The 142,395-nt window shown below is 51.4% G+C and overlaps 2 protein-coding genes across 4 annotated transcripts in view; one reads left to right on the top strand and one right to left on the bottom strand.

Moving 5' to 3' along the window:
• Nucleotides 1-5,595, top strand: part of PPIF (peptidylprolyl isomerase F) — a 7,194-nt gene extending 1,599 nt beyond the window's left edge. The window contains exons 2-6 of the mRNA XM_045569150.1: nucleotides 3-33; nucleotides 573-661; nucleotides 2,307-2,403; nucleotides 3,317-3,392; nucleotides 4,675-5,595. Coding sequence (XP_045425106.1) covers nucleotides 3-33; nucleotides 573-661; nucleotides 2,307-2,403; nucleotides 3,317-3,392; nucleotides 4,675-4,810 — 429 coding nt within the window. The 3' untranslated portion in view covers nucleotides 4,811-5,595. The remainder of the gene's footprint in view (nucleotides 1-2; nucleotides 34-572; nucleotides 662-2,306; nucleotides 2,404-3,316; nucleotides 3,393-4,674) is intronic.
• Nucleotides 5,596-24,750: 19,155 nt separating this feature from the next.
• ZCCHC24 (zinc finger CCHC-type containing 24) lies at nucleotides 24,751-85,579 on the bottom strand. Of its 3 annotated transcripts, XM_045569147.1 has the most exons (4): nucleotides 85,148-85,579; nucleotides 72,494-72,694; nucleotides 36,842-37,006; nucleotides 24,751-28,884 (listed from the first exon to the last, which is right to left on the bottom strand). In XM_045569147.1, the coding sequence occupies exons 1-4, from the start codon at nucleotides 85,394-85,396 to the stop codon at nucleotides 28,771-28,773; spliced, it is 729 nt and encodes a 242-aa protein (XP_045425103.1). In that variant the 5' UTR covers nucleotides 85,397-85,579; the 3' UTR covers nucleotides 24,751-28,770. The 3 variants fall into 3 exon arrangements, with proteins under 3 accessions (XP_045425103.1, XP_045425102.1, XP_045425105.1); XM_045569146.1 differs by lacking the exon at nucleotides 24,751-28,884 and having other exon boundaries at nucleotides 34,641-37,006; XM_045569149.1 differs by lacking the exons at nucleotides 24,751-28,884; nucleotides 36,842-37,006 and adding an exon at nucleotides 48,042-48,438.
• Between the last annotated feature and the right edge of the window lie 56,816 nt (nucleotides 85,580-142,395).

The raw sequence follows: 142,395 nt of genomic DNA, 5'->3' as shown, positions 1-142,395 counted from the left end.
AGCTGAAGGCGGATGTTGTCCCAAAGACAGCTGGTAAGAGGGGACCTGGGGCCTTCTGAGTCTGGTCTGGAGGGAAGGGAGCCAGGCAGGGTGAGGCAGGTGGGCTGGTGGGAGGGGTTGGGGCTCAGAGACCCCTGAGCAGATGGGAGCTCCATGTGTGGCTCTGCTGCTGGGTGCCCTGGGGCAGTATTCTGTCCCTCTCTGGGCCTGAGCACTCGCTCTGCCCAGGAGTCTCAGAACCAATGGAAGGCACACGTAAATTCCCTGAGACACCTTCCTCCCTCCTGGTGCTCGATGGGGCAGGGGCACAGCCCTGGACTTCCTGCCCCGCTGACCTTGTGCTGGAACGGCCAGGAGCATGTGCTCTTGTCACAGCGCTCGAGCACTGAAGTCAGAAAAGGAAACGACTTGTCCCAGGCAGACAGCAAGTTGGGCAGAGCCAACCCAGGAGGTGGGCCAGGTCGTTCCACCCCCAGATCACCTGCCGGGAGGCTTAGTGGAGCTCCAGGCTGGAACGACGTGACCCCAGCTGGAGCTGGCTCTGCTGACCTACCTCTCCCTCCTACCCTCAGAGAACTTCAGAGCCCTGTGCACCGGGGAGAAGGGATTCGGCTACAAAGGTTCCACCTTCCACAGAGTGATCCCCTCCTTCATGTGCCAGGTAACAAGACCCTCCCTGTGCCTCAGTTTCCTGTTCTATAAGTGGGGATGATAGCAGGAGCTACCTCGTAGGGGCATTATGAGGATGCCTGGGACATGGAAAGTACTAAGCAGAGGGTGGCTTTAGTCTCTGTCCGGAGGCCAGGCTGCCCTACAAGTTAGGCACCAGGCCAAGTAGCAGGTTGGCCCCACCCAGCAGGGCTGGGGAAGTCGAGCCTGTTGAGGGAGAACTGGGTTGGGTATGATGTGCATGGCAGACGGACCTTGAGGCTTTGAAGGACCCGCAGATTCTGATGGTCTCTGACCTTGTCCTTCTGCGGGCTCCCTGAGCACTTGGCATGGGGGATTGGGGGGGGCGGGAGGGAGGAGGAGGAGGAAGACAGGGCACAGGCAGGAAGACACACGTCTGGACTTGGCGCTTCCATTCCCAGAAAAGGTCATTTGTCAGTTAAATGAATATGTTCTTTAGTCATGTGTCCTGCCCACTTCTCAAAAGCGTTAATATTGCTGTGTCAGAGGTTTTGGGGTAGGTGTTAGCCCCAAGAATTTCCCCAGGGGTCAAGACCTGAGTGATATTGAGGGTTGTCCTCTGTTAGGGCAGACCCTTAAGGTCAGGGGTTAGTGTCCTGGGGCCCGCTGTGCCTAGAGACCGGAGTGTAGTTGTCATGACCTCTTGGAAGTCCTCTCAGCCCAGAATCCTCCCTGCCATTCCCTCCACCCTGCCCCAGTGGTTGTCACTGTCCGTGGTGAGTATAGTGGGCTGGGGCTGGGCCTGCCGGTGTGCGGTGAATGTGGCCAGGGCAGGGAGGGCAGGCCCGGCCCAGCCCTGTGGCTTTCCTGCTGCAGAAGCTCCCGGCTCCACCCGAGGCCGATGGGTGAAGCAGGAGCTGAGGCGGATGTCCTGAGCCAGGCTGGGGACTTCCCAAGCCAGAGGGCTCTCTGGCATGAGGTGGTGGCTCAAGGCAGGATCTTGAGTTGTCTCTCTCTGGGGGCACCTTATCGGTACTTGTGGATGCTTCAGCCGGGCTGGTTGGGTCACCTCTCTCTCTTGAGGATCCCGTCTCAGGATGACAGCAGCATGGCCAGGGCCAGGGCCAGGGGCCTGGGCAGGACTGGGCCTAGGGGCAGCCACTGGATCAAGGCTGCCTGGGCCTCAGGTGAGCCCTGAGGAAGGATGCCGACCCGGGGCGGACTCTGTCCCGGATCTGCAAGGCCCGGGGAACTGCCGGGGTGGTGGGGGGAGACGCTGGCATGTGGAGGGGCTGGGCATGGGGTGCTGTCCGGACTGGCTGCTGCTGCTCCCCCAGCCAGACTCGGGCACAGGGGCCCCTGCCTTTTCCCGCGGTGGGTTGCAAATTCTGGGTCACTAACAATTGTCTCAGAATGGCTTTTAGGTCCTTTGAGAATAACTTAAAAACTTGCTCAGGCAAGATATAAACCACCCGGAAACCAGGGTAGTTACTATGGCGGAAAATATTTAAGCTTTGCTTTATTTTTGCTATTTTCCTTATCATTTTATTAGTCTTTATTTCACTGGACGCTTATTGACCCCTGTGCCTGAGGGGTGCTAGCCAGGTGGGCCTTGGGTACGTTGGGGGCTGCCAGGTCTGTGTGACGACCACTCAGGAGGTGCTGTGTGCTCGCAGGCAGGCGACTTCACCAACCACAACGGCACGGGGGGCAAGTCCATCTATGGAAGCCGCTTTCCTGACGAGAACTTCACACTGAAGCACGTGGGACCAGGTACGTGGGGGCCACCATTCCCCTCTGGTCTGAGTGGCCCTGCAGCTGTGGCCTGGCCTGGAAACCCCAGCCTCTGCCACGCTGGGCAGCCCCTGTGAGGCTGCTCCAGTAATTGCTCACTGTCTGATGATGCACCTGCCTGCCTGCCTGCCTCCCTCCCTCCCTGCCTGCCTCCCTGCCTGCCTCCCTCCCTCCCTCCCTGCCTCCTTCCCTGCCTACCTCCCTCCCTCCCTGCCTCCCTCCCTCCCTGCCTGCCTCCCTGCCTCCCTCCCTCCCTGCCTCCCTCCCTGCCTCCCTCCCTCTCTGCCTGCCTGCCTGCCTCCCTCCCTGCCTGTCTCCCTCCCTCTGGGTTAGCTTAGCATTTCTGGCTTGTTGAGTTTTCCTAGAGTTTTCTGAGCTCTCAGTTTAAAAAGTGAACTTTCCTTTGGGCATTTCGGGGGAGAGCCTTTAAGCAGAACAGAGGCCCCTGGCTACCTCCCTGTTTGCCCTCCAAGAGTTACAGGTTGAAAATTCTGTGTCACTTAGAATCATCTCAGAGTGGCCCTGAGGTCCTTTGAGGATTTAAAATCTTGCTTGGACAAAAAGCAAGTCATTCGGAAACCAGGGTAGTTACTGCATTGTGTCACCTATGAGACCCAGGGTGGAATGTGGGAAAGGCTGGAGGTCGGGGCTGGGGTCCCGCCCCAGTCCTACCACTGAGGGTGTCCTCAAAGCCCTTTCCCCCCAGGCCACCCCAGTGAGACCTAGTGGGCAGCAAAGGCAGAGAAGTCAGACCCTTGTTCTCCCCTTTTGGGCCCCAGAATCTGCAGACTCAAATGTGCTCGATGTCCTTTGAGCCATTTGTGCTTTTGAATGTCTTCCCTGGCGGGCTGCCTCCTGGGGCAGTGTGGCTCAGCCTTGCGTGTGTTTGCAGGTGTCCTGTCCATGGCTAACGCCGGCCCCAACACCAACGGCTCCCAGTTCTTCATTTGCACCGTAAAGACAGACTGGTGAGTTCCCTGCTGCAGGCTCTCTGGGGATGAGGGGTGGCCTTGCAGCTGGATGGGAGTAGCTGCACTGTCAGGGACAGGCAGTTTGAGGCTGGACCATCTGCTTTGAGACCGTGGCCCTCTCCTGGGCTGCGTGTCTGTCTGAGAGAGAGAGAAAGTTAGTGAAAGGATTGAAGGAGAAATTGGGTTGTTCCTACCACTCTGTCATAATGAGGCTTCCCATTGTTGCTGTCACCTGGAATTTTCTCCAAAAGGGAGCCTCTACCAGATACAATTGGGAAATGCTGCGGAACATATTAAGCCTCAACATGACCTGAGTCGAAGCCCATCTGTTTGGTTTGACCTGGTGTTTCCCAGGCTTACCTCGACCTTGAAGTGCACCTTAGACACGCTGCAGTAGACATTTGATCATCAGCAGAGTTTTCTTCAAGCCCCTGTATTGGCACAGGCTTGCAGGCAGCTACCAGCCTTCAAGGGCCCTCTTTCCACGTGCCCATGAATTTTAGGGATGTCCATTCCCTGGTAAATTTTCCACTAAGGGATAAATTTCTCTGCCCAGGGTCCCCAAATGTCCTAGCCCTGGGCATCTGGGGTTGAGGGGGCAACAGCTGGCTGGGAGCTGACTTGATAAAGCCCTTTCTGAGCATTTCAGGGAGACCTAGGTGGTGGGGTGGACACTGGCAGTCTCTAGCAGCCCAGCCAGAAAGATATGGCTGTCAGCGCTGTGCTCTCCTGACTCTTTGCTTCCTCCGTGGAACCTTTAATGGATCCTGCAGTTCTGCCCTTGGCTGTAACCACTCTTGGCTTCATCGGGGCTGGACTAAGCTGCCTTTTATGTTCTTGGAGCTGCTCAGGACTCCTACAGTTTCATCACACTTGTTACCTTGGCTCTCGCCTCATAATTCATAACTGCTAAAATGGTTCCATTTGCAGAGACTTCATTTTCTCAGAGTAGTTAGTTAAGTATCCTATTATCTCCCTATGCAGAACAAGAATAACCCACTTTTCATAGACGAGGTTACCAGGATTCAGGTTCCGTGGTCTGGGGCAAGGTTGCACAGCAGGAAAGTGCCAGAACGTGTCCTTGAGGCCGGGCATCCTCTGGGGTGTATTTGGGGAGCTTAGCAAAGTTTGATCAAGCTTTAGGGGGTGGATCCAGCCATTTGGTGTGGGTTCCTCTCAGAATTTCTGTTTTTGGCAAATACTTCCATGACCGAGGGGCCATGGGGTTGGGTTGTGTCGCAGTGCTCTGTGTCTGCTCACCTGGCTCCCCTGCTCACAGGCTGGACGGCAAGCATGTCGTGTTCGGCCACGTCAAAGAGGGCATGGATGTCGTGAAGAAAATAGAATCTTTTGGCTCTAAGAATGGGAAGACATCCAAGAAGATTGTCATCACCGACTGTGGCCAGTTGAGCTGAACTGTAGCCAGGGTGCCAGGACAGAGTGTTCACTCACCCAGGTGGCCACCTCGGGCTCTTAGCAAAGGCTCCCTTCACTGTCACCGTGTGCTGCCCAGGGACATCCGGCCTCTGCTGGGAGGGCCCCACCAGACTGCTTCTCACAGGTCCCCCCTTCCTCATGACCCCGTCTCTGGCATCCACCGTGGACGTGGTGGGTGACATGGCCTGTGATCACCCCGTTCATCTGTGCCTTGGACGTTGGTGGTGGGGGTGACTTAGCGTCCAGCGAAGGTTTCTGCCTTTTTCTGGACCAAGGAAGACAGCAAGTTGCTGCAAACAGGCTGTGATACCTGTTTAATGTTGTCTTCCTAATTGCAGTAAGTTAATTAACAAGATTGACTAGAAATGAAGCTGTGACAGTGACAATGACCAGAACCCCAGAGCTTGGCGTTTGAAACACAACTCAGGGCTTCTGTGAATTTCCCCATGGCTGAGGCCTTCCCTCTGGGTCACTGTGAATCCTGTTGGTTTGCTGCGGTGGTTTTGGGGAGGGTCCGTGGGGTAGAAGCAGTTGAACCTGGGAACAAAGCTAACCCGAGCTGTGCCTAGTCAATGTGAATTCCCGTGTTGGAAACAGAAATGCCTGTAGGCGCCGTGTGCTCTGGAAGAAAGGATTTCCTGGCGGGCTTTGATTTTTCTGTGTGTTAAATAAATTAGATCTACTGATGATGTGTATGAAACATTTCTGGAACATCTGTTGGTGTGCACTGTAAATGTGTTAATAAATCCTATTTTCTATGAAAGACTGGTGTCTGCGGTTTTAGGAAGAAGTGTCTGGGCTTAAGTATTTGGGGCCAACCTTTATTGAGTTACCACGTCCACACCAAGCCCTGCTGCTGTGCTAGGGACTTTTATATGACTGTTCCATTTAGTCACCCCAGCAACTTGTGAGAGAATTGTCATTGTCATCCCTGCCTTAGAGGCGAGGAGACTCAGACAGGTGATCTCGGCATCGGCAGCCTAGACTGTGAGCACTGGCTCCACCCTGAATCCCAGCTCTGCCCCTTAGTGACCCCAAGTCCCAGTCTCCCTCAGCTGCATGCTGGGGTAATGATGCTGCCCACGTCACGGGGTGGGGGGGATTGGATGTGATCCGTGTGAAGTGCTATGTGGTGCCTGGCACATGGTCTTAAGCACTCTGGAATGACAAGGATGATGACATTGCCCACGTGTCATGGTCTTAGCAGGCAGGAGGAATGCCTGGGCAAAGGATCCTCACTCTCTAAGGTTAGGAATGGGATTTACTATCCTTGATGTGCCTGTTAAATTGGGAATTAACTTCTAGATGTTTCTAAATTTGCAGGGAGGGCAGACTTGGGGTGTGGGAGAGGGATTGAGGGCTTCCCTAGACAGCCTGGGCCTCAGTGTGGCTGGGGGTTGATGGGGTGGTCAGGCAGGCAGTTTGGAGGGGGGGGTTGGACTCTCAGTGTTGTGTCTAATTTCACATTGGGGTTCCCTGAGTCAGGTCATGTGTGGTTACAGGTTAACACAGTCATTCTGAGGTCATGGTGGCTAGGGTTGTGTCATTCTTCGTCATGGAGAGTTTCCATGAAGTCAGTTCAGTTGCATGGATTGGGAGCTCTGCAGGACTAGTAGTTTTCAAATAATTCTCAAGAGCCTTAGGGGTTCTCTGAGTAGAACAAGGGAAGACAATGGGTGTTGGCCCCCGAATCCCATTTTCAATCATAGATCCTCTCCATTTCTTCTTACACTGGGGCTCTGCAGGGTTTTCATTTATAGAATGGGGTCTTGAGCCAAGCAGTAATTGGTAATTACTCATCCAGTCCCACCTTTTACAGATGGGTAGACTGAGCCCCCAAGAGGGATCATGATTGCCCCTGGTGAGGTGACCCTATGAGTCAATTGGCTGAGCAAGTGCTGGAACCCAGGGCCCCTGCCAGAGGGATTTCTGTTGGAGGCCTTTGAGAATGCACAGCCTCCTTTTGGGACATGTCGCCAAAGGCCCTCAGGCCGCACACATTCAGAGTACAACAGATTTCTGAGGTCAAAGCCACAGCTCTGGAGTTTCCTGTTGGCCTGGGGCAGTCCTGGCTAGTAGCGTACCATTTGAGGGGCCGTCCCTTGAGGTGTGACCTCCTGGCTCCGTGGAGATTTCTGAGGGGTCTCAGGGTGGCAGGCAGAGCTTGTGGAGCTTATGTTTTGGCACCATGCGTTTCCTTCTCGCTGAGGAGGGAGTGTGTGCATGTGTGTGTGCACGCGTGTGTGTTCTTCCATCCAGAGGAGTGCAGGTGGGGTGGAAGTGGAGCACGCATGCAGGGATGTCCTGAAAACGGAGTTCCTTGCCAGCCGGGCCATTCCCTGCAGTTCTCGTCCCAGCACTCCGCACAAAGGCCTGAGCCTGGTCTTATTTCCTGTAGGAAGCGAGAGCATGAGTAGTATACAAATAAAACATTGGCTTGTTGCTGGCCAGTAAGTACCTAATATATAAATGAAGCACTGAGTCCTATGTGTGCTCTCATAGATGTAATCATCAGTGATGTCATGTAAAATGGATTTTTCAAAAAATGTGAAGCATCAATTTTATTTCCTGAGATGTGATAGCTTTTCAAAATGACCATCGAGGTATAATTTGCATACAGTAAAAGTCATACATTTTAAGTGCACACATCAATGACTTTTGGCAAATGTATATGTTGAGTGATAATCACCACCAAGTTAAAGTATAGAATATTTCCATCTGTTCAGAAAGTTCTCTCCATGCCCCTTCTCAGGCAGCCAGTAAATTTTATCACCATCATTTTGCCTGTTGTAGGACTTTGTAGAAATGGTATCAAACAGGATTCACTTTTCTGTGTCTGGCTCCTCTAGTATAGCTTATGTAAGAACATTTCTGGGTTTGATAGAATTTGCTCCATGAAAAGGAATTTCTGTAACTGTTTCCTAGGTCTGATAAGGCCTAAAGCAATGCTGCTCCTAGGAATCACAGGGTGCTGGTTAAATTTCTGGGCCATGCTTGAGACCTAGCGAGTACCAAACTCTGAGGGTAGAATCTGAGAATCTGAATGTTAAAATAACTTGACTGAAGTTTAAGAATTTGAATGTAGGCCACAGTGGGCAATATTGAAAGGAAAGGTTATGGCTTAATACTAGGGTCATCGTTTACTTCTGGAGACATTTTTTATTGGACTTTCTGGGACTCTAGAGTGACACTTTCCACTTCTAAATGAAGCTCACTCAAGGAGCCTGGCTGATAACTATGGGAGGGCTTGGTGGGTGCATCCTATTCGGCACAAGCTCTGTGGGGACCGGTGGGCAGGCGTGTTCTTCCATAGCGCTGGTAAAAGTGGCCACGTGCTGCCCTGGCCTATGCAGGTGCCTTTGAGGGAAGGGCCCCCTAGGGTGCTCCCTTTGCCATCCAGGAAGATGATCTGCCTTGGGTGGGCCCAGGGGGGATAGCATTTCTCAGTGAGTGGCTTTTGGAAGCCAGAAGTCCAAGGTCCCGTGGAGGAGGGCAGGTAGAGCAAGTCTCGGTTCCACTGTGCCTCCCAGACCAGTCTGAGCCTGTAGAGGCTGTCTAGCGTTAGCACAGTACCGTTATTGTCATCCTATCATATTGTGATGATTAATTTTATGTGTCAACGTGACTGGGCCACAGGGTGCCCGGACATTTGGTCAAATGCTATTCTGGGTGTGTCTGTGAGGGCGTTTCTGGCTGAGAGGGACATTTGATTCAGTAGACAGGGTAAAGCAGACGCCCTCCCTAATGTCAGCAGGCCTCATCCCATCACCTGAAGACCTGAATAGAGCAAAAGGCCATGTAAGAGGGACTCCCCCCGCCTGACTGCAGTGAGCCGGAACATTGGTACTTTCTGCCTTTGGACTCCAGTGGAAACCTTGGCTCTTCCTAGGTCTCGAGCCTGCCGGCTTTCACGCTGGAACTGACAACTCTGGCTCTTCTGATTTTCAGGCCTTTGGGTGCAGACTGGACCTGTACCTTTGGCTCTCCTGGGTCCCAGTTTGCCAGTTGCAGATCTTGGAACATCTCGGCCTCTATAATCACATAAGCCAATTCCTTATTTCATACAGATATCATATACATTCCTATATAATATATAGTTCTATATCGTACATATCTTATATATAAGACATATGTGTATATGTGTGCGTGTACACATATATATTTCCTATAAGTTCTGTTACTCTGGAAGAACTCTAATACACCTATTTTCCATGTTACTTTTCTATTTATAAAACCAAAATACACTTGTAAAAATTCAAATGTTACATAAATATATAGTATAGAGAATTAAAATTGCCCACAATCTTATCACATGAATAGTCAATATGGATTTCTGTGTTGCTTAGCTGCAAAGAACATCACTCCTACCGTAGCCGTAAGAAAAAGCTGAATAAACTACAAAGTCATAACTTTTCTTGAGCTCATCGGAAAGGTAACCAAGTAACCTGGGTTCTAAAGAGGAACAAACCCTTGCAAGGAGAGACAGGATACACCAAGCATCTCATCTGTGGCAGAGTACTGCAGGAAGGTAGGACCACAGAACAAGTGGGTAAAATAAAATCAGGTAACACTTGAATGAATTTTTAAAGGCCAAAAGGATGCTGGTGTGTCAGTGTGGAATAGCTGGGGACCCCAGAGGCAAAGGTTCCCTCACCAGCCAGATCTTCCCCCTAGGCCTCCACTGGGAGCTCAGGAGAAAGGTTGAGGCAGGACGGAAGGGCCGAGGGAGCCTGCCTTGGTGGTCCAGGCCTGCAGGAGGTGATCTTCAGCTGCTGGAGGGAGGCATGAAGCCTTGCCCACTTCCTCAGATTCTTGTCTCCTATGAAGTGATATTCTAAATCCACTAGGGGGTTGGGCAATATATCCTACACCTCAAGGAGCATGTAAAAGCTCACTGTAGCTAGAGGAAAGATAAAAAAACAAAAAACAAAAAAAAAACCTGTATCCCTAGGAGAGGGGCAAGAAACCATCCAGGCCCAGGATCCTATGCTGATACCAACCAGAAATCAGCTACCACTGGGGGCGATGGCGGGTGGCAAGAAACTCACACCCAAGACATTCCTAAGACTGAGGCTGGACCAGGATGACAAAGAACCCTCCCGCCCTGCCCCTACCATGGGCCTAGTTGACCACTGGGGGAGGGGGAAGGGTGTGGGGGGGGAGAGACCCTCTGCATTGCGGAAAGCTGAGCGTGGAGTATGAACACTGAGAAAAACCCTTTGGCACCCTAGCTCCACCCTAATCACAAGGTGACAGTAACTACCACTTAAGGAATTTGAGGCCTATGGAGCTCTGAAAATAAGAACAACATAAAACCCCATCCAGCTCAACTCCTGGCTAGACTGACTCAATGCCCCACAATAAAGGCCTGAAGTAATGAATGGCATGCCCATTTCCAGGGGTACATACTGAATGAGGGTTCTTCAGAGAAACAGAACCAATACATGTATATATACATACATGTAGAGAAAAGGCAATTGGATTTCAAGCAATTGGCTCATGGAGCTGGAGGCCTGGGAAAATCCAAAGTCTTCAGGGCAGGCCAACAGTCTGGTGACTCAGGCAAGAGTTGATTTTGCAGCTTGGGTTCAAAGGCAATCTAGAAGCAAAATGTCACCTTCTTTGAAGGACCTTAGTCTTTCAAGACCTTCAACTGACTGGATGAGGCCCACCGACATGGAGGGCTGTATGCTTTACTCAAAGTCTACTGATTTAAATGTTAATCTCATCTTAAAATACCTTCTCTGAAACATCTAGACTGGTGTTTGACCAAATATCAGGGTACTGTGGCCTAGCCAAGTTGACACATAAAATTAGCTATCACACATAGTATTTACCACTGCCTCTTCTATTGTACAAGTGAATTTCAGCAAAAAATTAAAAGATACCCAAAAGGGAAAGGGAGAAAAACACTGGCAAAAAATAAAGCCATCAATAGAATCAGACTGAGATATAACATTGTCAGATAGTGACATTAAAATCACTATGATTAACATATTAGAGGATTAGTGGGGAAAGTGGACAGCATGCATGAACAGATGGTGAATAATTTCAGTGGAGAGAAAAATGTAAGAAAGATACTAATAGAGATGCTAGAAATGAAAAAATATGTGATATAAAAAATGAAGAATTCCTTCGGTGAGTCTATCAGTAAACTTAGCACAGCTGGGGAATATATCAGTGAACTTGAAGAGGTCAAAAGAAATTAGTCCAAATGGAAATACAAAGAGAAAACAGAGTGCAAGACACAGAAAGAGCACCAGAAAACTATGGGATAATATGAAAATGTCTAGCATAGGTGTAATTGTGGCCCCTGAATGAGAAGAGAAAGGAGGGCAGAAGAATAAATATTTAAATAAGTGCTGAAATTTTTCCAGAATTAATGAGACACATCAAACCACAGATATAAGAGGCTCTGCAACCTCCAATCAGGAAAAATGCCACACATGCACACACAAACACACACACACACACACATATATGCACCACACACATATACACACACATGTACACCATGGTAGCTTAGCATCAAACTGTGAAAATCAATGATAAGAAGAAAATCTCAAAGGCAGCCTGGAAGGAGGGTAGAGGGAGGAACACAGTGAATTACTAACAGAGGAAGAAAGATAAAAATTATAGCAGACTTCTCATCAGCAATTATGCAAGTCAAGAACAGTGGATCACCAACTTTAAAGTCCTGAGTGGGAGAAAAAAATTACCCATCACACCAGAATTCTATACACAGTGAAAGTATCTTTCAAAAACGAAAGCAAAAAAAAAAAAGTCTTTCTGACAAATGCTGACCAATTTCACTGCTACCAGACCCATGCTACAAGAAATATTAGAGGAAGTTCTTCAGCCAGAAATATACCAAGTAGAAACTTTGATCTACACAAAGAAATGAAGAATTCTGGAAATAGTGAAAATGAAGTCTATGAAAGCATCTTTTTAATTAATATTTTAATGTTATTTGACTTAGATAATAGTCTTAAAAATAATTCTGCTTTTACACTGGTTATAAAGTATATTACAAAATTTATAGCATATGTAAAAGTAAAATGTATGTTAGAAATTGCAAAGGAGGGAGAAATTAGAAGTAACTTGTAAGATTCTTAGGCTATAGTTGAAGTAGTATATTATTTGAATGTAGACTGTGTTAAGTTAAAGATGTATGTTGTAACATGAGGACAACCACTAAAATTATTCTTAAAAGAGATATAAATAATGTATTAGTTTCCCATGGCTGCTTTAACAAATCACCACAGATATAGTTGCTTAAGATAACACAAATGTATTATCTTACAGTTCCAGATGTCAGAAGTCTGAAGTGAGTTTCACTAGGCTAAAATCAAGATGCTGGTAGGCACATTCTTTCTGGAGGCTCTAGGGCAGAACCCATTTCCTCGCCTCTTCTAGCTTCTAGAGGTTGCCTGCGTTCCTTGGCTTGTGGCCCTTTCCTCCATTTTCAAAGTCAACATTGCATCACTCTAATCTCTGCTTCTGTATCACATGTTCTTGCCTGACTCTCACTCTCCTGCATTCCTCCTTCACTTAAAAGGACCCCTGTGATTACAATGGGTTCATCTGAATAATCCAAATAATCTCCCCATATCAAGATCTTTAATCACATCTTAAAAGTTCCTTTTGCCATGTATGTTAACATATTCATAGGTAGAAAGAGAGATGAAAGGAACAAAAAACGAATGAATAGAATTTGCATGATAATTTTAAATCCAAACATATCATAATATGACCACATAAAAATAGTCTAAATATTGCAATTAAAAGGCAGAGATGATCAGATTGGATGAAAAAAACATGACCCAACTATACTTGGTAAGTTAAAAGTGAACAGAAGAAGATGAATCATGCAAAAAGTAGTTAAAAGAGAGCTCGAGTGGCTATATTAATATCAAAGTAGATTTTAGAACCAAAAATATTTCCGTGGATAAAGAAAGAAAAGAAGGCAACAGTACTAGATGGTTAGGCATCTAACAATAGAGGTTCAAAATTTATGAAGTCAAAAAAGATAGAACTGAAAGAAAAAATGGCGAAATCCACAATAATTGTTGATTTTAGCACTCCTCTTTCAGAAATTGATGGAACGTATAGCCAATAATATCAGTAAGGATATAGATGATTTTAAGTGATATCAGCCCTGTGCCTATAAGAGATAAGAGAATCTTTTAAGAGTTGTCGTGGAAGCTTTCTGGTTCTCAGACTATAAGTTAAGTTGCGAATTAAAGGGCCCAAGTTTTTCGGTTTCTTTTGGTAAGCAATTAAGCATCCTCAAAAGAATTCATCCCACATCACAGTCTTTATGGTCATCATTACTGCCGTAATGGTCAAGTGCTGAAGTCACCTAGTCTCCCAAGGCACACCTTTTGTCACTTAACCACAGGTGGTAGCATAATTGTGATGTCACTGCATGCCATGCATTGCTAGCATACCACTCCTACTGGCAGGTAGTTCAGCCCTGCCTTCAAGTCCAAGGGCACAGCCAAACAAATCTCCAAATCCCATCTTTGTGGAGTTATTTCCTGGGACCACTCCTGGTGTCAATTCTGTACAGTCAGGGTCCAAACAGGAGGCAAAAACAACACAGTAATTTGGAGATGGAAAGTATTTAAAAAATTACCAACTAAGGGAAAAAGAGAATGCTGAAGACTAAAGTGTCTCTCCAATACCCTCTACTTACAAAGCTTAATATAATCCCAGGTGGCAAAGGGAGAACTATTACAATATTACAAATAGGGCAATGAAGGAAGGATTTAGAGCTAACAAGCAATGAACTGGTAACTGGTTCATTGAGCATTGCTTTCTTATTCAATCTGACAATCTCTGCCATTCAATTAAATGTTTAGACACATATGTTTAATGTAATTATAAATATGATTAAATTTAAATTAACCATCTTGCTATTTGTTTTCTGTTTGTTCAATCTTCCTTTTGTTCTCTTTTTGCCTTCTTTTAGATTGAGTTTTTTTCTCTCAAATGATTCCATTTTTATCTCCACTATTGACCTGCTAGATTTAATTCTTCATTTTATATTTGTAGTGGTTTCTCTAGCATTTACTATATATTATTTAACTGACCACAGACTAACTGCAAATAGTATTATACTACTTTATATATAGTGTAAGAATTGCTGGATCAAATGGTAACTCTGTGTTTAAGATTTTTAGGAATATCCAAACTTTTCCCAAACGGCTATGACATACTACATTTCCACCAGCAATGTGTGAGGGTTCCAATTTCTCCACATCCTTATCAGCACTTGCTATTATCTCTCATTTTTAATTCTAATTATCCTAGTGGGTGTGATATTCTAGTGGGTATCCCATTGTGGTTTTAATTTGCAACTCCCTTATGACTAATGAGGTTGAACATTTACTCATGTGCTTATTGGCCAGTTATATATCTTCTTTGGAGAAATGTCTGTTCAAATCCTTTGCCCATTTTAAAATCGGGTTATGTATCTTTATTGTTGAGTTATAAGAACTCTTTATATATTCCAGATACAACTCCATTATCATTATATGATTTGCATATGTATTCTTCCATTATGTGGATTGCCTTTAAATCACTTAATGGTGTCTTTTGAAGCACAGAAGTTTTTAGTTTTGATGAAACCCAATTTGTTTTTGTTTTCAAAAGCATCTTAGGCTTCCACATACTCTGTTTCAAAAATAAAATAAAAGTCCCCTTTATGGATAGCTTTGGAGCTCTCTTCTCTTTGCCTTTTCTTTTGGGCAAAATCTCTGAGCCATAACTCTGGGAGCTGGGCATGGTGGTAGGTAGCCTCTGATATCCTTGGCTTGCCTCTCCCAGCATAGAACCTGTGCTCTATGAGATGAGTGAGCTGCAGCAATAATGGGGGCCCCAGCGTTCTTGGCCTGCTGTGCCTGGGGTGGAACCTACATTCTATTGATTAATACTTAATACTGGGTATAGAAAGGAGCTCCCCACCCCATCTCTCAGTTGCACTCATCCAGCATTTAGCCTCTTCAACTTGGAGCCGGAGCAGATGAGAAGTGCTACTGGGTGCCTCTCCAACTAATATATGAAAATACTTGATTGGGAGCTGAGGGGAGTGGGAGCCTTATCTTTTTGGCCACCCTTACCTTGAGAGAAGCTTCTATCAAGCTGAGCTAGAAGTGGGGGGAAAGGGAATAGTTGTATGTCCAATGCCACAGACTCTTTCTGCTCTTAGTGAGTTAATTTTAGCGGGCTTTCCTGAACAAATGTTTCTTCATTTGTTCTATGCCCTTAGGATAATTTCCAGAGACTTTAAATGTTTTGTTGTTTTTTTTTTTTAATAGTTTTCACCAACTTTGCTTGTTTCACAGGGAAGTGGATCCATGGAGCTCTTCACACTGCCTCCCTGAAGTAGAGCTCCAACCTTTTTACTTTCACATTATTTGAATCTTTATATTTGTATTTGAATCTGTTGAATGTAAAGACCTTAGACAAATTAAATTTAACAGTTTAATTGAGCACAGAATGATTTGTGAGTTGGGCAGCCCTCAAAACCAGAACAGGTTCTAAGAACTCTGGCCTGCAATGTGGTCAGGCAGCATTTATGGACAGAAAAAAGTAATGTGCAGAGACAACTTATTTTATTATAGTTGTGTATTTTGCCTTATTTGAATCAGTTGGCCACCTGCAATTGACTGAAGCTCAGCTGCTATAATTGACTAAGATGCAGCTATTTGTTACAAGAGTATACTCCTAAGTTAGGTTTTCAGTTAGTTTATGTACTAAGTTTGGTTGTAGTTTGTTATAAGGGGAGCCAAATATGAAGGTATCCTCAGGACAAATTTGGTTCGGTTTAACAGTGCCTTGTAGACAGCATATGATTTGGTCTTGGTTTTATATTCTATCTGACAGTCTTTGCCTTTTAGTTGGGGTACTTGGGCCATTTATATTTAATGTGGTATGGATATGGTTGTGTTTATATTTATCATTTGGTGTTAGTTTTCTATTCATTTCATTGTTCTTTGTTCCTTTTTCTTCTTTTGCCTTCTTTGAAGTTGAGTATTTTTTATTCCATTTTATCTCCTTTGTTGGATTATTAGCTATAATAAATTTTTTGTGTTGCTTTAGAGTTTATGGTATATATCTTAAAATTCAAGTGACACTATATCACTTCACATATAGTATAAGGACCTCACAACAATACACTTCCATTTCTCTTTTCCCAGCCTATGTGCTAATGTTGTGATATGTTTTATTTCAACATATGTTATGAACCTATAATATATTGTACTTATTTTTTGAGCAGGCATTTATCTTTTAATTAAGTTTAATAATTTTTAAAAATCTTTCAAATTTACTCAAATTGTAATCATTTTCCAATGTCTTAATCCCTTTGTTTAGATACACATCTCTATCTGGTATCATTTTTTTCTTCTGACTAAAGGACTTTCTTTAATATTTCTTGTAGTACATGTCTGCTGGTGATGAATTATTTTGTCTTTTTATGTCTAAAAAGTCTTTACTTTTTGAAAGATATTTTTCCTGGGTTAGAATTCTAGGTTGACAGGTTTTTCCTTTCAATACTTTAAAGATGTTGCTTTATTGTCTTCTGGCTTGAATTTTTTATTTTCTTGATGAGAAGTGTGGTACCATTTTAATCTTTATTCTTCTGCACCTGATGCCATTTTTTTCCTGTCTTTTTTAAAGATTTTCTCTTTATCACTTATTTAAAGCAATTTGATTATGATGTGACATGATGTGGTTTTCTTTGTATGTTTCTTGCATTTGGGTTCATTAAGCTTCTTGGGTTTATAGTTTTCATTAATTTTGGAAATTTTTCATCTGTTATTTCTTTGAATATCTTTCCCTCTCTTTCTTCTCCTTTTGAGACTCCTAATATGATATCAAACTCATAGGAGTTGTCTCACAGCTCACTGATTCCCTGTTCATTTTTTAAAAAGTCTTTTTACATCTGATATTTGTGTTTTATATTTTGCACAGTTCCTATGACTATGTCTTCACATTTGTCAATCTTTTCTTCTCTTCATTTGCTGTTAATCCCATCCACTTACTTTTCATCTCACATTTTTTTCATCACTAGAAGTTTGAGTTAGACCTTTTTTTCCCTTCAAAAATGGCTTCCATGTTCCCTTTTAACATGTGAATGCTTCCCTCTACTCTCTTAATATGTGGAATACAGTTATAATAACTGTTTTAATGTCCTTGTTTACTAATCCTATCATGGAGCCATTTCTCTTCCATTTTTATTGATTTTTCCCTCCTCATTATGGACCATATATTTCTGCTTCTCTCCATATCTAACTTTTATTGGATGCCAGACACTTTACCATGTTAAGTATTGAATATTTTTGTATTCCTATAAATATTTTTGAGCTTTATTCTAGAATTTGGTTAAGTTACTTGGAAACAGTTTTATTCTTTTGAGGCTTGCTTTTGAGCTTTGTTAGGAGACCAGAGCATCCTTTAGCCAAGGACTAATTTTGTCCTACTACTAAGGTAATAACGTCGTAAGTACTCTACCCAACTCCCTGTCTTCCAGTCTGGCTGGTGGAAACTTAAACTACTTCTGGCCCCACGTGAGCTCTGGGTATTTACTTCTGCCTGTTTCTTTTTGGTGGCCTCCTTTTCCCAGCTTCAGATAACTTCCTAACACACAGGTACTGATGAGCTTTTAGCTGAAGAATTGGAGGGAACCGTCTGCACACGTCTAGAGCCCTCTCTGTGATCTTTCTCCTCTCAAGGCCATGCTCTATTCTCTGTGAAGCTCTCATGTTTCCAGGACTGTGATCTGAAAATTCAACCTTAACCTCTGCCTCTTCCAATCCTTAACTCTGTCTCTTCAACTAAGGGAGCTCTCTGGGCTCTAAGTCCCCCTTCCCTGCACTGGGACCTAGAAACTCTGTCCAGGCAGCGCATTGTGGCAACTGCAGGGCTCACTCATTTTCTTGCCTTTTTTTAGGAGTCACTGTTCTGTGCTGCCTCCATCCAATGTCTGAAAACCATTGCATTGAATATTTTGTCTGCTGATTTAGTTACTTAAGATGGGAGGGTAAATCCAGTCTTACTTCATCTCGGCCAGAAGCAGAAATCTTCTATATTGTTTGAATTGTTTACCAGGAGAACACGTTCTCTTATTGCCTGGGTAATATGTTAACACAATGTCAGCATGGAGTGGAGAGAGCCAGACACAGATGCCCACATTCCCCTTCCAAGAGGAAGCAGCTGGCCCCCGAGGAGGAAGGTGGATCTGACCTCAGCCTTCTGCCCAGACTCTGTGTCCCCCAGCAGCCCTCCCCGGTTGAAGCAGCCAGAGTCTCAGACTGTTCCTCTCCGTAACTGTCCAGGTGCCGCTGGGCCCCAGGCCTCAGAGGTGTGTGGGCCCTCAGACCCCGTGTAGGCTGTCAACCAACATGGCATCATGGATCAGAGGGATTGTCAGAGGGAAGGCCTCTGCATGGAGCCCCGTGCCCTAGTTGGATAGATTGGGAAACTGAGACCTGGAGAGAAAAAAGGATGTGATCAAACACAGTGGCCTGAACAGAAATACAAACACTGCATGATCTCACTCATTTGCAGAATTTTAAAAAGCTGATCTCATAAAAGTAGAGAGTATAATAGCGGTTACCAGGGGCTGGGGAAGGAGAGGATTAGGGGTGTGGGGAGAGATTGGTCAACAGGCACAACATGACAATTAGCTAGGAGGAATATGTTCTGTGTTCTATTGCCCAGGAGGGTGACAACAATTAACTGTATTGTATTGTATGTATTAAAATAACCAGAAAAGAGGATTTTGAATGTCCGTACCACAAAGAAACGATAAATGTTTGAGATGATGGGTAATCTAATTACCCTGATTTGATCATTATGCAATGTATACATGTATTGAAACATCACAATGTACCCCATAAATATGTATCATTATTATGTGTCAATTAAAAATAAAAGAAAATTTAAAAAAAGCCTGAGACCTGCCAAGTCAAACCCAGCTGTCCTGATTCAGTTCTTTTCCCTGCACCAAACAGAAAAGTGATTAAGAAAAAAAGATGGACTTGTAAAAATGATAATGCTTTAAACCCTTCAATGCGGGGTTGATAAACACATTACAGCCAGCGATTAGACAAGTGAGAAAGGTCTCTGTGCTAACAGGGAAGCAGATGACCAAGACAAAACAAGTTACAGAACAGCATGTCCAGCGTAATCCGTTAACATATGCGTGTGTGCGCGCGCGCGTGTGCACGTGTGTATAGGCAAAAGGCATGTGGAAGGACATGGCCAAACCGGACAGTGGTCTGGTGGGGAAGGTGGGCCGCTGAGAGCGTTGCTGTCCTACTTCCCATCTTTCTGTGTGGTTTCCATGTCATATTGTACGTGCATCACTTTTATAATCAAGGGTGAAAAAACCAATATCACCATTTGGCAGTTTTACTCAAACACAGGTGCAGGAGGGTCGGGTAGCCCTGTCATGGGGAGGTCAGGGCTCACCTGGGATTTGGGAGGAAAAACAAAATCCCCTTTGTCCCCAGCACTGGCTTGCCCGCCTGCAGGAAGTTGTAGTTCTTCAAATCAGCCACCAGGGGGCAGCAGGGGCCCAGCCGATTCTGCAAGAGGACGGACAGCTGGGGACTTCTGAGCTGGCACGTTTGTGGGGGAGGGGACGGCAGGGCGTCGCTATTTGAAGCAGTCTCCACGTGGTGCGGGGCTGGAGGCAGATTCCCAGGGAGAGGAGGACCAGTTACACGCTGGGCAAGGGTCCTTTGCCTCAGCACAACATGGAAACTGAGGCAGAAACCCAGTCAGAACTGGGCTAACGGGGCGTGGGTGCTGGGGGAGGGGAGCGGAATGACGGAGGAGAGCCAGCAGGTCCAAGTCCCTTCCCGGACCTGCTGCCACCCTGTCAGGGGGGTTTCAGGATGCATGGCTCAGGGGCTGATGGGAGAAGGCACAAGGGAATCACAGGCCCATTCCAGAGGCAGCATAGGCCCCAGGGACCGTCACTGCCTCCGTGACCAGCTCACAGCTCCTGAGCACGTCCCACGTGCCAAGGGCCTTGCCACCTTATCTGGATTAGTCTCGACAATGACCCTCAGGTAGGTAGATGGACATTAGCATTCCCATTTTACAAGGGAGAAAACTGAGGCTCAGAGAGGTGAGGTGACTTGCTTAAGAAGACACTGTGATGAAGCTGTGATTCAGTGTCCAGTCCAGCTAGCCCCGGAGTCTTTGCCCAGGATGAGGGTGGGGAGGCAGAGAGGGAGTTCGCAGCGGGCACCGTGGTCCTGGGCTTACAAGGTAGGACTTGGCCCCCAAATTGCCCCACCGTCTGCAGGAGCTGGGTGTGGAGGGCCAGGGGGTCGGGACCAACCTAGTGACCAGAGAGGGACTGGGGGGGGGCCGTTGAGAGGGTGGTGCAGGGGATGCCGCTCGGCCCCCAGCTCTGAGTGCCTGGGGTGGGAGGAAGGTCCCCTTCGCGTCCTGGACAAAGATGGAGGATGGGGAGGGGACAGTCTTAATACAGGGCTCCAGGAGGCTGCGGGGCAGGTGGGGAAGGAGGAATGTCCAGGGAGAGAAGGCACAGGTGCCTGGCCTGGCTCACTCACACAGGACACAGTGGGGACAGAGCTGCTCCCACCCCAACCAGCCCCTGGGAACTTTCCAAGGACAGAGGTGGAGGGAGGGTTATGTCTCCCCTGGGGGCCTGGCCTGGGTTCTGGCTTCCACACAGGCCTCCAGTAACCACGGGGCGTTACTAGGTGGCTCTGGGCTATGGCGGGGAGGCTGGCAGGGCAGAGGGGCCCGGGGCAGAGCAGAGGGGGCTGAGGGCAGGCCCGAGGCTGCCTGTCTGGGAGGGCCGTGCAGCTGCAGCAAGAAGCATAAGGCCAGGATTAGACCCTGGGCCTGCTATACCCTGGGGGTCGGAGGTGGGGAGTCTGGGAGGGGGCAGGGAGGGGCTCTGCCCCTGGTACCTCTCTGAACTTCAGCTTCTCTGACTGTAAAATGGTACTCATGGTTCTACCTACCTCGCAGGGTTGATGCAGGGATCAAAAATGACAATATGTGTCAGTCACTAGCACAAGGGTTGTCACCCCAGGGGGCTCAAGGGACGTTGGCTGTAACTCTCATGTACTTGTCTGTTCTGCCTTTAATAATCCAACCCTGTGCCAGCCCACACCAGACACCGGAGATGCAGAGTGAGGCCGAGCAGCCCCCCTAGAGGAGGCAGCCGGGATGTTGGAGGGACACGGGGGATCCGGCCCCCTCTGCCCTGGGGCACCTCCTTGGCCTGCTCACCTTTGAGCTCATCTCCCGCCCGAGTGGAAACAGACACAAAAGCGGAGAACATAGAGCAGCAGATCCCAGGCGCCCGACTGCAGCCCGTGTTCTGGATTGTTTGAAAACAAAGCCCAGGTGTTGTCTCATCTCACCCATAAATACTCCAGAATCTAATAGGCGAGGATTTTTGTCACCTGATCCCCATGCCATTATGGCACCTAACAACACATAAATTCTCTCAACTTTGCAGAACATGAGGTCAGACTCTTGCTCACCGTGTTGGGCTGGGGGCGGGGGCGGGGGGTCTCTTACCTAGCTGGGGTCCTCAGCTCCTGGGAAGGACTTGTGGCCTGTGGGAAGGGACACGGGCAGAGGTACATGCCGTCCGTCCTTAGCCCTTCTGGGCAGGAGTGTCCTCGAGACGGCTTGGGAGCGGCCACCCTTGGGGCACGGCTGGTGGTCGCTTTGAGGGCTGCAGGGGGTGCGCCTTCCAGATGGGAGGGGAGCCCCCTGCCCCCAGGACTCCCGCGGTGCCGCGGCTGTGCATGCGTGTGGGTTGAGTGTCGGAGGACGTGAATACGTGCATGCTTGAGTGCGTGTGAGTGGTGGTGTGTGGGAACGTGTGAACGGGCGTGAGAGTGCTGTGAGCGTGTGCGAGCGTGAGCGTGTGCCGGGCGGGGCAGGGCAGCAGGTGGCCTCTCACATCCCCACAGGCATCCAGCCCCGGGACAAATGGTGGGAGAAGTGTTGAGGCCCGAGGACAGTCTGTTCCTGGCTCCCGGCTCTGGCCACGGCTCTGGGGGACAGCCGGGACACGTGACTCTGGAGAGGGGGTGAGCCCACCCCCGCCCTTGCCCTCGGCATCTGGGCTCCCCTCTGGGCGGAAGCCGGCTCAGGGCTCCAGGCAAGGCCGGGAGAATCGCTGACGGGCAGCGGTTTGCTGAAGGGCTGAACAAGGGGGTGTCGGGCTCAGAAACAGCAGACTGGAGGCCACAGGGTGCAGGGAGGACCCCACTTGCCAGTCCCAGGCGCAGGGCCCTCCCCGGGCCTCAGCTTCTCCACCTGCCATGTTGGCGTGTTGTTCCCTGGCCCGGCTCCTGCCGGGACTGTTAGGAGGCCGGAAAGCCGGGAGAGACCTGGGCCTGTCGCCGGGCCTGGCCCCTGGTGTGAGGAGCTTCACCACCGCGGTGGGGCCGTGGGGACAGAGGCGCCATCACTGTGCTGGGTGCAGGCACTGACCGGGGCTCCACTGCAGCACTCCGTGCGTCCTGATTGCCCCCAGCTTACAGACGAGGACACTCGGCTCCGTGGCACACCTTGTCCGGGTCACCTGAAGGGGACCCTGGGCTCCCAGAGGTTCTGGCTGAGGGGGCTGGGCACCCCCGGCCTGGTCTCCCTTCTCAGTGTCTGGAGCAGGTGTGCCGCCTTTGCAGCCCTGTCTCTGTCCCTGCCCTGCCTCTAATGCACCAACTGGGAAGTGAAAACTCCAAGTTCAAATCCTGGCTCTGCCACCTGCCTGCTGGGTGTCCTCAGGCAGCACCTTCCCTTCTGGGGGTCCCAGCTTCAGGCCAGAGCCGGGCTGTGCTCTCTGGGTCCCCTGACACCCCTTTCCCCGGTGGACTCCTGGGTCCCCAGCAGCCGCTGCCTGCAGACACGGGCACTGAGTCCAACCGGAAATCCTTCCTGTCCAGGGGAATTACTGGTTTCCACGGCTCCCGGAGATGTCGAAATGCAGGCCGTATTTGCCTTGGGTTTGTTTTCTTTCCACAGAAAACAAAACAAAACAAACACACAGGCGCTTGCTCACTGACACACACAAAGTCAAGGGCAGATGGTGGAACAACCTTGAAGCCCCAGCCTGGGCACACAGGGTGCTCAGTTCTGGCCTCAGTGCCTACTGGGTGAGCAAATGAGCCCAGCGTCCTGGGTTCGAGGCCCGCTCCCCTCTGACTGCCCTGTGAGATCTCTGGCAAAATGTTTCTGCCTGGGCCACAGACAAAGGGAGGAAGAGATGCACATGCCCTGGGCCCCACCTGGGTGCCAGGCAGTGGGCTGGGTCTTGTGTTCACTGGGCTGTTTTGCCAGCACAACATCCCCGAGGGAACGGGAGCTCAGAGAGGCAGGGGCAGCTACTCCACGTCACACAGCTGGAGGAGGCAGGGCTGGCCTCGCAGCAGCGCTCCGACATAGACTTGGGGCTCCAGTCCTCGGATCTGCCTGGGGAGAGTGACACTCCTCCCCAGGCTGCTGGAGAACTCGGTGGCTTGGCAGAGTGCCGGCTACAACGGAAGCTCTCACGGGGCTCATTCTGTCCTTCTCCGACTCTGCTGGGGGGGAGTCCCCTCTCCACTCCCCTGCTGTGCTCGACTGGCGCCCACCTGCATCAGGCTGACTCAGGTCCTGCCTGCCATTTCCCACCCGACGGCAGGTACCGGAGGGGATCTTTACGCCAGTAAGCAGGACAAGTTTTGGTGCTTCAGGGATTCACTCTGCAGCCCAAATAAGACAAGAGGTCCTGCTTCTGGACTCAGTGATCTCTGTTCCTGCCTGTCACCCCCTTGCCCCATCCATGGTCCCTGACCCCAAGGCCTGGCACTTATTTTCTCTGCTCCATCTCACAGGCTGCAGTCGGGAGGCACGGGCCGGCCCGCAGACACATGCTCCGACCTACACACTATTTAAAAATTCAGTGAACTATTTGCCAAATTTAAAATGTGAACAATTTCACATAACAACTGGGATTTCCAGCTTTCCTCTCCCCTCTTCCCCACCCCGCCACGCAGCAGCATTCTTAGATTGCACCAACTGGCTGATGCCGGGGGCTGGACGCCCCTCACGTGGGGCGGGGACCCACTGCCCACCGGCCTCCTCACTGCATCACCATCAGCCCCACAGGAACACGTGGGACCATCTTCGAGCGCAGCGCTGCTCAACTTTGGATGCGCAATGGACTGACCCGGGGGCTTTAAAAGTCCAAGGACACACGCAGACCAATTCCTCAGCCTCTCTGGGGTGGAACCAAGGCTTTGGCGTTTTTAAAGCCCCTGAAAGATTGAGAAAAACAAGAGCACTGATCCTGGGCGGAAGGGCTTCGGAGGCAGGTGGAGAACTCTGAGGGCCTTGCTTCGCCATGGTGGCTCCTGTCTGCGCCCTCAGCGAGAGCCCCACCTTGTGACAGCCCAGCCTGGTCCCGGCCCTGCTCTCTCTCCCCTGAACGCTTCAGTGTGCTCACTGTGTGATGCCCCATGTCTGAGACCCAAATCCTGAACGTGGCCAAGTGGGCCACGCGTGAGCAGCAGGGGGTGAGGCCCAGGGCTGCGGTCCGAGGAAGATTCACGCCTATATATGGTTACCCGGGAGCCCCACCGTAGAGCTAACGAGTGACCTAATCTGCTGACAATCTCACCCAGTCTGGGGCCCGACTTGGGGAGGGCCCTCGCCCTGGAGAGAGCATCCACTTGGGGGCTGAGGGGCTGGGAGGGGGCAAATCAATAGTGTGGCTGCCAGGAAAGGACAAGACAGCCCAGACCCGTGGGAGCTGGAGGGCAGCCCCATGCCCCCTACCCCACCCCATTCCAGCCTCTGCAAAAACATCCAGCCTCCTCCTGACGCCCTGAACCCTGCGTAAACAAGGAAACCCGTGAGGCTCTTTTGCTTTTAAAAGTCATTTTAATACAGCATAAAAAGGCTATATTGCTATAGGCAGGCCGTATACAGATTCTCCAGGAATAAGGCACACAACGGAATGCCACCCCGAGGGCAGCCCTCGGAGAAGTCGGGAGCTTCACCCCGTCCCCTCCAAGCTGGGCCCACAGGTTCTGTTTGTCTTTTTAGCTGGACTCACACGTATTAACAGACACAGACATGGACAGGGTCACCACACGGGGGTGGAGGCGGTCGCACAGCGAGGTTGGCAGCCCCACTGCCACCAGCCCCCAGAGGGGGACGGCTCAGCCACCCTGCTGACGGCCAGGACACCCCACACTTCAGGGTTAGTTGTTGCACTGGGCTAGGATGTAGTGAGGTTGGATTAAACATTCGTCTGGAGTAGACTTGAGTCTATTAGATGCTGGAGGGCTCTGGTTGACATATCCCAGTTCAAGGAGCATGGCCCCGAGGCCTGGCTGAGATGGCAAAGCTCCAGCGGGGGCGTGGAGAAGTCTGCTCCCCACACCCCCACCCCCGCCTCCTCTTCCCTCCTGTGGCCTTGCCAATGAGAAGCCCCCGACCAGGCCAAGGGGCTGGCACAGCGTAGAAGGGCTGGTGAGTCCAATGTGTCCTCTCTCCCTTGCCCACTCCCTGCCCCCCTACAAAATTAATAAAACCATAATAACAAGATAATAAAAAGGTGCGAGAGAATGGGTTATATTGCTATGTCTGTTATCCTCCACACAAGAGGCACCATTCCCTTTTTCGCTATGTATCTAATAATAGCTTCCCTTTCAAAAGGCAATACTTTCCAAAATACACATATGTATAAATACAGGACAAGAACATATTAATAAGTCTAAACACTTGAATAATAGGCTGGCTACTTAATACTGATATTTTCATCCAAGGAAAATAACACAGAATAACAACAATATGGCTTAAAGAATTGCAAAGATTTGTTTTTCTCATCAGAATTATGTACCAACTTCATATAATATCTATGTAGACAATATTTCCTTCTTAATGTAGTTCAGTTGCATACTTTTTACAGACCAAAGCATAGTAAAAAAACTAACAAAAAAACACCCAAAATCCAATAACAGGAAAAAGAGGAAAGTTCTCACCATAAATATTTTCTCGCAGCTCAACCAGAGGGTTTGCAAAAATACTTCCAGAAATCTTTGCTTGATATTCTGTTGCCCTCCTGAAAGTTCTGAAGTTTTAAAAAATGCCTCCCTTTTTATTTGTTTTTTTAAATCTCAAAAATCAAGCAATTATATTTTTCTTTTCTTTTTCTTTTTTTAAAAAAAGGCCTTCAAATATATACAGACAAAAATCACGGTGAAGATTTTTCGGGAGAAGCTACCAAATTCAGTGTTGTGAGAAAAGTTGGTAACCATGCAGAAATTTTAACATCTATGAATTTTTTTTTCAAAATACACACACATAGTATTTTTTTTTTTAAAAAAAGGAATTCTGTGTCAAGTATAACTCAAAATAAATACAAATTCACATGTAGAATTATTGAATACTTCATATGGGATAAACACCATTATCTCCCAACTAGATCACTAGATCTACTAACTGCAAGCGATTGTCCCTTTTGAACGTACTAAAACCACACACCTTCTTGTCCCCTGGGCTCCCAGGCCCTCTGAGCACTTCAATGGCACAGCACCCAGCCTGGACAGCAGTGGCTTTGCTGACCACAGACAGCTCCCAAATTCAGTCAGAACAGAGCCGGGGGCGGGGGGGCAGCACTGCGGAAGGGTGGCCTCAGGAGAGTGGGCACAGCCCCCGAGGTGGCCGACCATGCAGAGATGGAAAGGTGATGGCCACCTGCTGGACAAGCCCACTGAAAGGTCACTTGAGAATGATGTCCTACCTCCTGTTGGCCCGAGTATGGAAGACCCTGGCTTCCAGCGGTCTGGAGCCTGGGTTCTTTTTAGGGTGTGGGGGTCCCCCATCTTTGCAGCCCTGTTGGCAGGCCCCAGGCAGCCCTGGACCAAGGTGTCTGAGTGGGGCCAGGTCCCTGGAAGGGTTGGGACAAGCCCACGGCCCACCACTGTGAACATTCTCTTTAGAAATGCGGTAAGATGGCTGTCAGTGACAGCTTCTCTTCGGTGCAGAAGCCTTGCTCCCCTTGCCACCCTGGAGAAGGAGCAGTGGGCCTGGGGAGTCCTCAGGGGCGGTCCCCAGCGTGGCAAGGGTGGTAGCCTGCTGCCCAGCCTAGAGCAAATACACCTTTTATAAGTGCTCAGAGGGTATGGGCCCCCCATGCCTACCCTGCAGCCCCCCGGCTGCAGATGCACTCACTCCATCTTTTCAACTCTCTCCCTGGACCCCTGGTTAACACTTCACTGTAACTCCTCAGCTGTACAAAGCATCTTCATTTGAAAACAAAAGGCAACTGGGCACCAGGTGGGTGTCCTTGAGCCACGGTAAACACTGAATTTCAGGCCTCTATTGCGGTCTGATTTTTTTACCCCCCACAGAGGCATAATGTTGGGGCAAAATCAAGCGACTCAGTCCCAACAGCGGGTTCTCTCCATCCCCTGGGAGAAAGGAAGGAGGCTGCGACAACAGAAGGGGCTTCTCATCTGGGGGAGAGAGAGGACAGTGGCTCCCCGACCATGCCGTGTGCCAAGAGGCCTCTCTGCTCCCTTGGGAGGTAGGAAATCATTGTCCCCATCTTACAAATGAGAGGTTCTGTGGCTTGTCCCAGGGTCCCATGTGAGGGGCCAGGGACCTAGGTGAGGAGGAGGGGGCATCCTTTTCCATTTTTGTAGGGGTGGAGGATGACAAGCAGAGCTGGGGCTGCAGAGGGTGGGGGCAGGACGTGGCATCCCTCAGCCTGACCTCCTAAGTGACGGATGGAGGGGTCATGGTGTGACACCTGGCACCTGGGAGGTTTCTCCCTCCATCCTGGGTGAAGCTCCCCAGACAGAGCTCTCTGCTCCAGGAGACGGCACCAGCCACCTTGAGTCCCAGAACATCAGGACTAGTGTCGTGTTCTCACTTAACTAATGGGGAAACTGAGGCCTGGAGATGCAGTCCTTGCCCAAGGTGACACAGTGCGTCGGCAGCAGGGCCAGTTGAGCTGAGGCCTCCAGAACATCAGGCCCGTGTCCTTCCTGCCAGAGTGGCTTCCACGCTGGACCCCACACCCTTGATCGGGTTGTGGCCCCCCAGTGTGGGTGGGAGGTGGAATCGGGGGAAGGGAATGGGCCTGGCAAACCCGAGCCAGTGGGAAGAGCGTCTGGTGGGGGTCGTGGGAGGTGCTGCCGGTATTCCCTGGGACACATCTTGGAGCACTGTCCAACGTTCAGCGCCTCTCCTGCCCTGGCCCCTCCTGTCTGGGTCCATGGGGGTGGGGTGGGGGGGCAGCACGCAGGTGCAATGCCAGTGACATCAGAGGCAGTCAAGGTTTGGGGCTTGGCGAGGGCAGGGGACAGAGAGGCCCCTCCTCAGCAGCTGTTAGGACAGATGGCCACTTGCCACGATCGCTGACTTAGATAGAAACACAGGGGTCTCTGAGAGTGGCTTTCCACGCAGGGCAAGCCGGAAGGCACAGGGTGGGAGAAGGGGGCCTGGCTGGTCTCGGGGAGACAGGCCCCTGCAGGCTTTGGGATTCACAGTAAATTTAGTGCACTTGTGGCCAATACAAGGCTGCTCACCCCAAAGGGACTCTCAGAGGAGAGCCTGCGGGGGACACCAGGGCTTTGTGGGGTCCTGGCTGCTGGCCTCTGCTCACTTTTGTCCCCTTCCCAGAGACCCCAGGCCCACCTGCAAAGAGCCCCAGAGACCCTGCCTTCTCTGGCCTGTGGGGGCAGCAATGTCAGTAACACTGTTTGTCAACACACGTGAGACAAGGACTCTAAGACCCACCCTGCCCAGCCCTCCGGCCTGCGAGGACGCTCCACGCACAGGGGGACACGCAGCCCCTCAGAGCAGCACAGGGGAGGTGGTGTCTCCTCGGGCCGGCGGGAGGGGGCGGTGGGTGCGGGCGGGCGGCCGGTCACTGCACGCGGCGGCAGTAGTAGCCCAGGACCTTGCACTTCTCACAGAGGTGCTGCGGGTGCTCCTTGCTCTGGTCAGACACGTCCAGGCCATCGGGCTTCTCCAGGGGTCTCTGCAGAGAGGAAGAGGAAGGGGGCCCAAGGCGGGTGGAGAGAAAGAGACACACACAGAGACAGAAGAGTGGGGGCCCAGACAGAGCAACGGAGACACACGTCCACACGAGACAGAGACAGACAGAGAGAGAGAGAGCGAGAGAGCACTTGCGGTCAGAGGCTGCCTTGCCCGGGGCGCCCCGGGACCCGCTGCTCTTGCCCGCATGCAGGCGTCTGTGTCCCGGCAGCGCAGGCTGAGGCCCTGGGCTGGGGACAGAGCTACGGGAGGGAGTCCTGTGCCCAGAACCCTCCGCCCCAGGACTCTTGGAGCGGCCACCACTTGAAGCTCACAGAAGTCCAAGATAGAGGCTCATGGGTACAGGGTGTCCAGACGAGGACACTGAGGCCCAGAGCAAGGCAGACCCCGACTCCCGGCATCCAGTGCTTCTGGCCACGTGTTCAGGATTCAGGATTCAAGGGAGGCTTAACCTGGGCACAGTCACAGCGCTTCAGCATGTGGCACGTGAGCTGCTAGCTCCCTGAGGTCAGCAGTGGGGTTTTTAAGTGACCCCACATCCCAAGGCCGGCCCAGCGCCTGCCTACATGAACAGAAACTCAGTTTTCTGACAGGGAAACTGAGGCCCAGAGAAGGAAGGTGACTTGCCAGGCCTGTTATGGCATTCACGCACTGTGTGGCCTCAGGGAGCCTCGGTTTCCACATCTGTAAAGTGGGCCACTTATAGCACCTCACACGCAAGGTACTGGAGGCCCTGGAGAGACGTCCGGATGTTTGTGACCTGGACAGCGCTGGGCAGGACAAGCACATTTCTGCTGGGCAGGGAGCTTCCCGCTCCCTGGTTCCCTCCTTTCCTGGCTCTCGAGAGCCGGCAGAGACTTGTTTCCCTGCAGAATTTATGGCAGCCATGAGGAACACCTCCTGCGCAGACGGTTTCTTGGCTGGCTCACAGAGACGTTGCTTTCTCTCCCGCCGGAGGCCCTGCCTGCAGAAGGTCCCCTGCACAGACTTGGGGGGGACTCAAAGGAAGGTGGTCGGGGCCAGCTGGGAGCCACATGCTGAGGGAAGAGCGGCAGGAACAACAGCTGGGGTGGGGCAAGGGGGCCATGGAGGCTGACCCCAAACCAGGACAGCTGGGCAGGGCTGGCGCTGAGGGTGAGTGCAGTCCTGGCCCCAAACAGACACTCAGAGCAGTCTGGGGAAGAGTCAGAAGGTTCTAGAAGGCAAGGAGGGGGACTGTGGGTGGGCAGGATTCTGATCCAGGGGTCATAAAACCCATCCCTGTGCTTCCAGCCTTCCAGACACAAAACAAAGGCCTGGCTTGTCCTTTGTGGATAGGTGACCAAGAGCAGGCACCTCGGGGGCTTTCAGATGACCGGCCCTCTGTCCGGCCTTTATCCTGGCCAGGGGAGAGGAGAAAGAGTTTGACTTCCTGCCAGACCTGGGCTCTGCTACCTATGGGCTGTGTGACCGTGGGCAGCCACCTGCCCCCTCTGATCCTCCATCTGCCCCTCTGCGGAAGGGGATGCTGGTAACACTTTCCTCATGGGGTCGTTCTCAGTAGACAACTCAGTGGCCAGCAAGCACGGGGCACAGCGTATAGAGGCTGACAATATTGTTTATTCTCGCTAATGGGAGGGGACTCCCGCTGGGAGAAGTCACTCAAAACTGAAGCCAGGATCCCAAGGTGAAAGGGCCTAAGGAGGTCACGGCCCCTGCTATCCCAGACATGCCGTGGAGACCTACAGCAGCCTCCCTCCACCCAGGGCTTGCATGCCCCCGGGGCCGGGGAGCTCAGTCCACTGTTTGCACTGTAAGAAGGCTTCCCCCCTAGAGATGGAATCTGGGTCCCTGCACCCTCATCTGAGAGATCGAAGCCACACAGGGACCACACAGACTCTCTGTTTGGCTCCCAAAGGACGGTCTTAACAGGATAGTTCTGCAGTCTCCCCTCCACCGGACAAAACCCAACCTGGTCTCCAGCCCCCTGCTGCTCCCTCATGCCCCTGCTGGCCAGGCCCCTCCTAGACCAGCCTTCCGGGAGGGGCTGGAGAAGCCAGAGTAAGCAGGCTCGACACCGCTCACTTCCCAGGGCTTATACTTTATGTGGCAAAGCACTGCCACCTAGGTCAGGCCACCTAACCTCATGACCTCCCTGTGAGTGGCATATCACTAACCACTTTACAGACGGGAAACTGGGGCTCCCAGACATTAAGGGTCTTGCCCCAGGGCCTGCAGCCAGGAGGTGGTGGGTGTGTGGCATCCCGGCCACACCTGCTGTTCCCAATCCCCACGCTGTGGGGCTCGCTCCCTGCTGCCCAGCAGCTGGCCCCACTGGCTGCCCTGGACTGAGACTCAGGGCCCCTTAGGGCCGGTGCCCACCCCAGATTGCACGTGCTCCCTCCCAGCCCGTCCCGGTCCCTGGCTTTCCATGTTGGGGGACGGGCGCTTTTCTCACAAGCCCACCTGTCTCCCCTGGAGTCCGCTAGCGCCTGCTCAGCTGCTCCCACCCTGATGGGGCGTCTGCCTTCTGGGCAGGGCTGAGGGCAGAGCTTCCAGGAGCCTTTGGGGATCATCTACAGCGTGTCCTGAAGACTGTTCTGGAAAACTCTTCTGCTGGTGTCTTCGGCAGTGTCTGCAGTCAGACAGACAGAGCTTTGCATGCCAGCTCTGCCACCTATCAGCAACATCTTTCTCCTCCAGAACCTCAACTTGCCCTTCTGTAACCTGGGTGGGAGGTTAATATTCGCTATCTTTTTTTTTTTTTTTTTTTTGAGACAGAGTATTGCTCTGTCACCGGGCTATAGTGCAGTGGCATCATCATAGCTCACAGCAACCTCAAACTCCTGGGCTCAAGCGATCCTCCTGCCTCAGCCTCCCGAGTAGCTGAGACTACAGACATGCGCCACCATGCCCAGCTGATTTTTCTATTTTTAGTAGAGACGGGGTCTTGCTCTTGCTCAGGCTGGTCTCCAACTCCTGACCTCAAGCGATCTTCCCGCTTCAGCCTCCCAGAGTACTGTGATTACAGGTGTGAGCCACTGCACCCAGCCTAATATTCTCTATCTTTTTCCTGGTTTTTGTTTCTGTCTGTGTGGTAGAGAGAGAAGTAAGTGGGATGATTGTCTTAAAGCACTTTATAGCTCAAAGAGCTCTGCAAGATTTAGCAATTGCAGTGTGACCCTTAGCAAGTCCCTTAACCTCTCTGTGCCTCAATTTTCTCCTTCATAAAATGGGGCTAATAAGAGTACCTACTTGATACGGTTGCTGTAAAGAGTGAAAGTTAATATATGCAAGTGATTAGAATAGTGCCTGGCACAGAGAGTGCTCGAAGTGCTGGGCAGTACTAATATCATGAATTATTACTATTACTACGTAGGGTTAGGGGCAGGCTGCGGGCAGGGGAACGAGCTGAGTCCCTGTGCAAACACTCTTGCCACATCCTCACCAGGCCCCCTCGGCTCATCTGAGCCACGCCCGCTCCTTGGCCACGACCCTCCTGGACTCCCCTGGGTCCTGGCCCCACGGCTCGGCCCTGCTCAGCCTGGCCTGGGTGGGGAGCTCGGGGAGCTGTCACGGAGCGAAAACACACAGCAGCTGGGACTGATTGCCACCGAGGGCCGCCCCCACCCCCTGCAGCAAGGCAAAGCCCATTAGTGTTTTCTTCTCCTGGGGGACAGGGCTGGCGGGGGGAGGCACAGCTGGAGCCTGACAGGAAACAGATGTGGCAGGGGCGGGAGCAGCGGGGAAGTGGAGGGTTCTCAGGAGAACGGGCAGGTCAGAGCTCGGGGGCAGGAGAAATAAACCAGCCCCTCTCCACCGTGGGGTGCCAAGGGGAGGAGCTCGGGAGCACCCCCTCTCAGCTCTTCAAAGGCTCCTGATTGCTCAGGCACCACCCCACGCCCCTCCCCAGCTTGCAAGCCCAGGAGACTCGGGGGTGAGAGACCCGGGTCACAGGACCCCTTGATGCCGGCTGGCTGGGTCACCTGCTCAAGTCCCATATCCCCTAGGGGACTCAGTGTTCCGATGCACACAGTAGATGTTCAACAAACATCAGCTAAACAACTGGGGGAGGAGAAGAGCAGAACCAGATGCTCTGGAAAGATCCTCCAGCTGAGCCCTTAGAGACCCCAATCCTGAGTATGGGGATGGGGGATGGGGTGGGACTGAGCTTGGCAGGATGGAGACCACGGGGCAGGTGCAGCCACTGCCAGTCTAGGGATGGCGGTACAAGCCAGGAATGGGCCTGGCTTCGTGGGAGGGACACAGTGAGAAGCCCTGCCCTGCCACGTGCTAGGGCAATATGGGGGCAGAGGCCCAGGAGGCTGGAGCCGCTGTAGGGAGTCAGTGCCCACAGGCCTTGGGTGCACGGGTTGGGCCTGCTTCTCTGCTTAGGTCACAGAGGGAGCGAGAGTCCTAAGAACTGAGCCCCCAAGACTGTCAGCACAGACCCAAGCAGCCCCCAGATGTCTGAGGCCCTGCAGAAACCAGGCTCTTCCCGACACCCCACCGTGGCCTGCCCTCCCTCCTGCGTTCCTCCCTCCCCGGCCACTCATGTCCCCACTTCCAGTTCCACACTACCCTCCAGCCCCAAACTCAGTCACTCTTCACGAATCCAGTTGCTCTACTGACCTGGGGTAAATCACTCACACCCCTGTGCCTCAGTTTCCTCCGCTGTACAATGGGGAAACAATAGAGCTGACCTCATGGGGCGGCTGAGAGGATGACAGGTACAAAGCCTTAGAGCAGTGCCTGGGAGCGCGGCTGAGCACACTGCCGCAGCGCACCCCGTCACAGGTGGCCGGGCTGGGACACAAACCCAGGCCTGGCTGGCCTCCGGGCCAGGCTCCCAACAGTTCTGTAGACTCTCTGCAAGCACAGGTGCACGTTCAACCCAGAGGTCCCAAGTCCCACCTGGGGACCTGGGGACACCGTGTGGCCTGTGGAGGCTGTGAGTTCCCTACCTGTGAAATGGGGTGAGAACCCCAGGTGTGAGGGAAGAGCACACACGGAGCTTATGCCAGGGGCTCGGCTAAGGCGCCTGGCAGGTGGTCACCACTGTGGCAGGCCAGGATTCCTCCGGATGCCAAGCGCTGACCCTTCTGACTGACCCTGTCTCTTCAGGCAGGGAGGGAGCTCCCGAAGGCCTGGCAGCCCGTGACCTGCACCCTCCGTCCGTGCCTGCCTGGGCCTGGCGGCAGAGGAGCCCTCAAGGAAGTCTGTCCAGCAAGAAGACGAAGGAACCCTCCCAGTCACCCCAGCAGGATAAAGACCAAATTCTGAGCCCGGCTTCCCAGCTAGCCAGAGGGAGCCGGGCCTCTCCCTCCACAGCCTGCCCCCAGGCAGCCCCATGGAGGCCGTGCCTGGGGGACCGCTCTCCTCACTTTGCTCTGCTGCTCCCTCCCCCGCCACCCCACGGCAGCCCCCCTTTCCTGCTTGCTGTCCCTCCCCCACCAGAGCCCAGCCTTACATCACTGCCCCAGGGAGCCTTCCCGTAGCTCCCAAAGCCCCTCCCCATCCCCTTCCCCACCCCCTCCCACCCCCTCCCTCCCCACTGCTCCTGACACTTCTTGGTGACCCAGCACCCCCCGGGAGGCCCCCCAGCCCGGCTCCTCAGTTCCCCGACTACCTCATCGGCAGTGACCACCCGCTCAGCCACACCCTGGACTTGGTCTTCTCCAGACACCACCCACCGCTGTCCCCACCTCCTCTCCTTCCAGCCCACCCGCCCCGGCACATCCCCCCTCTCTGTAGGGCCCCTCGGTCCACCTTCCCCACCATCGAGCTGACACTCCAGGATGACACGCACGATCCTCACACTTTCAGATGTGCCAACTCCCAACACCTTCCCTCTGGAACACTCTCGCGCAAACCTCTGCCCCACGGACCCTCCCGTTCACCGGTGTGGCCCGCACCTGTGTAGTGAGCAGCGCTTGGGAAAGTCACAGCACTGGGCTGACGTCTTCAATGGCATCAGGGTCACAGACCTCCCAGGCCTGGCACGCGCGGGCAGCCGGGCGCAGCCTCGCTGGTGCTCTGCTCCCCTGCTGACCTTCCTCAGGCTCCCCGCAGCCCTACTCGTTTCTCTACCTGAGAACTTTCCTCCCGTTTCACTGAGAAACACAAGCCCTGATATGAGGTTCTTCTCTGCACTGTCAAACCCACAAACCTCCCTAATTATCCCCCTCCCTCCTGTGCCCATGGGGAGGCATCGCCCCTTTTGTCCCTGCACGTCACCCTTCTGCTTCCTTCCGGGCCATTCTCACCAGCCTGCGCTGTGCTCCGGGCTCTGCCGTCTTCACAGCACCCGGCCCAAGGCCTCCTGCCCTGCCCCACTGCTGTGGTCCTGTCCACACTCACACCCCCTCGAGGCGTTCCCTCTGCACCCGGATCCAACCAGGCTCCCGTCACTGCTCCACAGACGCCGCCCCGGCCACCAGGTCAGCTGTCAGTGGACACCTCCACTCTGGCCTGACCTGCCGGGCACCAGCTTTCGGGCTTCTCAAACCTCGTTGTAGTTCAGCACGTTCCTCGGATAAAAGTGATGGATGCTCCCCAAAGTCTGAGGACCATCTGTTTATTGCTAAGTCTCCAGGGCACACCTCTGTGGTCATTATACCTCACATCTTAGCACCAACCAGCAGCCCACGCTCCCACAGCGCTCCCCACGCTGCCCCGACTTCCAGGACCCCACACCCCCTGCGTCTCCATCTGACCACTGAATGCTTAGTCTGCGGAATCCCTCTTTGTCCACATTCTTTCTGCAAGAAATCACGTCCATTCCCTAAATACCTTTAGGTCAATGATACTCAGTTATGCCTGCACACCCTGCCTTCTCATATGAGCATCACAATAACGCGTCCACTGCCTTCTTGACATCTCTGATTCTACTAGCATCTCAAATGTAACGTGTGTATCAGAGGCTTCTATTTCCGATACCTGTGTCCCATCTGCCACGCCTCCAGCCCCGGCTGTCCAGCTCAGGAACAACTGCTTCCACCCACTCAGGTGCTTCAGCCTGCAGGGAGGCTGTTCTTCCGGATCCCTGCCCTTCCCTCACCTTCCACCACCAATCTGGGGGCACTTGGTGTTGGATCTAGCTCCAGAGCCGCCGCCTGAGCTCAGCCCTCTCCCAGCTTGTATGGGGACTATGCTAATGGCTCTCCACTTGTCCTCCCACTTTCAGTCTCTCCCCCTCATGCCCAGACTCATCTCTGCACACAACCAGAGGGACTAAGGTGAGGCTGAAAGCCCTGCTGCTCCTTGGCCCCTCGAGTGGCCCCCAAGGCTCTGGCGATCGCCCGTGCAGCTCTGCACCTCGTTCCTCTCGCGCCACTCTCCTGCTCCCTCACTGAGCAGTGGGCCCTGAGCACCCCAAGTCCTTACAACCTCAGGGCATTTGCACTGCTGTGCCCTCTTCCTAGAATGGCCGCCCTCCCCACTTGTGACGGGGGGCCTAGGTCCCCACCCAGCCAGGTCCCCAAGTCAATGTCAGCTGCTCTGAGTGGCTTTCCCTGCAGCCTGCCTCAGGTGGGCCCTCCCTAGGATGAGATGTCTCAGCCCTGTCCTGTCCCTGTGTACTGTGCCTGGTGCACGCCACCCCCCATGTACATGTGCCGTCTAGACAGGTAAAGGAATGGAATGCACGCTTTCTGCAGCTTCCTGCTGCCATCACGTCCCTGTTTGTCTCACAACAAGCCCCCCACCCCTCCACATTAGTTTAAAAATCCCCCTGGGCTCCCTGGGCTCAGGCTCTTGGTGCAGTTGCCCCTTCATCTGCCCTCCCTTCCTGGGGAGATGGGCTCTCTCCCTCTCCCCCATTTCAGATGAGACAGGGGGAGAAAGGCCAACTTGGAGAGCTCTGGCCTCATGCTTATCACATGAGGGGTACCCTGAGGCCCAACAAGGGAACAGCCACCCTCCTGCGGTCTGTCAGAGAAGGCCCCCCACCCCCGGCTCACCTGTTTGTGCGGGTACACGTTGATGTGGCATTTGATGCACTCCTGCCCCATGTTGGCCCAGGAGTTCCCACTCATCCATTTTCTCTTGCACTTGGGACACTTGTACTCGCCAAAGCAGCGCTTCTTGCCCTGGTACGGAGTCAGACCCTCGCCTTTGGGGCGTGCCTGGAGGACAGGAAACAAACACAGAAGATTGAGGTCTAGAAGCCAACATGATGCCCCCATGGAGTCCCGTTGCCCTCTGCCTTCAGTTCTCATCCTGTGTCTCTGTGTGCAGGCACCTTTTGTCCCCTGTCCAGGGTAACCCCCAGAGCATACACAGGAATCCTAAGGCTAGGAGACCTGCACAGGGGACTAAGAACGGAGGAGGTGGTGGGTGGCATTCATCTCTTTTAGATTCAAGGAGTGAAATACTCAATGGTGCCTGGAAATTACTCTTACTTTTTTTTTTTTTGGTAGAGATGGGGTCTTGCTATGTTGTCCAGTCTGGTCTCAAATTACTGATCTCAAGCGATCCTTCCACCTCAGCCTCCCAAGTAAGCCTACTTGGATTACAGGCACAAACCACTGCACTCAGCTAGGAGTTACTTCTTTAACTCAGATGTTATAAAGGGGCAGTTGGCAGTGGCATGGACCTGCACACAAGTGCTCTTTGGCCCACGAAGCAGTGTGGTTAAAATGGTTATTGAAGAGGAAGCACAGGCACAGAAACTGGTGTGCAATGAAAATGAGTCTCCCCTGCACCCAGACACCGGCTCTCCTACCAGGAGGCAATCTATTTCCTTCATACCACCCCAACGGTGGGCTCTGCATTTACAAATGAATAAAACATATACATTTGTACATACATTCTTTCCTTTCCCTTATGCAAATGGAAACAGAGTATACATCTGGTTCTGCATCTTCCATTTTTTGTGCAGCATTATTTTTAAAGGTAAGATCAAATTACCACAGCCCCACATACTGCAGGTATACCAACCTAATATTTAATACCCTCATCAACAGAGATTTCGTTATTGCCAATCTAAAAGGTAGAAAATCTTCTCAGAGTAGCTTTGACTTGTGTGGCTTTTATTATGAGCAAGAGAAAATTTTCCATGCCTTTGAGAATCATTTATGTCTCCTTTCTGAACAGTTTATTCATATCCTTTGTAATTCTTTTTTCCTGAGGGGTTTGATATTTTTCTTATTGATTTGTAACTGTACTTTATATATTGAAGAAACTTGCTGTCTCCTGCACAGTGTTTTTTTTAAACAGCTTTATTGAGATATGATTCATATATCCTACATTTCACCCATTAAGTGGACAATTCAATGGTTTTTAGTATATTCATAGAGTTGTACAACCATCATCACAATCTAATTTTAGAATACTTTTGTCACCCCAAAAAGTAGCCCTGTGCCCATTAATAGTCACTCCCCATCCTACCCCCACCTCCTCACCCCACCCAGTTCTAAGCAACCATTAATCTACTTTCTGTCTCCATGGGTTCCCCTATTCTAGATATTTCCTATAAGCAGAAACATTCAATATTTGTCCCTTTGTGTCTGGCTTCCTTCATTTGGTGTGATGTTTTCAAGTTCATTCATGTTATAGCATGTGTCGGCACACCATTCCTTTTTATTGCCAAAATAATATTCCACTGCATGGACGTGCCATGTTTTATTTACCCATTCATCAGAGGATAGACATTTGTCTTGTTTCTAATTTTTGGCTATTATGAATAAAGCTGCTATGAACTTCATGTACAAGGTGCAGAGAGTTTTAAAAGTTGGATGAGTTACCCTGATATTTGAAAATGGGAAATGGAGAACATGACCACACTGGGCCAGAATTCCCGCTGGCTGAGGGTTGAGGAGTGGCTGACCCTTCAGTGACTGCACACACCCTCCATGTCACCTCTGTTCCCACCAGCTGCTCTATGCATTTATGTCACCTACTCAGCCCTCGAAGACTTTGAGTTTGAGACAGGCTTAAACACAGGCTGTCCATGGTGACTATTCAAAGTGTGGACCCCAAACCAGGGAGGGACAGCATCACCTGGAGCTTGTTAGAAATGTAGGATGTCGAGCCCCACCTTAGAGCTACTGAACCACAGTCTGCATTTTAACACGAGCCCCAGGGAATTCCTATGCCATTAAATTTAAGAAGCACTGGGCTGGCTGAGCACCGTAGCTCACGCCTATAATGCTAGCACTCTGGGAAGCCGAGGCAGGAGAATCATTTGAGGCCAAAAGTTCAAGACCAACCTGAGCAAGAGCGATACCCCGTCTCTACAAAAAGTACAAAAAAATTAGCCAGGTGTGGTGGCGCATGCCTGTAGTCCCGGGTACTCAGAGGCTGAGGCAGGAGGATCGCTTGTGCCCAGGAGTTTGAGGTTTCAGTGAGCTATGATGGTGCCACTGCACTCTAGCCTGGGCAGCAGAGTGAGACTCTGTCTCAAAAAGAAGGAAGCACTGAGCTATGAGATGATCTGTTTCCATGGTAACGTTTCCCTAGTGTCCACTTATGAAGTAGTGCATACGGGTTAAGAGCACAGACTCTGTGATCTTGGGCAAGTTACTTCACAAGGATGACAGTAACTACCACATAAGACTGTCCTGAGGATTAAATGAGATGATGCATTAAATGAGATAGCACTGCCTGGCACACGGAAGGCAAAACAGGGGTATTAGTACTAGCATTGTTTATTAATGTAGAACAACAGTGGTATATAAAATAATAACTTCTTCCTTCAGTAATCAGGTCTCTTTTTCCCAGGAGCCATTACTACCACTTGGTGACAGCCTACTAGAATTTCAGGCAAAACGCTAAGAAGGGACATCCATGCTGAGTGTGTAAATCTAAACTTAGAATGCGACAACAACACCGCCCTGATCTCTTGGGCCCACTGCCCAAGGCCTATCGGATCCTTATTAGCCTTCCTGGCCGCTGCCACCTCCCAGGGAGAAAGCTCAGCCTGGGCTATGGGCAGGGCAGGTTCGGGGGACAGGTCGGTCACGCCAGGGGGGCACTTGGCCTGCAGTCACAGCCCGGGGTCCAGTCAATCCATGGTAGAGGGGTCAGTGTGTGCCTCTGAAGGCACATGGAGCTCTGCTGGTCTCAAGTGAGTGGATGTCCCTACGACCCGTCCTGGTGCCACCATCTCCTCAGCTGGTGCCCACAGCTTCCAAGCAGCCACGGCCGCCACAGCCTCCCTTCTGCAGTCTTCCAGTTCAACCCACTGCCCCACGTCTCCATTCTCAGAAGCATCTACATGGGAAGAGGGGACGAGGGGACAAGGGAGTAGGTGCAGGAGCCTCCCCAGTGTTGGGATCTGAGACTCCTCGATTGAAGGGGGGAAGATGGGGACCCTGACCAGCCAGGCCCACTCTGGGATGTGGCTCTGCAGGCCTCTTGCTCAGAGAGCCGACAGGACCTGGCGCCTGGCCTCACACAGCCCGGGCAAAGGGCAGGGGTCAAGGTGTCAGAGGGGAGGGGTGCTGTCACCCCAGGACACTTGGCAGAGAGAAGTGTGGGGGCTGGGGCTGGGCTGGAGATGGACTCTGAGACTTCAGGTCCCGAAGAGTCCCTGCTTCAGAAATGAGCGGGAAGGAGACCCACAGGGACAAAGGGGACAGCGAATGCAGGCCCAGGGGAGAAACAGGAAGGTGAGAGAGAAGAGCAAGGGGTGAGCCAGGAAGCGCGGCCACACCGTGTCATTAGAAAAGCGGCCGTCTGGAGCTGCCCATCAGGGGGTGTGAGCGGCTTGGCAGGGCCCGGGGACCGGGCTCCCAGCCTCCTGCAGGACGAGACGTCCTCAGCACACCATTCCCACGGCTGCGTCGGGCCCGGCGCTGGGGGAGCCCAGCTCTGACACGCCACTGCACGGGTCGCACCCAGACCGCGGACTCCAGGGCCGATGCCTGTAGTCACATCTGGCTCTGCCTGTGCCTATGGGTGGGGTGGGGGTGGGGTGGCAAGCTGCTCATCCGCTCTGTGCCTCGGTTTCCTCATCTGGAACCCAGGACGATGATAAAGGGCCTGCCTCCTAAGCTGCTGGAAGGATCTGATGCACTCACGCCTCAGCCCAGTGACTGGCACAGCGCACGTGCTCAGTAACCGTTAGCTGCACGTACTTCAGCACGATCCTGTCCCCAGGCCTGGGCAGGGAGACGGAGCAGAGGTGTTTGAGGTGACGCAGAGGCCGGGGCTGAGACCAGCAGGCATAAGTCATGAGAGGAAGTTTCCAGAGATGGGAAGGAGGCCTGGATGGGGGTGGCGGTGGCAAGCAAAACAAGGAACAGCACTAGGTGTCTTCGCCTTCTCGAATTCTCAAGGAAGGATCAAGCTGCAAAGCTCTGGGATGCTGCTGGCAGGGAACATCACCAACCCATTTAACAAATCATGAAACTGAGGCACAGGGAAGGGGCAGGACTTGCTAAAGAGCTTCCAGTGTGTGAGGGGCAGGGGGAGAGGCCCAGCTGGCTCTTCCACAAGGCCATACTTGGCTCATTCCTTCTGTCTGTCACCCCCAAGCGTGTCCCCACCGTGAGGCTGAGGCCCGTGCTTGGGAAGAGAGAGCCCCCAGCAGGAATTAAATGAGAGAATTCCTAGGGCCTCCTGCATAGCCCAGTCCAGGGTTAGCCCTGCAGGGCAGGGGTGCAGAGGCAGGGGACGGAGGGAAGACAGGCCAGTGGGCAGTCTCAGCAGTGAGGAGCCACTTCCTGGAAGTGTTCAGTCCGACATTGTTTATGCTTACAGAGGAGGGCAGGGCCAGAGAGAGAAGGAATTTCTAACAGAACAAAGGCTTCTCTACGCCCCCACACTCCCCCTGCCTCCTCCCAGAAAGGCACGGCCTCTTCTCATAAACTTCGGCATGAAACAGACAGTAATCGCCGACAGCTCTGCAGGGGCCACCACCCGCCTGGCTGGGATGGATGCCAGGCCGGACCAGCTCTCCTGACCCAGGCCCCTGCCACGCACCCCCCTGGGGAATCCCATCTGCCAGGAGCTGGGCAGAGCTCAGAAACCGCCCTTTCTAGCACAGACAAGCCCTCTGGGGATGGGAAAGGCCAGGGGACTTGCTCAGGGACACACGCTGAGCTGGGGGAGGGATGGCCCTCTGACTTCCAGACTGGGGTAGGATGGCCGCGGGAGCATAGCCTGGGAAGTGGGAGGCCATGGCTGGCATGGGGGCAGGAAGGAGGACCCAAGCCGAGGGGCAGAGAAGGCAGAACTAGGCGGGGAGGTGGGAGAAGCCACCCAGGCAAGCCAGCAGCCTGGGAAGAGACACAGAGGTTGCTGACACTATCTGGGCATTTCTTCAGAATGGTTCAGTGTTTTCTTCCCAACAAGTCATGAGATCTCCTGAGGTTGCCTGAAAGGTGGTGAGCTTCCTGTCAGTGGGGGTATGTAAGCAGAGTCCAGGTGACCGGCTATCAGGGAAGCTGCTGAGAGGACCTTTGTCCTGGTCAGGCAGTTGGACCTGGTGACTCTGAGGGCACTTCCAGCCCCACAGCCCTCCCAACCCTTGCAGCAGGTGAAGGCCACCTGGGCAGGCGTGGCGAGGAGGCGCTCTCAGATGCTGCTGGGGGGGTGGCGGCTGAACAGGTATATTTTTCTACTGTATTTCTACAGGGCAACTTGGCAAGAGCCTTCAAACTTTAAAAAAATGTCCATTCCTTCCCCCAGGCAAGTCCATTTCTGGGCAACTGTCCTAAGGAAATTATCGGCGATGTGGACCAGAGGAGTGTTCAAGGATGTTCAAGCATGCTCACCACAACGTTAGTTAAGACAATGAAGAACTGGAACAAGCTAAACATTCAACAACACTCTGGTTCCCTAAATTATGTTCCACCCCTTGGATGAATGACAACAAAGCCATTAAAATCGTTATGATGATTTTTGTTAAGGGTTTGGGAAAACGCTTATAAAGAAAGCGAGATAAACAACCGAGCAGAGTCCCTGCTCCAGCTGCGAAAGGGAAAAATGTGCAAGAAAAGGGCCGGCAGGAAATCAGCCAGAAGGGTTCAGAGGCTGGGCTGCTGCTGGTTTTATTTCTGCTTGTCGTCTTCTGTCCCCATTAACAAATTGTCTGCAGGGAGTGGCTATGATGGGTGAAGACGGCAGCTAGCCGCCCACTCCCCACACCGAGGGCCCCTCCTGCCCGTTAGGGGGTGCGCTGGCCTTTCCCGAGGCCGTGGGAACCCACAGGAGACGGCGGCTCTGTCCATACTTGTCCCTCCTTGCCCCTGCAGGTGTGGACCCTGGGGCCTGGCCACCAGGCACTGGCTGGGCTCCAGCTGCCGGATCGGTTGGACCACAGAGCCACCCTGCCCCCACCCATGGAACCCACTCCCCACCCCGGGATCCCATCTGCTCCCTCGATTTTAGCGGAAGTCAGCAGTACCCACATGTTGTCCCATGACACAGAGTGTGACTGGTCACTCTGGCTGTCCATGTCCCTGCCCGTGCTGCCTTCAGTCCCACCAGGAGAGCGTAATCCTTTAGGGTGAAGCTCGGTCCCCTCGTGGGCCCTGCAGACTGAGTCCCTTTTGCACAGAGATGGCATTGTGTCCTTTGGCAGCTCAAGGCGGAGCATCGCAGGGACCCCAGGGCCAGGAGGGCAGCAGAGTAGGGTGCTGAGGGCCTGTGGCTGTGCCCCGCCTGTCATGATTCCAGGCTGGATTCTGCCCAGTACCCACAGCCTCCGCTCTGCAGACACGGGGTTCTGGCTGTGGGCCTGGACACCCCCAGACCTGGCCTCACCACCTCCACCTGCCCTGAGAGCAGGCCTGTGCCCTGCCCAGCCGAGGGTTAGAGAAATCGCCGTCATTCTGTCATTAGGTGTCTTGTCAGTGTCCTGACATCCACCTATGAGCTCAGCACGATCCGTCCCATGTTCCAGATGAGAACACTGGAGCATGAAGAGGTTACGGAGCTTGCCCAGGGCTGCTCCGCCAGGAAGTGGGGGAGTCCAGCTCTGAACCCAGCCGTCTGATGTGGGCCCACTTTCTCAACCGCTGTGCAACGTGCCAGGATTGCACAAAGAAGAGAGCCCACCAAGCTGGGACGGTGGGAGACAGGAAGGGACTGCTGCCGTCATGGGTCCTGGCACACTGGGGGCTTGCCGTCCCCTCCTGGGCCTCAGTTTTCCCATCTCCAGAAGGAGGGGTGGGACTGACCGCTGGGCAGGGTCACTGGCCTCCCGGGAGGCCCATAACTCAGCGTGTGCCTGGCGGCCCACTCACTCCGCCCTCCCATGGAGCGCGAGCCCAGCCCCGCCGAGCGGCCAGCTGAGAGGCTCCGCTGGAGCCAGGAGGAGCAGCGGGAGGAAATAAAGAACAGATGGGCCGCTTGCCGGCCCCGTCCCACCCGCTGTGCCCAGTCTGCGTGCTTTCCTGCAGCCTGGCCGCTGAGGTGGCCCGGCCTCGAGTCCACCTTCCCAGGGAGGAAAAGCCCCAGTCTCAGGGGTCTGAGATGGCCTTTCCACCAACGAACAGCGGCTGAGCCACTCGGCAGCAGAGGAGGCATGGGAACTGACCATGGACTCCCGGCCTGGCCCAGGACTCTCTGTGCGGCCTTGCTGGCCCTGCCTAGAGGCCCTCCTTGCAGGAGGGAGAAGGCTCCTCTCTTGAACCCCCTCTCCTTGCTCCCCCTGCTGTCCCCCAGCTTGAGCCTAGGGGTGACAGGGGCTGGAGGTCGCAGGCGCAGGGCGAGCCCTGGCTCTCCCATGCCCATCCTGGAGCCTCAGTTCCTGCATCTGCGACGTGAGGGGGCTGCTCTGGAGGAGCCAGGGATGCTGCCATCCAATGGGCACCTACCATGTGCCACGCACTTCCTGACCTGACACTCCGCAGCCCCTGCCTCTGACAGAGAGCGCACTGAGGCCCAGAGAAGCCAAGCAACCTGTGCAGGGCCCCACAGCACGGAGCCGAGACTGGACCCCCATCTGCTGACTCCAGTGTGACACTCTCCACCAAATGCATGGCCCCTCCATGAGATGGCTGTGAGAAAATGAGAGGACAAGCCTGCTCCTAGGAACACAACCCCACCTCTGACCTCTAAGCCCCGGCCTCCACTTCAATATTCATTCATTCGCCTAACACTGAGCACCAACTCTGCACTAGGCTCTGTAGAAAATTCCAGGAATATGGAAATAGATGGGGAATGCCCTGACTTCGCAGAGCTCACAGTGTGGGGCCTTCCAAAGGGGTCAGCTCTGTGACCCTTTCATCAATCACGGCCCACACCAGCCTTGGACACCCCTGGCCACACACTCCCAGGCTCAAGCCCCAGTCGGACTCGCACCTGTGGAAACATGGCTGTACCCACAACCTCGGGCAGAGGCCACACAGGCCTCCCCGGTGACAGTCACGGGCCAGTGCACGATGCACGAAATTATTTAATCGATCGCTGCAACAGCCCCACAAAAGCAGCACTCTTAACCCCAACAACAGATGGGGAAACTGAGGCTCGGGGCCGGGGCAGTGTCACATCATCAGACGGCAGAGGGGCTGGGATCTGAGGTCAAATCTGTCGAGGGCCGAAGCCCATGCTTTTCCTTCCCCTCTGTCCTCTGCGCACTGCTTTAGAGACCCCCCAAAGACCCCACACTCACGTTTCCACACACGGCCTCACAGGCAGCGGGAGGGCCGCCGCGCCTCTGCAGCGTGGTCCACGCAGCTGCAGGCTCCACGGAGGCCCCCGAGGAAGCAGGCGGTCAGGGGGACAGGTGGGCTGGGCCGCGGCCTGCAGGATGCTGGGAGGGAGGAAGGATGCCGAAAGAGGCCACCCGGGGCTTCCTCTGGAGCCTCAAGAGCCTCCTTGTCTGAGCACAGACGTCCTGGCCTCCTCGCCAGGCCCCCTCCCCTTTGCTGGGTTCCTGCCGCAGCCCAGCATGGGCCCAGAAGGCCCACCCCAGTTCCCAGCCCAAAGTCACCGCAAAAATGCCATCCTGATTCCACAACACTAGGGTTTGTCAAAGTGCAGGGAACAATGGAAGCTTTCACAGTGACAGGAAAAGGCCTCAGGAAAACCTTGGGGATGGGGGCACAGAGTGGGGGTGTGGAGATGAAGGAAGGGGCTGAGATAGAGAGGAGAGGACAAGCAGGGGACAGAGACCCGGGAGAGTCAGGGAAAGAGAGACCCGATGTCAGGCATAAGGGACGGGGCAGGGACAAGGTGACAGGAGCGGCAAGAGGGGTGATGGGGAAACAAAAGGGAAGAGGAGACAGGGACCTACGGAGGGACGGTGCCCCACAGAGACCAAGAGGCCCCCCAGGACCCAGGGGGTGCTGAGACCCCTACACATCCCCCCACGCCGTGCTCCAGGCCCTGTGCCGGGCCCTGGGGAGCCCCCGGCCATATGGCCACAGAAACCCCCTTTCCAAATCCCACCCCAAGGCCAGGCGATCTGAAGTAATCTCAGGCAAAACTTTTTGGAAAGCAAAATACTTTTTAATCACATGAACAGCCACTCCCTAAGTTATCTGTTTCCTGCTTTCCTCCCTTAGCAAACCACACGGAGCACAGCTCAGGGCGGGCAGGGGAAGAGGGGCCAGCGCAGAGGGGTGGAAAACATCCGAATCGCGGGGATTGCTAAAGACACGGGTTTTCCTCCGCGGACTGCTGGTCGCCCGTAGCGGGTGGATGTGAGGTTTGCAGGCGCCCTGCGGTTTGCTGATGCTGGAGGCGACTTGTTCTCCTGAGTGGGTTTCCAGGTCCCTGCACATCCGGTGTGGGTCCCCTTTGCTCAGCAAGCCCTTGCTTCTGAGCGCGCCTCTCTCTCCTGCTACAGCCACAGCTGCAGGGGGGCCAGGCGGGGTCTCCCCAGTACTCGAATGACCACTCAGGCTTGGGGTCCCCCACCACAAAACACACAGGGCATCCGGGCCCCTTCCCTATCTGGCCCCAGCTGACCTTCTGACCGTAGCTGCTGCCACCACCTTCTACAAAACTTAAGCTCAGATAAAGCAGAGCCATCGCCTTTGAGTGGCACGCTGCACCTCTGGGCCTCTGGCTGGTGCCTGTGCCCCTGACACTTCTCCACCCAGGGAAAGTCCACGTACCCTTTGGGCTAACTGCCCTCCTCGGGTGCCCACCCCGCCACCGAGTCCCAGGTTGGCTGGCACCCTAGCTGGGAAGCCACCCACCACCTTCTCCTGGAGAAGGCCCAGCTCCCCAAACTTCCAGAGGGCTCTGTGGTTTGCACCACTCACTTAGCTCTGGGTCATGTCCTGCTCTGACCCAGCCTTCAACTTGCAAGACTCAGAGAGTTCATCTCGGATTTAAAGAAATTTCACAAACTGTCATCTTGTTTCCCATGAGCCTCTCCATGTGCTATGGCCATGCCAGCCCTCCGTGTCTCTCAGTTCTCTGCAAGCACCAGGCCCAGGCTGGGCTCAGAGCCCATCAGCAGCAGGAGGGGACCCCAGCTGTGGGCAGTGCCAGTGATAGGTGAGGTGTGAGCTGGACAGTAAAGGACAGGGCAGAGGTCACACAGGCAGGAGGTGGCAGTGCTGAGGCTGGCCACTCCCAGGACGCTGACCTCTCTGGATGGCGGTTTCAGGTCAGTGGTGCCATTTCCACAGGCCAGCCGGCCCCTGGCTCTGCATCTGAGGCCGTCCCTGGCGAGGCCTGGCTAGACGCGGCTGTGATCAGCCCAGCCCCACCTGGCTCGAGGGAGGCTCTGCACACATCCTGGGGCGGGAAGGTGGTGGGTTAAGAGGTGGAAAGGCCTCAGCCTGGAGTGAGGCTTTGGTGTGAGGGCCACAGCCCTGGGAGGAGGGGACGGGGAGCTCTCAGCTAAAAATAGCAATGGGGGAAGGGCGTGGAGGGTGGCCAAGAGCCAGAAAAGAAATCTGATCTGCCCTGGCCGGTGAAATGCTGAAGTCAGCAGTTTGGGGCCACTCTGGCAGGAGCCGGGGGCTGGGGCCCTCACTACTGCCTGGGGAGAGACTGTGGGCCTGACCTCCAGTCCCTGCTCGGTCGTCGCATAAATCACCTTCCTCTGGGCCTCGATCTCCTCACCTGGCCAGCGAGGGCAGAGAGAGAGGCAAGCTCTCCACCCCGAGAGCGTCCACTGCGTGAGCATCGGAGCTCACAGCGCTTAGGAGGCCACAGCAACCACTGCTCTCGGGACTGCCACACGCTGGACTCAGAGGTATTGATAGCTTTGTTGTGATCCTGTTTCCAGATGTGAAAATGGAGGCCCAGAGGGGTTAAGTCACCTGTCAAAGGTCAAAAAGGAAGTGAGTGGCAGGCTTGAACCCTCGCCTTTAGGGCTGTTGTCCAATTCCCTCACTGCTGAGCGAGATATCAGAGGTCCAGAGAGCCATGGACTGGGTTCAAGGTCACCTGCAGCCACTCCAATCGGGCAGAGCAGGGGTTAAGAGGCCTCTGAGTCCAGTCGGGGTGTTTGCCAGCTCTTCCCACAGCTCCCTGGCGTCGTCGGGTGTTGGAAATCAGAGAATGGGCTGTGTAGAGGAGGGTACCTGTGCACACGAGTGTGTTTGTGCGTGTGCATGCGTGTGCCAGTGGCTCCCGTGGTCACTGCAGGGTGCCAAACGTACAGCACAAAGCTCTCGGCGTTCTTCCCCTTCAGGGTGGGGGCCTGCGAGGAAGGGCGACTTTTCCAGGGGGCCGCAGGGAGGAAGGAAGCCTGACATTTCCCAATCCCGCTGACCCTACTTCTTCACCCAGGGGCTGGAAAGTCATCGCAAAACTGAGCCTTCACTGTCCCTAAGGGCCAGGGTGCTCAGTGCAGGAAGCTTTGCAGGAGGCAAGGCGATGGATGTCCCCAGATGGTGTGTTCCCCTCCCTGGGCCCCAGGTTCCCCAGCTCTAAAACACTCACAGCCCCTGCCATGTGCAGGGTTACTGCCACCAGCCATTCCATCTTCCCTAGAACCCCTTTGGATGAGGAATCCAAGGCACAGAGAGGCTGGGAGATTTCCCTGAGGTCACACAGCCAGGAAGTAGCAGAGCTGGGATCCAAACCCAGGCCTGGCTGACTCCCACAGCACCGCAGGCCTCCCACCTGGCCTTGAGCTCTGACCTTCTCCTTGCTCTAGTCTGCCGACAGCCCTCACATGACAACAGCCCTGCTGGTGCCCTGGGAAGGGAGGAGAGGGAGTGTGTGCCCATTACAGGGTGGGGGCTGCCTGGTGATGCCTGTCCTCGCACCCACCTTTGCACACCCCCGTCACACTACCTAGCAGACTTTGTCTCCCAACCAAATCCAGTGCCGGCTGCACTTCCTCCTGGAAACTTCCTTCCCTGCTCTGCTTGCAGGGACCCCTCTGGTCTCTGTGCTCACCCCGCTGCCCCCACCTCCGAGGCTCATCTTGTCACTCTCCGCCATAGACCCCTCCAGCAGCCCCTGGGCCCACTCCACACTTGCCGAAGGAAAGCCACGCACACGCCCCTGCACATGTGCACACACACGCCCTCTGCCGGGTCTAGCCAGGCCCTCTACAGTGCTGACGCGGCGGCGAGCCTGCCAGACGCCGACCTGCCCTCAGGGAGCGCCTGTCCCAGAAGAGCGCTGGCTGGTGTGGGAGCTGGGCTCCCCCGCAGTGGTCACCACGCACCGTGGTGGCAGCATCGGTCATTCTCCTCACCGGGAAACGAAGCTCATTCCCAAGCCACACAGCTGTGAAGTCTGCGTGTGTCCTCCTGACTCCAGACACCCAGGCTCCTGGTTCTAGAGCACAGGCTGCCCCTCACTCACACTTCAGTGTGCATCAGGACTGCCTGGGGTGTCACTGGGACACAGGCTGCTGGCCCCACCCCTAGGTGAGGGTTGGAGTCTCTGAATCAATAGGTCCGGGGTGGGCCTGAGAATCTGCATCTCTAGCAAATTCCTGGGTGATATTGATGCTGCAGGTCTGGGGACCCACTTTGGGAACCACTGTCCTAGACGATCCCAGTCACAGTCTCTTAAAGTAGGAGTGTCGGTCAGATACTGTCTCCTCCACACTGCCCCCACATGCCCATTCTGCCACCCAGGAAACTGAGGCATAGAGAAGGCAAGGGACTTGCTCAAGCCATACAGGGAGTTAGGGTCAGAGCTGGGAGTGGAGCCCAGGGCTCCTCATGCCAGGAGCTGGCTGGGTGTGGGACAGTGGGGCCGCCGGACTTGAGAAGGGCAACAGCCTGGAATGGGGGTGGGGGTATCTCTTTACAAGCAGGACTGGTGGTGTCACTGGCAGCAGGGTGCTGGGGGCGGGCTGGCCTGGCTCTCCTGGCCCAGCCCCAAACCTGTGACTCCTCAGCATCTGGAAACCATCACAGGGAACAATGATCGTGGAGCAGGAGGCCTGGCTGCTCAGGAAAGCAAAGGAACATGGGGCCTGCAGGCACCTCCTGCCCCCACCTCCACCACGATGTTTGCCTTGGCACCGGCACTCGCAGCTCCCAGCGGGCCCAGCTGTCGGGAAAAGTCAGCCCCTGAGCTACAGGCGTGGGGGCTGGGGGCTAGATTGGGTGCCCAGAAGCCTGGACAGAAGCCCGCAGACCCTACCTTAGCTCACTGCTCTGTCTGCAAGACTCCCGGCTCATGACTTTAGCTCCCTGGGCCTCAGTTTCCCTGCAGGGAGCTCAGGGACTACCCCAGCTGGGCTGGCTGCTCTCTGTGTACCGGAGCAGCTTGATGCCTGGACCGAAGTTGTCCCCAGCGGTCCCACTTGTCCTCTGCAGGCCAAACAACCAGTGATGGAGCAGGGAAGGCATTAGGGCGACGGTCGCTGTGAGCATTTACTTTGCCGGCCACCAGCTCTTCCATTCACGCCCTCAACAAATATTCTAGAAGAGGGTGGCTACCGAGACAGGCAGCCCCCGTGCACTCACAGCCAGGTGGGAAAGAGGAGAAGAGCAAGTATCTCATTTAAACAATTACAGCTGTGATGAGGGCTGTGCAGGCATGGGGCGCTACGGCAGAGACCGGGCCCTTACTCAGAGTGGATGCCACACAGCAGCGTCTGTCCAGGGCAGTCTGGACCTGCCCAGTCTCTGAGTCTCACAACTTAAATTGCTTCAAGGCGGGTGTTTCTTACCTCCTTCCCGCCCCTGCCCCAACCCCAATGCACTGCCACTAACAATCCTTGTGACCTGGGATAAGTCCCTTCCCTGCCCAGGTCTCAGTTTCTGCATCTGTCAATGAGGGGACAGGGTAGAACCAGGAAAGTCAAATGCGTCATCTCATTGGTCCACTTCAGTTACCTGCTTCCACAACACTGTGTTCAGAAGGACTCTGCAGCTGCATCCAAGCTCAACAGCCAAGAACCGTGGGATTTTGGTGTGCCTGTCGCACCATGGCCATGGGTGGTGTTGGCATTCCCGGGCCGGGCGATCACTAAAGCTCTTTCTGGTGCAAATGTTCCACCAGGAGACAGCCCACAGCCTTGGGAGGCAGAGTCTGGGTCCCAGCCTGGGCCCTTCCTCCCTACCCTGGGCCTGGAACAGAGGCTAGCTCTTGCCCTGCTGGTCCACATGGGTGCTGCACCTTCAAAACATGCCCCTGGCTGCAGAAGCTCCTTAGAACCATGACTCTTCCTCCAGGAAGCCTTCCCTACCAGCCCTCCCTGCAGACATCTCCCCAGCTCCAGGGGCCACATGTGCTTTGCGCATCTCTGCAGGAGGCTCTGAGGATGCACCACTTGGTTTGTGTGCCTGTCCCCTCCTCCCCAGGCTGCTCCTCAGGAACAGAGCCCCTGTGGGACGCCACTCTGATTCCCTGGACCCAGCATGGGTCTGGCACAGGACAGGGAACCTCTGGGGAGGAGGTGAAGGACAGAGTGACCATTTGGGCTTTCCTATCAGCCTGAGATAAGCAGCCCGAGAAAAGCCAGAGAGGTCGGCTCATGAGGAAGGGGGCTGGGCAGCAGCCTGGCAACTTCCTGGACAAGCATGCTGGCCGATGTTCCTGGTCCTCAGTGTGGCCATTGTCTCCAATGGTCCAGAGAGCAGGCTCAATAGGGCCTCTGTCCCTCCCTGAGCAGGCCGGCCCAGCTCAGTGGTGTCCCAGCCGGGCAGCTGGGAGGCGAGGGCCGACACTTCCTGTCCCCACTGTGAGTGTTCGGAGAGGCTGGGGGAGGAGGGGGGCTCTGAGGACAAGCACCCATCTGTGTCCCCCAGAGAAGAGCTGCCCAGCTGGGGGAGGAGGCGGGAGAAGGGAGAGTGGCGCTAGGGACCTGCTCAATCCTGTGTCTCAGCCCCTCCTCTCCCAACTAGCTCTCCTTCTGAGCTGGGGCTGTCTGGAGGGCCACTCTGGCCCTCTTACTCTTCCTCAAACAGCCCAACACACCTGTGCCTCACCTCAGGGCCTTTGCATTTACTGTTCCCTCTGCCAGGAACACTGTTCCCCCAGATCTCCACCCAGTTTGCTCCCTGCTTCATTCATCTCTATTCCAGTTGTCACGTCCTCAGAGACGCCACCGCTGACAGCCCTATTTAAACATGACCTAACACCATAGCATGTCCCTTTGTGTCTGTTTCTTTACTGTTTGCTGCCCCACAAGAATGTGAGCCACATCCTTTCCTCATCTTTCTTGTTCACTATGGTACGTCCCCAGTGCCTGGAGCAGTGCCTGGCACACAGCAGATGTTCAGTACATACATGCTGAATGAACAGACCAAAGAGGCGCACTTGAACACTGACCTACACGCTGAGAGATGTGCGGAGCCCCGTGTTCCGGAAGCATCTGGCTGGGGTGGCTGGGGAGGAGGCTGTGGAGGGCTTGAGGCTTAGAGGCCAGCAGAGGCCAGGCCACTCTGGGCCCTGGGACCACATCGCAGAGATGGATGTCAGCCCAGGAGTAATGGGGAGACAGGGAAGGGTTTGAGTTGGGGATGCCAAGGTTAGCCTGGCATTTGGGGAAGATCTCCTTGGCTGGGCATGGAGAATGGATTGAGTCGGGGGGAGGGACTGGACGTGAGGACACCAGTTGGGGGATGCTGCCACACGGCTGGGGAGAGGCGACGGTGGAGGGTCTGGCAAGGGTGGCAGAGAGCAGAAGCGTGAGGGACTGCGAGACAGGCAGGAGGTAGAGTCAGCAGGACTTGGGTTAGCCCTGGGGGAGGAGAGCAAGGGCTCAGGAACACCCCCCAGGTGTCTGGCGTCAAACATTCTACACAGCTGTGGGGCGGGCCGGGCACTCCCCTCTTGGCCTGTGACAGCCCTGGCCCTGACTAGGACAAGGCCGGTGGGGCGAGGGAAGGTGATGGCTGTGTCCTGCGTTGGCAGGGATGGATGGGGGGGGGGGTCCCTGGCCATAACCGGGCAGCAGGCAACAGTGGGGGATGGGACAGCAGGTGATAACTGTCTGCCGTGGCTCCTGTCCTCAGGAGTCACCTATAAACCTGTCACCTGAGCCTGTATAAGGTTCCCCTGGGGGCAGTTCCACCCCAAAGCTGATTTGGAGGTGGGGCCAGGCACCCTGGTACAGTGCTGTAATTAATTACACACACACACACACACACACACTGCCCTGCAGGTGAGCAAAAGAGCTCAAAGTGGGAAGGGCCAAGCTAGACATGGCTCGGCCACGTGAGCGCAGGCCACTGAGGCAGGCCCAGGGCTTTCCCCGCTGTTCCAAAGCAGTCCTTCAGAGCCGAGAAGAAGGGATCTACAGAAGAGGTGTTAAGTCTACAGCGGAAGGAGACCCAGGAGGGAGAGAATGAACCTGGGGTCTAGAAGGACACAGCCGCACAGTGTGCACACGGCCCGGGCACGGCACATACCAGCGCGGGACTGCCGCGGTCTCGATTCATTTCCCACGGGGCCTCCTCCTCGCGGGGCAGGAGGCTGAGGCCAGGGGCGGCCATGTGGCCTCCAGCACCACACAGCCCGGAGCTCAGGCCTCCTGGATCCCGCTCAGCCCAGTGCTCTGGGAGAGTCTGAAGCAACCGTGGGGTTGGAGGCAACTTCCAGACAGTGCTCCCAGTCCCTCCTGGAGTGCCGTGCCCTGAGGCCCCACCATACCACTCCCAGAGGGCCTCTCGACCCTGAGGCCCATGCTATGCCACAAGAGAGGGTGTTCCAACCTGCCCCTGGCACCGTCTCCAGGCGCCCGTGTTCCTTCCTAGGGTGGCACCAGGGCAGGACCCGCAGCAAGTCAACCGTCCCCAGTCCCCGGAGCCCACCCACATGTGCCCCTGACAGTGCCCTGACTGTCTCTCCTGCCCTTGCCTTGCCCCCAGCAGCCCAGACAGCTGGAATCTGAGAAGCGGAAGGAACCATCTGGGAAGTGTCGGCGTGTGTGAGCCCAGGAGCAAAGTCTCCTTGCTCTGCCACCCAGGGGCAGTGAGCCTGCATGCTGCTCTGGGCCTGGGCAGGCACAGGTCCCCAGACGCGCAGGCGTGCACGCACACGGGGAATGACACGGCAGTGTGCTTCCCCAGGCATGCACCGTAGCCGGACCTGCCAGCTCTGTTCTAAGTCACTGACAGGGAGGCAAGTGGTAACGGCAGACTAGCAGCTCCTTGAACCTGCTCCAGAACTCCCAGGGAGGTGGCTGTTGGCGTTTCCCACTAACCTCCCAGGTCCCTGGGCTTGGCAGCAGGGAGCACCCGCAGGAGCCTCTGTGTGAGTGTGCACAGGCATGATGGGGAGGGCGTACGTGCGTGTAGGTGCGTGCGGCTGGGCAGAGCCCCTGCTCTGTACCCACCTCCGCAGGCCTCGGCGGGTTGGGGGCAGGTCCAGGGCTGGCCACCCACAGGAAGCTCTGGATTCCCCAAAATGATAAAAATAGCTGCACGGAAAATTGGGAGAATTGCACCGAAGGAAGAGAAAATAAAACCACTCCTATCTGGTCTGGAAAATGTCTTTCTATTTCCCCGGCCATGGGCTGCTTGTGGCCACGTGGGGGAGTGGTCACTGTCCAGCTTGTGGCCTTGCATCCCCTCACCCAGCCGAGCGCAAGCGAAAGAGAGCCCCGGCTGTGCAGCCCTGGAGACCTGGGCTTGATCCTGACTTTGCCACTACCGGCAGCAAGAGCTTGGAGAAGTTTCTGAGATGCTCTGAGCCTCAGTTTCCCATTGCGTAAGTGGGGATAATAATATCTATCAGGCATGTCGTTGAGAAAATGTGATGAGCTCATGAACATAAAGTGCTTGGCACTTAGTTGGAATTCGGTAAATGGTAGCCATCATCACCGTCATCATCATTCTATGGACACTTGCCTAAAATCTCGGATGTCTGAGGCCCCTACACTCTTTTTTCTCCACCCCACCAACCTTCTGGAAACCCAGGAAAGTCTCTGAAACCAGCATTTCACCTTCTGAGTGAATATGAGTAAGTCCACCCAGCCTCTTTCAACAAACACAAGCCCCTCGTCCAAGACAGGTTCTGCGCAGAGTGTGATGAGCTGGTGGCTCATGTGGCCGGTTCTGCCAAACCTGGCGCACGGGTTTTCCCATACAGGACCCCATTTCACCCTCCCGGCAACTCTGTGAGTGATGCTCTACCGGCCCCCAGCATGGAAAGGGCCCGAGAGGTGAAGGGACCTTCCCAAGGTCACACAGTGAGTGAGTGGCAGCTCCCCCTACCCCCAAAGCCTGACTTTCCCAGCCTCTAAGCCTGATGGCTGCTGGCACACGGTGGGCACCAGGCCTGCGGGGGTGGGGGGGGGGACAGAAGACAGTGTGGTCTGGCAGGCAGGAAGCAGCCCGGGGAGCTCATGTAGGGGCAGGGAGAGCCTGGCCTGGGCCTAATGAAATCTGCCAGGCTACAGGCTTTAAACGTGTCATCCTGAGTCGCAGGGCTGGTCTCTGTCACCTTGGGGGGACCCGAAGGTTGACTTGTTCCTATAGGAAGCTTATGGCTCTGTGCAAAAAGCCAGGCCTGGGAAGGACAGGCAATAAATAGCTGGGAGGTAGGGGTCCCTGGGTTTGGGCACCAGCTCTATCAGGCAAGTCACCTCCTCCTTCTGGGCCTCGGTTTTCCCATCTGGAATTGGGGTATGAGTGAGAGAGAGAGACAGGGAGAGAATGTTTAGGGAGGTGCTTTAGATGCAATAGCCTCTAATGTCTGAGCCAAATCTGACACTCTGGGAACCGATGGCTCTGCTGTGAGACGGGGCTGATGCATTAAGAAATGCTGCTACACGTCTAACACGCCGCCCTTCTCACTGCACGGACATGCGTGCCCCTCACACTTGCCCCGCCTTCCACTCCCCGACTGCAGTGTTGGAGGAAGAGCTGGAGCAGAGAGAGCTCCATGGGGTCTCTGCTCTCCCCACCCCACCACTTCCCCCCGGGACAGGCCCTCCAGGCCGAGGAGGGGAGGGGGCACACGTCCAAGCTTACACAATCGCCACCTTGTCTTGGGGAGACAAAGGCCAGGCCCCAGGCCTCGGTGGCCAACTGCCCAGATGGAATGACAGATCGCAGAGTTGCTGAATTTAGAATTTTAAAAAAATGTTAGCGCCACCATAGCTTAAATTCTTGGAATCTCTAGAATTCGGGATAATAATGTGTTACAATCATAGACAAGGAGAATCTTCATCTCAAAGAACAATAATAGCACACTGAACACAGACATGGGGAAGGGTTCAGAGTCACATAATTTAGGTACGGAATAATTATAGAACCTCAGACTCTTAAAATCACAACATTCAGAACAACCAAGTGTCCGAAGCAGCTAATGTGGGAAGCCTAGCATCCTGGAATAATAAAACTGCAGTCACATGATCTAAGACATTTGGGACCAAACATCAGACAGTGTTAGAAACGGGAACCCCAGGAATATCCATTTCTGAGTCTCATGGGACCTTGTAATCTCGCACTCCCAGGGCCTCAGGACAATCTCAGTGGTGCTCACCTGCACCCACCCCAGCCATTTCAGACCCGGCAACGTGCTTCTGCCCAGCACGTCGGAATCACCTGGAGAGCTGAGCAAATGCCCATGGCCAGGCCCACCCTGAATCTACTGACTCAGAATTTCCAGCACCAAATAACAAAACCAAAGCAAAGATCCCCCGGTGATTCTAATGTGACACCCTAGTTGAAAATCACTGATCTGGTCCAACCTCTCCTCCATGTTACAGATGGGGAAACAGAGACTGCAAGTAACTGGCCCAAGGACACACAGCAGTGGTTCCCAGCCTCTACACCAAGGACAAGGCCCCCAGGCTTCTACTTGCTTCTTCTGCCTGGACCCCTTCAGCTCTAGTGGTCCTGTCACTGCATCTGCATCAGAGGACCCCTGCCCCAGCGGTGTTCCTAGTGGTCTTGGGTACCACACAGGCCAGGACAGAGTGAGACATCCAGATCTGCTAAGCTCACAGAGCCCGCCCCTCCCTTCACCCCACCCCACGTGCTCAGAACCCTCCAGGTTGCTTTAAGGGAAGGCCACAAAGGTCATCAAGGCCAATCCCCAGCCTCCAGGGAGGCCTGTAATGAAAAGAGGCCCAAGGGAGTCAGAAACTGGAGTCCTCACTGTCACTGTTCGCTGGGTGTCCTTAGACAAGTCACTTGGCCTCTCTACATTAAAATGGTCTCTAGGCAGGAGGTTGGACGGAGAACCCCTGTGACCTCACATGAAATGGCCACACATTCAAGGGGACAGAGCCCTCAGTGTCCTTTGCTGGCTGGTTCCTGGTCCGTGAGGAAGTTGCTTCGCACGTCTAACCCTATACATTCCAACTGCAGTTTCAGCCCTTCGCCCTCCTGCATGAAGATGGAGACTGTCTGGCACAAACGCCTTTTGCCCTGCACCCTACCTGAGGGTGCCCCTCGTTCCCGCCCTGTCCCAGGTCTGGCCGGCCTTGCTGACTCTGGTGGCAGCCACACTCCCAAACAAATGGGGGTGGTCTCATCAGAGGCTGTCAGAGCCTCTGCCCAATTTCCATTTCACTCCGGTGCACTCCCGGCTCCTAAGCAGCCTGGCAGGGCAGGGGTCTGCCTGGGCCGGGGGGGTTTCCTCCAACAAAATGGGAATTTCCAGCCAAGAACCCCCAGCAGGCTATGGAAAGCAGGCCCAAGATGCAGCCTCCAGGAATGGGGAAGCGGAGCCTGGCTATTCCTAGACCAGCATTTCCCAGACTTTCAGATGCCCGCGAGTGATCTGAAGAGCTTGTGAAAATGTAGATTGTGAGCCAGCAGGTCTGGGCTGGGCCCTCGGCTGAGCTTGTGCATTTCCGATAAGCTCCCAGTGCAGCCACTGCTGCTGGTGCACTGAGCACACCTTTAGGCAAACCCTTAGGTGTTCATAAATAAAGGCCTTTTGATCCCTAAGGGCACCTTACTTTTTGCTCAGCTTGGCTTGCGAGTCATCTCCAGCTCTGTCAGCTCATGAGACCCACACAGCAGCCCTAAGGGACAGGATGCATAGTGCTGGGTCCACTGCACAGCAGGGGAAGCTGAGGTGTAGCAAGGGCAAGGAGCTTGTTCGAGGTCACCCACTTGGCTCTGCTCCTTCCCCTAAACTCCCCCCCAACGGCCGGTTAGAACCAAACACCTTGGCAATGAGCGGCCTCGCCCAGTGACTTCCTGTCCTGCTTCCGACTCAGCTGTGTGGGCCTGAGGCCTCTGGGGGCTTCCAGGGGCCTTGATGAACGGTGCTGGCGACTGCTCTGGCTCCTTGTGGCCTGAGCTGGTGGGATGGGGTCGGGGAGATTAGGAATCAGCAGGCCACAGAGCCAGACTCATCGGGCTCAGATTCCAGACATGCCCTCGGCTCCCGTGCAACCCGGGGCACATACTTTGCCCTCTCTGAGTTACCGATGACACGCGCCATCCCTGGTACACAAACGATGTGCCACCAACATCAGCACCCTGCCTTTTCCCCCTCTCCACATTCCAACTGAGGCTTAATCATTTCTTCCTTTCTTCTGCACACATTTATGACAGCACAGCCTCTGACGCAAGACTGCTGGGGAATGCATCCAAGCTGCGTGTCCCTGGGCAAGTCACTCACCCCCTCTGTGCCTCAGTTTCTTCTTCTGTGCAATGGAAACAAGAGTGCCCAGCACAGAGGGCTACATGAAGGTCAGATGAGTCGGTATGTGTAAAGCGCTCAGAGCAGGGCTTGGGCCACCGTGAATGCTCCCGCGAGTGCCAGCTACCGCACTGTTCGTGCCATCTCCCTCATGGCTGGGGCCTGGCTCGGCGGCGGGCACCATAGCAGATGCTGGGGATGGAGTGTGGAGGCAGCAGCAAGGGCTCACACTCGGAGCACCCGCTCTGTGCCAGGCACCATGCTATGTGACTTCCTGCCCCCACTCCCCTGGAGATCACAGTCAAAAGAGAATACAAAATACTAAGCTGGTTGTGCAGAGTGTTTTGGGGACACAGAGGTGGGAGCGGCTAATGCACAGGGAGGGCTGAGAGGGCCTTTGGGGGGAGTGGGACGCAAAGCCCTGTCTAAGCTTCTCACTCCCCAACAAGGAACAAAGGAGCTCGGGTTTGACATCATGCTCACCGCCCGGGGTCACGCCCTCCTCCTCACCACCACCCCAACCTGTGGGAGGAGAGCTACCTGGCTCCCACACAGCCTGGGGTGCACATTTTCTCCCACAGGCGGATTTCGGCCAGCGCCCGAGCACAGCAGGTCCACAGCGTGTCGTGTCCTAGCGGACGGATCCCAATTCTTGTGGGCAGAGGGGGGTCGTGGGAAAGGCTGGGCCCTGGGGTCAGACTGACTTGGCCTTACCCTAACCAGCTGAGGGGGCTCTCTGTGCTACTCTGTTACAAAAGAAAAGAGGGAAGGAAGGACGGGATAGACAGATGAAGAAAGAGCAGAGCAGTGGGCAGACGGGCCCCAGACAACATCCCGGCAGTGTGGGAACCCAGAGAGCAATGAGACGAAGGCGCTTTGTGAGCCAGGCAGGAGGGAGGTCTGGTTTCTCCAGGCCCCCATCCCATCCATGTGCATTTCTTCCCTGCACCTGCTGCCTGATTTCTCCGAGGCCCTAACCTTGGAATGGGGGCCTGTGCTGAGGGGAGCCAGATCCCCAAGGCAGGCCAGGGCAAGGGTGCCAGGTCCTGTAACCCAGCAGCTGGGCCCTGGCCACTTTGTCCCCACTCCAGACAAAGCCACAGGGTGCAGGAGGGCCCCAGGTGGCCACCCCAGAAGCGGTGGGAAGGGACAGTGTTGCTGGGGCGCGGCCCCCAGCTCACACCTGCTGGAGAAGCCCAGACGCCCTCACCCGCTCACCTCCGGCCATCCCAGCACACGTGGCTACTTGCTGGCCAGTGGAGCAAGTGGTCCGACCTTGCAGTTTTCAAAGCGCAGCTGCCTGCCCGATCGCCTCTGAATCTCACAGAAGCCCCGAGAGACGGGCTTCGTGGCCCACCCTGCTTCATACGTGAGGGTGTGCGGGCCCAGGTCAGGGTCGACTTGGCCAAAGTTGAACAGCTCCTGAGTGCCAGGCCTGGGGCAAGAGCTCGGCCATCTGCCCCAGTGCCATGCTCGCTCTGCCAGCCTCAGACACAGACCTGCCTGGGAAGGACCCCCAGGAAGCAGGAGAGGCTCGTGCAGGATCAGGCCTGGGCTGGGCAGGGCTCAGCAAGACGGGGTAGGAGCCAGCTCCAGGGCACAGAAGGACACATTTGGGCTAGGCTTGGAGAATAAGAAGGAGAAAATGAGAGTGAGCGACAGGCTGAGGCCACAGCACACTTTCTGGGGGCTGAGAAAGCTCAGCCGGGGTCAAAGGGCAAGCACTGTGGCCCACCTCCTAGGACCCAGGCAGGGGCCGCACTCCAGGGTAGAGCAGAGCCTACCTACCCACGGAGGGGGAGTCCCTGTCCTCTAGGGACTAGATGGGGAGGAAGGACAGGTAAGAAACCACTGCAGGCCTCAGAACCAAGTCCCCAGATGGGGGTGCTGTCGTGACAAGTGGGGTGCAGAGACGACAGCGTGGGCTGTTAGCTGGGGAGACACCCCGAGGGAGACGGGCTCAGGCTGGGCTCTGAAGGGGGTAAGGGCGGGAAGAGATCAGGAGGGGACAGCATGAGCCCAGGGGTCTATGTGTGCACGTGTGGGGGTATGCATGCGTGTGCGCACACATGTGCACGGCTGCAGGGGTGGGGCAGGGAAAGGAGGGGGAGGGTTTGGGCTGTTACCTCCCTCGTGCCCCAGGCTGCTTCTCATCTACCTCCCACGGACCCCGCAGCAGACACGTGACCCCACTTTACAACGGAGGGCAGATCCAGCCCAGCAGGCCCCGCAGCCCGACACGGAACACTGACGGCACGAGCTGCCGCTTACTGAGTGCTCGGGGGATACTGAGTGCTCGGGGGACGCCAGGCACTGTATCGGCAGCTTCGCACCCACTTTCCCCACAAACACCCCACAAGGCGGTGAGCCCATTTTACAGATTCCCGGGAGAAGTAGGCAATGTGGCCAAGGCCACACAGCTGGGAAAGGGCAGAAGTGAAGTCTGAGTCCACCCAAGTGAGACTCCACTGCCCTGGGCTCTCCCATCCTCACCAAGTTTGAGGGCACCACGGGATGACCCTGCCAGAACCTTCCACAAGGCCTGGAGAGCCAGCTCCGACCTTAGTTACTCCAAAACGAGAGGGAGCCATGTGGGGGGGGGGCAGGCCGAGAGCCTGGCACACTGGAGGCCCTCGGCCAGTGAGGAGTTCATGAGTGAGTGGGTGAGTGAGTCTTTCCGACGTTCAGAAAAGAGCAGTTCCTCTGAGCTTGGAGGACAGGAGAAATCAGAGAGGGCTTCCTGAAGGAGGCAACACCGGGAGCTATTCAGCCCAAGGGTGCACTCACTCTGCCCCAGTGCTGCATTCACTAGGCCTTGCAGGTAGTTCCAGACTGCCAGGCTCTGCCAGCTTCCCTGTCTCTCAGGGCCCGGGGCAGAGGATTGAGAGCGTGAGGCCACTGACACATCTAGATTCCTGAGGACTCCTAATCACCATCTGCGATCCCTTTAAAACGAGAACTGGCAGCTGAGGATGTGAAACTGGCCCTCCTAGGCACTTTCCTGCCAGCCGCAAGACAGCAGGAAGGATGTAAAAGTGGTTGCCCGTGAACCCCGATGCCCAGCGCCCCACCCTGCCGTCACCCCACCCCCACCCCTCCCCCGGCAGCTGCTCCCACTTCTGAGCCAGGGCAAGCCCTTGGCAAGTCCACCCCCTGCCTGGGCCAGAGGGGAGCTGACAGCCCACAGGTGGCACTGTGTACTCCCAGCCATGCCTCGCCACCCCTCCTCCCAGAGCACCCACTTTGGACAGGGCAGAGCCTCCAGGACTCGGTCCCTGAAGCCAACCCGGGTGACCCAAATTCAGCAGAGACTTCCCCTGCCCCCTCCCAAGGCTGCTGAGAAAGCACATCCTCGTCACCGGCCTCCCTGCGGTTCATCCCAGAGGTAGCCCCATCTCGGGGCACGAGGCAGGAAGGGGGACCACAACTGCCTCTGTGGACCCCACAGTCCTGAGCATTCTCTTTGACCTCTGGGACGTCTCAAACCAGTTTGAAAGAGCTGAGTTGAGGCATCATAATAATGACGGAGTTAACAGAGTCCTAACAGTGAACACTTGTAGTGACCGTAAGCTGCCGGGCACTTTGATAAGCACTTCAGATAAAATAACTCATTTAGCCTCACGACATCCCACGAGATAGGGTGTTTTAGTATCTTCAATGTACAGGAGAGGAAACTGAGGCCTAGGAAGATTGGATGACTTGTTCCCAAAGGCGCACAGCGGTGACGAGGCAGTGTTGGGAGGCCAATGCAGGCAGGCCGGCTTCCGGGGCTGTGCTCGAAGCCACTGCCTGGCAAGGACAGGGCCTCGCAGGGCGAAGGAGGAAAGCCCTGAGGCCGTGACACTGGGTTTGGGGCACTGCCCCAAACATCAGCACCTCCACCAGAGTCACCACCACCAGCCAAATGGCAGGCACAACGCCCCCAGCAATGCCCATCCCAGCTAACATTCTCCAAGCACTCACGACATTCCAGGTTCTGTGCCAAACGCTGGAAAACCGTGGCCCGGGCCCCTTGGCCCATCAGCCGACCCCAGGTTCCAGAGGAAGCCCTGTGACATCGCCCGCAGCGTTGAGTCCTTGCTAGGCACTGCCCTGGGCCCAGCCCTTCCTCAAAGGGATCCCACAACGATGCTGCCGCCGTTCCTTCCTTCTGGACATTTTATAACCAGTACAGGATGGGGCACAACGCCTGCTTTGCTAATTCCCCCGTCCAGCATTAAAAGGGCTTTCTGTCTCTGGTGTTATCTTTCTGCCTCTCTTCCCTCCCTCCAAGGATTTTTTATAACATGTAGTCCTTAACCCGGGTGCTGTGAGAAAACCTCAGTTTCCCCACCGGTACATAGATGTCTGAACTGATCGATGGTTTTAAACCTTATCAGTCTGAGAATATTTTCTTCGCATGTTCCTTGCCATGTGAGGCTGCCCTGGGGGAAGGAAGGGGCTAGGTCCCCCGACTGGCCCATCAAAGCCCGCATCGTCCTTCCCCACACCACTCAGCTCTGGGCCTCCGAGGAGAAGCTTCTAGGCCCAGGCCCAGGGTTCCGCATACTCTAGTCCCTCTCTGCCTGCCCCCTCCTGGGCTCCAGCCGCTCTGGCCCAAGAGGACACCCAGACCTGCAGTGGGGTCAGGGCTGGAATGAGGGGTTGGAAACCCCAGGCAAGGGTCAGACATGGACTGGTGGCCTAGGCCCTGCCCGTCACCTTCAACACCCTACAACCCCCAGGGACCAGACTGCTCTGGCCTGGGGAGGGGCACAGGGGCTGGGGTCCGAGAGCTGCAGAGCCCAGGGTGAAGGAAGAAGAGTGGGCCAGCCCCCTCTTTCCCCTGGTCCCCTGCCCTTCTCCCCAGCAAGACCCTGAACTAGTTACATCCCCCCTCCAAGATCTCAGCTGTTCTGGGACTCCATTCTCTCTGGCTCTATTTTCCTTCTTCTTTTGCAATCTCCACGAAACCCGAGCTGCAGATGGGTGGGGGCGATGATTGTTTTCTGTCTGACATCTGGATTTCATTAGGCGCCCTGGGCATGCTGACTCGGAACGGCAGCTCCCCTGCGCTCGGGCCCTCCCCGGACCTGCAAGGAGCCGGCTTAGCTGGACCCAGGAGGCACCGATGACAACACCCCTCCGACCTCCTTCAAAGAGGAACCGGCAGCCCCCAGGAGTGTCTTGGGAGTGACAGAGGCCGAGGCCTCAGAGGATTTCTGCTCCCGGGTCAGCGCCTGAAGGGTGATGCCAGGCTGGGCAGGGCTGGGCCTCACAGCCATGGAGGGTAAGGGGAGGGTTTAGGGAAAGGACACAGGGTCCTGGTGTATGGCCCCCACCCCACCCCAGCCCTCCATTCCTACAGAGGTGCTGAGTGCGTCAAGGCAGGGAACCCTGCACCAGCCCTAAATCACTGATGAGGAAAGGGGGCCCAGAGAGGTTAAGCGACTTGCCCAAGGCTGCACAGCAGCAAAATGGTAGAGCTGGAATTTGAACTCATAAATTTGAGGCTGTTTCCTTTGACCTCAACAAAATATCCCCCCTGTTACCATCAGGGTCCTCACTGTTGGCACGTGGACCCTCACCCCTGCCTGAGCTTCAGAGGAAGGCATTATCTGGCATTTCATGTGCTATCACCAGAGGGGTCTACAGTGGCCACCAGTGTCAAGCTGTCCCCAGACACTGTTCGGGGCCGTCTCGTGGCTTTTGTGGGCCCTAGCCACGTTTGCCTTCGTAGGCAAAAAATGATTAAAAATTATATTTTCTGACTGCATTAGTATAAGGGCAGATCTCCAGGCTGGATTCATAATCACATGTTCATCATCATTATATTCATGTTCTCTTCCGGTTTGAAAATAAATGAAATGAAACATTTCTGCAGATCCCTAAAGTACCATGGGCCCTGGCGGCGTGGCGTGCCTGCCGCTCCTCACAGGGAAGGCGTCTGGCCACTTGGTCAGAGCACCTTTGATGTTCTTCATCTGACCTGGTAGTTCCCTGTCTCCTTACTGCTTTGCCCTTGCCGCCTGACTGCACCAACTGGCATATAAGCTCCAAGAGGGCAGGAACCTGTCCTGTTTTGCCCACCGTGGCATCCTCAAATGCCTATGGCATGTTTGGCACATAGTAGGTGCTCAGTAAATATCTGCTGAATGGATAAATGAAGGCGAGCCTATCTGTAGGTGTATTTGTAACCCAGCTGGTGGCACTCACTTGCCCAGGTGGCCTCAAAGATCTGGTCACTCACTTTGCTGTCTTCTCCCTCTCCCCACTCTGGGCACCACGCCCTACAGATGATAATTCCTCAGTCTCCAGAATCCATCCCTCACCTCTGACCTCTGCTCGCCCCTGCCCTATATCCAGTCTCGTCGGCGCCTATCCGGGCTCAGGGGCTGGCTTCCTCCGCAGCCTTGCCCAGCCTGCCACTAGCAGGGCCTTTCAAAATGCCAGTCCGAGCCTGTCACGATGACCCTCCTCCCTGCCCTCCAGAGAGTCCAAGTTTGTGCCGCCTGGCACGCAGGCCTTCATCACCTGTTCCGGCCACACCCCCGCTCCTCCCCCAGGAGTGCCCGCAGTCACCCAGGGCCCACGGTGCCCAGAAATCATACTCCTGTTATTTACACGCTCGCTTGGAAGCCTTCCCCACCCCAGTCCAGCCTTCTCCTCTCTGAGGCCTCCCCTGAAGCCTCAGGCCAAGCTGGGCCCTCATGCAAACCTCAGCTACAGCCCTCGGCCCCCAGGGTGGCCAGTACTGTTTCTGTCTGTCCCACCGAGGACAGGGGTTGGGCCTTATCTAGCATGGCCCTGGCACACAGGAAGGGTTGGGTGAGGGGAGTATGTCCCAGGCCCTGCTCTGTCCTGGGCAGACTGTGTCTCTTTCGCACAGACCTGGCGCCATGCCAAGTCCCCACATGAATACACAGAACCATGCAGGCAGCTGCAGCTGGCTCCGAGGGAGACGCTGCCGCTCAGGCCCTCACAGTCCTGCCCCACGTGTGCAGAAGCCAACTTGAGATACCCGGGTGACCCTGCAGGCAGGCCCAGCAGACACCAGCCGTGCCTCCCCTGCTGTCACCAGGTTTCTGGCTGCCACTGGAGCTGGCAGCCCCAACCCCCCACGACCTCCCTGACTGCACTGGGGCAGCACACACCCCGAGGCTGGACCCGTGGTGGAATTACCAGGCGTGTCGACTTGGCCAGACCAGGCCCGGCACGGCCTCTGCCCGCACTGCTTGTCCAGAAAGCCATCTTTTCAAAGGACCCTGACTTTCTGGGAATGCGAGTGGAGATCAAAGTCTAGATGCTAAGGGTGATAGCAGGACATAATTGAAAAAGTGTGGGCTCTGAAATAAGGAACACCTGAGTTCCAATTCCAGCTTTGATAGTCATTAGTTGTACGACCTTGGGCAAGTCACTTAATGTCTCTGGGCTTTGGTTTTAGCATCTGGCAGTTGGGGATCATTACAGATATAGATATAGATAGTACTTCGCTGAGAGGGTTGTGGAGAGAATTAAATGAGCTAATACATACAGCATGCTGAACTCAGTGGTAAACTCAACACTTGGTGGCTATTATTATTGTTCTTGTTAATATTATTATTGCCCTCGGGCTGGATGGCCGGCACACTATGTGGTAACAACAGAGGCTGCTTTATCAAGAACCAAGTGATAGACACTCTTGGGTCCTGAGCCTTCTTGGGTCAGTGCTGACACTGGCTGGAGATGGACCATGGCCCGGGCACACCTGACCCCGCAAGGCGGCCCTGCCTTTCCACAACATCCCGAATTGCTCTCCACACCCTCTGCCTCTGCTATAGGGCTCCCAGCCTTCCTACCAGTGTGCAACCCCTCATTCTGCCCCTGATACATGCGAGAGGCCCCATCACTCTGCTGAGCTGAGCTCTGGACACCTCTATCCTACCCTTAGCTACCAGATCACCAACCCCGGGTTCCTGCGTCCACCACCTGGGCAACCAGCACTGAATGCTTCCCCCTCACTTTCACTGCTGCCTCCTCAGACCCCTGGGGCTCCACGGGCCGCCTCAGGACCCAGGCAGGGCTTACCTAGTAGGACTCTAGACATTCCACCCCCGTTAGACCACTGAAGATTTTAAAAGCATTTAGATCATTTAAACATCATTCCACAGAAGGAAAGAAGATAAAGGAGCAGAAAGAATATGTGAAGAAATAATGGCTAAAAACTTCCCAAATCCGATGAAGAATTTTAATCAATGCATCCAAGCAGCTCAACAGACTCCAAGTAGGATAAACACAGAGAGATCCACCAATACACACAGGATAATAAAAGTGAAAGCCAAGACAAGGAGAGAATAGAGCTATACAGGAGGAACATTTTTGTATCTCATTGGAATTAAGTGATTACAAATCTGAAGCAGATTCTGATAACATAAGATGTGTAAGATAAGCTCTAGAGCAACCACCAAAGAAATAACTAAAAAAATACAGTGAAAAAACTCATCAAAGAAATTAAAATATTACATTAGAAAATTAATGCCAAAGCAAGCAATACAGAGGGAATAGAGGAACAAAAAAGGCACCAATGGCAGTAAAATGGCAGATCTAAACCCAACTACATCATTAAATGTGAATGGATTAAGTAATCCAATCAAAAGGCAGGGATTTTTAGATTGGACAACAAAAAACAAGTTCCAGCTATATGCTATCTACAGAAGACACACTTTAGATTCAAATACTATTGAAAGTAAACAGATGGAAAAATATCTATCATGTAAACAGCAACCATTAGAAAACTAGCCATATTAATATCAGATAAAATTGACTTTAAAAAAAAAATGTTACTAGAGAAGGACATTTTATTATAATAAAAGGATCACTCCATCAGGAAGATACAACAGGTATAAATACAGTTACACCTAATAACAGAGTACCAAAATACATGAAGCAGAAATTGACAGAACTGAAGAAAAAACAGACAATTAAACAATAATAGTTGAAGACTTTAATATCCCCACTTAAAATGATGGACAGAAGAACTAGGCAGAATATCAACAAGGCAGTAAGCATCACTATAAACCAACCAGACCTAACAACCACCCAACAACAGCAGAACACATTCTTCTCCAGTGCACACGGAACATTCTCCAGGACAGCTCACATGCTGGGCTCGGAAACAAACCACAATCAATTTAGAAGGACTGAAACAATACAAAGTATGTTCTACGACCACAATGGAATAAAGTTAGAAATCATTAAAAGATGTTTGGGAAACTCACAAACATGTGGATATTAAACAACACATTTCTAAATAACCAGTGGGTCAAAGAAGAAATCAGAAGAAAAATGAGAAAACACCCTGTGATAAACAAAAATATAGACACAGCATATACCATGACTTATGGGATGCAGCTCAGAAGGAAATTCGCAACTATGAACATCTACATTACACAAAAGAAGGACATAAAGCCAATAACCAAACCTTCCACCTCAAGAAACTAGAAAAAGAAGAGCAAACTAAAGCAAGCTGATGGAAGGAAGGAATGGAGGTTAGAGTGGAGAACTGGAAGCAGGGATGTGAAGAGATATTTACAAACCCATGTTCACAGCAGCGACATTCACAATAGCCAAAGGTGGAAGCAACCAGTTGTCCATTGATGGATGACTGGATAAACAAAGTGTGGTATATATACACAATGGAATAGTATTCAGCTTGAAAAAGGAACAAAACTCTCATGCATGCTATAAAATAGATGAGCCTTGAGGACATTAAGCTAAGTGAACTAGGCCAGTCACAAAAGGACAGATTCTGTGTGATTCCATTTATCTGAGGGGTTTGGAGAAGTCAAACTCACAGCACAGAAAGTAGAATGGTAGCTGCTGGGGGAGGAGGGGAAGGAGAGGAAGGAGGGAGAGGGGGAATTATTGTTTGGTAAGTACGGAATTTCAGTTTTGCAAGATGAAAAGCGTTCTGGGGACAGACGATGGCCATGCTCGCATAATATCAATGTATTTAAGGCCACTGAACTGTGCACTTGAAAATAGTTAAGATGGTAAATTTTATGTTATGTGTATTTTACCACAAGGTAAAAATAAAGATTAGAGTGGAAAGTAATGAAATAGAGAATAGAAAAGCAATAGAGAAAAATCAGCAAAACCAAAAGTTGGCTCTTTGACAAGTTTAACAAAACCAACAAAACGTTAGTTGGACTGACCAAGAAAAAAGAGAAAATTCAAATTACAAGAACCAGAAATGAAAGATGGGACATTATTACCAACCTGACAGAAATAAAAAGGATTACAAGAAAATACTATGGACAACCGTGTGCCAATAAATTAGGTAAATTAGATGAAGTGGACTGATTCCTGGAAATACACACACTACAGTCCCTGACTCAAGAAGAAACAGAAAACCAGAAGAGACCTATGACAAGTGAAGAGATTCAATTAGTAACCAAAAATCTATCCACACAGGAAAGCCCAGGTTCAGATGGCATCACAGGGGAATTCTATCAAACATCTGAAGAATTAATAGTAATTCTTCACTCTTCCAGAAAAGAGAACATGATGGGACACCTACAAAATCGTGGGAATTGATACGTGCTCCATGAGCGAACCTTGAAAACATTACACTAAGTGACAGAAGCCAGTCCTAGAAGACCACGTCTTGTATGATTCCATTTCTACGAAACGTCCAGAACAGGCAGATCTGTATAGAGAGCAGGCAGATGAGTGGCTGTGGCTGCCCGGGGAGGGAAGATCAGGAGGCGGAACACAGAGTATGAAGTTCCTTTCTGAGGTGACAAAAATATTCTGTGATTGTGGTGACAGTGGCTCCACTCCGTGCATATACTAGAAATCACTGAACTGTACACTTTAAATGGGTGAATTAAATGGCAAGGTGAATCATATGGCATTAGAGCTGTTCCAAAGAAACCATTCTACTTTTAATAATATATATGTTAAGCTGTTACATAATATTTCATTTGCGACATGGGCTTCTTTCCACAGTTCATAAAAGCCTTGCCAACCGTGCCTTCCTTCAGAAGACTTGCACCGAGTACCCGCGGCGTGAGGCCGCTCAAGCTGGCACAGGGTCACACAGCCATGGATACAGGGGCAAATCTAGCCCAGCTCCTGCCCCTGGCCGGCTTTTGGTCAGGTGGTGGGTACACGGCATCCAATTTAAATTCCACCCTGCCAAAATACCCAGTGCCTTGCCAGGTGGGTGCACGCTTCGTAGTGATCCAAAGGGGAAAACACATAACACTAGCCATCATGTATTGAGCACTTCCTGTGTGCCAGGCACCGTGCCAAGCACCTTCCATGCATTGTTTCACTGCATCCTCACAACGCTCCTGTGTGTCAGGGCTCCCGTTAGCCTCACGTGACAGACGACGAAACTGATGCCATGAGTCGGTGCTCCCACCACTCCCCAGGGGAGGAGGGAGATCCTTGGGCCTTCAGGAGACCTGGACAGAAGCAGGTTTGGGATGGGGCCGGGAAAAGCCCTCTACCAGCTCAAGAGAGAAACTGAGGCTCCACAGACCACGCCGCTTCTCAGCGTGGAGTGGCATGGATGCGCAAGGAGGCAAAGAACACTGAGGGGCCAAGCCCGGAGCTCTCATGTGTGTCCCACCCTCTCCTCCGCACTGCACCTCTCTGAGACTCTGTTTCTGCCACCGTGAAGTGGGGCCAGGAGTCCTACTTCTGCCATAGCGTTGGGAGCCCTACACGAGACGATGATCCGTGTAAAGGAAGAACCGGTGTTAAGGCTGTGCTGGAAAGCAGGAGGGACCCTCTGCCCCAAGATTTTTTTTTTTTCTTTTTGAGACTGGGTCTCACCATATCACCCAGGCTGGTTTCAGACTCCTGGGCTCAAGTGATCCTCCTGCCTCAGCCTGCTGAGTAGCTGGGACTATACCCATGAGCCACTGTGCCCAGCTTGCCCCAGTATTCAGAAGAGCTCTGGCCCTGTCTGGAGACAGGGTGGCAAGTGCACATGCATGTGTGTACACACACTCAGACACACACTCACACGCACGTCCACCATCCCTCCACCTCTGGTCACCATCCACTGCCCTTAGATACTGGTCACACTGCAGGAGGACCTGCCACCCTTTTCCCAAGCCCTCCTGCTCCTGGAAGCTTCCCCGGCTGCCAGCCCAGAGTGAGAGCACCTCCTTGAAACCCCCAGTACCCCTGCTGGTGTCTGAGTGTCACCTGCCTGTGGGGGTTAGAATCCCAGCTCCCCCACTGACCAGCTCAATGATGCTGTGCCAGTTCCCTCCTTGCCAGAGCATCTGTTTCTTCATGTAAAATGAGGCTAACGAGAGCATCCAATGCATAGGGTGGTTTCACTAAATGAACTAATGCTTGGAGAACATCTGGCACAGCGCCTTCTCCTCCCCGCCAGGCTCAGGCCCGCTCTGCCCACTCCCCAGCCTGTGGGCAGGGGACGCTGGAGGGTTGTTGTGGACAACGGTGTGGACATGAGCTGAGAGACCCTGCGCTGGGGCGCAGCTGGGTAGAACACATGGGGCTGTGGACTGGGGGGCACGGGCATGCCCTTGAGGCCCCATCAGATCCTTAGCTGCCCATCTGCCCCTCCTCCTACCCAGAGAACCCTGGGGTGGGGGCTCACCCTCTGCTGGGGTCTGCTCATGCCAAGGGCCTTTGCTCGCTGCACATATTGAGGGGTGTGGGGTCCGGAGGAAAGATACCAGCGGGTCAGCGCCACCATTCAGGGTCTGGGGTGGGGGAGGCACAGGACTCACCTGGGGATCTTACTAAAATGCAGTGCGGGGTGGCCTGCAGTTCTCCATTTCCAACAACCTCCCCAGAGGCACAGCTGCAGCTGTGCTGGGCCACACTTGAAGCGGCAAGGCCCTGACGCACGTACACGTACGTAATGAGCGGCAGGCACACCTCGGCCTCCCACTGGGCCTGGAAGGATGCAGCCCCACCCAACCGTGCCTCGGCTTCCAACATCTGGAGGGTGATGCCACGTGGATTTTCAGAGTTTCCAAGATTCCATTTCCATTACATACATAAAATAAAAGTAGCACCACATTGTAAAAAGTTGGAAAATAAGAAAAACTAATAGCAAAAAGAAAAAATCACTGATCATCTCATGCTGTATTTAAAACGACTGCGCACCTCGGATCCCACAGCCACGTCTATGCGTGAGCCGGGGTCATCGGTCAGTGGGACGCCCCAGCGGCCCCGCCCCCCACCCCCACCCCGAGAGAGAGGCCCAGCCCCGCAGTGCCTGAGGCCTTCGCCAAGGCCTATCCTGGGGGTACAAAGTCACCTCCTCCCTCGAGGCAGGGGCTGAGGAGCAGAGGTGGGGGAGGGGCTGCACATCTGGATTCCTGGCCGGGAGCCCAGAGCCCGCATTCCTTCTCCCTGAGTGTGAGGAGACGCGGCCTCCCCAGCCGGAGCCCAGAGCTGCACAGAGGCTGCCCCTCATGACAGGCTCCACCCCAGAAAGACTGGTGGGGACTTGAAGGCCCAGAACCCCATTTGGGGTCCCCAGTTTGGGTCCTTCACCCAGACCGCTGACCAGCCAGCATGGGCCCAAGCTGGGCCTCCGTCCTGTCCACACCAGCCGGCCTGGCCTCCGCCACCCCGGAGGGGACCCAGAGGGAGACAACGGGGCCAGGGCCACTCTCTGATGGATGGGCCACCGGGGAGGCCACTGCGTCCACCCCACCCACAGAAGCCAGTCTGCGGAACAGCGGGGGAGCCCCTCCCGGGCCACGCTGCCTTACCTGGGGGCAGTCCTTGATGTAGTGGCCTTTGTTGAAGCACAGGTGGCACAGATAGTTGGGCGGGGGCCGCTTGCTGGGCTTGCGGGCCTCGGAGGTGAGAGTCAGGTCAGAGAAGTGCTCAGTGAGGGAGCTGAGGCCGTCGGCGATGTTGTTGAGGGAGCCGTAGGGCGAGGCGCTCTTGTACACACTGCTGCTCAGCGCCTGCGGGAGACAGAGGCACGGGCGCTTGCCGCTGCGGCCCTCGGGAAGTTTCCATGCACCCCCCGACACACACACACACACACACAAGCGCATACTGAATCTTCAGCTGCCCAAGGGCTCTGGCCTCCAGGAGCCTGAATCCTAACCCTGGTTGTGTGTCTGTGGACAAGCCAGTTAACGGCTCTGGGCCTCAGTGGCCCAGTCTGTAAAATGGGATTATAATGATTGCTACACACCTAGGGTTTTTTTAAGGCTAAAATGAGGTCATGAGTATAAAGCACTTTATTTCGTGCCTGGCACTGAGCAACCACTCAGTAAATAGCAATGATGATGATGATGATGGTGATTATTATTGATTACCTTTATTTCTTCTTTACACACTGCCACAACATAAGAAGGTATAGTAGAAAGCGACCTGTCACTAACTGGTGGAGTGACTTTAGGCAAACCACTGCTGACTCAGTTTCCCCTCCTGGAAGGAAGGGGGATGTCAGCTGGCAGCATTGTCTCCATTTTACACAAGAGAAGACTGAAGTCCAACCTCTGCCTGGTCACTTGTGGTATGAGGCCTGTGCAGGAGACAGCGTGGACTGTGACCGGGAGCCCTCAGCCTGGCCCAAGCCACCTCTCTGGGCACCTGAGGAGGGCAGTGGCCCACCTCTCTCACCTCCAGATGACAGGAACCAGACATCTCACTTAGCTCCAAGGCAGATGTGGCCCAGGCCCCCTCCTGGTGTATACAGCCTCTATTTATAGGAGTCACGGGCTCCAAGCAGCCTGGTGCACTGGAATTTAGCCGAAGGTGGGGCCTCCGATGAGGCTGGTGAGGAACGGCCATGGGTCCCCCTTTCTTGGGGCGAGGCCAAGGCTGGAAAGAGGCAGCTTTCCCAGGAGGGTTAATGACAAACCCGGGCATGAGGCTTGGACACGCCCGGCCCAGCTCCGGTGCCCCAAAACTGCAGGAGTAAGCAAGCAATGGCCCTTGGGGCCCTTGGGTGTGACGGGAGATGAGGCTTTGCTCTTGGGAGCCCTCGGGCTGATGGGGAAGTGGGCCCCTGAAAGGAAGGGCCTCAGTCTCCCTGACAGAGATGGGGCAGACGGGGGGCCGGAGTGGGGCAGGATTTTCTGGGTCCCCTCAGTGTAGGAAGCGGACCCCTCCACCAGCCGGGACAGAGCGCACCCCTCACACCTGTGTGCCGCAGCCTCCCTACTGCTTCCGGCCTCAGGGCTCTGCCCCTGCCCTCCTGGCAGACACAGCCCTCATCATCCGCATGTGACTGCTGTGCTTGGCACCTCAGGACGCACTGCTGTGTGGCCACAGCTCTTTCCCTCTCTGGGCCTCTGTTCTCTTGTGTGTACGTTTGGACCAGAGCCTGGGACGTGGAAGGGAAGGCACGGACACCACAGCTGGGGCAACCCAGGCCCAACACACAGCGGCCCCCATGACTGGGCTCCCACAGACCGTATCTGCTCCCGGCTGCACGGCCCTACCGTGCAACCCAGCACCAGCGGAGCAGTCTGCACGCGCCCGCCCTTGGTCTGCGGGGACTCCGCTCCCAGAGGAGCCCGAGATGGAGTGTCCAAGCTGAGAGGCAGAGGGTCCCCCAGCCCTGGAGGTGTGCGAGCCAATGGGGGTCGGCCTTATGAGCACCAGGGAGGGTTCCGGTGGAAATTGGATTAGATGATAACAGTAACATATCCCAAGCACTCACTGTGTCTCCGGCACTGGAAATTTTACACATATTAAGATAGCTGATTCTTACCGCAACCCTGTGAGTCACTGTCCCCATCTTACAGATTATATGAGTGTGTTCAAACCTGCACTGAATGACCTGGGAAGTCTGCACCAAACACAGTTCTCTGGGCCCCACTGCAGACCTACCACAGCAGCCAGCTATAGGGACCGAGGGCTCCAAATGTGCATTTCTTGGTGTGTGGTCAAATACACAAAACTTACCATTTTAACAATTTTAAGCAGCATTAAGTGCATTCACAATGTTGTGCAACCATCACCACTATCTGCCCCCAGAACTTTCTCATCTTCCCAAACTGAAACTCTGTACCCATTAAACAATAGCTCCTCCCCCCTCCCCCAGCCCGGTGGGTATGTTTCAAGCCCCCCACCCACCCCCTGAAGGGCAGTTCACGGACAACCAGCCCAGCTCTACCCAGCCTTAGAGCATTCAGACTTTCCAACCAGCAAGGTCTCTTCTTATCTTGACTCTAAGACACTCCCCAAACCAGGAGACCCCTCCTACCCCCAAATCGGCCCCAGCTTCTCAGAGAAAAGTTCATCCAAACAAGAAACTTGAAGCTCCAAATGGTGTGACTCACCCTCATGGCTGGGAAATGCGATTTCACAAATAACAACCCTCTTATTTTCCCCCCCTTTCCTTTCCTTTCCTTTCTTTCTCTCTTTCTTTTTTTCTTTCTTTCTTTTTTTTTTTTTCTCTTCTGGATAAGATTTAAGCAAGTCTACAGGAATCAGGACTGTTTTGGCAGCAAATTATCAAGAGGAAGGGGAAGTTTGGTGGGTGCCAAAAAGTGCACTAATTACACCCTGAAAAACCTCTCCCCCGTCTTGTCCACGCTCCCCTGCCCACAGGTGGCCCCGTGGGCACCCCTGGGCAGCCAGAGGCCTCGGAGCAGGCAGCTCCATACTCCACCCACAGCCTCCTGAAGGCCACGGCTTCCCCCCTGCCCACAGGCAGCTCTGCGCTCAAAGAAGCGAGGCCAGAGCTCCCCCTCTCACGGCCTCCCCACCTCCGATGTCCTCTGGCCTGTCCCCAAGGGCTGCTCCCCATCCCTTCCCGCAGCCCCAATTCAAGATGAACACCACCTTTGAGCTGAAAGGGCAGAGACTGTCAGCCGATCCAGCCTCATTCCCAAGTTACAGATGGAGAAACTGAGGCCCAGAGAGGCACAGGGATACAGACGAGGGCACCCAGCCAGGCCTCAGGGCCAGGAGCCCTGCTTGCCTGGCTGGCGCGGAGGGCGGGCGGGGCAGCAAGCTGTTTCCTTTCCGAAGCCCTGTTTGAGCTCGGGCCATGGAGGTGAAAGGCGAGTCGGCCTCGCGGCTGTTTGCACGGTCTGTGGGGACTGGCCAGAGCCGAGGCCAGGACACAGAGCTCCGTCCCTCCCCACGCAGAGCCGGGGCCTGGCCTCTTGGGTTTTCCATCCGTACACTGTAATGGAGCAGAAAAGAAGGGTACCCTTGATGATCCCTGCAGTCATGCGTTCTTGGGGTGCAGACACCAGGTACTGAGAGACACCCCAGAGCCTGGCAGGCAGAAGGCACTCGGTCCACACAGGCACCACCTGTTCCACACCCTCTCGTCTGTGGCTGGAGGGCGAGGCAGGCCCAGGAGCCTTTCTCGGTCAGCCCTAGCTTCGCTGCTCTTGCCATCCCCTCAGAGCAACTCTGCTTGTCTCTGCATTTGCTGCCCCACCCCGAGAGCACCCCTCTTTGTGTCCATCTGAACCCCCTCCAGGACCTGAGTCCAGACTGGCTCTACCTCCAGTGCTGTGGCCTTGAACACCCTCTTCCCCTTACTCAGGCTCCAAGGAACGGTGTGAAAAGCACAGATTAAGGTGCTCCCGAGGCCCCACTGGCCACAGAGGCCTCCCCCAGGGCCCTCCCTGACCCCCGCTGTGGCTCAGTCCAGCAATGCGGTTGGCAGGGGCAGCGACCACCATGCGGCTCTGCCTGCAGTTGCCGGGTGCAGCTCTGATGTCTCTTTACATGAGTGATGCTTCCTCACCTCTCCCACAAGGCTTGACGTCCCTGAAGACAAAGGTTCTGCAACCTTCCATGGCCCAGAGCCCAGGCTACACTGACACCTGGGTGCAGACAGCCACAGGCAGGGCAGGGCCTGGGAGCCCCAGTGACAGATAGGGTGAAGGGTTCCCTAACACCTTAAAGCATTCAGGTTGGGGTTTCGGTGTTCCTGTGGATGGTGGGAGGATCCTCTCTGCCTAGATTAGGCTGCTCCGGTCACGAGCAGAGGTTAACCCCACTTACGTGGTGGGTGGAAGCCCCTGGGCTATCCCAGCCCAAATCACCAGCCTTGGAGAAGAGGCTACCTCTCCTTCCTCCCTAGTTCACTGACCCCAGCAGCTAGCAGGAACCATGAGACTCTCACACCATATCTGAGGGACTGAGTATCAGACTCCTGCCCATAGCTGGAGCTTCTCCAAGGTTCTTGCTTGGCTATCAGGGAAAGGTAGTTGGGAAACATTACGTTTTATCCTGATTGGACCATGTGTTATATACTTGACTAGATCCTTTGCTTTTCTTAGTTCCCTTAAACTTGGCAAAAACACTATTTCTTATTTTTTAGAGACAGGGTCTTTGTCTGTCACCCAGGCTGGAGTGCAGTGGCACAACCATAGCTCATTGTAACCTCGGACTCCTGGGCACAAACAATCCTCCCACCTTAGCCTCCTGAGTAGCCAGGACTATAGGCGTGCACTACCATACCAGGATAATTTTTAAATTTTTTGTAGAGATGGGGTCTCCCTATGTTGCTCAGGCTGGTCTTTAAACTCCTCGCCTCAAGTGATCCTCCCACCTTGGCCTCCCAAAGTGCTGAAATTATAGGCATGAGTTACCTCCTGGCCAAGAACACTATTTAAATGGGCATTGTTGGCCCCGTTTTATAGAGCTGGAAACTGAGGCTCAGACAGCTGAGTAACTTGCCCAAGGGAGCACAGCCAGCTGTGTGCTGGCCTCTTATGTTCCAGCCTCTGCTCCGCCCCCTAGGCTTGGCTTCTCCTATGGGAAGGGGAGCCAGAGGAAAATGCCAGGTGCGGACCACTCTCCTTGGCACAGAAGCCCTGTGATGTCATATGCCAAGCCCTTCAGCCCTGGAAAGATGAGCAACCAGTTTCTCTGGGCTGCATGAGGGGTCTGGGCCCTGGGGATGGTGGTTCTGCTATGGAATATGGGGCACAGAGGCAGAGATCTCCAGGGCTGGCTCCAGCGCTCCCCAGAGCAAGCCTGCCAAGCAGTGCTTCTGCCCCCTCCCCTCCCCGCCAGGACAGTAAGAGGGCACAGTGGGGGAGGGGTGGGCAGCAATTGGGGTAGGGGGGCAGAAGCCTCTGAGGGCAGCCCAGAGGGAGAAGGGAGGACACACAGACAGGACAAGAGACAGACAAGAGAGGCCGGGACAGCAGGCAGAGATGGGGAGCAGCATCCGCTGGGAAGGACGTGGCAGTGGGAGAGGCCACAGCGAAGGCAGTGTCCCATGGCAGAAGCCAAATGCTGAGTCCTGCTCCCCAGGCCTGAGAAGGCCCTGGAGGAGGAACTCTCTGATGCTAACCCCCAACTCTGTGGGGGCTCCTTTCATCAGCTGAACAACTGCTTTCTTATCCCAAAGCCACCCCTACCCCACCCCCTACAGACACGCGCAGGCACACGCACCCACACTCCTCTGTTTGGGACAAGAAACCATTCATCCCACAATGACTCCACCCCTCCTCCCCAGGGGATCTGGACTTCTTCTACCCTCAGGGTCTATCTGGGGCTCCAGTCCATGAGAGTCAAACACACGCGTGCCCTGTACACACAATGGTGGGCTCGAGCTGGGCTCAGAGACAGACGGAGACAACCGTGGACAAGGCAGGAAGAGGACCAATGTGAAAATGAGACCACACCTTGACCACGGTTTCCCTAGCAGCACTCAGCCCCCAGCTCTGCTCCTGGTCCTCAGGTCTAAAGCTGACCCGTGGGCCAGGAAGGGGCAGGGCTGGCCATGACGGGGCGGTGCCCCTTCACCCAGGACCCCACAGGGCACCACTGCCTCCTGGAGGCCCATTCACCCAGCACATGTGAAACGCAGTTCCCTGCACACAGCCAGTTCTCAGTAAAAGATTTTAACTTAAATAACAAGTCTATACTCTTTTCAGTGGGGGGAGTGGGTAAGAGGAGCAGGCAGTGGCATCAGGACAAAGCAGAGAAGACCCGGGGGGATCCCCTCCCTTCTGGTTCCTCCAGCTCCTGCCCAGGGTCACCACTGACTGGACAGGTGCTCACCTTACACAGCTGTATGACCTCTACCCAGCTAGTATGTGAGCACTGGGGACAGGGCCGCCTCTCACTGGTAGAGCTTATTTTCAAATGAAAGCAAAAAGCATGAATATGAAAATCCCGGGGCCAGAAAGGACCCTAATACTTAGCCAGTCTGGGGTACCACTGAAGCTTGCAGCCTCTCTAGTGGGGCAGGGGGCTTGATCTGGGATCCACTGTCAGCATGAGCGTGTCCATGATCCCCGAAATCCCATGCAAATGTATGTGCATGCATGTGCACACATGCTTGTGCTCTGTGCATCGTGCTGACGACAAGAAGTCTAGCTGTCTTCAGATCCGCACAGAGGTTCCTAACCGAAGAAAGCCAAGCACCATTAGCATACCTAAGCCTCTGCTGGGATACCTCAAGCGACAAGGTTTCACCATCTCCCAAGTCAGCTCACTCCAATGAATGAAGTAATCATAAACTTTTCTGTGAGATAAAACGAGAGGCTAAGAGATTGAAGAGAATAGTCACAAGTCCAGAGATGGGAGAGAAGAAGAGAGGTGTCACCCATGGGTCAAGCCAGCCAGCCGTCCATCCACCCACCCACCCATCTAGTAAACCTTAACTGAGCACCCATGTCCTGGGTACTGACTAAGCATCAGAGACTGGGACAGCTATGGGGGAAAGATACGATTCTTATTCTCAGAGTGCTGACAATCTAGCTATTGAGACAGACACACTTTGCATAATACAGGACAAGACTGGTTGTTAAATACGCTTTACCAGAGGCATCCACAACTTATGTGTCACAGGATCACAGCAGCTGGAAGGAGGTCTGCTCCCACGGCAGCCAGGTAAAGCCTCTCAGAGGAGCCACATCCACTTGTGTCATCTCTGTCCATTGTACAAGGGCAGGGAATGGCATTTTAGGTAGAAGCAATAGCAAGTGCAAAAAGCTTACAGGAGCGGGACTGCTTGGTGCATTCAGAAACCTCGAGAAGACCAGTATAGCCAGAGGAGGACTGAATACAGGATTATACACCACCATACGCGCACACACAGATGGATCAAGTATCCTGAGACCTAGGCTGGAGCCCTGGTTCTGCCACTGACTCCCTGAACCATCATCTTCCTCTCGAAGAGCCTTAGTTTCCTCATCTGGACATTGGGGATGCTGCACATAGGCTAGGATGTGGGTACAAAAGCAGCAGGAAGTGCTCAGTGTCCATCTCCTTGGCTTCTCCTAAACCAGGCCAGCCTTGCACTCGTGTCTCATGGAGCCCCACGCTGGCTTTCTGGGGAGCGGCTGGGACACGGACATGGTAGGAAAGCCAGGACCCATGATCAATGCCTACCACTCCTTGAAAGGTTTGGGACTGGGGAGAAAATGTCACCCACTAAGGTAAAGTTTGGCAGGATGCCCTTGTCAAGATAGGTTACCACCTGCCCTGCGCTGGGGTCCAGAGACTGACCCAGGTGAGAGCTAACCTGGGGGCCGACTGCAGGACAAGTCACAGAAGTAACTCATGGCTAGAACACAGAAGAGTTCTAGATCTAGTCCTGTCACTGACTTGCCAGGTCTCTATGTTCTCATCTGTAAGATTGTAAGATGGGAACTACGAGGAAAGAGATGCCAAGAATAAAGCACCACTGGAGAGTAAGGGACTATATGCAAGGGCCACCTTCTCCATGGTCCCTCCTCTGGGTGCTGACAGCACTTGGCTCTCTGCTGCTTCTAATTACTAATTTCTAATGTCGCCTGCTTTCTTCCCTCCCACCTGACTCAGACGGTCCATGAGGTGTGGTCTTTTCTCTGAGCCCACACCCGCCCTGTCAACTTAATTTGACAGAGGGAGGGTCAGGCCACCTCAGCCAACAACCTCTCAAATGACGGTCCTCCTTGCCTGAGTCACAGCTCAGCTTTCCAAGGGTGGCCAAGGGAGCTGGGGCATCCTCCCAAGCTCCTGGCCGTTCCTTCCAGGCTCTGGGGCTGCCCCTGACAACGCAACCCACACAGCCCATAAAGGCTGCTGGGAACCGGCCTCAGCTCCTGAAGCCCACTCTCAGCCCTAGCCAGGCAAACGCCATCCTTGGGCAGAAATGTGGCTTTGTTTTGCATATCCACACTGGTCAGGCAGCCCTGGGCTCATTTACACCCCTCAAGGGCACAGGTGACACATCCGAACCCTCAGAAAACGATCAAGACTGGGGTCTTTTAAAGCAAGATGCTACAGATGCTTCTTTATGGGTTTTTTTGTTTGTTTGGTTGGTTGGTTGGTTGGTTTTTTCTTTTTTTTGAGAGTCTTACTCTGTTGCCTGGGCTAGAGTGCTGTGGCATCAGCCTGGCTCACAGCAACCTCAAACTCATGGGCTCAAGAAATCCTTCTGCCTCAGCCTCCCAAGTAGCTGGGACTATAGGCATGTGCCACCATACCCAGCTAATTTTTTCTATATGCTTTTAGTTGTCCAGCTAATTTCTTTCTATTTTTTTAGTAGAGATGGGGTCTCGCTCTTGCTCAGGCTGGTCTCGAACTCCTGGGCTCAAACGATCCACCCACCTCGGCCTCCCAGAGCCTTTATGGGTTCTAATAGCCATGTCTGTGCAGAAGGGCTAAGACCATGAGAGGGCCGTCTGTTAAGCCGTATCATGACACCCTTGCTGCTGTTCTCAAATCTCCAGTGGGTGGACTTGAGCAGCAAAGAGGAGTGGGTGTTCAGGGCTGCAGAAGATAATGCTTCGGCCCAAGGGAGGGCACCTGAGTTAACAGCTCTAGGAAGAGCTTCCTAAAGGTTGGAACTATCCAGTAAGGGAGAGCTCTGCCTCAGTGGAGCATCCCTAGGCCTTGAGATGTTTGGAAGAACACTGGCAGGTGTTCTGTGCCAAAAACATTCTCTGGTCAAATAGATATGGGAAATGCTGGCTGAAGAAAGGTTAACAGATTTTGTACTGCAGGCCTTCTCAGAGCCTTGACTGTGGTAGCAGGCATTGTGTGTCTCCAAGTGAAAGACAGTATGCTGTGCTCTCCAGTCATACTTGACTCCAAAGTCTGTCCCTCAACAGCCACAAAGTAGGGGTCTTTTGACAGTAGGGCTATACCTTACAGCTACCTCCGACCCTGGAGGAAAAGGGAACAAAAACAACTGCCCTCAGAATCCAACATGAATGCAACAAGACAGTCGCATCCCCCTGGGGAGAAATGGGTTACAGGAACTACCTAGGAGGGGCTCTTAGCACTGCTCCAAGGGGCCCAAGAGGTAATACTTAACAAGGACATAATTCTAGTTTTCCAGTGGTGGAATCCTACAGCCCCTACACTGTTGTGAATTTAAATTCCAAACAAAATTTGGCAGGGAAGACCCCTTGCGGCCCAACCCCCACTCCTTGTAAGAACTGCCTTCCTTGGGGACCTGGAGAAAGAGGAGGGCCTCGGCCAAGGGCCACAGGAATCCTTCTCCAAAGGCATATAGTTGTTGCCATAGATCAGGATTTTGAAACTGGGGTTCACAGGGCCTAGTTTCTAGACCGAGAGGCCTTTTCAGAAACTGCATAAGATGTGCCTGCTTTGGCCCAGCACCCTCACCACGAGCTGGGAAGCCCCAAGAATCCAAGCCACCTCCTGGTGCTTGCTCCTGCACTTGCATGTGAACTCTGCCATCTCCCTCTCTGCTCCCAGGGCCAGTGTGCCACTCAGAACCCTTGGCTTATCTTCAGCTTCCAGAGCCGAGGTTCCAGGGGCACAATGGGCTTCTGTGCCCCCATGTCCTCACCCCCCCCAATCCCAGCTGCATTCATGGTGTTTTGCTATTGTGGTGGGAGCAGCCTGGGGATGGTGCAGGAGGGGGTGGGCTCTTGGCACAGGGGCTGGCGCAGACAGGCTGTGGTCAGCGGTCAGCATGCAAGTCACATCCGCAGGCACTGCCACTGGGCCTGCCAGGCTTCGCACAGAATGGTGACACTCCTGGGCCCCCTGGGTCCCTTCGTAGAGTCCCCTCCGGCCCACACACGACTTGCTTCCTTTCTGACCAGCCCCTTGGTGGCATTGAGGTGGGGGGTATTTTTTTTTTTTTTGCCTTCTTAGCCAGTTGCTATTTTGGAGCCATATTAGGTCACCAGCTAAGCCCTGGACGCAGGAAAGGCCTGTCCCCAGGAGCACAGCTGGGGCTCTGAGAGTGTTTAGGAGGCAAAGTGGGTGGAGGGTGAGGTTGAGTGAGACTGAAGCTAGGAAAACCTTCTGGAAGTCAGCAGGCACAGCCCTCCAGCCCCTCTGAGGAAACTACTGGCTTGTGAGCGTAAGAGAAGCCACTGTTGTCTCCTCCCCTGACCCAGCCTGTCTGTAGGCATACCCTCCTTATTTGAACAGGTCTTAAACCCCAGACATACTCCTGGCAGACAGCAGAGACTAAATTTAACAGGTGGGTAAACTGAGACCCAAGAGAGACAGGGGGTTCCCTTAAGTCAGGTCATGAGAGACTTTTCCCATCATTGCACTGTATGACATAACTTTTTCCTGCTCCTTCCACCTTGTGCCCCTTCATGGGGAAACTGAGGTATGCAGCAAGAAGAGACAGGAGGCTGAGATCCTGGATGCCAGAAATTTCCAAGAAAAAGCACAACATTCTACTCTCTCAGGGGACCCTTGATGGCCAAGAACTCCCAGGCCCTCCCAGTGCAGATCCAGAGGCAGGGAACAAGGCCACCATGGGTTGGGAGCAGGGGGAGACTAGCAGAGGCGAATTAGGGACCCCTATTGACCTATAGGTCATGGTCACCCTACTCCCTGGAGGAGAAGCTCACTTGGGGCTCCCACAGACCCCCCTTAAATTGCCCACCATTCACACTGTGTCTGCTTGTCTGTCTGCTTATCCATGGCTCCCACTAGCCTGTGCTGTGAATCCCCAGGGGCCGACCTGGAGCTCAACAAGTGTTTGGTAAGAGAACAAACAACTGAAGAAACACCCCACAAACGGTCCTCCAAAGTCAGTGGTCACCTGAAGCCAGCAGAAAATTCTCTTACAAGAAAGAAAGATCCCCAGCCAAGAGCAATTCTTCATGTGGAGAGAATGCCTTACGGTTTACCGAGAGTTTCAGCAAACAAATGCTTTCGTCTGGCACCCAAGGGTGTCCTTCCAGACTCATCGCCTCCACTGTGCCCAGCCCCTGCACAGGTCAGTGGGTCAGCCCAGGTGGTGCTGGCCTTAGGCCAGTATTTTGCATGCCCGTGTTTCTCCCAGTAAATAACTAAATAACAGCAGAGCTGCACACGTTCATGAGGCCTCTGTCTCTTATTCCCAGCACCCAGGCCTGCCCCCCAACCCATTCAGAGCTCAGACTCTCCTAAAGCTAACCTGTGTCCCCAGGTCTAGAAGGAAAGTGACCCCCATGTGTGTCTTGCCCCCACCTCCTGCACCTTTGCAGAGAAAGCCCCCACAAGGGGAGGAAATGAAGGCCACAGATGGGTGCCTGCAATTCCCACATGAGGCAGAAGTGAGTGGGGCTGGGGGAGGAGGGGACGTCCCACTGAGCTAGCCTAGCCCGAGAGAGGAGCGGTATCTGGGCAGGCTCTGGGGGGACTCTTCAAAAGTGTCTGGGAGGGGGTGGCGATCTGTGTATTTATCTAGCTGGCAAAGAGGCACTGCCCAGTCGACTTTGTAACTGAATCCACCGAACAGGCAGACTTTGCAACACAGCCGGCCCAGGTTTCTGCAGAAGGCGTTGGGCAGCTGGAACCTCTCCCGCTATCTAGTCCCCCTCCCACAAGCTCAAGAGGATTTCCCTTTCATTTCCTTCCAGGCTGGGAGGGCAGGGGACAGCGCAGTCTGCCAGTCTGCGGGGTCAAGCCCTCAAAAACCACTTCCTATGTGGCTGGGGGAGGGCGAGCAGCTGGAGGATGTATCTGGGGGTCCCCGTGTGAAAACAGCAGGAAAAGCCCTCTCGGCACTCTCTGCTCTCCAGGGTGCCCCTGGGTCTGGAACCACAGTAGTCAGAAGCGAAAAGATTTTAGGCCTTCCAGAGGAGCTCGGGGCAGAATCTGCACTCTCGGTCTCAGCCAGCGGTGGCCAAGAGGTTGATAGGGTTGGGCGTGGGAAGGACAGCTGGAAGGGGCTCCCCGCCCTGGCCGCACCCCAGCTGTCTGTAGAGAATCCGGAGACGACAACCCCCCCAACTCCCTCTCCCAGCCCCCTTCGAGCAGGGCTCCCCCGGCTGGGAGAGGGGGCGGGAGGGCCCCGCCCGGGCCTGAGCTGCTCTGGGTCGGGCTCAGCCGGGAGGTGACGCGTTCCCGGCGCCCGGGGGACTTCGTGCGGCGAGTTTGGCAGAGCTGAACGAAGCCAAGCCAAGCCGGGCCGGGCAATGCGGAGCCGGGCCGGGCCAAGCCAGGAAGAGCGGGGCAGATAGGAAACGGCCCGGCGCGGCGGGGTGGAGGCGCGCGGGGGCACCCACCTCTCCGCGCTGCAGCTGGAAGAAGCTGTTGAGATAGCTGGAGTGCAGGGGCGAGCCCAGCTGCTCCGGGCGGCCCTTGCCAAAGGCCAGCTCCGGGGGCGCGGCGGCGGCGGCGGTCGGCTCCGGCCGGAAGGCGTCGAAGGCGCTAGCCTGGTGAGTGTCCTGCAGCGACAGGTAGACCCAGTTGAGCAGCTGGGCCGGCTGGTACACCGAGGCGGCGCTCGTGTCGATGGCCGACAGCAGGCTCATTTTGCCGCGGCGGTGCCGGCCCCTCCCCGGCCGCCCGCTCGCGACCCCCCCAAGCGGAGGGGCGGGCACCGGGGAGCCTGCGCCCACCGCCCGCCGCCCGAGCCCGGACTGCGATCGCCCCGAGCCCTGCGTCCTGCGCGCTGCCCGCAGCCGCTGCAGCCGCCGCCGCCGCCGCCTCCCCCCGACTGCAGCCCGGCGCGCGCGGGCGGAGGAAGGAGGCAGCGAAAGTTGGGCAGGAAACTTTTGTCCCCGCCCCCTCCGCGCCGCCGCCCCGCCCCGCGATCCGCTATCTGCCTCAGCGCTGACCCCACGGCGGCCGCTCCGGGGTGGAGTCCACGGAGGACCCGCCCACTCCCCGCCCCCTGGCACTGTCCTCGCCCTCCATTGGCTGTGTTATTGAATATGAAAAAGAGGGGGCGGGGAGAGGGGAAATGAGGCTTATCTACATATCGAGCACTGTGTGGGCCCGCCCACTGCAGCCACCGGCCCCGCCCCCGCGCCGGGTCAACTGCGCTCCCCGAGCCTGCGGGGAGCTCGGTGTGTCCCCGGCCTAATCAATCTCGGCCTGCTCCTTTGTCGGCTCCCTTCTGCCTCGTTCTTTCCAAATCCTCTCCAGTTCCTTCACTTTCACTCGCTTTTCCTTTCCTATTTTCCTTCCTTTCTTATTCTCTCTGTTAGACTAAAATCTCCCGTGTCCCTCGTCTCTCAGTTGATCTCGTGGTCTTTCTCTGCGGCTGTCTCTGTTTCTCTCTCCGTGTGCCTTTCTCCTTCTCTTTCTCTCTGTCTCTTCTATTTGCGTCTTGTCTGATGTTTCTCTGTCTCCCCCACCCCGGCCCCTCCTAGACGCGCGCGCTCACATTCACACACACACACACACACACACACACACACACACTCACACACTCACACACATACACACACACACACTCACACATACTCACACACACGCACACACTCACGCACTCACACTCGCACACGCACACGCACGCACACACTTCTAACTCCCTCTCTCGCTATCACCGTAGGACCCTCCCCCTCCTACTTAATTCCTTCCATCTGCAGAATCGCTTTGCTGGCCGGCTGCGCCAAGGGGGGCCCGGGTTCCTGTCCCAGGAAAGACTCCCCGCCCCCTTCTCCCCCCTTCCTCCTCCCGGCTCCCTTCTCTCATTTCTGCCCTGGGTCCGCCCTGTTTCTCGCCCCTCTCCTCCGCCCCAACTCCGGCTCCAGCCAACCCCATGTCTTGGAGAGTCGCCAGGACCCCAGCCTGGGCCAGGGGATCTCGGAAAAGCGGCTGTCACCCACCTCCCAGGGACAGCCCAGCTGATTCAAGTCTGCCTGGGCGGAGGCTCGCCCCCGCCTCCCCTGATGCCCCCAGCACCCGCTCGAAGCTCCAAGCCTTCACTTTCCCTCTCAGTCTCTGGGTAGTCTGCGCTGCACCAGAGACCGGGACCTAGCCAGTCACCTCTCCCACCTCCATTCTGGCTCTGGATCCTTTCCGCCCCGCGTTCCTGTGCCAGCTCGGCCACCTTCCAGCTGAGTGACCTTTGCATGGCGTCTAACCTCTGCAAGCAAGCCTGGTTTTGCGTCTGTAAAATGGGAATCGTCATCGCCCTATTTCCAGGGATGTTTGCGTCCTTACCAGCCTGGGACAGCTTTCCACCATGCCCTTCCTGGAGGATTTCTCCCATTACCTGTTCTAGGCAGGGCACCTAAGCACACCTGTGGATCTTGGACCAGAAAGGCCTTCAGTGATCAACAAATGCTGCCCTTCCCACCAAGAGCCCCTTTGATCTCAGATCTCCATGTTTGCAAAGATTTTGTCTATCAAACAATTTGCAATGATTAATACAAATGATAGCAATATACCAATCCTATCTTAATATTTTTATTCATCAAAGACACATCTATACAGTACTCTTTATATTTTTAAACAGTGTTAAGCCTATTTGCTTAAAGAGAGGTACACATTTGATGGAAATAAATTTGACAACCATTTTACTCTTAGAAATATTCACAGGTCATCTCTGGAACTCTGCTACTGTCTTTGAGCTTCCAAGAGTAGGGAGCAGGATCTGGAACCACTGATCTAGACCTTCCCTAGTTTTATAGAGAAAAGTGTAGTTCAGAGAGGGGGTATCTTCCAATTGTACAAGGAGGTGGTGGGGGAGCCCAGAGGAGACTCTGAGGCACCCAACTCCAGCCCAGAGCTCCCTGTCTCTGCCCCCCACTCACCTTCTAGATGAAGGTAGCCCCATTATGTGGAAGTGCTGACATTTTCCCTGCTATGGGTTACAAATTCAAATTCCTTTAGAGACAGGCAAGTAACCACTAGGTATAAGACAATAAACAGGTAGTGATGGGACCTGTGGAGAGCTAAAATGCTAGCCAAACAAAACACTTCTGACATGTTCTCAGCCTGAGACTGAGCCTGGCACCTGCTTAGAGATATACCTTCTCTGGTGCTTCCCTGTCCTGCAGAGTGATTTGAAAATGTGAGTGTGCTTGTCATACCCAGTGACCATGCTGATGGCCCCTGCCCCTTTCTTCCCTCCCCCACCCCACCTCCATAGTTCCTGCACAGAGCCTGGTGTGTAGATAGTAGGTGACAGGGAAATATGTGCTAGGTTGATGGTGGATGAAAGGAGAGAGGGGTGGATGTATGGATGGATGGATGGAGATCCAATTGCTTCCCTTTGAACCCTGAATGGCTTGCTTGGTTTTGTACTTCTCTGTCTCCCCTTGCCCACAGCACATCTCAACATGTGGTCTCTGTACCCAGTAGGTGATCAATAAGTATAATTTGAGCAATTTATAGGCAGCTTGCTTGAATAGCCATGGATTGACCTAACGTTAGCGCCTCAGCTAGCTGTTGGGGATGTATGCTCTAGAGTTCCCTGAGACAACACGTCCTGGGGGGTAATGTGTGTGAGTGACCAGGTGGGTATCAGAGGCCCAGGAACCAGGCCAGAAGACTGGGAAAGGCCCAATCTCTGTGCCTCCCTACCCTATTGTTTACACGCTGAGAAGGCTTGCATTTAAAATGTCAAAAGTTCTAGCCCAAGCCCTCACTTTACAAAGGAGGGATCATGGCCCAGAGAAGGAAAGGGACTTGCCCAGGGTCACCCAGTGAGCCTGACAGCTAAGCCAGCTGCTCCTAACCCACTGCCAAATCCTAGGTCTCCCTTCGTTGGTCCCAGACTGGCAGATTCCTGGTGTGGCAGCTCTGGCCCCATATACTGTCCTCAGACCCAAAGGTAGGAAAGAACTCCCAGGCAAGGCTCAAGTCCCTGCCCCCTTCCCTGTCTGGTGACGCCATCCATGGTCTCCAGAATGGGAGGACAGAAGCCTGGCTTAGTGACTGTGGGCAGGTCTCTGCCCTCCTATAAACCTCAGTTTGCCAGTTATCAATGGGAATGTAGATCCCATCCCTACCAACTGCTACAGAGACTAACAGGGTCAAGTGAGGATGAGAACAGGAAAGTGCTTTCCTATCTGTGGGTAAGCAGCCACATGGGGGGGTGGTATTGATAATTTCAATAACAGTAATATTCATTTTATCTGCAGAGATTGGGAGAGGAAGGAGCAAGTAGGGAAATGTCTGCTTCTAAAGTTACCCAGGCAACAGGTCTGATAGGTGTTTGGTGGAGTTTCAAACCAAGAATGTGGAGCTTAGAGAAGCAGGAGAAGCTTGGGAAAGATGAGGAAAGGCTGGGTCTTTGTAGGGGAGTCAGCCTTCAATGTGGGCCAGAAAGGCGAGCAGAGATGAGCAGGGGAAGAAGATGGGGCTTCCCAATCCTGGCAAGTTGATGCTGCTTGTTTCTCTAAAAAAAAAATGCCCTATGATGATTTTTCATGCAAAGGAACCCCTAAACCTCTCGAACTCACCCCGCATTCCATGTGTCAGGAATGAACAGCAAAGTATGCTCTGGCAGAGCTAAGATTCACCTCTCCTCAGGGCCAGGGCTGGGCATTGGGTTCCTTTAGACTATGTGTTGACACAGAAGGTGTCAGTTTACAGCGGAGATGGCAAAATGGCAAATACTCTCCTTGCATGCACCACTGCCCCATCCCCCACCCAGGACAGACATCAGTGAGTGCAGAACTCCTTCCCAGACAAGACTTCAGTTTCCTCCTCAACACAGCACCCATGTTGCCACAAACAAGAAGCTGGAGTTGACTCATAAGATGCAAATTATTTGCCACCCCAGCCTTACATCCACCTTTCCAAGGCACTCTCTAACCCAGGGGTGGAGGACCTTTTCATGTTGGAAGGCAGAATTCATTTAGCTGTAGTCAAATAAGGCCACATTCAAGAAACTTCAATTAGATATACTTAAAAATGTACATTAGTTTGCAAAATTCTCACTATAATATACTTAATAATTTCAAAAAATGAAAACTATTTGTTAATTTTAAAGTTAACTAACATTTTAATGACTTTGTTGTGTCTGCTTTTTGTTGGAAAGGATTTTTTTTTTTGTTGCTTCATTTCTTTAATTAATTATGTTGGAAAGGATTTGAATGTTTGGTTGCAGCATGAAAGTCCCCAGTTTCAGTTGATCCTCTAGGCGGGTATCAGTCATTTGTGACCTTAAGGGCATCTTGATTTGAGTTAGGTAGGAGATTGTTGATTCACAGCAATAAGTGGTTGAAAACCAAGAAAGCATTTTTCAGGCATGTTGCTAAAGGTTTGGGTATTCTACAGCATTTTTCCATATTTCAATTGGATCTCTCTTAACATCAAACAATGACTTTAAAATGTCATCTACTGAGAGCTCAATCAATTCTATCTGTAGTTCTTTAGCTGCCTTGGTGATATCAACTAGGTGAGGCTGAAATGCTAATTTGAATGTGATGTCATGATTCTCAAAGTCAGTGAAACTTTCATTGTAGTCTCCAAGTAATAGGTCTATAACAGCTGCGTAATCTTCAAATGATTTGCATATATCATCCTGCTCATCAATGACTTTTGCTAACTGGGGAAAATGTTCATCTGAAATTTCCTTTTGAAGAAGTGTTTTGAAAAAAGGTATCTTTTTTTTGAAATGCCTGGATTTTTTGCCACATGTCATATATAGACTTAGTTTTACCTTGCAAAGAAATATTTAAGTTGTTTTGATTTGACATGATATCGTACAGAAATGCTGCATTCCCATATCAATCTTCTTTCACTAATTCACATTGCTGATTCTGTTCTTCATAAAATTTAACTATCTGTTCTCACAGAGATAAAATTTTGGCTAACACCTGTCCCTGCAATAGCCAGCCCAGTTTAGAATGATATGGCAAATCCACACTGAATACCTCATCATTCAACTTTAGCATGCTATGAAACTGATGATACCAGGTTGCATTTGCACCAATATGTTACCAACACTTATAACTTGTTGCAAAGTGTCACTTAAAATAATAGTTGTAGCACAGAGATTTTGCTGATGCCAGATACAATGAAAAGAAATCAAGGTATTTGGATCTTTTAATACATTTTTTTATCTGTGCAATAAATGCTTCATATTTTCCTGTCATGGAAGGTACAGCATCTGTACATACACTCATTCATACCAAATTCAGTCCAACTTCAGGACATTTATCTTGAAAGTTGTTGAAGATATCTATTCCCTGTGTTCTGTTCACCAGAGTGCCCAAAGCGAGTAACTCTTCATAGCAAAGAAAATCTTCTGTTATGACATGAATGAAGTATAAAACCTGTGCTGAGTCTGTAGTATCAGTTGATTCATCCAAAGCAATTGAATAACATATATTTTCCTTTTGAAGTATTTCATGAAGTTGTTCTGTTAAGTCGAAGGCTAATTCATGTTGCTGATCAGTTATGGTTCTCCTCAAAAGAAGCAGTTGTATTTGGAAATGTTATTGGGGTCTAAGCATCCCACAACTTCAACAATGCATTCTTTCACAATTTCTACATCGTTGAATGGTTTCCCTTTTTTTTCCGAATATATAAGTGACTTTATAATTTGTTTCAGTGGCATTATTTCCAGGTCTTGCTGCTGTTTGAAAGAATTGTCTTTGCTTTTGCTTTTCACCTTCTAATTTCTTCAATACAACCTTTCGGGCTGCTCCCTCTAATTTAAAATATTTGTGGTCCTTATCGGTGTTCTAATGCTGATGAGCATTGAATTTTTTGTTGACATTACTTTAATGTGGATATTACAGTATCACAAAGCAAGCAAATCATCATATCTTTAAGAGAAATAAGATAATACCGCAATTCCCAATCCTCATTTAAAAAATCTGTTTTCTTCCTTCAGTATTCTCTTGATCTTTGACATGATGGGCTGTTAAGCAGACAGAATTAAAAAATACTGTCGAGCTGCCCAACTATTCACAAATTCCACTTCAAACAGAAACACAGTGCACCACTGTCAAAAGCTGATAACAAAATAGCATACTCGACCCCCATAAACGTGCACCAGTCAGGCAGGGGAAGTTAGAACTAAATCATGAGCATAACGGCCATCAATTTAGCCCTTCTGGCTTACTAATGTTCTAATCCTGCTGGTCAATCTGGGAAGATTATTTCTTTGAAACTTATTTTATTCTTTAGTATTTTAAATATATTCATTTTAAAAATAAAAATATAGAAGATGAACAAAAATGTAGCAATAAAAATAAGAAGATTTGTTCTATAAAATTTGGATTCAGTCAAAAGGCCACACTTAAGGACCTAGAAGGCCACATGTGGCCTTAGGGCTGCAGGTCCCCCATCCCAGCTCTAAACTATATGGCAACTTTGTGCAGAATTAGAAAAGAGGCTACTCTCAACCCCAGTGGGCTGAAATCTTAGTTAGAAGGCACCTTTGTGTGCATGCACACACATACACACAACATGCACACATGCATACACACATGTGTGCGCACGCACACACAAAGGGTACCTCCTTCCATGGATGCAGCCTCTTGTTGCTGGGGCACACAGCTTGGTAAACACTAGCTGTATTCCAGCCCCACTAACCCAGGTATCTTTGTTCAGTGCACAGATGGTAAACCATAAGAGCAGCCTGACCTCCCCAGGCCCCACCCATAGGCTCTTGACGGGCCTTTAGCATGAGATGAAAGAGGGGTAGATCCACAAACCTTAAACTCAGCCTGCCGTTCCCTGAAGGTTCTGAGTTGTGGAAAGTGCTTGGACCTCCTAGCTGTGTGACATAGACAAGTTGAGTCTCCTCCCCTGGACCGTTTCCTCACGGATGAAATCCTCCTGGCCTCTGGAGGCCCTCAGAGAGTGCTTGCTTGGTTTGGTGGCTGGACAGTGCTAGGGAGGCACGAGGAACCCCAGCCTCAGTGTTGGGGCCTCCTACCATTTCTATGTGGCCTGGGGAGGCTGGCAGAGCACCCTGCATCTCTGGTTCCTAGAAGTCACAGGAGCAGGCCTAGTAGGCTCCCTGCTCCCAGAGGAACTACCCTCAGAAATGTGCTGGGACAGAGATGGCCCCTTCCTCACATAGGAGCTGTGGGTAGCAATCACTTTCCTTCTCTCCTTGCAATTTCAAATCCACTTTTCTTACAAAAAGGTAAGTCACATACAGTAGTCCCCCATTATCCGAGGGGGATATGTTATAAGACCCCCTAATGGATGCCTGAAGCCACGGATAGTACCAAACCCTGTATATACTATGTTTTTTCCTGTTATACCTACATACCTTAGGCACAGAGATGAACAACAAGAGGTAGAAATAGAACAATTATGAAAATACACTGGAATAAAAGTTATATGAATGTGGTCTATCTCAAAATACCTTGTTGTACTGTACTCGCCCTTCTTGTGATGGTGAGAGATGGTACGATGCCTACGTGGTGAGGCGAAGGAGGCGAGTGATGTGGGCGTTATCATGCGGCCTTAGGCAGCTATTGACCTTCTGACGATACAGCAGCAGGAGGAGCATCTGCTTTGGTGATCGGGGCCATCAAGCCATGGCGGGGTCAATGGTTGGATGTTAGGAGTAGGCGACGTGTACAAGTGGGCAGCGTCACAGCGTGGCTGTGCTGGACACAGGAATGACCCAGACAAGAGATTTCATCATGCTGCTCAGAGTGGCACCCAATTACAAACTTATGAATTATTTCTGGAATTTTCCACTTAATTTTTTTGGACCACAGTTGGCCACAGGTAACTGAAACCACGGAAAGCAAAACCACAGATAAGGGGGAACTTCTATACATTTTATCAACGGCCTCTTAGCAAACCTCAACCTGTGGAGAGACCACGGGCCTCCAGGGGTCACCGGCCACTGTGGATGATGCCTGGTCAGTTATGGCCAGTGATCGAAATGTGAGAGTGTCCGCTTGTGGGTGATGAGGAGAAACAGCTCTGGAATGCCTATGTATCTAGGCTCGTGGCACATCTGTTTGGGAGATGGGAATTAAGGCATCCTAAAGCTGAATGTGCAGATTTCTCCACATTATTTTGAGAAAAGCTTTGTCCACATCAAAGAATGGAAGGGAAGCTGGCTGATGGAGACTTTGGGAGGGTCAGCCCTTGGCCTTCCTTGCCTACTTGGAATCTTTCCATGGCGGCCCACTGGACGAAGTCCAAACACCTACTGGGCATGGCAGTCAAGGCCTTTTCAACATCTGACTCCTGACCACCTTTCTACCCAAATTGCAGGTACAACCTACCCCCCCAACCCCTACACTGCATGTGTACCCCATCCTCCAGCAAAATGAAATAACTGGCCTTTCTCCACACATAATGACAAACATAGTCATTATTAAAAATTAGATTATATAAGATTACAACTATATACATAAATTATATTAAAACAAAAGTAATAAGCACTCAACACGCATCACGACCTCCATGCCTTTCCATACGCTGTTCCCCCACCAGGAAGAGCCCTCTCTTTTAGTGTTCCTGGAAGTCTCCTCTCATCCTTGAAGGCCCAGCTGAAAGACAGACTTTTTCAAAGAAGCCTCTGGCAGTCACAACCCCCACCCCCACCCTCACACACACCCTTAGATGTTCCCTCTTTCCTTCTCGACTATGGGGTGTTTGCATGATATCACGACATTTGTAAGACGGTCGGTCTTCCCTTCCCAGCCCTCCCGCCCAGCACCACCAGTGGAGGATAAGCTCCTCAAGGAGCTCTAAGCTCCTTTGCCTAACCCAGCTCTGGATCAGAGCAGGCCCTCTGTTTACTTAAGAAATGAGTGAATAAACTCAGAAAGCCTCTGTGGTTTGTAGACTCAGAAACAGGAGATTGTCGAATCTGGGCTGGAACGACTCAGAGACTCCGAGGATTAAAGAAATGCAGGGGGCCCTGGCAGGGAGAGTGGATATTCACCAGGCATCCACGTTCTCCTCCCTTTCTTAGCCTCCCTCGCAGCTGGGTGGGAGCCAAGTGGTCGTTCTCGATGGGAAGGTGAGTAGAAGCTGCGTATCTCTTGCAAGGCAGCAAGAGTGGGTGTGGGCCCTCCATGTTTTCTCTCTCCCATCCTTGAGGTGAAAAACCCATGGTTCTGGGGTTTTCCTGTTGGCTCACAAAGTGATAGCAGGTCAGGGGTATTGTTTTCCCTGGTCTCTGCCATTGATAAGACAGAGAAAAACAGCTCCACGATAACATTGATGCTGCCAGCCCTTCCTGCCGCTGGCCTTCCTGGTTGGAGTCTCTCCTGTGCTCCTTCCTCTCTCTCCTGGACTGAGATTCAGGCCAAGAGGCCTGTGGGGCCAAGGAGCTGGGGGTGAGACTCCCACCTTCAGTTGCCTCGGCAGGCTCACAGCTCCTTCTGAACTTGACTTTCAGCCTGGTATAGCCCAAAAGGCTCCAGGTGTGCTGGAACCTCATACTGACTTACTAGAGCCAATTGCTCAATTTTTAGGGATTTTGTAAGCCAGTTGTTAAACAGTCATTATTAAAAATTAGCTCATATAAGATTGCAACTAAATACAAAAATTGTATTAAAACAAAAGTAATAAACACTTGAAACGCCTGCTTTATTACATTTTACTGTCATCTATCCTCACGAGGTGATTTATGTATTGTATTTACATGGTGGAAATACTATATAATTGTATACTGCTGTTCGTCTCTTCCCAGCCTGCATTTGTCATGGAAGGAGCTTAAACTGGTGGGAGCGTTTACATCATGGAAATCAGTGAACACTACAAATCCAGGATTTTTTTTTTTTTTTTTTTTTTGCGAGCTGGTTGTTAAACATTTACCAAGATGCCACTGCTCCTAGGTACTTTCTCTAAGATCCCCCTCTGAGGACCGTGTGGTACTAAGGCCACACAGCGAAGTCCAGCTAGGGGCAGGATGACAGTCCAGATCTTCTGAGGCCTCCACACACACTTGTCCTCCCGCCACGCTTTCTGCACGAGTCTGTCAAATACACTCTAGATACACAGAACATTTTTTCAATTTTCCCCTTGTTTCAAAAGAAATTCTTTTACAATGGCAATTGTAACAATTCTTGTTAACTGTGTGATATACAACAGCCTTTTTTCCTATGCATATATACATGCATAATTTTCACCATAAATGCAGATCAAAAACTGCATGTACTGTTTTTAATTTGAAACCGGCTTTTGTTTTTCAATTCTGCAACATAATGTGAACATTTTTCTAAGTCAAGATTCATCTTCAAGAGATTGAGTACCTCTTTTCCCTGACAAAGCTGTATTATAGTTTTGTCACCAGACAGACTTGGGTCAAATCTCAGCTCTGGCATGTATTTCCTGTGTGATGGAGAACAAGGAAAGTAACCTCTCTGTGCTCCTGTGAAATATAGACAACAATAGCACCTATTTCATAGCATTATCCTGAGAATTAAATGAATATGTGTAATGCTGTTAAAGCTGCCTGGTGCAGAGTATGCCCGGAGTAGATGTTAACTAATTTTTTGTTGTGCCTTGGCATTTCACTGTGGGGCTGCTCTCTACCTGCTGTGTAACTTCCCTCAGGCTGACTCCTAAGACTAGAGAAGGAACAATTAAAACGGGTGAAAGTGTGCTGAAATTGACATTGCCCATACAGAACTCTCAGTTACCTGCAAATCTGCTCCTTAGCCAAGATAATCCATGTCAGTAATCAATACTGCTGTTCCCACAGCAACACAAGCCAAAAACTAAGTCATCACTGACTCCTCTCTCTTTCTTTACATCTAATCCATTAAGTTCTGTCCGTGCTGCTTCTAAAATGTAGAATACCCACCTGCCTCTGTCCCCACCACCAACATACTGCTCCAATCTGCTATCCTCTTGTGCCAGAATTTTTACAATATCCTCCTCACTGGGCTTCCTGCTTCTTCTCTTGCCTCCCGGACAATGTATTTTACACCCAGCAGCCAGAGTAATATCTTAAAAGTAGGGCATTCTGTAGGTTAAAACCAATTAGTGGGTTGTGAAATCAATATAGCAGGTCATAAATTGATTTTTATTTTAATGAAATGAGAGAATCAAGACTATTAGAATACATTGTAGGCTGGGCGCAGTGGTTCACGCCTGTAATCCTAGCACTCTGGGAGGCTGAGGCGGGAGGATCGCTCGAGGTCAGGAGTTCCAGACCAGCCTGAGCAAGAGCGAGACCCCCGTCTCTACTAAAAAAATAGAAAAAAATGATCTGGACAGCTAAAATTATATATATAGAAAAAAAATTAGCCTGACATAGTGGCACATGCCTGTGGTCCCAGCTACTCGGGAGGCTAAGACAGAAGGATTGCTTAAGCCCAGGAGTTTGAGGTTGCTGTGAGCTGGGCTGACGCCACGGCACTCTAGCCTGGGCAACAGAGCAAGACTCTGTCTCGGGGGTGAAAAAAAAAAAAAAAAAAAAGAATACATTGTAGAAAGCATCCATTGTTTTCTGATACTTTTGTTTCTTTTATTTAAAAACACATATGCTTGTATACATAGCTAGTGTGCCTGATCATAATATAACAACTATTTCTTAAGCCACCATTTTAAAACATCTCTTAGATGCCAGTATGCCCCTGCCCAAGGTTCTCCAGAGCTTCCCCCACATTTGAAAAAAGCCCCGAGTCCTCACCCCGCCCACAGGCCCCAGAGCATCTGCCCTGCACCTCCTCTCAGAGCTCGTTTCACCCACTCTCTTTCCAGTCACTGGCCTTTTTGTCCTCCTAACACCCTCAATTTGTTTGCTCCTGTGGGTCTTCGCACTAGCTGTTCCCGCAGCCTGGGCCGCTCAGCCCCAGTGCCTGCCTGGCTGCACAGGCCGTTCTGCCTTCCACCAAATATTGCCTCCCTGCTCATTTATCTGTTGACTTATTACTTGTCTCCCCCCATACTAAGACAGCCCCACAAAGACAGGGACCTTATTCATCTCACCCAGCACACAGCATGCTGCCTGGCACACAGTAGGGCGTCACTATGTGCTGGTGAACGAATGCACTGGCCCCAGCACCTGGGAGGCAGCACTTGGTGTCTCTGCACAGTTGGACACCAGCTTGCAGGTCTCCCTGAGCCCTCGGCAGAACCCAGGCTGCACCCTTGCTGGCTCGCCCCCTCCCTTAATGGCTGAGGAAAATGAGGCTCAAAAAGATAAGAGATGCCATCAGGTCACCGAGGGAGTGAATGGTGCAGTGAGGAGTGCAGCCCTGGCCTCCTGACACCACTGTCCCCTGCTGCTTCTGAGCCCCCGGTGTGCGGCCAACGGCTTTGTCCTTGAGCCTACCTTAGGTCCCTGCCCTCTGGCAGATTCTGGCTGACACCATCCTTTATCAGATGGTTTGGCACCTATATTCCTCTTGTTTTGTTATTTTATTTGACTTTGTTGCATTTTATTTTTGCTGGTTTCCATTTCATTTCGTTATCCTGTAATAATAGTCCACCAGCTTCTGGGTTCTGGTGAAGGCTAATGATTTACTAGGTGATCTGAGCTTTGGTCATTTCTCTCCTCCCTGCTTTCCCTCCTTGCCCATGGTGACTCTCTCAGAGGATTCTCTTGCACCCTGCCTGCCCCCTTACTAGATGGAAGGCCTTGCTCATCTCGTGCCAGGACATACTCTTGGCCCCAGGGCCTGCCGGGTGGGTTCCAGGGTTTGCAACAGCTCCCCCACCCACCATGCATGAGCAGGCGTCCTTCCCAAGACCCCTTCCTTCTGCCTCCCCCCCCCACCCCCGACTCTACGAGCTCAGCAAAATCTCTCCTGGAACCTTTGGGCATAGGGACCTGCTGTGTCTGCTTCCCAAGGCTGGGTGAGGACCTAATAAAAATAGCAGATGTGAACTCCCTCTGTCAGCTCTGAGGCTCTGTCTGCTCACCTGCAAGTCATGTGGCCCTGAGCAGACAGCATCCTTCCCTGCCCCTTCCCTGTCCACAGGCGGCCCTGCCAGTCTTCAGGCCTCCCGTGCTAGATATGGTTCCAAGTCACTTCCCCAGGCTGACGTCCTTCTCTGAGCTGTGCTCAGGCCTGGCCCTCCCCTCCCAGTCTCCTGGGCCTCTAGGAAGGCTCTCTGATTTATTCGGCCACTCTGGCCTGCTCCCTTTCCTTTTAGAATGCCAGAATTATCAACGCAAAGCAAAACAACAACAAAATAAAAAGCACAAAACAAGGCTGCCCAGTTAAATTTAAATTTCAGATAAACAAGGAATGATTTTTTTAAGTATAAGTCTGTCCCGCACAATATTTGGGATGTACTTATGCCAATAATTTATTTATTCATTGTTTATCTGAAATTAAATTTTAACTGGGTATTTTGTATTTTATATGGAAGCCCTACTTCTGGGGTTTCCTCATTTACTATACTTGGGTCAATCACCTAAACCACAGTCAACCTTGGTTTCACTTTCTGGAAATGGGAAGCACAAACAGATAACACTCAAGGAAGTTAAGAGACTGAGAAAAAAGAGGTCTGGGAAAGTCAAAAAAAGTACAATCCATGCAGGAGGTTGAGCAAACCTCATTCTCTGGCCTAACAAAACCCCCGCAAGGTCCGGAGGTGGGAACTGCGTCCTCCACCCTCCCCAGCAAAGCCTCCCACCTGGGTGCCTCTCCCGTCTCGGAAAGCCCCTGCTTGGCGAGCCACTTGGCATTGGCCGTGCCACCTTCCCCCACGCTGTGCTCAACTGCCTGCAAGCCCCATCAGTCCCTGATGGCTTCTCACCAGGGCACTGCCTTTTTCTCCATCCCGAGGCCTGCTGTCAGCCTGAGCGGCTGGGCATTAGGGTGACCCTCTGCCTTGCTTTGCTCAGGACAGTCCAGACTCGTGCCTGTTATTCCAGGTGAATGATAAATGCCTCCTTTTACTTTCAAAAGTGGCCAATAAAATTACATGGTGACCTATCACCACTCTACCCTCTTGGTCCCTTAAGCACCTCACGTCCAGGGATGGTCACTTCCATTGTACTGCAGTCCACGAACTTCCCCTGGCCACACTCAGAACTGCCTCCCCTCTGACACTAGAAAATGCAGACATCTCTCTTTGACCATAACTTCTCTCCTTCCAGCCCTACCACCTGGCTTCTCTTACCCCATTTTTCATTCTTTCCTCATCTGCCTTACATGTCTTGCTACATCTTTTCAATCACTTGTGTCAGCATCCCAGTAGTCCCTTTGGCCCAGCGTCCTCCCTGCTTGGAGAATGTCCAACATAGATTCATCCACTGTCTGCCTTCTCTGGACTGGCCTGGGCTGTCAAGAGACAGTGGAGAAACTTGCAAAATCTTGCCAGGCGGGGCCACTAAATTCTTGATCTCCAGCTTCACCTGGCACTCAGCTGAGTTTAGTCAGCCTTCGAGCCTCTCTTCATGCTTCCCGAGGCTATTTAAAACCTTTTTCACTGTTTTCTTTTTTCTACCACTTTCTATCCCACTCTCCATTCATCCATCTGGGCAGATGACCTTGTCTTTCACTTCAGAGACTACATGGAAGCCATTGGATGGATTGTTTCCCAGCATCCTGCCACACACCTCTCTCACGTACCTGTGTTGGGATCCATTTTGGGGGGAGGGGACCTCCTCTGGTGTTCAGGAGCCCTTCCCTCCCCTGTGCAGTCATCCTGCATCTTCACCCTTCCCTATCTCCTCATCAGCAATCGGGCATCCTCGAGTCTCCACCGTCTAAAGAAAACCTTTCTGCTTTCTCCAGCTTCTCTTTCCATCACTTCACAACCAGACATCGGAGTTGTCTACACTCGCCATTTCCCCATCTCAGCCACTCACCCACCCCCACATCCTCTGCACCTCACTCTTACTCCCACCACTCCACGGAAAATGCTTTGACGAGAGTCAAAATTGCCCTCTCTGATGTTAAATCGTCCGGTTCTCTGGCCACATCTCAGCTCTGACATGAGCAGCATTTGACACTGTTGTCCACCTCACTCTGTCACTGCTTTGGTTTCCTCCCCTCTGACCACTGCTTGACAATTTTCTTTGCAGGCTCTGCTCTGCCCAGGATGCTGACCTCTCCCCGAGGAACCTTGTCCACTTTCTTTGTTTCAATGACTTTCTTTGTATCCATGACTCCCATATTGGTTTTCTTTAGATGCTGTAACAAATCACCACAAACTTGGTGGCTTAAAACAGCAAAAATCATTTTTACCCTATGTATTGTTAAAAAGAGATATTTTTTTAAAAAGGTAAAATCATGTCTCTCAAGCTGCTATAAAGTGAACTGTGAATCACACCTATAATCCCAACACTTTGGGAGGCTGAGGAAGGAGGACGGCTGAGTCCAGGAATTCAAGACCAGCCTGGGCAACATAGCGAGACCCTGTCTCTACACAAAACAAAAAAATTTGCCTGTCATGGTGGTACACACCTGTAGTCCCAGACACTTGGGAGGCTGAGGCAGGAGGATCGCTTGAGCCCACAAGTTCAAGGTTACAGTGAACTATGATCACGCCACTGCACTCCAGCCTTGACAACAGAGTGAGACCCTGTCTCTCTAAAAAACAAAACAAAACAAAAATAGCAACAATTATTGTCTTACAGTTCTGGATGCCAGAAGTCTGAAATCAAGGTGTTGACAGGGCTGTACTCCTTCTGGAAGCTCCAGAAGAGAATCCATTCCTTGCCTGTTCTAGCTTCTTGGCAACTGTCAACCTTCTTGGCATATGCCTTGTGGCCACACCAATCTCCTCTGTGGTCACATCATCTCTTCCTCTGTGTGTCTGTTCTCCTCTGTGCTTCTTAAAAGGACACTTGTCATTTGATTTAGGGCCTACCCAGATGATCCAGGATGATCTCATTTTAAGAGCTTAACTTAATTACATCTACAAAGACCTTTCTCCAAATAAGAAAGAATCCACAGATTCTAGGGATTTGATGTGGATTTCTTTGGCGAGGGGGGCGGTCTACTCTAGCTCTCCTATCAATTATAAATAGGTCCATTCACATATAGGAGAAAAACCCAAACTAATTATATCTTAAAGTAGAAGTTTATTTCTCTCTAGTATAAAAGCAACCTGGAAATAGGCCCTCAGTAACACTGTGAAAGTTCCACCTGTCATCAGGGGCCTAAGTTCCTAGCTTTCTTCTCCTTATCCTATACAGTGGCTTCTAACCTAAATGTCACCTCATGGTCCAAGATGGCTGCTGGAGCTCCAGCCATTATGTCCGTGATAACTTGGAGCCAGAACTTAGTAACATGGCCATACCTAATTGCAAGAGAATATGGGAGATGTAGACTTTTATTCCAGGTCTAACGTGTCCATCTACCCACTGGGTTCTTATTCTAATAAGGAAGGACGGATGGATGCTGAGATGGATAAATCACACCTCTATCATCAACTGCTCCTGAGTTCAAAATTTGTGTTCTTAACTGTTATCTGTGGGAGAGGAGAAGGCGATACAATTTGGAGGGAAAACAGGGGCACATGTAGATCCTTTTGGGTCACTGTAAAGATTGTGGCTTTGTTGGGAGTGAGACAGAGGCTGGGTTGGAGGGTTCTGAGTGGAGTGACAGGGTCTGACTTACACTAGAAGCAAAGGACGGCAGAAGTAGGGACACTGGTTGGAAGCCACTGTCGCAGTCCAGGCAAGAGATGGCGGTGGCTGGGAACAGCAGTTAGCCCGTGAGGTGGTGGGAAAGGCTGGGTTCTGGTATGTGTAGTAGAGCTGACAGGATTTCCTGGCTGATTTCTCACAGAGCATGAGAGATAACACCAAGAGGTTTTTTTTTAATCTAAACAACTGGAAGAATAGAGTTGCCATGAACTGATCTGGGGACTACAGGCTGCAGGAGGGCAAGTTCGCAGGGAGGGCTAGGAGCTCAGTTCTGGATGTGGTTCACTTGAGATGTCTGGGAGACACCCGGGCAGGGACATCAGTCGGCAGTTCCACAGATTCGAGAGAGAGGTGTGTCCTAGCGCTGGGGACCGTCAACAGAGCTGCGGTCTTTAAATCCACGGGCCAGTCTGAGCTCGCCTGTGGAGTAAGTGTAGGTAGGAAACAGGAGCTCAGAACTGAGGGGTGGGGACCCCCCCCATTTGGGAGTTGAGGTGAGGGGGAGCCAGCAGGAGAGGCTGAGAAAACAGCTGAGGACTGTGGGAGAAATCGGGCAAAGGGATGTCCTGGAGGCTAGATGAAGCCGCGTCTCAGGAGGAGGGAGCACGCCCTGTGTCAGGGGCTGCTGGCGGGTTAGGAAGGATGAGGAAAAGGAACTGACTGTCAGATTTGGCATCATGGAGGTCATGGGGGACCTTGAAGGGAGCAGTGTGGGGAAGTGGGGGTGGCAAGAGCCCGAGTGCAGCTGGCACAGAGGCGTTGGAAGCCATGGGGGAGGGCATGTGTGATGTCCAGCGCCCGAGGTGCTCTGCGGGGGCGGGGGTGGGGTGCACGGCATAGGGGCCACAGGGGAATCGGGAGGTGTCAAAGTGGGTCTGGTGACTGACCGGATATGGGGGATTTAGAAGAGCAAAGCTCAGCCGGGTGCGGTGGCTCACACCTGTAATCCTAGCACTCTGGGAGGCTGAGGCAGGAGGATCGCTTGAGCTCAGGAGTTCGAGACCAGCCTGAACAAGAGCGAGACCCCGTCTCTACAAAAAGTAGAAAAAATTAGCCAGGCATGGTGGCACGTGCCTGTAGTCCTAGCACTCTGGGAGGCCACGGCGGGAGGATCACTCGAGGTCAGGAGTTGGAGACCAGCCTGAGTAAGAGCGAGACCCCGTCTCTACTGAAAAATAGAAAGAAATTAACCAGACAACTAAAAATATATGGAAAAAATTAGCCGGGCGTGGTGGCATATGCCTGTAGTCCCAGCTACTCGGGAAGCTGAGGCAGTAGGATCGCTTGAGCCCAGGAGTTTGAGGCTGCTGTGAGCTAGGCTAACGCCACGGCACCCCAGCCCGGGCAACAGAGTGAGACTGTCTCAAAAAAACAAAAAAAGAAGAGCAAAGCTCTAGGATGACACCTGGCTTTCTGGCTTGGGTCACTGGCTGGTTGGTGGGGCTTTACTGAGACTACCAACATGGGGAGAGGAGCAAGATTGCATGGGCAGATGGAGATCAGCATAAGTGTGCTGAATTTGATCTGCTTGGAGATGCCTGGTGAATGTGTCTGGGACAGACTGGATAGTTATGTCCTCAGGAGAGAGATCCGGGCTGAGATGCCTATTTAGGATATTAAACAAGAGATTAAAGAAGAGATCAGGTAAAGTGAGACAAGGACTGGAGGCTGGCTGTGTGGTTAACAACAGCAATATTTTCCATTTATCAAGCCCATTCTATCAGTTGTGCATTACATAGACCCTTGATACTGTGATGCTTAATTTTAGGTGCCAACTTGGCTGGGTTAAGAGATGCCCAGATAGCTGGTGAAATGTTATTTCTGAGTATGTCTGTGAGGGTCCTTCTGGAAGAGATTGCACTTGAATCAGTGGACTGAGTATAGAAGATCCAGTTTCACCAATGTGGGCAGGCGTCATCTGATCCATGAAGGGTCCACTAGAGCAAAACAGGTAGAGGAAGGTGAATTCGCTCTCTCTTCCAGAGCTGGGACATCCATCCTTTCCTCCCCTCAGACAGCAGAGCTCCAGGTTCTGGGGCCTTCAGACTCCAGGACTTAAACCAGCAGCCCCCAGATTCCCAGGCCTTTAGCCTCAGACTAAGAGTTACACCATGGGCTTCCGCATTCTCCATCTTGCAGGTGGCTTATCTCAGGACTTCCTGGCTGTCATAATCATGTGAGCCAATTCTCATGATAAATCCCCTCTTATATATCTGTCTACATATACCCTATGGGCTCTGTTTCTCTGGCTAATACATATACCTTACCTCATTTGTTCTCATAGCCACCTTGTGACACCAAACACGTCATTTTCCAGATGTGGGAGAGACATTCAGAGGCGTTAAGTGACTTGCCCAAAGTCACACCTGGATTAAGTGGTAATCCAACGTGGAAAGCCCATGCTCTTTGCATGGCCTTGGAGTTTACCAGGGACATTGGGCTCTCCAGTACCAACCCAGTGTGCCAGGCCTGGTGCTGAGGTCCAGGACAGAGGGCACCATGGAGCCTGGCACAGGATCACAGTGGGAGCTCTAACTGATGACGGATCCAAATATGCCTGAGAGTTCAGCCAAAGCGCATGGGTGTGGGCAGCCTGGAATCTGAGGCTGGTCGGCTGTGGTCCCTGTCTACGGGCAGAAGATGTGTTTGGTTCAGGGTTGGCTTGCCCTGGTTTGGCCTGGGAAGATCCCCAGAGACAAGTTTCCCACACGGGTCAGCTCCAAGTCAGCAGACCAAAAAGAGCTACAGCCCACAGAGTGTCCCTGGAGACCAGAAACTGAGCAGCCACTTTCTTCAGTCCTCTGCTTTCTGCCTGCCCTACCTTGTCACTTCCCTTAACCTGAGCTGACAGGGACAGGGACTTGATCCTGCCCAGGCACCACAGTATTGTCTCTTGGAGTGGGAGAGGCAGGGCCAGTTCCCAGCCCCCACCATCATCCCCGCACAAGGTGCTGGCCTTGCTCGGTGGAAACCCAGGTTTAGTGGAAAGTCCTGCTACTGGTGGTCTTGCTCCAAGAGGGGAAGCTGCTCCTGACCCCCTATTTTGTGTTTCAGAGTCTCCCCTTTCTCAAAGTCTTCCTCCCAACCAGTGAACGGAAAATGGATTTATTCTGCAATGTGAGGTTAGACCCACGGGAGGACTTACTGACCCCGGCCATTATCATGATCATATTAAAAGTTTTAATTAATTGCACAGTGTAGGCTTGATTTTTTTCAGAGCTGGAAATTGGCCCTAGGGACATTTATTGTGTGAGACAGATAGACTTGTTCAAGATGCAAGTAGTAGAAAAGACATTTGCAGATATCAGGCCAGATCTGGAACACAGCAGATGGAAAGAGTCCGAACTTAAGAGAAAAGATGTATATTCAAGAGATGACACCAAAGCCTAAGCAACAACATCAAAGTAGATAAATTAGACTTCATAAAAATTAATTTTTTTTTTCTTGAGACAGAGTCTCACTCTGTTGCCTGGGCTAGAGTGCCGTGGCATCAGCCTAGCTCACAGCAACCTCAAACTCCTGGGCTCAAGCGACCCTCCTGCCTCAGCCTCCCGAGTAGCTGGGACTACAGGCATGTGCCACCATGCCTGGCTAATTTTTTCTATATATTTTTTTAGTTGTCCAACTAATTTTTTCTATTTTTATTAGAGATGGGGTCTCCCTCTTGCTCAGGCTGGTCTCAAACTCCTGAGCTCAAACAATTCTCCCACCTGGGCCTCCCAGAGTGCTAGGATTACAGGTGTGAGCCAAAATTAAAATCTTTTGTGTTTCAAAGAATACCATCGAAGAAGTGAAAGGGCATCTCACAGAATAGGAGAAAATACTTGCAAATCATGTATCTTATAAGGGACCTGTATCCACAGTATATTAAAAAAGTATTACAATTCAGGAATAAAAAGCAACCCAATTTTTAAAATGGGCAAAGGATCTGAATAGACATTTCTCCAAAGAAGATATGCAAATGGCCAACAAGCACATAAGACAATGCTCAACACGGTTAGTCATTAGGAAAATGCAAATCAAACCCACAATGAGAGACTACTTCACACCCACTAGGACAGGCCAGGATGTGAAGAAACTGGACCCCTCAAACACTGGCGGTAGTAATGTGAAATGGGGCAACTGCTATAGAAAACAGATGGGGGGGCCTCAGAGAGTTACATGTAGACTTACCATAGGACCCAGCAGTTCCACTCCTGTGTACACACCCACAAGGATTGAAAGCAGGTGCTCAAATGAATAGTTGTACACACATGCTCACGGCAGCACTGCACACAACAGACAAAAGGTGGAAACAACCCAGATATCCATCAGCTGATGAATAAACAGAATGTGAACATTATACAGCCATAAAAGGTATATGGTACTGATACACGCTACGGCGCAGGTAAACCTCGAAACACTATGGTAAGTGGGAAAAGCCATACAGAAAAGGTCAAATTTTGTATAATTCCGTTTATATGAACGTCCTAAACAGGCAACTCCACAGGTGCAGAAAGCAGTCTACTGGGCGCCAGGGGCTGGGGAGGGGGGGTGGGAGGATGGCAGGTGACTGCTAAGGGGTAGGGGGCTGCATTTTGGGGTGATGAGAATGTTCCGAAGCTCGATAGCGGTGATAGCTGCACACTCTGTGAATACACTAAAAACACTCAATTGTACACTTTAAAAGGGCGACTTTTATGTATGTGCATTAAAGACTGTAAACTCCCAGGTCGTGGTGGGGACCCTTCCTCCAGTGCTCCCCACGGTGATCACAGATTGTTTTTGTGGCCTCCGTCTTTGGCGGTGTTGAAGAACCGGGACATGGGCATGGAACGGCTTGAGCTTGAGCGGGAAGGTTCACCGGATAGAGGCAGGAGTACCTAGCGGTGCCTGGGGCAGGAGGGCAGGACATCGGAGGGAGTGAAGGCTGAGAGAGGGACGCTGGCAAAAGGTGAGGCAGCCTCTCCCGGCTTCCCTCCCGTCCCCACTCCAGCCTCGTCAGGCTCTGGAGATGTCCCTTTCTGCGCTTGGGTAAGAATCCTGCTTACCTCACGGGCTCAGCACTGGCAAAAACCCGGCTCTGACGCTGTATGTCCCAACTCCAGGAGATGCTGCACCCATCTGGCTTCTGGATTAATTCCTCCTGGTCACATGTCCACCCAAAGTCCAGTCAGCTGGAACTCAGCGGAGGCTGGGAAATGGGCTGTTCCTCTTCTCTACTGAGGATGGTTGTGCCACTAAGCAGGGGACAGACGGAACCCGGAGCTCAGATGTGCTGCGTCTCTTGTCTCTGCTGCTCTCTGTGTGTCAGCTTTGCTCTCTCGCTCCCAAGTGACACGACTGCCAGCAACTCCTGGTCTACACACCCTGGGGGAGGACGGATTCTCCCGCTTCCAACCTGGAGAGTCTGAGGGAAGACCTCTGCCTGACCCAGCTTAGGCCATGAGGTCAGCGGAGGCCCGGGAGATGGATGACAACCCGAGTGAGTGGGCGGGGCAGTTACCAAGAAGAGGGAGGGGCAGACACAACCACAGTCGCCTACAGGGTCTGTAAAGTCAGGGAGGGGTGGGGCAAGGAGGGGACCGCTAGCCTACCCGACCAACATGTAGGGGCTGCTTAGAGGACAGCAGGGTTTCCAGAGCATCTGCACGGCAGGAGTATTTCCATCCACCACCAGAGTTGCAGGCTTGCTAGAACACGGGATTCAGGAGCGTGTGGACGGGTTCTGATAATCAGGGAGGCATCAAGGGAAGCCTTCGCCAATAAACACTGCAGCACGCGCACCTGCTGCCCCCGCCATGCTCGGTACTTTCGCATCCCCACAGCATCTCCGCAAGTGACTCCCTTTCCCTGCTTTTCAGATAAGGGAAACTGAGGCTCTGAGAGGCAAAGTCACCTATCTCAGCAGAACAGGGTTCACCGGGGACTCTGACTCCAGCTGGGACTCCTTCCGTCATTGTGAACTTCCCAGCCCTTCGCAGACCGCTTAGGTGGGGGGGAGGGGGCCAACGCCGGCACTGGGTTGGGAGTCTGGATGTGGCTGCCAGATGGGAGCAGCCCAGACCTCAGGAACTAAAGCCACAGGGCACGGCTCGGCCACCCCCAGGCACTGCAGAGCGCCTGTGGGAACTGATGGGGTGGGAGGCGGGTAGTGTGTTTGCATGTCTGGAAGGTCATAGCCTCCAAATAAACACATCCGTGGGGGAACTGGGGCTCCTCCCTGTGACTGAGGCCATTTGTTTCTGAGCAGTAAACTATGACTGGCTGGGAGACCGGCCAGCACTTCCAGGGAAGAAAGCCCTCTGATGCCCCACCCGTGCCCAGGTGCCTGTCCCCGGGGCCTCCCCAGCCCCCGCTCCAGATGTCGGGCCCCTTCTCTGACCACCATCTGAGGTGACAGGCCTGGGAGGGGTCAGTGTGTTCCAGAGAAGTCTTGGGGAAATGCACTCCCTGTTTACACGTCCCTGTAGGACTCAGATTTAGGACAGATGAAGCAGATGTGTCCTGGATACCCCAGAGGGCAGGGCTGGGCCCAAGAGGAGAAGTCATAGGAAGGAATGTTCCAACCCAATATGAAGAGAGACTTCAAGTGGTTTGTCTCTAGAACAAATGTGGGTTACTTTGGGACGGTGGGCTTCCCTTGTTGGAGATGTATGAGCTAAGATAAAATGTCACTTTGGAGGACAGAGGAGGAGGGAATTGCAGCAGCACAAGTGGATTAAGCTACATGACATTCAAAGTCCTCTACCAGCCCTGAGTTTCCAAGCTTTATTTCCACTCCACTAGTACCTTTTGTTTTATTTATTTATTTATTTATTTATTTATTTATTTATTTATTTATTTAATGAAGGGGTGGGGGATTGTGAGGAGGGGTGGTCAGTTGCCTTGTTTGTTTTTGTTGAGACAGAGTCTCACTCTGTCCCCCTGGGTAGAGTGCGGTGGCGACATTGTAGCTCACTGCAGCCTCCAGCTCCTGGGCTCTAAATGATCCTCCTGTCTCAGCCTCCTGGGTAGCTGGGACTACAGGTGCGCACGCCACAACAACCACTGGGTTTTTTTTTTTTTTTTCTTGTCTTTTCGATAGAGACGAGGTCTCTCTCTTGCTGAGGCTAGTCTTGAACTCCTGAGTTCAAGCAATCCTCCCGCCTTGGCCACCCAAAGGGCTGCGATTCCAGGCATGAGCCACCACACCCAGCCAGTACCTTTTGTTTCGGGGAAACAAATTATGTGATGAATGTTGCCTCTCACATCTCAGCCTCCATCCCACCTCCCAGCGTCCCAGTCCCGCTGTGCAGTCCTGGCCCCACCCCAGCACTGGGAGGCCCTGGCTTCCATCAACCAACCTGTGCAACCCCATGTGTTGCCACCATAGCTGCTGGGTGGGCAGTGACTGAAGACGGAGGTGACCAGAGCAGGGTATTCGCCTGGACACAGGGTTTGGTTCAGGTGTAGGCCTGGGACACAGCAGGCAAACCAGAGCAAAGCCCAGACTCCTGCGTGGTAGCTGGGAAGGCGCATCCTTCATCCCAGTGTCTGACCGAGGACGCACATACCCCGTGACAGGTGTGCTCATGCCCTCACTCATATGCCTACATCTCATTTCCAGTGCTCAGCTTTTGCTTTTTTTTTTTTTCCCCTGGCTGCTGGAGCCCACTCCGTCTGCTCCGCAGCAGGCCAGCAGGGCCTGGTAAACTTGGTGGGATAACTCGGACACATGGTTTTACATCGTTCCCCAAAATTCCTCAGTGACATTGCACTCTAGTTTTCCAGAAGTAATTTTGTAGATAACCTTTCATGGGCTGTTTTTATTCCCTACCCCAGTTTCCCATTTTCCTACTAGTCTTTCCCGGGATCACTTCCCAAATAAACTCCTTATCCTCACACCCTTGTCTCAGAGTCTGGGGGGGCTGCAACTTAAGGCACCGGGACTGCTGCTGACAGCTACCCCGGGGCCGGGGAAGAAGACAGGGCAGTGAGAAAAGGGAAAGTGGCTCCTTGGGACACTGATAAGCCCTTGGACCCACCCTTCCTTGAAATCTGCCTGACCTCCAGATATTTCATTTTTGTGAACAATGAATCCCCTTTCTCATCTAAACTGGCTTAAGCTGGGCTTTCTGTTACTTGCAAGAAAAAGTATTGCAAGTGATACAATTCATAACACGGAGCGCCCCAAGCACTGGGCTTGCAGGCTCAGTGGGGTGGTGGACAGTGAATGTTTGATTGTAAGACCGGGAGAGACAGCCTGCCAAGGAAGAGAGTCGGGCAGGAGGGACACCTTTCAACTCTCAGCTCTGCCACTTAGCAATTAAGTGACTCAGAACACTTTCCTTTCTTCTCTATAAAATAGGAGTAATGTTACTAGCCTTTCAGGGTTATTGTGAAGATTGAACAAGTCATACGGGAAAAGTAGTTAGCATGTAGCAAGTGTTCAATAAATGGTAGCCCTCACTGATAACACAATAAGGAAGAGAAGAAGGAGGAAAGAGGGAAGGAGGAGAAGGATTTAAACTGTGGCCTTGAAGACTCTAGCCAGCAGAAGTTTCAGAGCTGCAGAGGGGAACAGGTCCAGTCCGAGCAGGGCAGAGAATCTGTCTTGGGAGGTGAGGGAGGTAAGGATAGTAGCTCACTTCTCTGCAGCACTTTCTGAACAGTAGGCACCGTTCTGAGCCTTTTTCATTTATTAATTCATTTAATCTTCCTAAAAACTCTTCGAGGCACCTACTTCTATTACCATGACTTACCACTTCCAGAGAAGGAAACTGAGGCACAGACAGGTGAAGCAGGTTGCCCAAGGTCTCACAGTGAGTGCACGGCAGAGTCAGACGAGAACGCAGGTGGTGTGCCTGCAGGTGCCACACTCCTAACTTCTATGCCCTACTGACTCTTTGCAGCCAGAGATAAAGTTGATGTCACAGATGCTGGTGGCATGAACTACAGGACGAGGTGTTCGGGCTCTATCCTGGACACAGTAAAACTTTGCTGGCACAGGCCTGGGGACAGCAAGAACATTGCATAAACCCCCAGTAATTGGTTAAATAGCTTTGGAGTCATCCTCAGAACCAGATTTTCATCCCATGGGAACAAATCTTCCAATGGCTTTTCCAAAGAGGAAACCAGAGAGTTGGGAGGCTGCTCTTGACCCCAGTGAGAGATGAGCTAATGATGTAGGAGGAAGAATGAAGGTTAAAATAAACATGGGCCTTCAAAGCCCCAAACCTATTTGGATTTGGAGGCATAGGGTGTTCTCATAGGGCTGGAGTCACAGCAGCCCTGAACTTGCGCGATGCTGGCTCTACCTACCTCATCCCCAGAGAGCTCAAATCTGAGCATCTATGAAAAGAAAGGGGGATACTTCTGGTTGAAGTTGGTGGGTTGAACATTGACATTATCTTTTACTCCATCCCACTAAAATGACAAAAAGGGGACAAGAGAAGGTATAAAGCAACCCAAGAATGAGACCAGGAGAGGGAATTATGCAACATCATTTTCCAGGCTGGAAAAGTGTTGGAAGAGTGTAACTGACTTAGTGGACCAGAGAAACCTGAGTCATAAATGGGCAGGTGGAAAGCCATGAAGCAAGTCAATTCACATTGCAGAACCCCAAAAGCTCAAGAACAGGCGGGACCCTTTTTCTCTGGAAATGGGTGTGAAGACGGATCGCAAAAGAGAAACCACTTGTCAAAGTCTGTTTAATTACCCGACTGATTTGAAAACATATATCCTCAGAAAAACCTGCATGCAAATTTTTATAGTAGCTTTATTCATAGTCACTCCAAACTGGAAGCATCGCAGATGTCCTTCAACGGATAAACAAACTGCGGTACATCCATACAATCAAATATTACTCAGAGACAAAAATAAATGAGCTTGAAAAGACAAGGGTGACTCTTAAATGTGTATTGCTCATTGAAAAAGGCTATATACTATTTGATTCCAGATATATGGCATTCTAGAAAAGGCAAAACTATAGAGAAAGTAAAGAGATCAGGGATTGTCAGGCAGTAGGGCAGGGTTGGATAGGAACAGCACAGGGTTTTTTTAGGACTGTGAAACCATTTTGTGTGATGCTGTAATGGTACATTTGTCAAAACCCATAGAATTTTACATCACAAAGAATAAACCTTAATGTCTGCAAAAATTTTTAAAAATCATGTAGAAAGAAAGTCAACAGATCTCAAGATCTAATGAAGCAGATAACAAAAGAATCTAACTGTCTTACAAATGTCTGAACCAACCTGGCTGAAGGGGAGGAGGGGGAACAGTGCTGACCTAACTAACTCTGGAAATGAGGGGAGTTTGTAACACTAAAGGAAAAAAACCCTGTCCATATAATAATTGCTGTTGTCCAATTATACTCTAGTTATTTCCCATGGGAGTACAGGTTAGCGATTTTGCTACTGCTATACACGCATACTGGAAGTGAACAATTAAGAAAATGGATGGAGATGTTGGTCAAAGGATACAAAATTTCAATAAAGAGGAATAAGTTCAAGAGATCTGTTGTACAATACGGTGACTACAGCTAATAGCCATGTGCTCTATACTTGAAAATTTCTGAAAAAATAGATTTTAAGTGTTCTCATTACAAAAAGATGATAAGTATATGAGGTCATACATATGTTAATTAACTTGTTTTAGCTATTTTCAATGAATATATATATCAAAATATTGTGTTATATACCATAAATATATATAATTTTTATTTGTCAATTTAAAAAACAAATAATCAGGCCGGGCGCGGTGGCTCACGCCTGTAATCCTAGCACTCTGGGAGGCCGAGGCGGGTGGATCGCTTGAGGTCAGGAGTTCGAGACCAGCCTGAGCAAGAGTGAGACTCCGTCTCTACTAAAAAATAGAAATAAATTATCTGGCCAACTAAAATATATATAGAAAAAATTAGCTGGGCATAGTGGCGCATGCCTGTAGTCCCAGCTACTCGGGAGGCTGAGGCAGTAGGATCGCCTAAGCCCAGGAGTTTGAGGTTGCTGTGAGCTAGGCTGATGCCATGACACTCACTCTAGCCCAGGCAACAAAGTGAGACTCTGTCTCAAAAAAAATAAATAAAATAAATAAATAAATAATCATTTTTAAAATGGAAATTTACTTATTAGATGTGGAGACCTCCAGTATTTTTTCCCATGCAAATCCCAAACTACAAGCAGCCAGGTTTGTAAGATTGAGGCAAGGACCGTAAAGACAGGCTCCCAACAAAATGTCCAGCCCGATCACCCCAGAGAGATGCCCTCAGTCACCAAGCACCCACCAACCCCAACACACACACACATGCACTCACACGCATGCAAGCATCCAGTCAGATTTTTTGATGTCTTCCTTAGGTAAGAAAGAAGCCAAAAATCACCTGCATTTGAGGAAGGCCTCTACTGAGAAAGAAAAGCAGCTTGGAAGAAATAGAGGCTTTTCCAGGAGAAGAAAACTTCAAGAAAAATTATCATCCGTATCCTCAGAGAAATGAGACAAATAATTGGACACATGAAACAAAAAGAAAAAACTAAAAGAAAGAACATTCAGAGAACAAAAATGAGCTCTTAGAAATTAAGCATATAATCAGAGTAAAACATCATTAGATTAAGAAAATGAAAAGACATGCCCAAGACTGGGAGAAAATATTTGCAAACACATATCCTATACAGGACTTGTATCCAAAATATGCAAAGAACTCTTAAAACTCAACAATAAGAAAACCAACAATCCAATTAAAAAATAGACACCTCCTCAAAGAGGATATATAGATGGCAGATAAGCAAATGAAAAGATATTCAGCATCATATGTCTTTAGGGAATTACAAATAAAGTAGCAATGAGATACCACTTCGTACCTATTTGAATGGCTTAAATCCAAAACACTACAACCAAAAATGCTGGTAAGGATGTGAAGCAACAGGAACACTCATTCATTGCTGGTTGGAACGCAAAATGGTTCCATCACTTTGTAAGACAGGCTGGCAGTTTCTTACAAAGCTAGACATATGCTTGCCATATGATCCAGCAGTCATGCTCCTTGGTGTTTACCCAAATGAGTTGAAGACTTATGTCCACACAAAAACCTTCAAACAAATGTTTATAGCAACTTAATTATAAATGCCCCAAAATGGAAGCAACTCAGATGTCCTTCAGTAGGTGAATTGATAACAAACTGTGGTTCATCCATATAGTGAAGTATTATTCAGTGATAAAAAGAAATGAGTTATCAAGCCATGAAAAAGACATGGAGGAAACTTACATGCATATTACTAAGTGAACGAAGCCAATCTGAAAAGGCTACACACTGTATGATTCCAATTATACAGCATTCTGGAAAAGGCAAAACTATAGAGGTGATAAAAAGATCAACTGCCTGCGGTTTGGGGGATGGAAGAGGGAAGGGATGAATAGGGCACGTATTTTAGGGCGAGTGAAACTATTCTGCATGACATGTGGTGGCTGATACGTGACACACACTTGTCAAAACCCGTAGAATGCACACACAAGGAGTGAGCCCTTATGTCAACTATAGACTTTAGTTAATAACAGCATATCAATATTGCCTCACTAGTTGTCACAAACGTACCACATGAACGCAAGAGGTTAATAGGGGAAGCTGTGAGGGAAGGAAAAGTACTTGTGGGAACTCTGCATTTTCTGTTCAACTTTTCTGCAAACCTGAAACTGCTAGAAATAAGACCTGTTAGTTTTTAAAACAGGGATATGTAATTTTTAAAAAGAAAGAAAATTCATTAGAAAGGAAAATGAAACTGAGGAACTCTCCTAGAAAGTAGAGGAAAAAATACAGATATAGAAATCAGGAAAGAAAAGATGAGAAAATCAGAGGATCAATTAGAGGTCCAACATCTGCCTAACAGGAGTATCAGACACAGAGCAGAGAGAATGTTGGGGAGAAAATCATCAAAGCAATGATTCAAGAAATGTTCCTACAACTGAAAGACATAAATTCCCAGATCAGAAGGTGTCAGCGAGTGCCCTGCACAATGGGTAAAACTAGACCCGCACCAAGACAACGAGACGATGAAATGCCAGAACACCTGGAGCAAAGAGCAGATGCTCAGAGATTGTGGAGACACAAATCAGGTTATGCACGAAGCGTCATCGGAATGGCTTTACTCTTTACCTCAGCACACTGTAAGCTAGAAAGCAGCGCACAAACATCTTCAAAATGTTGAGGGAAACTTATTTTCAAACTAGAATTCTATGCCCCACCAAAGTATCAGTCAAGTATGAGTGTAGAATAAGGACATTTTCAAGTATTTGCCTCATATGCTTTCTTTTCAGAAAGCCACCAGAGGATTTTGGTTTACACCAAAAGTGAGGGTGTAAACCAAGAAAGAGAAAGACTTGGGACAGAAAATAGGACACATGACACAAGAGAGACAAGAGTGAAGGTCACAGCAGACCCCTGTTGCCAACTGTGCAGGGAGCCCCGAGAGCAGCCAGCCAGGGAGGAGCCGGTCAGAGGGGCCGGGAGGGACATTTCCAGAAAGACAGAAATGCCGGATTCTCATATATGGTCGAACACACTGAGAGGAGATTTACACAATGGAGTTGGTGTTGGGGTACATAAAATAAACTACACCAAACATTTTAAAAACCAATCGAACAAAATGATAATTATTAATTCCAGAGGGGAAAATACTGTTCAGACGGGAAAAAGTAACCGTGGGCAATTCCTGTCTCAGAGATGGATAGTGTTTACGTAATCATAATAAATGTGAACTCTGAAAATGGCTCTAAGCAAAATTACAACACAACCATAACGGGAAGGTGGGGGCAGCACGGGAAGTGTGTGTGTGTGTGTGTGTGTGTGTGTGTGTGTGAGAGAGAGAGAGAGAGAGAGAGAGGGAGAGAGGGAGAGGGAGAACTTTGGGGGAGGATGTGAGGGTGGGAGAGGGGTACGTCAAGGAGACCAGACTGTCATCAACCACAGTAGGAAATCAATTGGTCAGGCACAAAATGGAAAATACAAAAAGTATCAATATGAGCAAGTTATTTCAAAATATGGAAGTACCAAAAGAATTGTCAAAGAGTTATCTCTAGGGAAAAAGAAATAGTGGAAATGGGGTAGGAAACTGGTTCTTGTTGTAACGAATGAATAATTTGTCTTTTAAGCTATGCCCATAGGAAATTGTGATAAAAATAAGAACAAAAATAGAGAAAAAGAAAAAAAGAACAAGAGAGGGCTGTGCACTGTTCTGGACACTTCCATATGTGTTGTCTCATTGAATCCCACCAGCGGGAAGCATGTGTCACTACCCCTACTATCCAAGTGAGAAAGGAGGCCCAGAGACTTGCAAGAGACTTGCTCAATTCATCCATCTCCCTGCTCCTACCCCTGTGGGCAGCTCTTACCAGCACATTATTTTTCTTCTGAGTTAGTTCTTCTAAGGAGGAAAGGTCCGGTGACTTCCCCGAGCCTTCCTCCAGCCCCTGCTGACTCGGGGACATAACTCTGCCAGTGATTTAATTCAATCCAGATGGAAGGCTCCACTTGGCTCTTAAAACATGCCTTTTGGGAGTGCTGAGATTTGCAGATAAACCTTGGGGTGAGGGAGGAACACAAGGAAACAGGAGGGTGGCAGATGATAAAGGCTGGGTGGGGGTGGGGTGTGGGGAGAGTCACTTCAAGATGAGCTTGAACCTGATGGGACGGCTGCATCCACAGCTGTCAGTCCTGTGGCCAGGGTTTGGGGCCTTGGTCCACTAGACCAGAATCTTAGAGGCAAAGGCACATGCTCTCCACCCATTCGCGAATTCCCTAGATGCTTCTGAATGCCCAGTGGCAGGCACTGGCGTGGGAGCTGGGGTACAGGGGTGAATCCAACATAAACCTCTGCCGTGAGGGGCTCACTGTCTAGCAAATGAGACAGCAAGGTGGACAGAGAGACAGGTAACCAAATATTTGTGATCCTGTGGGATCATAAATAAACATTATAGCAGAGGCAAGGACATAGTATGGACATAGTCACAGTTATGGAGGGACTGACATTGGGCTGGGGCATGAAAAATAAACTGGCTCATGCCATGGAGGAGGTCGGGAGGAACACACCAGAGGGAGACAGGAGCAGGTGCAAAGGCAGCGCAGCCCGCGTGGGCGGTGATCCTAGAAGCCCGGGAGAATGAACTCTCAGGGTGGTGTCGGCAGCCCCACCCAGCTCAGAGCAGCTGGTGTCAGGACATACCGTGTCCATTCCCGGTCCCTTCTCTTCTGAGTGTTGTGACCTCAAGAAAGGTACTTCACCTCTCTGAAGGTCAGTTTCTTCATCTAGTTATGGGGAAGGTAGTTTTTAAATGTAAAAACAGCCTGAGCCTATAATCCTAGCACTTTGGAAGGCTGAGGCAGAAGGATCCTTGAGGCCAGGAGTCTGAGACCAAGCTGGGCAATATAGTGAGACTCCATCTCTACAAAAAAAATTTAAAAATTAGCTGGGCATGGTGGCACACACCTGTATTACCAGCTACTTGGGAGGCTGAGGCAGGAGGATCGCTTCAGCCCAGGAGTCTGAGGTTGCTGTGAGCTATGATGAAGCCACTGCACTCTAGACCAGGTGAATGAGACCCTATCTTTAAAAATACAAACAAATAAATAAAAACAACATGAAAAAAATACACCACATTGTATTTTTTAAAAACCAAGAAATGTTAGACATGTGTTTATGATGAAGAACAAGTTTCTTGGTCCAACCCTTCCTAACCCTGATTCACTTCCCCAAGGCAGCCTCTTTTAACCACTTCTGTTTGTGTTTATTTAGGAGCTTAGTTTCTGAAACTTTAGAGCATCAGAAATGCTTATGGATTCATTTCTTGATTTACCAGCTTTAAGCAATGAGAGCGCCGAACCCTAACCACGAGATCACCAAGGAGCATCAACTTTAACCAATGATAAAGGAGAATTTAGTTCACATAAGCTCCCTCCTTTTTCTCTTCCTCTTAGTTTGATCCATCAGTTTATCATCTATCATCTGTCTGTTTTCTACTGATTGTATTCGAACACTTAAATAATATACTTCTATTTCTGTCTTTCTTTAACTCTGTTCAGTATCTCAACGGCCCTGTATGAGGATAAGGCTCTTATCTCCTCCACATTTTCTTACATTTCCCACCTTTTAATTGAGTATTCCATTGGCTATACATTTATTTTTATATCATCAAGATAATTAACATTTACATTCTATTCTTTAATCATCACTAAGCTTCTATGCTTGGTCTATAAGTTGTTTCAAAAAATAAAAACCAGCCGGGCGCGGTGGCTCACGCCTGTAATCCTAGCACTCTGGGAGGCCGAGGCGGGTGGATCGCTCGAGGTCAGGAGTTCGAGACCAGCCTGAGCAAGAGTGAGACCCCCGTCTCTACTAAAAAAATAGAAAGAAATTATCTGGCCAACTAAAAATATATAAACAAAAAAATTAGCCGGGCATGGTGGCTCATGCCTGTAGTCCCAGCTACTGGGGAGGCTGAGGCAGTAGGATCGCTTAAGCCCAGGAGTCTGAGGTTGCTGTGAGCTAGGCTGATGCCACGGCACTCACTCTAGCCAGGGCAACAAAGTGAGACTCTGTCTCAAAAAAAATAAAAATAAAAAAAAAAAAATAAAAACCAGTGTTTACCTTCTTATGACAATGTAGATAATGTTTACAGTGTAATCAATAGTATGTCACAATTAAATTACCTTCATTGTTTTTCTTGCCTGTTTTCTTATAGTTTATAATTGCCTTTCTTTTTTTTCTTGTATTGCCTTATTTTACCCTATCCTCAAGTTCTTCCAGACTCTCCAGGGTAATATAAAAATCTATGAAATTTCTCCAGTGTGAACTCCACGAAGACAGGCATTTTTGTCTGTTTCGTTCACTGCTATGTGTCCTTAATCTGCCGTCTTGAATCTGAAGACAGAATAATTCTTTATCTACCCCTTAAGACTGTTTTTGAGACTCAGTTATATCAAAACAACTTATTAAATGTCAAGTACTATAAACATAAAGTCATTTTTATTATTTTTACTGAATTTCACCATTTTTATTTAAATACAGTAATCCTCTCCACCTCCTCCCAGATCAACGACTGTCCAGCCTCTGTATTCAGTAATGAGAAGCTTCTATATTTAGGCATCTCGGATTTCTAGAACTTCTTTCCTCTCCCAAGCTTACACTTTTCTCCATGGGGCCTAGCTCTTCCCTACAGGGTCTTGGAGCTTCAGGCAGCTTGCTGCTCCCGGGGTCAATCCTTCAGAGGTACGAAGGCCACGCCATGACCTTCCTGGGACTCACCTTCTGCAGAGGGCACTTCCGGATCCTCCAGCCATCCCCCACCACGCAGGCCCCACCCTTCCCCATCCTGCCCGTGCTGCTCAAGGTCAGTGCCCGCAACTGTCCACAGACTCCAGGCACATCCAACCCACAGAGTAGACACTATGTGTGCGGCATGGCATGCTATTGTTTTCTTGCATGTTCACAAACCCTCAATCCTCGGAACAGCACAAAGATCAAGTATGGAAAATAATGACAACAACGTCTCTTTCCTGTAAAATGTCAGGTCTTCACATTATGCGGAACGTGTGCTGCGAGCCCAGAACCGCCCCTGTGCCTGGCACTGCAGTCACAGCACAGTCCCCGGCAGGGACACATGCTCAGAGCAGGTGCACGTGTCTGCTCACTTCCCAAACCCGGCTCGGGGACACGGGCTGGTTTGTGGCAAGGTCTTCATTTGTTTACACAAAATAGAAAAATTGAGGACAATATAGCTAACCTTCCATAAAGTTAAATTTATTAACTTTGGGGACTTTTTTTTAGTCTGAAAATCTTTTCTTTTACTTATTTTGGTATTAAAATAAAAATATTAAAATATGTATTAAAATTATTTTATAAAATGATGGGGGATTCTTATTCAAAGGCTCCAAGAACCACACTCTGAGAAAACTGAAGTGTAGAGCAGATAATATTTTAGTGGGCTCTTTGGCAAAATTAAAAGTTGAGAATATTATGTGGCCCTCCATACGAGCAGGGGGTGTAGTTTGCTTACAGGCTCTTGAAATCCGAAAGTTTTAGGAACCACTGGGCTCAAAGGATGGAGAATGAAAATCCAGGTGGCCCCTGAGTTTAGCAGCAGTAACGTTTTGTCGCCTCTGAGCACGTGCTCTGGGGATCAGCCCAAAGCAGTGACAATGAGCAAGTGGTCTGCGTTAGGCAGAGCTGGTAGATGAGGGGGTGACCTGGGAAGGGACCAGGGCCAACTTGCTGGGGCTCAGCCTATGGAATGGGCTGGACTTGGGGTGAGGGGGATTAGAATGAGTCTTTCTGTCTTTCCCTCCCTTGGAAATGTTGGCCGGGAGGGCCCGTGCCTTTGCTTCTCCTCCAGAACAACGGGAGGAAGGAGGTTTTCTTATACTGAGATGGCTGGAACTGAAATATCTAATAAGTGACTGAAAGTGACATAGAAGGGAGGGTTATTTGAGGCTGGAGCCCCAAGAAGCTCTAGGCTGCGGGTGCTACAGAGACTGGGAAGCCTTCCTGGGGGAGTGGGGTGCAGTGTAAAGTCTATGGTGGGAACAGCCAGGTGAGGCCTGAAGGTGGTTAGGATGGCCCTTCCCAAGGTGTGCCACGTGTGATGTAAACAGGCCTTAAATGGGGGGAAAGGGAGTTCCCTGTCAAATAATTTGGGGAAATGCTAGTTTTAACAAAGTCACACAGGCTTCTTTACTATGCATGGTACCGTGCACAGTGAATCTCCAGGAATCAAACATGTGTTTCCCAAAATTACAGACCCTTCACCTGGAAACTGCCATGGACCACAGGAGAGAAGGGGACGGAGAGGCTGCAGGGGCTGAGCGGCTGAGGTCACGGAAAGCCTTGAGGTTCTCAGTCTGTTCCTCGTATGGGAGAACACGGGCCAAACATTAAACAAGCGTAGTCCCGGGCCCCGTCTCCTAACAAGAGGTCTGAGGCAGGGCCCCGGAGTCTGCGTGGGTAACAAGCTGCATCCCACGCAAAGGCTCGAGAGACCACACTTTCAAGGATGCAAATGAGACAACAGGGTGGGGAACCTGTGGCCTTGGGGCTACGTGTGGCCTTCTGGATCCTTGAGTGTGGCCTTTTGACTGAATCTAAATTTTACAGAACAAATGCTTTTAATAAAGGAGGGCCGCATGTGGCCTTGAGGCCGCAGGTTCCCAACCCCTACGCGGGGGGCTCCGTGGGGCTGGAGGGCTGAGCGCTGAGGACCTAGAGAGACTGGGGTGGGGACAGCTGAGTCCCCCAGGGTCCACTGGTGCAGAGGTGGCCCCAGCGAAGCCACTTGTCTTCCCCCTGGTGTCTGGAGTGAGGTACTGCAGCTCGGGGCTCGCAGGCAGAAATGGTGGGTTGGCCGGCAGCTGCTCTCAGAGACTAAGAGGGCCAGGCCCCGCTCAACCTCGCCTCTTCCAGAAAGCCTCTCTTATCCACCCCTCCTCTGTGCCCCTGCAGCACCCATTTCCGAAGCACACTGCTTCACTTTGCCACACCTCGTCCCAATGTCTCCAAAATGGTCTTTGAGAGCTTATGGGAAGGGGAAGGATACGATAGCTTTATCTCAGAAAGTGGGCAGTCTAGGGACACTGTCTACAGCTGAAGGGATAAGCATTTGACTCAGAGTTACGGAGAGAGCAACCAAGGAGCCAATGCCGGCGATCTAACTGGATGGGAGAAAGGGGGCGGGAAATCGCCCGTCCGATGCGGCCAAACGTCTGTGAAGCAGATAAACCAAGAGACAGCAGAAAGGCCTCATACCGTCTGGCTCCGTTCATGTGACACTGCGGAGAAGGCGAAAGCAGAGACAGATCAATGGTTGTCAGGGAAGATCTGGGGATGAGCTGAAGCAGGAAATTGCTCTGCAGTCAGGCTGGGAGCCAGGAGGAGGGGGAAACACTGGGGAACGGGGGTGGGTTAGGGAAAGCACCCCACCTCTGCAGACATGCGACACCGGGGGGAGAGATCAGCCTGCCCGGCCAGTGCACAGAGCTCTCCCAACTCTACCCCGGCCGCTGACTAATGTCTTAGGGATGTGAGAGGCCAGGGAAAGGATGTAGCCAAGAATTCCAGGAGGGGCGGTCACAGGATCTTGAGTAGGAATGAGAACAACAAGAGCAACTGACTTGATTAGAGCTTCCCATGTGCCAGGCTTGGGGTGCTCTGGGCTTTATGTATATCACCTCACTTAACCCTCATGATAATCCTGTGGATTTATGATCACCCCCATGGTACAGAGGAGACTGGAACCCAGAGATGTTAGATAATCTGCACGAAGCAACACAGCTAATAAGAGCAAACGGGATTTGAACACAAATCCCTCTGGCTCCAGAGCTCTTGCCCTGACTGCCACTGCCCTGTGCCAAAGCCCTGTGCCACCGCAAAGGCCATGACGCCAGTGACGGTGGAGACTCTTCTACCACCTTCCTGCAACGCTCCCATCCTGCCTTGGCTGGCACACTTCTGCTACTCACTATTTTCCTGGGAAGGTCATGCTTAAGTGGATTCAAAGTGACTTCCTAATGTGTCCACTCACAGCCCCAGCTACCCCTTCGGGTCTTGCAGGAGTCTTTACTGCCGCCTGTCAAACGTTTCTATTTGCTCCTGGGCTCTGCGTGGGATTGCATCTCCTGGCCCCCTGAAGTTAGGTGTTGCCATGCGACTTCCTTTGGTCAATGAAATGTGAGAAGAAGCTTTAAAAACCAGTGTGCAGGTCACTTCTTTTCTACGCCACTGCTGCAGTGTCTGGGGGAGCTGGTGCCTTGATGAAGCCTGACTCGGCCTGGATCCCCCAGCCACTAGGATGAGCAGAGTCCCTGCTGACCTGTGCTGAACGTGTACTGTGAGCAAGAAATAACCCTTGGTTGTGTGAGCCACTGAGACTTGGGAATTATTCATTATCGCAGCAAAACCTAACCTATCCTGGCTGAACTGGGTCCCACAGAACAAGTCAGTCTGCTCAGGGCCAGCAACCATCCAGCCTCCGCCAGGACTTCTCTACACTAGATAGTCCCCAGTTGTTCCAGCTGGGCCTCCAGGCTGTTGACTTCTCGCCTGATCTTTTTTTCTGGACACATTGCAGTGTGAGAACTGAGCAGTCGTCCAGCAGCAGTTTGCAAAGGCTGCTGCCTCTTCCCCCTTTCGGTGTTCTTTCTAACTCAGCGATGCAGCCAACGATTGCACTAAGCCTTCAGCAGGCACCCAAGCCTAGCCCCACCCCTGGCTTCCAGTCTGACCTGCCTGGTTCTAATTCTTTGGACTCTGGATAAACTGAATATTCAAGATTTAGAGCTAGATTGACCTGGACCTGGGATTTTTTTTTTTTTTTTAAATCTTGATACTACTACTAACTTACTGGGTCACTATGGACACATTACCTAACCTCCGTGAGCCTGTCTTCTCAAATAAAGGACAGCAGTGGTAAGACCAATCTTGAGATAGCTATAAGCATCAGGCGAAGCTCCCAGCTCCTCCCTAGTATCTGGTGGGCCCACGCAGATGTTATTTCCCTTCCTTTTCTCCTCACCCCATCTCCTTCAGGCTCACAAGGCAGGGAAAGGGGAAGGCATTTCTGGAATGAGGCCCGGTCGACTCCTGTCCCACTGCTGTGTCCCAATCCCTGAGTCTTAGGCCAGCCAGGGGCCCCTCCTAACCCCCTTCCAGGTTGCAGCTGTCTGTTCCCCCTGCCCCCGTCGCAGGGGGCTGCCCCATGGGGCTGGGACAGAGGGAGTGGACTCCAGGCTGCAGATGTTTGGGGCTCAGAGACTGCTGCTGCGCTAATCCGGGGGCTGCAGGCGAGGCCGGGCCAGAGCCTCAGAAGGAAGCTGTCGAGGGGCCTCTCCTGCCTGCCCACAGCCTGTGGCCCGGCTTGAATTTCCCAGGCCCCCAACTCAGGAACAGCTGCGTGGCTCCCCCTCGCCGCCCTCTGTTTTCCCTGCTCTCTTCCCCCGACATGAGTCAAAGAGACAGTGAAGCAGGGCCGGCCAGGGGTCTGGACAGAGTCCAGAAGGCTCCAGCCACTCAACCCTGGTCTCTCTGAAGCCTCAGGAGCTCAGACACCTGGGGTTTCCTGGGCCTTTCAACTCCCAGACACATTCCTGCTGCTCTTCGTTTGGCCAAAAACCTCAGACCCAGCTTTGATGTTTGGATTCTGGGCCACCTCTCACTCCCTGGCCGGCCAGGCTTCCCCTGACACCTTCCGCCCACTGTGGTGGGGAGGAACCTGCCTTGGGGTGGGGACCTCTTGGTTGGGCTGCACCCCACCCACAGCCCTCCCCAGCTGCCTCCTCCCCCCAGACCCCTAAATGCCCCTTCCTGCTGCCTCCCAGGGCGCTGGACCTCTGGCCTCCCTTTCCATGTCCCCAGACACCCCTGCCCCAGGCCGAGGGGTGTGCATGCACTCACTGCCCTTTCCTGAAGCCTTGTTACATGAGCAGCTTGTTTGGTTTTACCCTCGACTCTCTTACTTTTCTCTTTGACAAATAAGGAAACGGAGAGCCAGGGAAGGTAAGAAACTTGACTTGTTCACAGAAACGGGAAATGGTAAAGCCGGGGTTTGAGCCCATTTGTGATGACTTTTGAGCCCAAGCTCTTTCTCCACCCCACCGAGTGGCCTGGGAAAGACCAGCCCCGTCACCTGCGTGGGAGCACGCAGGGCAGCTAACCCTCACCTGGACCCCGAGCGCCCTGTGAGCCTTGGGCTCAGGCCTCTCAGCAGCGCCCGTTTGGCCCAGAGTGAGAGTGAGAACAGAATGACTTAGCTGGTGCGGTTCCTCCCGGTGAGGAGTGCTCAGGACATCTGCCCTCACTGGGTCTCTGGTCTCTCTCACAAGTTCCTTTCCGTGCTGGGAGTGACTCCGTGTGAACAGATGGGCACAGTTCATAAGTGATCTTGAAACAAGCCAGCTACTTCGTCTGGTGTCCACCAAAGAAACAGGGATCTGAACCAAGGTAGCAGGAAAACCTGCCCGTGTGGGTTTATTCAGGGGCTGCGTGGGGAATTCTACCAGGTGTCTCGTAAGTTACTTTCAAGGCTAGTTTGGACTCTACACAGTCCCTAACTTGTGATTATAAACGAATCCCCAAGCATCAGGTGGTGGGTTGCCCCTTACTCCCTGCGAGCTCTTCTCCAGTGGCCGGATTCCAGGACCGGAGCGAAGTATGGGGAGAGAGTGGGGGCCTGGGGCCTCCTGGGACCTCAGTCTCACAGCACGAGGTCCCAGCAGCTGCTCCCTGCTATCTCTCACCGATCCAGGTGTTCAGCTGGTGCAACCAGGAATGTCTGATGGGGAATGAGCCCTGGGCCCCAACGGGGCTCTGCAATGAGATTGTGGCAATCCTCGATACCTTCTCTGGGCCCCGGTTTCCTCATCTGTCAGACGAGGCTGCTGGACAATCCTGATGAAGTGGATTGTCCAGTGTCTCCCCCGTGGCCGGGCACGGCTCGGGACCCTGCCCCAGGAAGCAGTCCTGCCTCCAGTGGCGGCTACATCTCTCCTGAGGACACTTGTTTTTGGTGGTTGCTTTCGGTTCGGGACTGGCTACTAGGTCTGCCGCCGCCTCATTTTATAGGTGAGAAAAATGCCTTTGTTTCCTAAGGAGCCTGTGCAGACTTACTTTCCTCGCCCCATCCCATTCCCAGGACCTCCATCCTCCCTCTCGCCATCTGGCATCGCCCTACCCAGGCCCTCCTCCTGGGCCGCTGGCTCAGGGCCCCGCAGGCTCGCCCATGACCTCCTAGGAGCCTCAGGCCTCGAAGAACTGCCCACGGCCCTTTTCCTCTGTCCCCAGCGACCATGTTTCAGCTTGACATGGTTGTGGGCCCAGCCTTGGACAGGTCGCTGCAGCTCTGAGCCTTGGCTTTGACATTTGTGAAATGCGGGCAGCAATAATAACAGATTGTAGCAGCTATCCTGTGTTCAGTGCTTCCCACAGGCGAGGCTGAAAACACGTCCTCACAAAAAGCCAGTGGAATGAGAACAGTCACCTCTCACACGATGAACTTGGCACAACACCTGGCAGAGGTGTTGTAAATGCTCAGCAAGGGCCTGGTATATAGTAGGTGCTCAATAAATAGGGACAATTGCGTTAAGCTTAGTGGAACCCCACGGGGAATGACTGAGCATGAGATGGGTTAAGAACATCCCCCACAGTCAGGGCTGGCCTGGCACCGAAGGGGACCAAGGAGGAGGGTGTTTGTGGGCCCCGGGGGAGGGAATGTGGAGGCAGCAGCGGCTGGGAGGGAGGGCAGGTGCAGGCACCTGGGCCTACTGCACTAGCCTCATTTTTAAAAATTGAGATTCATGTCACATGAAATTAACCATTTTAGAGTTACAATTTAGTGGTATTTAGTACAGTCACAATGTTACGCAACCACCATCTCTGTCTAGTTCGAAAACATTTTCACCCTCCAAAAAGGAAACCTGAAATGCATTAAGCAGTCACTCCCCGTTCTCCCCTGCTCCCAGCCCCTGGCCACCACTAAATTTGTTTTCTGTCTCTATGGATTTAACTGTTCTGGATGTTTCGTATTCTTGGAATCATACACCATAAGACTTTTGTGTCTGACTTCTTTCACGTAGCATAATTTTTTACAACGTTCATCCGTGTGAAGCATGCGTCGGGGCTTCGTTCCTTTTCATGGCTGAATAATGTTCCACTTCATATAGATATACCACATCGTGTGTATCCATTCATCTGCTGATGGACGTTGGGGCTGTTCTGTCACTGGCCCCATTTTGACGTAGAAGTCATTGAGAGCCTGAAGCAGTCCACCCTTTGGAGCAAGCGTGCCCCTTCTGGAGTCCTCCTCCTGCAAAGCGTTGTCCTCCCCTGGGCTCGCCTGGCCTGCCCAGGTGACTGCTGCGGCCGCCATGGTGCTTACTGGAGCAGCTGCTGGGCAGTGGGCCCTGAAGAGCACCTCTGAGTTGCTGTGGCTTTTCTTTAGGTCCCAGGGCCCAGGACAGAGTAAGAAGAGGATGAGGAGAGAATGGGAAGGTGGGGGGAGAGGGCAAGAGTGAGCACGAGCTCCTGCAGAACACTCTGGAGCTCCTGGCTGGTGCCTGGAATCCAACAGTGCATGGAGCCTAGTCGTGCTCAGGTCTCCCTGAAACCCACCTGAGTGCCATCAGCTGGACAAGGCGTGGCCTGTCCAGATGGGGAAACTTTTAGTCCCAGGCAGCAGCGGTGCCTTGGCCAGTCTGCAGCTGAGCCGGAGATCAAACCCTGGCATTCTGGTTCCCAGCGTGGCTTTGCTCTGATGTCAGCACAGGGTGTGGTGTGGGCTTAGAGGGGCCGTCCAGCCCCGCTGGTGGGCCCCCTCCACTGGCGGGGAAGCAGGTGGGCATGTCAGCTCCTTCCATCAGACTAGTGAAAGAGTGAGGAGCACTGGATTTGGAGCCCCGGGTTCCAGCCACCGCCCTCTGCTCCTCCAAACCTCTCCTACCCTCGCAGCCTCGTTCTCCTCACCTGTAAAATGGACACTTGAGTTCCCCAACAGGTGGTTGCGACCCAGATGGGACCATGGCTGCGAAAGGGGTCTGTGGACTGTAAAGACAAACACACCGACTCTCTTGGGTCACGGTGGCCTGGGCAGGCCAGGCCCAGCTGTCTTGTTCTCCTGGAGGCAGGACTGCTCTGTCCCAAGGGGGTGTTTACCTCACCCCACTCTGGGCCTGGCTTCAGGCCCCTTTGGCCGGTAACACAGTCGAGCCAACCCCTGGCCCCCAGCCCCGAGGAAAGGACTGCACCTGACCTGCATTAATCCGCCCTGGCCTCGCCAGACTCAGACTAAATTAAGTCCGCCTCGGGCTGGTAGTTCCGTCCCCATACACTGGACACATTCTCCTGCCTGTTCCCTCCCACCCACAGCTGTGCCTGTCCGTCATGCTGGCGGAGGAACGCGGACAGGCCCTCCCATCCTCAGCCACCAGAGGCTGTCCCCCGGCTCTAGCTGCCCCTGGGTCATGAGCGGGAGGGGGTCCGTTCACCTGGACCACAGGGCCCCCTCCCTGCCTCCCTCCCTTGCACACGTATTTTTTTGAGCTCCTAAATGTCGTGCACTCGTCTAGGCACATGGAAACACAAAACAAAGGTCCCTGTCCTCACGGAGCTTACGTTCTAGTGAGGGGAGACAAACATGAAATGTACACAAGAAGTAAACCATGCAGGCTGTTAGGAGATAAACGCTATTCAAACAGCAGAGAACAGACGCCGAAGTGAGGGGGTGTCGGGAGTGCGGTGGGGGCGGAGGGGAGGGGCAGCTTGCAGTTTGGGCGAGGGAGGTCTGGCAGGCGTCCCTGAGAGGATGACAGCGGAGGCGGCCGGCAGACCTGCCCCATCAGAGGACTGACGTTTGTAGTGTGCTGGCGTCAGGCACCGGTTTTCACTTTTCCCAGGGGTCGGGGAAGACACAGCGTTATTGGCGTGGCTGTTCTGGGTCAGACTGGGAGGTGGCTCCCCCCCCTCCTGGGCTGGAGCTCAGGGGAGCTGTGTGGCTCAGACGGGGTCTGCAGTCAGGGATTAGCCCAGAGCGAGGGCCCCATCTGAGCCGAGCATTTGGGTCTCGTCCAACACAAAAGGCAAGCCAGCTGGCAAGTGGAAACGGGCCTCGGCTGGGCATGGCGGGGGGGACGGGGGTCCTGGGGAAGGTGGCACATGCATCATGGAGGAGCCTGTGGCACGTGTGCTGCTGGAGGCACAGATGTCCTCTCCCCGCTCCCTCCGTCCCAGACCTGCCCTCCCCACATACGCGCACGTTCATGCTTACTCACGCACACGTACTGCACAGACTCACACACTCACACACCACACAGCCACCCGCAGGGGACACACCCACCCACGCTCACTGGACTCAGAAAGGCTCACCCTGTACACTCACATCTGAGTCATCACATTGCACACCCACTCGCACACACCTGAACACCCCACATCTGCACACACGGTACACCACGCAGGCTCGCTGCACACTCGTGCATTCCAACCACATGTCACACACAAACACACACATGCCTATATAGCCACGTACACACACACACGACACACCCACCCACCACACCCACCACACACACATTACGTCCCAGATCGCCCCGCCGTGCACGTACACAGCACACGTGCCACACACACTCAGACACAGACACACGTGAGCACACACTTCATTGTACAGCACAGGGTCTAGACAAGCTTTTCCAAAACTGTCTCTGGTTCATGCAGCTGGGTGGGTTCCAGCTTCCTGAGCTGGCCCCTCTGAGGTGTGAGGTGTCCCCCTGGTGACCCCTTTATCTCCCGTTCCAAGGCCTGAGGAGGGCCAAGGTTGGAATTTCTAAGTGTTGTTTACTAAGAAGAGGGCATTTTTTCTTAACCACGTGGAGCTACTCTAGGAAAAGGAAAACACCCTCTGATAGAAATATCAGAAACTGGATTGTAGTCTTAGCCTGACTGGTTACTGGTTATACGCCACTGGGTGAGTAAGTGACTTTACCCCTCTGAACCTCAGTTTCATCATCTGCAAAATGGGAATGAAAATTGCTTTTTCCAAACTTCTCAGGTCGAGTAAAATCCTATGTGAAATTGCTTTATAGCCTGAAGAAACACCAACGTAGAACTGATTTATCAGTAACTCGTACAAATTGTATATGCTTTGTTGTGTGAGCCAGGCAGGCAGCTTGGGGAGTGAAGGTGGTAGGGGACAGATGTTCTCCTCTGTCACTTCCTTCCCCAACTTCCTGCAGGTCAGGGTATCCTACACTCCATGACGTGTATGATGTGTATGAGTATGATGTGACTGAGCAGGGACTCTGCTGCTCCCAGGGGAAGCTTAATGGAGTCACACAGGAAGTGAGATGGTGCTGCACGGTGGGCCAGCTCTTCTCACCTCGGGACCCAGCAGGAAGTGATTCTTACCAGCAACTGCCCTCCCATGAACTGTCCAGGGCAGAGAAGACACAGCCAGTGAGGGGGGGAACAGCCATGCAGGACAGAGCCTGGACAGGAAGAGAGGCACAGAGCTGCAGCGTCATCCAGCCCCACCCCGGCCCTCTCGGGGTGAACACCAGCATTTTGCAGAGAACCCAGGAAGGAAATGCCCTGGAGGGAAATCTGTACCAAGAGAGACCTCTGAGCAAGATTATGGCTGCTCTAGGCATTCTCAGGGATGGGGATCCTACGCAAGAAGGGGACTGGCCCTTTTTGGACCACTTAAAACCATGCACCAAGTTATTTAAGCCTCCTTAAAGTTGGGTACTCTGTCATTCTCAATAGCTTGGGTGGGCACAGGTTGACAGCTCTGAGCCGCTACTACTTTGGGTTTCTCTCAGGTAACAATCTTAATGGCAGCAGTCTGGGGTGGGGCCCAGGCTCAGTCTGCCCCGTTGGGGTTCTGCCCTCATCTTCAGGGTCCCAAACGGCCCCCTGTGTGTCTGCATTCCAGGCAGCAGGACACTGTGGGGCAACCTGCGGTCTCTGCCACAGTACGGGGAAAGGAGCTCTCCTGCTGTTCAGCCTCTGTTTGTCCCTCCCCGAGACCCCACACTTCTTTCTTCAGCTTGCTCCCTCCTCTGTGCTCTGGGCGGCTCGTCTGTGCAGACCGAGAGTCTCCCTGGCTCCTTTGTCTCTGGCTCTGGGTTAGCCAACGGCAGGCACAGTGGAACTCTGGGGGGTGGGAGGAGAGAGGTTGGGGGTATTTCTCCCCTGCATCTGCAGCTGTGTCACCTCCAGGATTGCTGCTCCCTCAAGTGACTCCTCCTCCATGGCCCCAGCTCTTAAGGAGTCTGGAATGTTTCTTCTCCCACTCCTGCAGCCTAGGGGTGATGTAGTCTTCCCGCTGTTGCCAGTCTCTCGGAGCCTCTCTGTTTCCCCTCTGTTCCCTTAGCCTGCCCGCACTCGCCAGTAGTCACTTCACAGTATCTTCATGGAGCCGTCTGGAGCGATTCTGCAGAGACCTAATGAGTGGAGCCATCAGGGGGAAATTACACACGCACACCTGGTTCCGATGGAACACTCCTGACTCTTGGAGTCTACGTTCTGGATCATCATCACCAACCCCTCCTCCCCCCTCCTTGCAGAATTCTGCCTTCTCCAACTATTTTTCTTTCTAGATGTGCTACGTGTCACCCAAGCCTTGGTCTGCGTGTGCAGTTGGAGTTTAACACCTTCCATCAGAGGTAAAATGACTGTCTCAGTGCCTGAAGGAACTGGCTGAGAGTGGAGCACCCGAACGGATGAGGCTGCCTTTCTGAGCCTCAATCAGTAGCTTAGGGACCTCAGAGTCACCTGTCAACACCCTGCCTCTTGTGCAGGAATCACAGCCAGCCAGCCAATTTCTGCTTGCTTACTTCCAGTGACGGCAAGCTCGCTAGATCTTGAAGCAGTCCATTCTATTGCTAAATGGCCTGCTCCAATCGTAAGTTAGAATCAAAATTGATCCCCCTCTGGTTTCTACCCGTAGGATACAGTTGTGACCCTCACACAAGCCTGTCCCTTCTTCCAAACAGCAGCCCTTCAACGACTCAGAGATTGCGTCCTCCCGAGTCTTCGTCTTCTCCAGGCATCTCCTGTGCACCCACCCTTCCCGTGGCTTCCAGGCGAGCCCCTCCCTCGCTCCCTCCCTTCCTATTCTGATAGGAATCACTTACAGCAGCAGTCCCCAACCTTTTTGGCACCAGGGACTGTTTTCATGGAAGACAGTTTTTCCACAGACTGGGGTGGGGGGCATGGTTTGGGGATGATTCAAGCTCATTACATTTATTGTGCACTTTATTTCTATTATTATTACATTGTAGTATATAATCAAATAGTTATACAACTCACCATAGGTTGGGGACCCCTGGCTTACAGAATATTTCCTGGGGAGATGGGAGGAGAATCATATCTCACCTCATACAGCAGAAACTTAATAACATTTCCCTTTACACATTTCTGATTTTTGCTCCAACATTCCTTTTTCCTGTTGGCTACTTCATCTTTCTCCTCCTCCAGAGTGACCCTGTTGCCCTCCTACTCAGATCCCCTGGGAGCCTCCAGCCCCACGGTGCAGTGCGTGAGACTGTGCGCTCTCCTGCAGCCACCATCTGAGGCCTCGCTGCTGGGGCACAGTGTGCTCCTGCCCTAAGCTGCCGTGTTCCTCTGACCCTGTAGTTTTGCATGTGCTTTCCCCGCCGCCCCAGGGCTACCTGGTACCAGTGTGCACTGGGACACTGGATTTGGCTACCTGGGTTAAAATGTTCATCTATAGAGCTCCTAATTATCTTTCAGATATCAATTGATGAGGTGTCTCTGGCGAGCTTCCCTGAGTGCCCTCCCCCACCCCCCTAATCCTGTACAGTTAGATAAGTTGGTCTCAGCACTGCCTGTACCCCCATTAGAGCTGCAGTCCCCCACCCCCAGGCCACGGCCTAGTACCAGTCCATGGCCTGTTAGGAACCGAGCCATGCATCACCGCCTGAGCTCCGCCTCCCCCTAACCCCATCCCAACCCCCGTCGATGGAAAAACTGTCTTCCATGAAACTTAGGAACCAGGCCGCACAGCAGTAGGTGAGCAGTGGGCAAGCGAGCAAAGCTTCATCTATATTTACAGCTGCTCCCCATCGCTCACATCACTGCCTGAGCTCTGCCTCCCCCCAACCCTGTCCATGGAAAAATTGTCTTCCATGAAACTGGTCCCTGGTGCCAAAAATATTGGGGACCACTGCATTAGAGCACTCATTACATGATGTCCTCAATGCAATCACTTTTGTTTTTTGGGTTTTTTTTGAGACACTGTCTTGCTCTGTCACCCAGGCTGGAGTGCAGTGGCATCATCACAACACACTGCAGCCTAAAAATCATGGGCTCAAGCAATCCTCTTGCCTCAGCCTCCTGAGTAGCCGGCACACACCACACGTCTGGCTAGTTTTTGCTTTTCTCTCCTTGAACATAAGCTTTGTACATTTCATATCTTCAACACCAAATACAGGCCCTGTACAGTATGCTGACCAATGTAAAGTGAGAATATCACCTCCCTTGTTCTATTTTTTACATCTTTGTTAATGTTGCTAAAGATAGCATTAGGTTTTTTAAAATTTGTTTTAGTCTTGAAGCCAACCGAAACTCCTAGACTTTTTCCTAAGGACTCTTCCTGAGTCAGGTCTTCCTCATTCTGAATTTATGAAATGGACTATTTGAACCCAAGGACAGAACTTTAACATGAACTGTAGCAAATCTCTCTTTGTTCATTTTGGCCTCTCATCTAGCTTTTGGAGGTCTTTTTGGATCTTGGGTGTGTATACCAGCACAATACCCAAGGCTTTTGCTTATTAAGGTCCACATCTGACCAGTGAAGCCTGCACTTTCCCTCATTCCTCCCAGGTGAAGTTCACAGCCAGCAAACTGTACCAGCTTCCCTCCCTTGAAGCCAACTCTGAATATCTCTGTCACTTCTTTTTATGCTCAAAGTCAACCAAATTCTAAGACACTCTCCCATCACCTTAGACACAAAGAAGGTGTTCAAGAAAGTCTCACCCTGCACGATGATCACAATACCTTCAGTAGAGAGATCATGTGCTTCCAGCACATACTGGTTCTAGAAGATACAAAGATTTTTTTAAATATATTAAGGCTTCACCAAAAGAAAAAAATTTAAAAAGACATAGTTCTTGCCAACAAGGGGCTTAAATTAAAATATAAACAAGCAAATTCTAGCACTCTGGGAGGCCGAGGTGGGTGGATCGTTTGAGCTCAGGAGTTCGAGACCAGCCTGAGCAAGAGCAAGAGCAAGAGCAAGACCCCGTCTCTACTAAAAATTGAAAGAAATTATATGGACAACTAAAAATATATACAGAAAAAATTAGCCAGGCATGGTGGCACACGCCTGCAGTCCCAGCTACTTGGGAGGCTGAGGCAGGAGGATTGCTTGAGCCCAGGCGTTTGAGGTTGCTGTGAGTTAGGCTGATGCCACAGCACTCTAGCCTGGGCAACAGAGTGAGACTCTGTCTCAAAAAAAAAAAAAAATATATATATATATATATATATATATAAACAAGCAAATGAACAATTATAAGACACTATGATAAGTGTTATGTAGTCCCTCACCCAAATTTTTGAAAATTCCTCTACATAACTAATTTCCTGTAGTATTTGAGGGTGGGAAAATATCTCAGTCCTCCTAGGATAGCCATAAACAGAACACACATTCATACAAAAAATGTATCATTAGATTTTGGGAGAAAGTATATCACCCATGTCTCCAGTACCACATCAACAGCTATCTGGATTCATTAATTCAACCAGGAAACATCTACAAGCACTGTGTAAGCTAAGATACAGGTTAGGCGGCTATCACAAAGATGCCCCAAATCACAGAAGTTTAAGCAGCTTAGAAGTTTATTTCTCTGTCATATGAAGCACTGGAAGACAGTTCAGTGCTGATAGGGTGTCTTAGCCATGTCAGGAACTTAGGCTCTTTGCATAATTTTGTCTGCCAGCCTCAAGTGTGTTTTCCATCTCAACAGTTCAAGATGGCTGCATTGACTCCTGCCATCACATCTGCTTTCCAGACAGTTGTGAAGAGGGTAAATGAAACAGGAAGGAGTACCTTCCTTTTTTAAAAAAGTGCTTTATTAAGAGAGAATTCACATACCACATAAGTGTATAATTAAATGTTTTTTAATGCATTTACAGAGTGGTACAACTATCTCCATGATCAATTTTAGGATATTTTCATCATCCCAGAAGGAAATCCTGTACCCATTAGCAGTTACTCCCATTTCTGCCCAACCCCCTCAGCCCTAATTATTTACTTTGCCTTATTTACTAGTTATTTACTTTGTCTTATAGATTTGCCTATTCTGTCCATTTCATATAAACCAAATATAATATCTGGTCTTCGTGAATGTCTTCTTTCACTTAGCATGAGGTTTTTCAGGTTTGTTCATGTTATAGCATATATCCAGTACTTTATTCCTTTTTTTTTTGTCTGAACAATACTCCCTGGTACAGATATACCACACTTATTTATCAATTGATAGACATTTGGGCTGTTTGCACTTTTTGGTTATCATGAGTAATGCTGCTATAAATATTTGTGTACATGTTTTTATGTGGATATGTGTTTTTGTTTCTTTTGGGTCTACACTGATAAACGGAATTGCTGAGTCAAATGATAACACCTTCCTTAACTTTTTGAGGAACCGTCAAACTGTTTTGCACAGCAGCTGTACTATTTTACATTATCAGCAGCAGTGTGTGAGGGTTCCAATTTCTCCACATCCTCACCAACACCTGTCTTTTTTATTACAGCCATCCTACTGGTAGTGAAGTGGTATAGTGTAAGGTTGTACCTCATTTTGATTTTCGTTTGCATTTTTCTAATGGCTAACAATGTTGAACACTTTTCATGTGATTGTTGGCCAGTTATATATCTTCTTTGGAGCAATGTGTATTCAGATCCTTTGCTTGCTTTTAAATTGCATTATTTGTGCTTTTATTGTTAGGTCATAAGTGTTCCTTATATATCATGGATAAAAGTCCCTTATATGATTTGCAAAAGATCTCTCCCATTCTGTAGGCTGTTGTTTCACATTCTTGATGGTATCCTTTGAAGCAAAAACGTTTTTCATTTTTATGAAGTCCAGCTTATCTATTTTTCTTATGTTGATTGTGCTTTTGATGCCATATCTAAAAAGGCTTTACCTAACCCAAGGTCGCAAAAATTTACTGCTATATTTTCTTCTGAAAGTTTTATATAATAGTTTTAGCTCTTGCACTTAGGTCTAAGATCCATTTGGGTTAGTTTTTCTATATGGTATGAAGAAGTCATTAAACTTCACTCATTGCATGTAGCAATCTAGTTGTACCAGCAACATTTGTTGAAAAGACAATTCTTTCTCCATTGAATTTTCTTGGCACTCTTGGTGAAAATCAACTGGCCGTTAATGCTAGGGTTTATTTCTGAACTCTCAATTCTGTTCCATTGACCTTACGTCTGTCTTGTATCAGCCCCACATTGTCTCGCTTGCTGTTGCTTTGTAGTAAGTTTTGAAATTGGGAAGTGTGAGTTCTCCAGCTTTGTTCTTTTACAAGATTATTTTGGCTGTTCTGGGTCCCATGATTTTCCGTATGAATTTTAGGATATGCATGTCAATTTCTAAAAAAAGATTGATGGGATTTTAATAGCGATTGCATGAATCTGTAGATTACGTTGAGGAGTATTACCATCTTAACAATATTAAATCTTACAGGCTATGAACACACTACGTCTTTTCATTTACTAAATTTGATCCTAAGTATTATACTCTCTTTGTTGCTATTGTAAATGGAATTTTTTAAAGTTCATTTTTGGATTATTAATTGCTACTATATATAATAACCTCCTTTTAAGGTCATGGAAAAGAGGATAAAAAACAGATCAGGGAAGAAGCTTCTGAGATCCTTGTTTTATACTAAGGAGAAGCATAGCTGGTGAAATAAATGAGAAACAATATATACAAGCCATATTTGCATACAGTTCTCTGTCAGTGGAGCAGGGGGGAGAAGAAAGATTGTGCATTGTGAGCCGCCCTCCATCTGCCGAGTTCTGCTGGCCTAGAAAAAGTAAAGGCTAAAATATTAATAACTCAGACACACAACCCTGTGTCAAAGGGAAGATTCTGACTAACTATCCCCAGTTAAGAGACCAGCAGCAATAATGAATAATTAACCATGTTTAATAGCCATAAAGAACAGATGAAAATATGAAGAATCTTACCAAATACCTGAACCTTATTTTTTAAAGAATTAAATAAAAATTATAGAATTGAGAAAAAAAACAGAAATTAAGAATCCAATATATGGGTTTTAACAGCAAATTAAACAAAATAGGAGAGAGAATTAGGACAGTGATAGTCAGGTCAGTAGAAAACACTGAAATTTAAACTCAGAGAGAGAGAAAGAGAAGGATGGAAGACAGAAGAAAGTTAATGAGAGATGTGGAGCATGTGAAAAAGGTCTAATATGTGAGTAATTAGAGTCCAAGAAGGAAAGGAAAGAAAGTATGGGACAGGACCTATAACTAAAGAGAAAATGGGCCCCCTAAAATTCCAAAATTAAAAGAAAGACATTAGTTCATAGACTCAGAAATCCTCTACAAACCACAAACAAGACAAATACAAGAAAAATCATACCTAGAAACATCATTATTAACTGCTAAAAAAGAAATTTTAAAGTGGCCAGAGAAAAAAGATATACTGTCCTCAAAGGAAAAACAATAAGTAGAAGAATGACTTTTCACCAGAAATTATGTGAGCCAGAAGCCTCTGGAATGACACTTTGAGTGCTGAAATTAAAAAATCTGCCAACATAGAATTATACACACTGAAATATACTTCAACAATATATTGTAGGATGTAAGTGTAGGATGCTAGGAAAATGACCACAATAGCAATGACATCACTTTTAAATCTCCCCTAATCATGACATGTAAATAGCAACTAGGTAACAAAACCAAAACTCATGGACAACACAACTACATGATATTAATAAAATCCCAACAAAAACAAAACAAAAATTCTATCAATACTCACCAAGAAAAAAAGATAAAAATGACCAATGTTGGAAATAAAGATATCAGCTAAATCTTACAGATATTAAAAATAAAGAATATTATAAACAACTTTATGCCAATAAATTTGACAACTAGATGAAATAGACAAACTTCTTGGAAAGACACAAATTACCCAATCCAAATTGTCCTATATCTATTAAAGAAATTAAGTCAAAGAGAATCTACAGCTAAGTTATTAGAATGGATAAGAATATTTAGCAAGATTGTGGGATACAAAATCAAAATATAATAACCACTTGCATTGCTATTCACCAGCCACAAATAGAAAAGATAAATTTAAAAAGATGCCATTTGTAGTTGCAATAAAAGATACAAAGTACCTAAAAATAAATTTAACAAGCAATGTATAAATGGAAAACATTACAGATCCTTACAAAAAAATATTAAAGAAGATTTGAGGAAAGAAGACATAGGCTATATTCATAGACTAGAATCGTCAGTATTTTAAAAATGTCAATCTCCTGATTTATAGACATAATACGTACTATAATTCGAATAAATCCTAACAGGTTTTCTTATGGAATTTGATCTACTTTAAATTTTATTTGAAAGAGCCAAAAGCCAAGATACTCTTGAAGAACAAGATGGGTAACTTACCTTACCAGACATCTAGCAGGTAACTAGAAATTTATAGTAATTAAGACAGTGTGGTTTAGACAATCAAACAATGGCAGACAAATTAAACAATGACATAAGATAAAGAGGCCAGAAATAGACCTTTTTTAATATAGAAATTTGATTCATGACTGAATCTTAATTGCAGTTCTGTGAGGAAATGAAAAACTATTCAATAAATAGTACTAGGAAAAATTGTTAGAACTCTACCTCACACCATAGAAAAAAATGATTTTCAATACTTAAATGTGGAAAATCAAAACTGCAAAACTTTTGGAAGAGACTATCTTCATGACTTCAGTGTAGAGAATGATTTTTCAACTCAGAAAGTGAAATAAATATAGGAAAATGTTGAAAGGTATAACTACTGCATTTGTTTTCTTTTTTTTTTTTTTTTTTTTGAGGCAGAGTCCTGCTCTGTCATCCTGGCTAGAGTGCCGTGGCGTCAGCCTAGCTCACAGCAACCTCAAACTCCTGGGCTTAAGCAATCCTACTGCCTCAGCCTCCCGAGTAGCTGGGACTACAGTCATGGACCACCATGCCCAGCTAATTTTTTCTATGTATATTTTTAGTTGTTCAGCTAATTTCTTTCTATTTTTTTAGTAGAGACAGGGTCTCGCTTTTGCTCAGGCTGGTCTTGAACTCCTGAGCTCAAACGATCCACCTGCCTTGGCCTCCCAAGTGCTAGGATTACAGGCGTGAGCCACCGTGCCTGGCCTTGTATTTGTTTTCTATTACTGCATAGCAAACTACCACAAATTGAGCAACTTAAAAGAGCACACATTTGTTAGCTCGTGGATCCTCAGGCCAGAAGCCCAAGTGTGGTGTGGCTAGGTTCTCTGCTCAGGGTATCACAGGCTTAAATCGAGGTGCTGGCAGGGCTGTGTTCTCACCTGGAACCCTGGGTTCCAAGCTCCTGTGTTTGTGGCAGATTCAGCTCCTTGTACTTTGAGGATGGACATCCCTGGATCCTTGTTGGCTGCCAGGCAGGATCTGCTGTCACTTTCGAGAGGCCATCTGCATGCCATGTAGCCTCCTCTGTCTTCAAAGCCAGCAATGCATGCCAAATCTTTCTCAAGCTTTGAAATTCTCTGACTTTTTCTGTCTCTGATCTCTAGACCCCAGTTTGAAGGGATCATGTGAAGAGGTCAAGCCCATCTAGCTAATCTCCCTCTTGATTAACTCGCATGCAACTGATTAGTAATCCCAGTTACATCTGCAAAATTTCTTCTGCCACGGAATGGAACGTGGTCACAGAAGTGATACCCTGTCACGTTCCCAGGATCTGTCCACTTTCAAGTGGGGCATCGTGCAAGGGTGAGCATCATGAGAAGTCTGCCTACCACAGCGACATTATAATTAATAACTTCTGTTCTTCAAATGCCATGGTGAGAACGTGAAAGGGCAAGCTACAGAATGGAATAAAAAAATTTACAGTATAAATAAATAATAAAAGAGTTGTATCTGGAATATATATTTTAAATCTTACATATTAATGAGAAAAATGATAAAACAATAGAAAACCACAAAAAATAAGCAGATATTTTCACAGGAGAAACTCAAAATATTGACAAATGTATGACATGTGTATTTTTAATCAGAGAAAAATATGGTATCCACTGTTGAGTCTCCTCTGCCCAGGTGGCTGTGCCGCAGCCTCTGTTTCTCTGTGACCTGCAGATACTGGGAGATCTGTAGGCAGGACCTGGGACACTCCAGATGCTGGGAGGTGAAAGGCCACGGACAACAGCAACCACACCCAGAGGGTCTTTTCCACAACGTACTGCCTGCCTCTCGGCTCATTCAGATTCCAAGGAGAACGATTTACAAGTCAATTTCTGTCTCCCCGATCCACTCATTCTCCCTAATAATCATTTAGTACCCCTCAAAAGAATTTCCTTTATTTCCCATCACCTCCCTTCCCTATGAAAAAGGGTATATAAGCTTCTGTACCCCACTGGGGGGTCGGCGTACTCACCCTGTGATTCCCCCCACCTGTGTACATTAAAAAATCTGTTTGCCTTCTCTCCTGTTAATAAATAAATAAGTGAAAACCCAGTAAGACACCATGTCCCTGCTAAATTAGCAAAACTTAAAAAAAAATCTGACAACATCAAGTGCTTGCAGTGAGTTACAGGAACTTATACCCTTGTTATGAGTTTAAATTGGTGCAACCTCTTTGGACAAAAATTATGATGATCTGTAAAGTTGAAAATGCACACACTCTACAACCCAAGGAATTTCATCCCTGGGTATATAATCGACAGAAATTCATGCACATGGATGACCAAAGAAGCGCGCGCGCGCACACACACACACACACACACACACACACACACAACCCCCCCCCAAAAAAAAAAAACACGAAACAAAAACAAAAAATCCTGGAGACAGAGGGAAATAATTCAGGCGTCCATCAATGGTAGAACATGTAAATAAGTTATAATCATAGAATACTTTAAAGGTAATGATATGGTTCTATTTCTTAAAACTGGTGGAGACTTAATGGATGTTTATTTCATTCTTCCTTCAAGAAGTCTCTCCAACTCCTCTATCCCTTTCCCTGACCAGAAGTTAGAGAACGATGGATGTTTAAAGATCTGGAACCCAACCCTGGGCTTCACAAATAAGGGGTCCAGGGAACATATGTCAGGGCCTCCCCTGAAACCTTCCTCTTAGTCTGCCTAGTACACCCTCCTCCTTTCCTTCTCAGTAGCCATCTGTCAGCATCCTCTGGAAGGCCCTCACTCTTGATCTCTGGAGATAATCCTAGTCTATCTACCTGATGAAAAGACGGAACTTCACAGAGGTTAAAGGATGCATGCTCAAGGCACACGTTCATTAAGAGGCAACCCTGGAAGTCTGGAACCTGTGCTTCCTTTGTCAGCAACATCCAGGGCTAATTTGTGTCTGTATCCATAACACCCTTCAAACCCTTATAAACAGCAGGTGTTCAGTAAATGCTACCTCCCCAACTCCAGGTCCTCAGCGGGGTTTAAACAAGAGCTTTGCAAAATTGTATTTTGATGCTGCTACACAGAAAATGACCAGCAGATGGCAGCATTTAGCTTACCCAGCTCCCAACTCAGCAATTGCAGGCTCAAGCAGAGAAAAATTGGTTTTTCTTTTCCATTCTCCAAACTGTTTGCTGTCAGTGCCTCCCTAATGCCCACTGGAAGCCTCATGTTCCTACTCATTTGCTGAAAAAACACTGCGCATCTGCAGAAGCTCCAGCTGCAGACACGGTGGCGGGAGGAAGCCACACGGGTGGGCAACACGAACATGAAAGCTTTTACCCTCTGCAGAGCCTCGTGAAATGTTGATTCTCACAGCATCCCTGTGACACTGTGGGCAGGGAAGGCATCTTAAGGTTCTCTCCTTTTCATCTGGGGAAACTGAGACTCATAGAGGCAAGGTGATGTGCATAAGTTAATAGAGCAAGGGCAGATTTCCTGACTTATAATCCAGTGCACTTTACCATGTTAGTCATCACAGGTAAAATTTACCCTGAAGGCATTTTCAGCCTACAAGTGCAGAAAGGAGAACAGAAAATTAAAAAAAAAAAAATCCAAAATGCCATACTGTAAATAATAAAGAAACAATATAGAAATGAATGTTGGGGTTCAGAGGAGCAGACAGTATCATTTTTAGGGTTGGGGTTTATGAGAAACTATGGGGTCAGAGAAGAGTTCTTAGAAAGAGAGGAGCTCTCTCCCTTAAAAACAGCCAAGATATGGAAAGAGAAGGAGCATTGGTGGGAATTCTAGATCGGGATGGCAAATGTGTGGCCTGGGGCTGCTACTTTCTTTCACCTCCGCCTCTCCCTCAGCCCCCATGCCCATGACAGACATCATTAATCAATTGTGGGACTCTTCCCTTTTTAGCACAGGGCCTGCCCAGAATCCA

Source organism: Lemur catta, chromosome 14 (genome assembly GCF_020740605.2).
Source record: "Lemur catta isolate mLemCat1 chromosome 14, mLemCat1.pri, whole genome shotgun sequence".
NCBI lineage: Eukaryota > Metazoa > Chordata > Mammalia > Primates > Lemuridae > Lemur > Lemur catta.
This window is presented reverse-complemented; position numbering and strand designations above follow the sequence as displayed.

Excerpts from the sequence above, each read along its gene's own strand:
- ZCCHC24 (XM_045569146.1), bottom strand. The coding sequence starts at position 85,396 with ATGAGCCTGCTGTCGGCCATCGACACGAGCGCCGCCTCGGTGTACCAG. Across the intron at positions 72,695-85,147 it reads TCCAGCTGCAGCGCGGAGAG|GCGCTGAGCAGCAGTGTGTA; the intron begins GTGGGTGCCCCC and ends TGTCTCCCGCAG. Across the intron at positions 37,007-72,493 it reads ACATCAAGGACTGCCCCCAG|GCACGCCCCAAAGGCGAGGG; the intron begins GTAAGGCAGCGT and ends CCTGTCCTCCAG.